Source organism: Vulpes lagopus, chromosome 9, assembly GCF_018345385.1.
Source record: "Vulpes lagopus strain Blue_001 chromosome 9, ASM1834538v1, whole genome shotgun sequence".
Classification (NCBI taxonomy): domain Eukaryota; kingdom Metazoa; phylum Chordata; class Mammalia; order Carnivora; family Canidae; genus Vulpes; species Vulpes lagopus.
Window position 1 is genome coordinate 58,781,471 of NC_054832.1, and position 129,168 is coordinate 58,910,638.

Consider the following 129,168-nt stretch of genomic DNA (forward strand, 5'->3'; position numbering starts at 1 on the left):
TAGGCACTATACCAGGCACACATGTGCATTGCAGAATGTAATCCTTTCCTAATTTACCTCCACTTTTTGGATCAGGAAGCTGAGGCTTGAAGAGTTTCCAGTTACTCATGTTCCATAGCTAACACGCAATAGAGCCACAGCTCAGATCTACTTTTCTCCTTTCCGATCCACTGTCTGCGGTGGAATCGCCGCCAAGATTCAGATTTTCATGAAAACCCTTTCAGGGAAGATCACCACTCTTGAGCCTGAACTCTCCGATACAATAGAGAATGTAAAGGCCAAGATTCAGGATAAGGGAGCAATTCCTCCTTTAATCAGCAGACTCATCTTTGCTGGAAGATGGGCGTCCTTTGTCTACTACAACATTCAAAAGTGATCTACTCTTGTGTTGAGACTTCGTGGTGGTGCTAAGAAGAGGAAGAAGTCTTACCCCACTCCCAAGAAGAATAAATGTAAGAGAAGGAAGGTTAAACTGGCCATCGTGAAATACTATAAGGTGGATGCAAATGGCAAAACCAGTCGCCTTCCTCGGGAGTGCCCTTCAGATGAACGTGGTGCTGGAGTTTGTGTGGCTAGCCACTTCGACAGACATTGTTGTCTGACCTACTGCTTCAACAAACCAGAAGACAAGTAATTGTATATGGGTTACTAATACAAGACATGAACTGACAACAACAAAATCTACTTTTCTCTTTAAAATAAAATCTGAGCTATCCATTCTCCATGGCACCTCTGTTGGGTGATTTTGTTTTAAGGCACAGAAATCCAAACCAAAAAAGGCATAAATTAGAGAAGGACTTGGCACAGGGCACTGCAAAAGGGAAGTGTGACTTCAGGGGCCAACCAGTCCAAGTCCCGTGACTCCTGGCTCTGCCCTCCCCGACTTGCTGGCTAAGATCTTCAGCCGGCTTCACGGCTTCACGTAGGGCACTTTGCATTCTTATTCCCAACCAGTAGGGTAAAGGTGAAACCGGATCACTATGGAACGAACGTCTGGATGCTGGAACTCTGGACCAATCCCTGGACTAGGCCATAGGCCGAGGGTGGAATTAACCCTCAGAGCCCATCCCTAGAGCTAGGATGGGGTTAATCCACCCCAAAAGATCTGCTATCACACAATGGAGGGAAGGGCTACTCCCTCCATACATGAAAATCTGGGAGGTTTAGAAAAAGAAGGGAAGAATTAATGTTTTTGGGGCTGCCAATGAATTTCTTTACCACCTCCATATCCACTCCACATTTATTTAATGGATACCGTCAAAGATGCAAAACTGGCATCATCAACCTTGGTAGTGGTGCTCTTGACCACTTGGTAGAAGCTGGTAAGGGGAGAATTGCTCAAGGTACATTGTGTACACCAATCTTAAGCACGTTTCTTTGGATACTTGCCTGCATTTTTGGCATTGTTAAAATGGATATGTATCAGCCTATGAAGGCAGAACCTTCCCCAAAAGTATTCCGTCTTTTCCTGGTGGCTAAATCTGCACTTTCCCCGGAAAAGAATAAAGGGACTAATAGTGACCCAATCCTAGTCTTGTGTGACTAGGATTTTTACAATGACTCTTCGTCTTTATAACTAAGAATTCATTAGAGTCCTATCTCCCACTTGTCCCGCCAGCTCCACCGTCCGTGTCCCCATCAACCTCCCAACCTCATCACAGCACACTGCGATAACTTTGAACGCCTAGCATCTCCGTTAGATGTCAGTCTCCTTAGGAAAGGACCATTTCTTACCCATTTTTGGTCCTCAGCCTGCAGGAGCATCCTGGTGCACAGGAAGTGAATGACCATAACCAAATGAGCAGTGCTGGTTCTGAGGAGAGAGCTGGGCTTGCGCCTGTGGAATACTGGTGAGGTCCTTTAGCCCCTTGGAACCTCCTCTTCCACTAAATGAGAAAATTAACAGCATCTGCCTTATGGGATCAACTGAGAAGTATGCTATAATACGTAAATGATGAAAGTCTATCTCTTTCAATTTCTCATTAATTCTAAGAGGCTCATTTTCTCATATTGTAATGTCTCTAAAACTGAGATCCGTTCTTGCAATGGACTGAACATTCATCTCCCCCTCAAATCCATGTGTTGAAATCTAATGCCCAAGGTGATGGTAGGAGGATGTGGGGCCTTTGGAAGGTGGTTAGGTCATGAGGGTGGAGCCTTCATGAATGAGATCAGTGTTCTTATAAAATAGACACAAAGCTCCCACCCCCTTCTGGATGTGAGGTTACAGGTAGAAGGCATTGTCTGTGAACCAGAAAGCAGGCCTTCACCATACATCAAATCTGCAGGCCCATTGATCTTGGGCACCCTCAGCCTCCCTAACCGTGAGAAATAAATTTCTGTTGTTTATAAGCCACGCAGTTTATGGTTTTTAGTTATAGCAACCCAAAGAGACTAAGACAATCCTGCAATCCTTGCATAAATATACACCATAACTTATTTGATGGTATTTTTTTTCTTATGTCTCATATACCAGATTTTAGTGTTGTGTAAGATAATGATGACTTCTACAATCGAAGGTGTCTGGTGTTCAACAAAATATGATGCTATTGAGATGCCTGGGTGACTCAGTGGTTGAGCATCTGCCTGTGGCTCAGGTCGTGATCCTGGGGTCCTGGGATCAAACACCACATTGTGCTCCCCGCAGGGAGCCTGCTTCTCCCTCTGCCTATGTCTCTGCCTCTCTCTGTGTGTCTCTCTCATAAAGAAATAAATAAAATTTTTTAAATGATACTATTGATAGCCTTGCAGTAGTGCCTCTGACATATTCCCCCAAGCTGGCCTCAGAATCAACTGTTCAGTTTGTCAACCTCCAGAAGGTCCCTCCACATCCCTCACAGAACTTCTGGAAGCTTTTAATAACTCCCGATCCATCCTACATTTTAAATGCATCCAAACGCTCTGGGAAATGATTTGTATTTTCATTTCCCCATATACTAGTTACAGTACTTAGTATAAGCACTTAATCTTGTCTTGACTTTCCATTACCATCTCGCCACCAGCAGCAAACTTGAAGTAATGGGAAGAACTCTGTAATGTTTTGGAAAGAATAATTTTAGTTCTAGTCCCCTTTTGTCACTAATTAGCTACATGTCTAATCTCTGTCATTGGCGACATGGGGGTGCCAATATTTTCCTCACAGTCATGCAAGGTTGAATGAGATCATATATGTGGATGTCCTTTAAAATTACTGCATGCTGGAATCTGAGGAACAGAACGGCCTCTGTTCCCCCTCTGTAATTTCGCCAATCTTGGACAGCTTCCAAAGACAACACTTCAGAAGAAAGGGTGACTTTTAAGGTGCATTTGATGGTTTCCTATATGCACCCACATAATCACTGAGATGATTCCTGCTCTCCAAACATTGACAAGACACGGAAAACAAAGTGGCAGATTGTTACATTTGACTGGGTTTCCAGTAAGAATGTACACTCCATTGCTTTAAATGTCAGGGTCTCCCCTTCACCCCCCGACTTTGCCCCATCCTGCAGGAACTGTTTCCTTCGCTTGGGCCTGCTAGGAGAGCCTTAGCAAGACAGTACAAGCTTTAATTTGAGACTATTGAATTTTGTTTTTCCAATGTTACTTATCAGAGACCAGCTTCCTTTTATGTTGGGTGTTAAAGTAGCAATCATTTATTTGTGGTTTTCTCCGTCACCTTTTTCACATTGTACTTGTCTCTACTTTGGACACTTTTAAAACCAAGTTTATCTTTTACTTGGTTTTCGGCTTAAATTATGGAGTGGGAGTGGAGGGGGCATTAGAATTCTGGTAGAGACGGTGCCCACTTTGTACTCAAATTACACACGTCACCCCATTTCTGTAGATATCCCACAGCGATCTGAAAAGGTGTAGCATTCTGTGTTGGAGGTGAAGACACTGAGGGGATGTGTCAGAAATCATAGAATCAAAATGGACCCAAACCACTCCAGCACAGACCACCCCCCTCCCAACACTCTTTTTTTTTTTTTTTTTTTGGTTGTCTAAGTAATAAAGAAAAAGGCATGGGGTGGGGGGTGGGTATTTGAGCAAACATTTGACATTATATGTTTAATCCTTTGAAACCGGAGATCATCTTCTTCCACTCCCTGTATCACCTCATTTCATGTTTTATTCCTGAAAATGAACTTAGTGGATCATTTTCCTTTACATTTTTCTGGAACAATTCCAGATTTTTATGGCATTACAGAATCTGTCTCCAGCTAAAGGCATTCCATCAAGGAGACAGCCTTGGGGAAGAAGCGAGGGATAAATTACATGAATGAGTTAGTACAAAGCTGCTAATAAAACCTACAACACAGGTAAAAAGCAGAGGGTGTAATTTGCAGACAAAGTTATTTAGTACCATCTACCAAGAACTAAAAATAGAAAACACTTTAAAAGTATGTATTATTTATTTAAGTTGCTCAACCAAGAGAGGCTTAACTAAAGAGTGAAACAAAAACGGTTTCCAGCCCTGAGATTTATGTCTATCAATAATCACCAACAAAGAATTGCTTTTTGACTTCAGAGCGTGTTTTCCCTGAAAGTTTGAAAGACACAGTTCTTGTAATGTATGAAATCGGTTTGACTTCATGACTTTTTATTTTTTATTGTCTTACTGTGATAGTAAAGGACTTTTTAGATTTTTTTGTTGTTGTTGCCTGTCTCTCAAAAGAGTAAAGTCCTCCATAAGAAGTCTTTGTATGAGAAAGGAAAAGAAAAAATAAATAAATAAACTTAATCTCTGAAATGTATTAGAAATCTTAGGTTCACAAGATACAGAAAACTTCATATTCCTGGTTTCTCGCCAAAAACCATAATAGCTTAAATGATTGAAGAGCATAAAATAAAAGGAAACTTTCAGGGTAGTTTTTGGTTAGCAAAAAGAGTGAGGTGCAGAAAATGCAATACATTTGGAGAGAAAGAGGGAAGGAAATGGATGAGGAGTTAGTGGAGCACTTTATTGGGGGGGGGGGGGGGTATTGCCAGAGCATCATTAAGCAGCAGGCTCCTCTGCGGAAATCTGCTTTAACAGAAAGCGGAGCACAGCTCATTTTTAAAAATCCTTTCCCTAACCATTCATCAGCCGGCTCTCCCGTGAAGCCAAGTGGCATTTTCTTGGGCCAGGGAAATCTCCTCGTGAAATGCAGCGGGAAGAAGGGATGTCGCTTTGGTCTCGTCTCCTGGCGTCTAAGGGGCCGCTGCGGCCCGCGGGGGACTGAGGTCCCGGGGTGGGGGGGAAGACAATACGATTTGCGGTTTGCGGTTTGCGGGCGAGGGCGAAGGCGCCGGGTCTGCCCGAGCACCTGCCGCCGGGCCGAGTCCCCGGGGGCGCGCGGAGAGCCGGGCGCGGACTGCGGGGCGCCCCGCGGAGAGGCGCCCTCCCCGGCCGCGTGGGGCCGCGCCCGCCCGCCCGCCCTCCGCGCTCCGAGGCGCGCCGCCAGGGCTGGGGAGGGGCGGCGCGGAGGGCGGGGGCCGCGCGCGGGGCAGGGCCGGGCCGGGCCGGGCCGGGCCGCCGCTCTCCGAGGAGCCAGCTCCGCGCTGGGCGCCGAGGTCTGCGGGCGGCGGGGTCTGCGGGCGGCGGGGGGCGGCGGGGGGCGGCGGCGCGCTGGCCATGAGGACCCTGTGGATGGCGCTGTGCGCGCTGGCGCGCCTGTGGCCGGGGAGCCTGGCGGGCTGCGCCGACGCGGGGCGCTGCTGCCCGGGCCGGGACGCCGCCTGCTCCGCGCGCGGCTGGAGGCTGGACAGGGTGTACGGGACGTGCTACTGCGACCAAGCCTGCCGCCGCACGGGGGACTGCTGCTTCGACTACGCCAGGGCGTGCCCAGGTGGGTGGCGCGGCCGAGGGTGGGGCGCCGGCAGCCGAGGGGTACAGGGTCCCCCAAGGACCGCAGCCCGGGGGGTCCTGGCGCGTCCAGACGGCCCCTCGGGGCCTCCGGCTAACCCCTCCATCCAAGCACACCTCCCTGCGGCCTGGGGCCCTGCAGCCTCCTTCATCCAGGTGCACTGGGCTTCCCCCATCCTAGAGTCCTCCAGACCCCTCCCTCCATCAGGGACACCCAGCTTCCCCTGTCCTAGCCCCCCCCCGGACGCCCCCCACATCCAGGGATCTCCCAGTCCTCCCCATCTAGACACACCACTGCGAAGCACCTCTCCCCACCGCAACCTGGATGGAAGGGACTGGAGCCATCTGTTCTCCTGGAAGTTTGTGGGGTCCCGGAACTGCAGCCTGATAGGGACACCTCCCACCTGGAAAGGTGGCCTGTCAGGTTCCGCATGTCCATGCCCCCCACTTTCAGTCTGTTAACGCTCGGGGATCTCAGGGGCCTTGGGAGGGGTGATAAGGCAAGGGATGTGTGATTACCCACTTGGTGCCAAGGGCTGGCCCCGGTGGGTACTTCTGCAGAACAGGTTCTTGGAGGACTGCAGTGGTCCTCCCTTCTGGACTCCAGCACCTAGCACAGCCCCTTTCTCATGGGAGGTGTTCAATACACTCTTTGAATTCAGTTTTATCTCTGGAGTATGATAAGAGGTTTTGTCTCGGGTTTCCTATTATGTTTTCATCTTGCTGGTTTTCCTTTAGGGTCAGTCTTTTTCATCTTTCTATTTCCACAATATCACAGCCCCTGGTAAGGGCTCAATAGATGCTGATTTAACTAAATTAAGAGATGTAGAGATGCTGAGTACAGTCCCAAAGAACAAAGTTTACCAGAGAGAAGCCAGCTCTCTTCTTGCTCCCTGCTGATCTCATCGCCCCAAATGCCTCGCAAATGTTAGGGTTGGACCTCAAGGATCCCTGTGTTGTGGTATCCTTGGCACCCTCTTGGGAGAGGAACCCTTGGGTGTCTGTAATTACTTGGGGAACCGGATGCCCCATAAAGAGGAGCACTCCTCTGCCTCCCTGATGCTGGAAGAGGCCACCTGCCCCTGGCAAGGTATCACCCAGACCTGCTACTGAAAGAACACAATTGAAAAACATTAAGATTTTTTTTTTATCCTGTTTGAAAGCTAATGATTAACCTATGAATATCGATCCTCTTTTTGATAAGTTCTTTCCCAATCCTGCTTCAAGATCCAGGTATTTTATTGTTAAAGAAAGGTGAAGAGTCAGTTATTTAGGAAATGTGATGCCCTGGGGCCCAGGGTCCCCAAACCCCTCCTCCTCCACTGAGCATCAGACCGAAACACCTGTTTGCCTCCATTTCCTGGATCCCTGAGCAAAGCCTCTCTCCCTAAGGCTGATCCCTAAGGCAGGATCACTTTCTCACAAGTGACTTGCTTACATCTTAAAGGTAAATAGAGAATTCCTGTAGACCAGGTAATGTGCCCCAGTCTGTGGGAAGTGCAGGGATACAAAGGAGACAAGGCATGGTCTCTGCTCCCTACGAGTTCATGGCCAAGCAGGGGACTACAACTGCCAACCACCTGCGACATGCTCAGTGCCCAAATAAGGGATCCAGGAGACTAGACAGGGAAAACTCAGAAGCCCCAAGAGATTCAAGGAAGGCTTCCCAGAGGAAGTAATGTGCAAGCATGGTCCCAGAGAATGAGCAAGAAGTCTCCAGAAGGTGAAGGAGAATTCTAGCAGGAAAGCATCCTGTGGTCCTTCAGCAGTCCCTGTGGGTGTCCGCCTTCTGTGCCCGGAACTGGGCTTGCCCCAGAGGCTCCGCCGGTGGAAGGACAGACGGCCACCACAGCTGTGGAGAGATTCAGGCACAGAAGAGGCCGGGTAGGACGGATGCAGGAGAAGAACCGGCTTTCCAGTGAGGCCTCCGGCGCTGTGAGGGCTTGCAGGGTCCTCAGTCGTTATTTGGTCACAGATACAATCCCTTATTTTCAGTGCAGGCGGTAGAAATCTTAAAACAGAGAGCCGGGGGATCCCTGGGTGGCTCAGCGGTTTGGCACCTGCCTTTGGCCCAGGGCGCGATCCTGGAGTCCCGGGATCCAGTCCCGCATCGGGCTCCAGGCATGGAGCCTGCTTCTCCCTCTGCCTCTCTCTCTCTCTCTCTCTCTCTCTCTCTCTCACTTTCTCTCTCTGTGTGTGTGTGTCTATCAAAAATAAATAAATAATTCTTTAAAAAAAAACAAAAAACAGAGAGCCGATCACTCGGAGCGGGGATGTGTGGGGTAAGTAGGCCCAGAGGAGAGCCGCCCTGACGGCCTTGGGAAGGGCTGGGGAGAAGCCCCCGCAGCCTGGTGCCCGGGGAGGAGCTGCGAGCTGCGGGCCTGGACTGGAAACCAGGAGGAGGAGGGCGCCCACAGGAATCGAAAAAGGGGCACCTGCGGCCGAAAGGGGCCTCCCCTGGGGAGCTGGCCGAGGCCAGAGCAGGAGCGGCGCAGGGCCTAAGAGGCCCCTCGTTGGTGAATTCTCGGTGCCTGCGGTTTCCCGGGGGCAGAGGAAGAAAACCGAGACGGTTGGAAGTGAGCCGCTGGCTGGGCAGAGCTGAGCGTGGAGGCCGGGGGCTTCCAGACCCGGAGCCGGGCCTTGGCGGGGCTGCCCCGGACTGAGTCGGCCGAAGGGGGCCCGGCGACACCTAGATGCCACCTGCCGCGGGGCTTGTGCCTCGTTGTCCCTTCTTCCCCACTGTATCAAGATTCGGCAGCTCGGGGCCTGCCAGCCACTCCTTGGGCATAGAACCCGGGCTGCCCCCTAGGATCTCGCCTGCTCCCCCAGGGTTGTATTACCTGCTGATGCTGTCTGAAACCTTTTTGGCTGAAATCACTTTATAGGTGAGCCAAGAATGGAGCTGTGTCAGTAGGACTAAGAATGCCTTATTTCTCTTCCTTCTGATTTTTTTTCTTCTTTGTAAAGACATGGTTGTTGGTTTTGTTTTGTTTTTGTTTTTTTTTTCTTCTGGTGCAGCTAAGAGATGAAATACTGGAATTTCTTTTTCTAAATAGGATTTTTTTTTTTTTTTTACCTAGTAAAAATAAAAATAAGTTATTGGAGCTGTGGAATTCCCGAGCTGCCAAAAATATCTGTTCCGAAACGAATGGGCTCAGGAAAATCTCATTAGGATGTTGGTGTATGGGTTTCAACATTCAACACCGATTATGTATCTCCATATCCCTCCCCTGCCCCCACCAAGAAAAGGAATAGAAAATTCTCCCTTGGCTGTGTCTGATCAGGGATAGGGAGAGGTAAATAAAGGAGGGGACAGACCCAAGTTAGAATTTCTAGAAGGCTCACTTATCAGGCTCACAAGGCCCCAGTCTCCAGTTCATCATCTGGGTTCCTAGAGTCTGCATTCTAAGATCATAGAAACAGTAGGCTGCATTAGATTTTTGATAAGTGAATTCAGGAAAGAGAAATACTTAACCCAAGTGGGGCAGGGCAAAAGTTGAGTAGCCTGTGTGAGCCAGTCTTTTCTGCTAGATTTACTGGGGAATCTAAGAAACTAACTGGTCCAAATTTGCTGACTGCACACCTGGAAGGAGAAGGAGCAAATGTACTTAAAAATACGGGCTGCAGGGGTACCTGGGTGGCTCAGTGGTCGAGTGTCGGCCTTTGGGTCAGGTCGTGATCCCAGGGTCCTGGGATGGAGTCCCACATCAGGATCCCCACAGGGAGCCTGCTTTTCCCTCTGCCTATGTCTCTGCCTCTGTCTCTGTGTCTCTCATGAGTAAATAAATAGAATCTTAAAAAAATATATACGGTCTCCAGAACTCACCCAAAAGAAGGATGTCACCATCCACAGTGATTTAGAAAGTGGAGGCTTTACTGGAACCATTGTGGCCCAAGAGACAGCATGTGGCTTCCCCTGCCTTTGTCTCTGTAGGAAAAATGAGCAGGGCCTGGCGCCAACATTCAACATGACTTGACTTTGCAGGCTTGGGCCGCAGCCCTGGTGTTCAGTGGAGGAGGGTAGAGCTGTCAACCCTTATGCAACATTTACTCTGTGCCAGGCACCTCACAGCTCTAGTCTTACTTAGGTCTCACAACCCACTGGTTGGTAATCAGAGCACCAGAAGGTTGGGAAATTTATCCAAAGCCCTATAGCTAACAAGTGATGGAGTGAGATTTGAACTCAGGAAGTCTTGAGTCCATAGCCCACACATTTAAACATTTTGTTTTGACCCTCAGAGAAACGAGGCTTTATGAGAAGCTATGTACTTTGCAGGGCAGACCCCAGATAAATATTTGGGAGAGTGAATGAGCCTTCTCTGTCCTTCAACTGACACTCTTCAAGGGCAAAAAGTGTGTCATGCTCCTCTTTACAATCCCCTAACAGCCATCGTGGTGTCACTTAATTATGTTTGTCTAAACAACCTGAACAGTCAGTCTACCGAGAAGATGTTATAGCTTCAGTCAGAGGGCACTACCAGCTGGACTGTAGCCACCTGTCCTTTTATATATCACATTTTACTTCCTTAACTACAAAATATGTTTGTGGCAGACAATTTGGAAAATATAGAAATATACAAAAGAAGAAAACAATTCACCTGGAAACTTACTACGCAGTAAATGCTTAAAAGCATAATTATCTTTTTGATTTGTATGCCCCTTTTTTCTGGGTTTATATGGTGTATTAAATTTTATTTCCTAATGAGGGAGTCCTTTTTATTGTCTCTCTAGGATTTCATGAACTTGTCTAGTTAATATCAAAAGAAAAAAGAAACCCACTAGGGGCCAGATAACAGTTTCTTTTCTTTTCTTTTTTTAAGATTTTATCTATGTATATATGTATGTATGTATGTATGTATGTATGTATGTATCTATCTATCTATCTATGAGAGACACAGAGAGAGAGAGGCAGAGATGTAGGCAGAGGGAGAAGTAGGTTCCCTGCAGGGAGCCTGATGCCTGCTGAAATCAGTCACAGGACCCTGGGATCATATGAGCCCGGAGCCAAAGGCAGACGCTCAACCACTGAGCCACCCAGGCGTCCTGATAACATGGTTTCTTTCTTTTTTTTCTTTTTCTTTTTTCTTTTTCTTTTCTTTTCTTTCTTTCTTTCTTTCTTTCTTTCTTTTTTTTTTTTTTTTTGATAACATGGTTTCTGTAAGAAGAAGAAATACTTAATCATTTTATTGGCGCTTTGGGGGGGGCAGGTGGCAAATAGGCAGTGGGCAATGTAGTCTCATTTGATCTTCAGAGAAGATTTAATAAGATTTCTCAGATAAGGGGATTCATAAGGAAAGAGAAACGGCCTATGACATTTAAAATCGTCTTATCATGAGATGTGTGTGTGTATGTGCATGTGGTGAAGGGGCTGCTTTATTTTTCTTCCACAGAATGTCAAGAAACCAAAGCTAGGCATATGTGGGACTGCTGTGGGTAAAGTGCAAGAAGAATATTTTCATAGGAATGACTAGGACTATTTGAACTTAACAACATGAGGGAGAAAGCCCTTGCTCGTGGGTGGCCTTAAACTTTTAGGTGGGAAAGAGCCAAGCAGGCAGGGCCAGATCCCTGATTAACCAAGGAGACACTGCATGAAAAGGAGAGCAAGGTTTTATATTAAGAAGAAATATCCCAAACTATAAGTACGAAATGAAGGACTGGCTGTCAGCTCAGTTTGTCGCTGTATGTGTGTGTGTGTGTGTGTGTGTGTGTGTGTGTGTGTGTGTGTAGCATCATCAAGAAGAATAGTAGAAAATGGTTTTTTTAGTTACCTTTTGGTACTTAAGACTGAGACTAGTGTGTATGGTTCTGGTTGCTCCTACTTATGGAGCCTGTGAATGGACCTGGAGGGGGCCCACTGGTAATTCTGAGAGGGGGAGTGGGTATAGAGAGATGGGTCCAGCAGCTGGAGTCATCACCCTAAAAAGTCCCTGCTGGAGGGAAGGGGACTTCCTGACAAATTGAATCCCTGAGCCTCACGGATTAGATAAACATAGATTTTTTTTTCACCATATTCTGAAATTCTTGAGTGAGGGAAATTTGGATCAAAAAGGAGGAAATACCACTCCCTACCACTGATAATAAAATGAAAGAAGCTGGTACTGGCAGGAGACACAAATGGATTTAAAAGCATTGGGAGGATTTGTGGCTGCCAGGAGAGGCTGGGATCTATATATGCCAAAGGCGCAGAAAGCCACACTCCTTCCAGTGACACCATTTGGGGCACCGTTTGGTTCCTGGGAGAACCCAGACAACTTTTGCCCAGGTTAAGAATTCCAATATTTTTGGCTCTGGGAGTTTTGGATTTTGCTCCTGTCCTTCCACTGGCTTTCCTTCCCACTCTAGAGCCTTAGGCAATTCTTTGGCTTCTAACTAATGATATGAGCAAATTTGTTTAGGAAGGAGGAGGAATGGGTCCAATGCCATTTCTTTTTTTCATTCGTTCATTCAGCAAATATTTATTGAGCATCATGTGCTAAGCACAAGGCACAAAATGAAAAACTCAATGACAATAAATAACACAAATAAATATGTAAAATATGTAATTGTCAATTATGGAAATATTAAGCAGCAAGCAACACTGAACTCTGAGAGGAAGTAATTTTATGGTGTGGCAGGTGGGAGGCTGGAGGTGGCACTGGGAGACCACTTAGATAATCCAGCCAGAGAAGGACTCCCTGAGAAACCAATAATTCATCTGGGGCCTAATGGATGAGCTAACCCCAACCATGCCCCACGTAGGAAGAACATTCTCGGCAGAGGGAACCCACATACAAGGTTCTGAAGCGTGAGAGAGTTTGGCATAAGGAGGCCAGCGTGGCTGGAACTTGGAGCAGAGAAGGTGGTGGGAGGGGAGGGACACACACTGGGTTACACGGCATGTGATTTTATTCCAAATTCAATAGCAAACCACTGAGACAGTTTAAAAAGCCATTTATAAATTATTGTTATTATTATATTTTTGAAGATTAGTAGAAAATCTTTTAAGGTAATTGAACTTGGATATGACTGGATATCCCTGTTAGGACATGTGAAAATGTGCTCTACTCTTGTTTTGTGCAGATTCCCTATTGAAATCTATAACTTATTTCTCTGTTCTTGGCCATTCTCCTTGTGGTTGTGGTTTGGACATCTGATCACCAGAAAGCTCTTGAGGAAGGGGAACTAGCCAAAATTTCAGAGAGGACTTGATAGTTCCTTGTACTCTGGATCTACCCATTATTTTACTTCCGAGTGAGCCGAGGGCCAGATGTGCCCACTGGGCCTAAGTCAGGAAATTAGGGATCTATGCCTCTGTTCTCTTCTGTGTCTACTTCCCCATCTCTGGTGTTACTACACTTTTTGGGACCACCTCCCAAATAAATTACTTGCATTGGAATCCACATCTCAGAGTTGGGAAACTCCACCTGAATATTATACCGAGTCTAAACAAAGGAAAAAAGAAAACAGCTTGCCGAGCATTCTGGCATCCATTAAACCCAGGCTGCTTTTTCTTCTAAAAGGGATGGGATGATGTCATTAAATCCTAACCATTAGGACATTGGGAAGCTGTGACTTCCCTGGAGTCAGGGATGATGACGTTGCTCACTAGGTCTATTGGCCTCCAGTGATAACCAGTGAGATGCAAAGATTGAGAAAGATCTGAACAAAGATATTTTGACATGCTGGCTGTAGGTACGAATACTAATGGAATAATTCAAAGGAAATTTGTGTCATGCAGCTGTAATGTATGACTTGGGCTGATAAATCTGTTAGAAGTTCCTGTACTTCCCCTGGCCTCCATGGCCAGAGATCTCTTGTGATTTATGGCAAATTGCAATCCAAACAATCAAAAGTTCACAAGTTAATCATGAATATAATCTTTTCTGCAGAATAGGAATAAATACCTCAGATTCATCGTCCAACTCAAAAAACTTTTGTGGAAATAATTTTTTTTACTTGTATAATTCTGTGTGAACTTTTCTCATTTTGTCTTATAATGAAGCAGTCAAGATGATGTTCAGGACTCCTTTTTAAAAAAAATTTTTTTTTTTAATTTATTTATGATAGTCAGAGAGAGAGAGAGGCAGAGACACAGGCAGAGGGAGAAGCAGGCTCCATGCACCGGGAGCCTGATGTGGGATTCAATCCCGGGTCTCCAGGATCGCGCCCTGGGCCAAAGGCAGGCACCAAACCGCTGTGCCACCCAGGGATCCCGATGTTCAGGACTCCTAATTTTCTTTATGGAGCTGTTGAAGTCATGGATTGGAAATATGAGACATAGCTATGTCCAAGGTAACCGATAGGAACAACAACTGATTCAGTGATACTGTGATTTGAGGGCATTAATTCTGGGTCAAACCAAGTAAAATATGTAATTGTGTAAAATAAGTAAACATTATGTAAAATAAGTAAAAATTATGTAAAATAAGTAAACATTGCACCTGAGACACAAATGTTGAAGAAATACCAGGAAACTCAATTCCGTCAGAAAACTGTCCCCAGTATCATCTCTCACCATACGGATAGTGTGTATTCAAACTGAGGCCCTATTCCTAAATTCTGAGTTAATGCCATGGCAACATTTTACTCTATAGTGATGTCCAATGTTAATCTTCGAAACAAGTGTCTCGTTTGCTTTTTAAGGTGTATTATTAAGTGTTGCTTAAGGCCAACACATCAGGACAAGACTAACTAGACTCAGGGATGAAGATATTTGGGTGACAGAGACAATTGTTGGGAGACTTAAGCTTCTCAGCTCCTAGCTCGGCAGGCAATCTCTTTCTATGCCTCTGGCTCTAGGGCTCCCTTAAATCATGGGATCACTAAAATTCAAGGATCCCTCTGATCCGCTTGAAATGGCCTGTTAACTGCTTTTCCAAAGGATGTGTGCCTGGCAGGTACCGGCAGCAAGTCTCCTGTGCCTCATCCTTGCTTCCTGACCCACCTGACATGTGATGCCTGTGAGTTTTTAGATGATTAATAAAAGCATGTTTTAAAGCAGTCTGAAGTTTTTGAATTACTGACAGATGTTTATGTTGTATGTGACCCTTTTCATGTCAGGGTGAGCTGTGTGCTGCCAAATGATTGGTCTTCCAAAACCCATGAACCCTAAACTGGAGTGTGCTGAGAGGCCAAATGAGTTTTCAAGTACAAGCTGTCAGAAACCCAAGTCAAGATTTCAGAGACGTTAGAGTGCTTTCTTGGTGGAGACTCTGTAAGCTTGAAAGTATGAGGATGGTAGGGAAAGTGGGTCACATTTTGTGGGAAAGAAAGAGTTTTGGCCTCTCCTTCAGAGGTACATCTTTTGTTTTCTTCTTTTTCTTATAAACGGTTTCAAGCCCTAAGATAATTCCACTTAAAAACGCATTATGGTCCTTTTAAAAGATTTGTTAAGACTTTTAGTGGGGAAATTAAGTATGCAACCACATTGGTTTTCCAGCCGCGGCCAGAAAATTGTCACTAGAACCAAATTCTTACCCCCGACTCTGCCCCTTCATGCGACCATGAGTAGCACTCTTCACCTCTGTGGGTTCTGTTTGTTTTTCTGCAAATTCCAACTCTCCTAGTTTAGGCGTCTAAGGGCCTTGGAGGATGAGAATCTAGCACCTAAGAGAAGTCTCAAGTCTAGAGGTCCCTGGGTGTGGCCCTAAGCTATGTCTGATGGAGAGACACATTTGGGGGTAAGAAGTGACTTGGACACTTTCCTTTAAATTTTTTTCCCTTGGGCACCAGGGTGGGCTCAGTGGTTGAGCATGTGCCTTTGGCTCTGGTCCTGGGATCCAGTCCCACGTCACCTCCCTCTGCCTGTGTCTCTGCCTCTCTCTCTCTCTCTGTGCCTCTCCCAAATACATAAATAAAAATCTTTTTTAAAAAAAATTTCCCCTTTTCGTTATCTACAATGAATATGTATCGCTGTTACAGTAAACAACGTTCTGGGCAGGGGAGGGTGACGTTAAAGTCAAGGAAATGCAGGAGCAATGATGGTATCTCAGCGCAGAGTGTGAGGTGTGAGGAAAGCATCACTCCCTTGCCTCGGGCGTGGGGTGGGGGGGGGTGTGTGTCCCCGGCTCAGACCCCCCCTCCCGACCCCGAAGAGCTGCCTGTCCGCCTGCCCCTTTGAGGTGCGGGTGCTCGGCTGAGCATCAGGGCGGGGGGAGTGCAGGCCTGCGGCCCCGCTATCCCCGCTGCCCCCGCGCCCCCCCGCCCCCCGATGCGCAGCGCTGCCGGGGTGGGGGGCGCCCCGACCGCTGGCGTCGGCGGGAGCAGCGGCGCAGGTGTGGCCAGGTGAGCGTCCCATCCCGCCGCCGTGCTGTTTTTCAGCTCGCCCGTGCATCGTGGGGGAGTGGAGCCCCTGGAGCGGCTGCGGGGACCAGTGCAGGCCCGCGGCCCGCGTGCGGAGGCGCCCGGTGCAGCAGGAGCCCCGGAACGGCGGCGCGCCCTGCCCGCCCCTGGAGGAGAGAGCCGGCTGCCTGGACTACTCCACGCCGCGGGGCCGGGACTGCGGGCGCGCCTTCGGTACTGGCTTCGGCGGGGGCGCGGGGCGCGGGGCGCGGGGAGCGGGGGCGCGGGGGCGCGGGGAGCGGGGGCGCGGGGAGCGGGGAGCCGGGGCGCGGGGAGCGGGGAGCCGGGGCGCGGGGAGCGGGGAGCGGGGAGCCGGGGCGCGGGGAGCGGGGCGCGGGGAGCGGGGAGCCGGGGCGCGGGGCGCGGGGAGCGGGGCGCGGGGAGCGGGGAGCCGGGGCGCGGGGCGCGGGGAGCGGGGAGCCGGGGCGCGGGGAGCGGGGCGCGGGGAGCGGGGAGCCGGGGCGCGGGGCGCGGGGAGCGGGGCGCGGGGAGCGGGGAGCCGGGGCGCGGGGCGCGGGGAGCGGGGCGCGGGGAGCGGGGGAGCCGGGGCGCGGGGCGCGGGGAGCGGGGGCGCGGGGAGCGGGGAGCCGGGGCGCGGGGCGCGGGGAGCGGGGCGCGGGGAGCCGGGGCGCGGGGCGCGGGGAGCGGGGCGCGGGGAGCGGGGAGCCGGGGCGCGGGGCGCGGGGCGCGGGGAGCGGGGAGCCGGGGCGCGGGGAGCGGGGAGCGGGGAGCGGGGAGCCGGGGCGCGGGGCGCGGGGAGCGGGGCGCGGGGAGCGAGCGTCGGCCGGACGGGCCTCCCTGTCCCAGCCCCAGCCCCAGCCCCAGCCCCCCAGCCCTCCGTGTCCTGCGGGTGCCCTGGGGGGTGCTCTTAACCCGCTGGGGGCCCTGCTCCGGGGGGGAAGGAGGACACGTGCCTTGCGATTATTAGCAAACTCAAGCTGGAGACAGAGGCCTTCAGGTAGGATGTCAGTACTTCACCGGACACTAAGCGCCCATGAGGATTAACTATTCATCTTGCACTTTTGTTTTTTTAACTATTCATCTTGCACTTTTTTTTTTTTTTTGACTCTTCATCTTGCACTTCTTTTTAACTATTCACCTTGCACTTTTTTTTTAAACTATTCATCTTGCACTTTTTTTAAACTATTCATCTTGCACTTTTATTATTATTATTATTATTTTACTATTCATCTTGCACTTTTTTTTTAAACCATTCATCTTGCACTTTTTAAAAAAGATTTCATTCATGAGAGAGAAGCAGGCTCCATGCAGGGAGCCGGATGTGGGACTCGACCCCAGGTTTACCAGGATCACACCCTGGGCTGAAGGCAGCACTAAACTGCTGAGCCGCCCCGGGCTGCTATCATCTTGCACTTTTAATTCCTATGCAGTCAGGTACGCTTATCACTCGCACGTATGAAAGCAAAGAAAAAGGACTAACTCCTGGGCAGCCAGGGTGGCTCAGCAGCTTAGTGCAGCCTTCAGCCCAGGGCCTGATCCTGGAGACCTGGGATCTAGTCCCATGTCAGGCTCCCTGCATGGAGCCTGCTCCTCCCTCTGCCTCTCTCTCTCTCTTCCCCCTGCCCCCCCTTAACAAATAAATAGAATCTATTTTTTAAAAAAGGATTAACTCCTAAACAGTGATAGATTATTCTCATAAAACACCTGTTCCTCCTCTCCAGCTGCCTGGATTGGGGCTGATGGGATCAGATTTGTGATCTGAAAAGATCATTCTGGTTGTGGAGTGGCCCACGGAGGGGCCAGAATTTGGCTCGTGAAGGAGTCGGGAGCCATAAGAAGCTCACAAGGAAATGAACAAAAAGGCCGGCACCAGTGTGTTGATCTGGATGGAATCTGATAGAGCAAAACACTGACTTCTCAGGATAACAAACATCAGGTGTTTTTCATAGGAACCTGGAAATTTTTATGCCAACATGATACTCATCAAGCTATTTTGCTCCTTTTTTTTTCCACTCTAGCCACAAATATTTATTGAGAGTCTACTTGATGCCAGGCACTGGGCTGGGTGCCAGGGTTCCATTGGTGACATAAGTTGACCTGAGCCTGCTGTCATTTAGATCACAGTCTAGTGGGGAGAGGGGAGATGATAAATGATGCTCTTAGGGGATTAGTCCCAGAAAATTACAGTTTCATTTTGGTGCAAGTGGTACTAAATGAGTGAGTTGTTTGGAGCTACGAGTGCGTGTAATAAGCTGATTTCCCCCTGGTCTTGGGGGAGGAGCAGAACCACAGGAACAGGCAGGGAGACTTCCCTAAGGAAGGGTAGATAAGGCTGAGAGTATAGAACTTTCCAGACAGAGACTGGCTTGGTGAACCAGGTAGTCAGGCATAGCAGTTTGAAGGATTTGGGGGCTGATGTAGGAAAAACATGACCACAAAAGGGGGTAATATGCAATAAGCTATTTTGGGTGGTGCCTGGACAGACTTGCATGAGAAGGGAAAGTCCAGAGGCTACAATGTGGGGGGACCACCATCCAGAGGGGAAGGAGAAGAATCTGCCGGGGGCTACGTGTCTCTGTGATGGCAACTAAGCAGCATGGGTAGGGATCTCTGGGTCAGAGAGTTTTGAAGGGCAAATGTGGTACCAGCTTGGGGTCTTGCAACTATAAGGCTTTAGCTCATCAGTGGCCAGCAGATGCCAGGGAGAGTTCTGCATAGTATGTAAAGCGGAAGGGGCCATCATGGCTAAAAAATCTGCTTGTTTGGTGATTTTTAAAACAATTTGGAGGGTGCCTGGGTGGCTCAGTCAGTTGAGCAGCCGACTCATGGCTTCTACTCAGGTCCTGATCTCAGGGTGGTGGGATTGAGTGGGGCTCTGTGCTCAGCACAGAGTCTGCTTAGGACTCTCCCTCCCTCTGCACCTCCCCCATGCTCACTCAAGAGCTCTCTCTCAAAATAAATAAATAAATAAATCTTTAAAAAAAACAATTTGGATGCATAAAAATTTGAGTTTGCTGCCAGTAGGCTTTGGAGCTAGCAGGTCTCAGCCTGCTGTGAGGAAGTAAACAACCTAGAACCATCTTTGGCTCATTTCTGTAACACAGGGAAAGCACAAGGCCCTTTTGAGAAGTTGAAGGAAGGCCAGAGTCTGGGGAGCACAGACAGTGAGGTTGGCATTGAGAGGGGAAGCATCGGCCCACAGCTCTTGGTTTAGGATTTTGGTCTTTACCTTACAAGCCCTGGAGAGCCACCATAGCATTTTCTGATGTGGTCAGATATGTGATTTGAATAGATGCCTCTGGGGGCACCTGGGTGGCTCAGTCGGGTAAGCATCTGCCTTCTGCTCAGGTCATGATCCCAGAGTCCTGGAATCCAGCCCTGCCTTGGGCTCCCTGCTCAGTGGGGAGCCTGCTTCTCCCTCTCCTTCTGCCTGCTGCTCCCCTGCTTATGTTCTCTCTCTCTCAAATAACTAACTAACTAACTAACTGACTAAATAAATAAATAAATAACATCTTGAAGGAAAAGAAAAAAGAAATGAAAGGAAAATAAAAGAAAAGAAAAGATGGCTCTGGCAGAGGAGTAGCTAACGGAAAGGCCGGGATGAAGGCCTCTCATGGACACAGCAGTCAGATGAAGCTCCCTGGGAAATAATTTAGTGCTCACAGAAACCGTCACAAACCATATTCAGCTCATGCGCTCTGCAGAGCACTGTAGAAAAGGCCTGGGGAGGAAGTGGCTGTAGGACATTATTGATTTTTTTGGATGACACTTAAACCTATGGTTGATCTATCTGGGAAGAAGCTACTTTGCTCATCTATAGAGTTTGGCTGCTAGAAAGTTTTTCTTTCTTTCTTTTATTTTATTTATTTATTCATGAGAGACAGAGAGACAGAGACATAGGCAGAGGGAGAAGCAGGCTCCTGGGATCAAGCCCTAAGCCAAAGGCAGATGCTCAACCACTGAGCTACCCAGGTGCCCCTAAGTACATTTGACTCCTTCGTGCTACGCAGACTGCTTCGCAGCGCAGTAGCTCTTTATAACAGCATAATATAGGTCACGGGCTAAGGGACAGGAAGGTCAATGAAGAGGATGATGCTATAGAACATGGGTCAAGGGCACCAGGGAGCACTGGGCCCACACCCTGCCCCCTGGGGTTCTCATTTCTGCGTGGAGTTGCCCACTTCTGTGTCCTCTGGGCAGAGCCCCTGTCTTCCTCCACAGGTCTTCATGTTCCCAAATTACCCCTCTCATCCACCTCTCCCACCAAACTCCAGTAAGAGGATTTTATATATAAAGCAGCAGCCTTCATATGTGACTCCTCAGAAGACCAACAGGAAGTATCTGTACTCCGTGGCCTTTCCTCATAAAATCCAGCTGGGGAAGAGGAGAAATCTGTATTTGGGGACGGGGCACTGGCATTTACAGCCCAGCCTTCGGTTCCTGAGATGCACTTTCCTACTGTAATATCTTGGAAATGATGACCGCGGTCACAAACGGGTCAGGGAAGACAGGACCCCTCAAATATTCCAGTCTGGTGGTTCCTTACGTGTGGTCCCCAGCCAGCAGCATCAGCCTCACTTGGGAAATTGTTAGGCAAGTTCCTCGGCCCCATGAGATCCGGGTCGCTGGAGCTGGGCCCGGCACTGTGCTTGTAACAAGGCATCCAGGGGACTCTGCTACCCACTGAAGTTCCAGAACCGCTGCTGTAGCCCAAGTATGGGGGCACGGTTCTTCCCTCAGCCTCTGACTCAGAGCTGGATCACCTAAATGGCACTTTCCTGAAGGCAGAAGCTCCCAAATGCAAAAGAGGGGTTTAGTCCGGAAAATGTGGGGTAAATCAGATTATTTTCACTAACGAAGAACTTCTCAGAGCCTTTACTATGCTAATAAGCATTTTCATTCTACAAGAGGGAGGTAAGAGAGGGGATGTTTTCCCACCTTACTTGATTAAATGACCCTTTTTCCAAGGGGATCTCATTGACTCACTAGTGTTCTGTGGAATTCACCTGGGAAAAAGATGGACAACGAAAAGGGAAATGCAAACAGTGGCATGAGAATCCCATTTGGTGGATTGCCCTGAGCCCTGTGTCACCGCAATGCCCATGCATTCAGTTATGCGTGTCATTTATTGAAGATTCACTGAGCATCTACTTACAGCCAGTGCTGTGCTGGGTTCTGGAGATACAAACTCAAATAGCAAACATATTCCTGCTAATTATATTTCGGGGTGACGAGCGACTGCCATGGTGGAGGGATGCACAGGTTCGTGCAGAAGCACAGAGAAGGGGCACCCTCCTCTACCCAGGGCTCTCAGTTCTGCTGCGGGGCCACCGGTTACCACCCACCCCCCTCCACCAGCCTTCCTCTTCACAGGGCAGTAGCCTTCGATGCCTGGGGTAGCAGCCCCTCACATCTGCAGGGCAGAGAGCTTTTATGGACATCATTGATTCAGTGTTCATGGCCATCCTGTAGGAGAGCATATTTGCCTCCCACAGCTACTGTCACAAGTTACCCCCAACGCAGTGGCTTACAACGACTCAAATTTATTGTCTCAGGGTTCCGTGGGATAGAAGAGCAACCCAGGCCTCCTCCCTGGGCTAAAATCAAGGTGTTGGCAGGGCTGCGTTGCTTTGCGGGAGGCTCTGGGGGAGAATCCATTTCCTTGTCTTTTCCATCACCCAGGGACAGTCACATTTCTTTCCTCCCAGCCCCTTCTTCTTCACACCCAGCTACCTCGCATCTCCCTGCTTTCTTCTGTAGTGACACCCTCCTCTTCCTCTTTGAAGGCCCCTTGTGCTTACACACAGCCCACTGAGAAAATCCAGGGTAATCTCCCCGTTTTAGGGTGAACCGAGTAGCAGCCTTCATTCCATCTGCAACTTTAATTCTTCTTTATGAAATAACATATTCGCAGGCCCGAAGGATGAGGATGTGGAAATCTTCGAGGGGCCATTATCCTGCTTACTTGGAAAGGGGACAGCCTCGTTATCCTTGAAACCAAAAGGACATTGGAGCTCAGGGAGGTGACAGCATTTGTGAGGGACTTCCAGAATCTAAACCTGGGTCTCAGGGCTCTGAATCCTGTGGGCTTTTTCCCCTCTTGATATTGCTTTGCTGCTCCTGTGATCATGAGAGCTAACGTGGCAATTACAGGTTCTGGTAACTAAGTAGAAAGAGGAAGGCTCGGAGAGGCCCGTGAATAAAACACGACCACTGAGGCTGTCTTATTAATGATCAAGTAGCCACCAGATTTCCCCCATTTCCTTAAATGCATATCGTGATTGTACGTTTTTCATTAAGTAAATCCAAGAGGCCATGTTATTGTATTAGTTGTACATCCTGACTTCTCCCAAAAGAAGTTGTCACCTTTTCATTCCGTTCCCTTGGGCACTGTATCTACAGACCAGTGGTTCTAAGCCTGCTTTGGTGACACCCCACTGTGTCAGAGGGCTTGATGGAATTCTCTAAGCAAATTCAATGTACTTTCATGTTCAAAGTCAGTGTGTGCCGCACCGTGCTTTTAGAAGTAGAGTTGTTATAAAACCGAACAATGGGAGGCTGATAGGACGCCAGAAAAGCTGGCAAGTGGCCTCTTAACAAAGAATTATTACATCTGAATATTGTTGCCAGGAAGGGAGAAGGGGGTGGGGGGAGTAGCTTTGAGAGCCTTTGTCCCCGGGCTGTGTTCCTCCACACACAAGCAGCAATGGGACTGAAGGCAAAAGCAACCTCTACATCACTTACCACTCTTAAGTAATGCAAATTAAATTCAGGGGAGGCATTAAAAAGTCGTGCTGGTTCAGAGACCTCCAGGCAATCTGGCTGCCGGTCTGTTTTCTGAGGACTCCTGTTCAAGGAGGACGTGGCCCTTGTCTCAGGAGAATGTGCCACCGAACCAGGCCGGGGCTCGAGGCGGCAGGACACACAAGCCCCAAGCCCCGGGGTTACTGGCTTGCTTTTGTGGTCAGTGGCACCCACGGAGGCTTGGCGCGGCATGTGGACAGCGGACCTCAAGGACCAGAGGCAGGGGCAGCCCCGGTGGCTCAGCGGTTTAGCGCCGCCTTCAGCCCGGTGCCTGATCCTGGAGACCCGGGATCGAGTCCCATGTCGGGCTCCCTGCATGGAGCCTGCTTCTCCCTCTGCCTCTCTCTCTCCGTGTCTCTCATGAATAAATAAATAAAACCTTAAATAAAAAAGAAGAAGAAGAACCAGAAGCAGCTATCTTCCGTGTGGGGTCCTTGCTGCATCATTCGCTGTGGATCTTCCTTTCATTTAACTGCTGTGAGCCTCCGTGTTCTGATGAGAACCCCTCATCAGGGCACCTGCAGGGCCTCAGGATGGAGGCTCACAATGTCCCCTTTCCTCTTTCATTTTTTAAAGATTTTATTTATTTATTTTAGAGAGAGAGAGAGAGAGAGAGCACAAGTAGGGGGAGCAGCAGATGCTCAACCGACTAAGGCCCCCTAGAGCCCCCCTCCTTCTCTTTTAACGTTGCTTCATATTAAGGACAGTGGTTAGCGACAGAAAGGGAACACGGAGCAGGATTTAAGCAATTCATAGGATATATGCTGCATAAAACGGTGACACGTCGTGATCTCTGTTAACGATAGTCTCCAGGCAGCGAGGAGCATGGTTTCAGAGATACGGGCTGACACGGCCGTGTTTAGACAGGAGCCTTGAACATGTTCCTCAAATTCTCTGTGCCACAATTTCCTCATCTGTGGAATGGGGAAACAGTAGGACCTATCCCAGAGGGTTGCTGTAAGGGGTAAATGCATTCACGCGTGAAGAGTGCTCAGCATTTTGCCTGGAAACTTAGAAGTGCATCATTGTTAGCTTTCATCATTATTATTATAGGAATTTTGCTAAGGGTTTTATATCAGATGTTATAGTCATCCGCTTGCCCTCTACCCCCTAAACTCATTTCCTCGCCCTGCCCCCGAGCTATATATTAAATGCATCGCCTTTGACCTTCTGTAGTAATATATGCGGTACAAATAAGGAGATCACATAAATGTTTTGAGCTAAAGAAACACATCCTGAAAATTTCATAGTTTGACTGGTCCCATGCCAGGTGGACTGAGCAGCAATTGTATTCTTCACTTACTGAATAGACACGTTAAATGCGTCAGAAGAACAGAAATGGAAACAATACGTGGGAAAGCTAAAATTCTTTCGATGTTTGTGTTCCAGATAATTAGAGCTAAGAGAAACAGTAAGTTCCTAACATACATGCGCTCACTTGTTCTTTCTGACTCTGTCTACCGATTTGGGAACTTCCAAATGGAGCTGTCCATCTCCAACAACTGAGTTGTTTTTATTATTATTTTTTTTTCATTGTGAATAAATCTTTAAGAAAAAAATTTAGTTAACAAAAAAATTTAACAAGTTTCACTTAGCAAGATACACCCAAAAGGAAATCACAGTACGAAGAAAGTTTGAAGTCAAGGCCTCACCAATTCCTGCAGTATTAGTAATGTGTCTCAATTTCCAAAACTAACTTATTTTTTAAAAGCTTAAACTTAATCTAAAAAGATTTTTAAAATAAACTAGAATGAACAAACAGGAGAAATGTTCCTCTTTGAATCAGGGATCTAGCACCTTGAGTTTAAAAACAAACAAACAAACAAACAAACAAACAACTTCTCCCCAATGTGTTCACAGTGATGTGGTGTAAAAGATCATCCATTTAATGTACTTAAAACTACTCTTAAACTGGTCACAGGTAGAAGTGGCATGTTCTCTGGAAAACAATTAATTGTGTTTGTGCAGTAAGAAAGAGTCTCACAGCTGGGACTCTGAGGGCCTGTGCTAGAGGTGAGTAATTTTCATACCAAGGAGATTAAGCACCAAGCCATCTGTCACAGGAATGATACCTGCAACTCCTAGAAGCAGGTGGCTGCCAGGTAGTAGGCCACTCTGGTCTAAATTCCCTAGGAATACCAAAAGGCCTCCCTAAGAAAATCTAAAAAAGAATTAGGGCTGCCATCTTGTGGCCATAAGGAGCTAGGAAGGAGCCAGGTCGAATGAACGTGTGGGCTTGCCACGGTTTTGCAGCTATTTCCCTCGTGCCATTTTGCTCACGTTGGTGGTGACTTTGGCATCCCACCAGCCAACATCAGCTGGTCGCCACCCTTCCTGGGGCGGTCCAGTTTCTGAGACGAAAGGTAGGAAGGACCGTTGAGCCATCTCAGCCACAAGGCTCCGTGGCGGAACAGAAGACCACAGGGAGGTAGCACCTGTGTGCCTTGGTGGCAGTTCTGAGACATCATTCACTCACTCATCCAGCCACCGTTCATTGCCTACATGCTTACTAAGCGTGTAAATGTGTGAGGGCCACAGTGATGACCAGGGCAAAGCCCACCTTCCTTGAGTTGACAGCAGGGCGGCACTGGGAGGCTATCTGGAGGTGCTACACTGTACTTAGCAGCAGATGCCTCCCCACACTGAGGGGTGAAGAGGAAGGAGACACACAAGAAAATCGGTGAAAGAAGAGAGCGGAGGTGGGAGGGAAGGATTCCTGGCTCCCTTTCTTCTCTCTGGTCCAGAGCTGCGGAGTTAGGTTGGGGCTGGGGACAGGGAGGGGGAGGGGACCAATCTGACTTTCCTGCTCACAGGCTGAAAGTTGGCGTGGGGAGGATGCTGTGCTGGCTGGAACCAGGCAGTCACCCCGAGGCCACATGCAGGTGGGAAGCTTCCAAGCTGGGGTTGCAGAGACCTGGGGCCGGTGTACACTCACACCTCCTCCCTTTTTTTTTCTCCTCCCTTTTTTTTTATATAAATTAATTTTTATTGGTGTTCAATTTACCAATATACAGAAAAACACCCAGTGCTCATCCCGTCAAGTGCCCCCCTCAGTGCCCGTCACCCATTCCCCCCCACCCCCCGTCCTCCTCCCCTTCCACCACCCCTAGTTCGTTTCCCAGAGTTAGGAGTCTTTATGTTCTGTCTCCCTGATATTTCCCAACATTTCTTCTCCTCCCTTTTTTTACTGCAGTTTTCTCCTTTTCACATTTCCTCTCTCTAGGTGTCTTTTGTTCTCCTTACATCCCCTCTTCCCTCTCTTTTGTCTTCTTCCTCCTTTCTCCCTCCTATTCTCTAATTTTATTCTTCCTATCTTTCCCTTTTCTCTTCCTTTCATCTTTAAAAATCTCTCCTTTTCCCCATGAGCTTTCCCCCCCTGATTTACTCGCATCTTTTCTTACCTCCTCTTGGTTTTTGTTCCCGGTTCCCCTTCCTTCCCTTTCAGACAGTGTCAGTTTATTACCAAGGACAAGCCTGCTTGTCAGTCCTGCAGTCCTCCCTGCCCATCGGCGAGCACACAGATTTTCCTCCAGCTGGGTTCTGGGGACTGGGGGGTGGGTAACTTGGCCCCGTCTCTTTCCTGGTGGTGTACCGTGCGTGGCCCCTTGCACTTAGGGATGGGGGTGCTTGAGACAGGATTGACACCAAGTTTGGGAAAGGTCGTTCTGGGTCCTTTTTTTTGGCTGCATGTGTCCAATGCCCTTCTCTCTTTCCTAGTCCCTGCCTTTATAACTACCTCTGCATTCAACAAGGAGAGAACAAGACAAGCCGCCTCTCCACAGTGGTCTACAGACACAGAGGATGCCGGGTAATTTGGGGGTTTTGTTTTGTATTGTTCGGTTTGGGTTTTTCAGCTTATACTTTTCCAGTGGTATGGCCTGGTCGGCCCACGAAGCTCATCTGGGTGGGATAAGTTTTCTTCTCTTACTTGTTCATTGACTTTGGGGAAAACGTGACTCCTTACCGCAAAGCTGGGACTTACCTGTCTCTCCCCTGTTTTTGTGGGGCCACCAGGATTTGTCTCTGAGGTCCTATCAATAAGAAACACGCTATATAAAATGAGGATATCACTTTATCAGTTGTACTAAGGATGTTCCTCTTACAGGATTTAGGAGAATTCAGGCTCAGACTCTAGCACCTCCTGTGTTTGGTGAATTTGAAAGTGGCCCACACCTCAGCTCTGAGGAGTTCTTTCAAGACAGAAGGCCCAGGCTGGGAGGGACCTCCACGCTTACTTGAAGCCTGCACTGCAGCGGTCAGCACAGGGACACCAGGCAGCTGCAAGTTCAGGCCCCCACACTGCCAGGCACTAGCCGTGAGACCCTGGATACGGGGTCCCACCTCAGTTGTTCTTCTTGAAAAATGAGAATATTAATGCCTACCACATGGCGTTGTTAGGAGAATTTAATGAGAACATAATGAAGAGACGTCTGGGTTAAGCTGTCTGACTGAAGCTGATTGAAGCTGCGTCATAGAATTTCCTACTTCAGTACCCAAAGGTACCTAGTAAACGGCCTATTGCTCTTAAAGCTCTTTGAAGCAGACTCGCCAGTCGCTTTCCATCTAACCTAGGACAACTCACAATTCTATGGACAAGAAACTAGCCCATTGGAGCTTAATTAGAACCGAAAACACCACATGTGGAAATTTTACTATGTTTTGCTTCCCTGAAGAATTGTAAAATTGTGTTGCTTTTTTAGTACAAGACTCTAAAATATTCACCCCTGTCTGGATGCTCCCCCCACAGGCCTTCAGTCTAGTCACTTACAGTGCTAGGGAGTTTTACGGTTCAGTGGAAGGTGACACTAGCCTCTGTCACAGAAAAATGTCTCCAGCTTCCCATTTCCTTTTATCTGTGATGCCCTATATAACTTTGATGCTTGGATTCAAGTCCAAACTCCTCCTCATTAGCCCAGATCATGCAGGTGAGCCAGATGGGGAGCATAGGGAACGCCCCCGGGAACGTCTATGGGGCAAAAAAGCTCTGGTGCCAGCTAGGGCACTGATAATAATAAGCAAATTCTTACTTGATTTCTATTCTTTATCAGCAAAATTATTAGGGGCTATCTTCCTACTGAAATGTACTTTTTATACACAATTTGGTGGTCAGACTTGATAGGAAACAGGATATCCAAATTTCTGCAAACTTATGGATTGGAAAAGAGCCATAAGTTTCACTCTAGTTGCCAGTCAGACAACGTCCATCATCGTAGTTCAGCAAATGAGAAACTTTACAAGGCATTCTGTGACTGGTGCGTAGCTTGTGAAGATGCACCGCACCACTGCCTTCTCCAATCTGTCAAATGTCCTTGGGGGTTGCAGGCTTCCTAAGGCTTTTTTACAGTGTTAGCCTATCTCTAATTACACCCCATGAAAGTGTTGCATTTTTTGCTCTAGATATTGTATGGAGTTCAAGACAGAGTCATTGACTCATCACTGTGCTCTGGAAAATCGCCCTCTGACTCGATGGATGCAGTATCTCCGAGAGGGGTACACAGTGTGCGTTGATTGTCAACGCCCAGCTATGAATTCTGTGAGCCTTCGCTGTTCTGGAGATGGCCTGGACTCTGATGGGTAAGGAAGAAACATTGGTTGAAGGACTTTGTTTTGTTTTTCATTTGGAGAGATCTATCCTGTGTCCTGAACAGCAGACTATTATGTAACATATCAGGGTATAATTTGAGAGTCAACATACCAAGGAGAACCTTGTCTAGCAGTTCCTGAATCCAGGGCTCAGTTTACACTATGGGACTCAGAGGCTCTATGGCAGAGATGAGGGAATGAATTTGGATATTGGGGTTCATATCATTCTCCCAAAGGACCATTGAAACCTGATCACTCCAAAGCCATGTTTTGAAAATCAGAACCTCTTGGGATGGTGACTTAAAATATACAGATTCCTGAGCCCCATATGAGACAAACTGAATCAGTATCTTTGGGGGTAGATTTTTAACCATCTTCTAGGTCAGGAGTTGGTGGACAGTAGACACTTTCAGCTTTGTGGGTCATATGGTCTCTCTAACTACTCAATTCTGCCCCTGTAGCATGAACACAGCCACAGACACTATGTGAACAGGTGAGCTTGGCTTTGTTCTAATACTGTATCTATGGACACTAAGATTTGAATTTCAGGTGATTTTCATGTGTTGTGACTTAAAAAAAATTTCAGCTCTTTAAAAACAAAAAAACATTCTTAACTCACAGACCATACAAAAACAAAGGGTGGGCTGGATTTGGCCCAAGGGTTGTGGTTTGCTGACCCCTGCCCAGATGATTCACTCCCATAGCAGTGTTTCAGAACCATTGCCCAATGGGGACAGTCATAAAACCATAGCCGAGATGGTGGTGGGCTCATCTTTGCAGGATCAGAAACCTACAGAAATCTATAGATTGTCCAAAAGAAGTTACCCTGAAAACATTTTGTCACCCTGAAAATCTATCCCAGTCTGTACATTTATCAGTTATATCTGATAACACTCTTCCTAAGACTAGACTTCATGCTGGTCAGCTATTGGACAAAGACCAGTTTTAGTCACACATGGATTATGGTTTGTTTTTTTTTTTAAGATTTTATTTATTTATTCATGAGAGACACAGAGAGAGAGAGAGGCAGAGACACAGGCAGAGGGAGAAGCAGGCTCCATGCAGGGAGCCTTATGTAGTACTCGATCCAGGGACTCCAGGATCACACCCTGGGCTGAAGACAGGCGCCAAACCGCTGAGCCACCCAGGGATCCCCAATTAACTATATCAGGTGGAACTGGTAAAAATACGAATTTGAATGTAAAATATGAACCTTTCCAGCTAGTCATTATTCCCCACAGTATATTTTAATATTTAATAACTTGAATTTATGTTTGTTAGTCACTTGTGCCTAATAGCCTTTGTAAGGAGTACACCATATGAACAACAAAGTAGGTAAGACATGCATATCAAATCAAAACGAAATCTTTAGACATAATATTTTTCTGAATATCTCATCCATATTTTGTCATTAAATGAATTTATAATTTAATTTGTACCCAGAAAGTACCTTAAGCCCTGGCTGAAGCTCCAATGACTTTAAAAATATTAATTTCAACAATCTGGCTTTGCTCTTCCTGCTTCTCCTGTTCTTTCACTATGGAATCAAAGAGTTGAGGATTCAAGAGCTCATTTGGGTAGACCTCTGTAATTTAAATATACACGAAACAGGAGCTATGTTCCTTTATGTAACACTTCATATATTCAGATCAAGTGAGAGAGATGAATACAGTAACCTCAAACAGTTCTCTCAACAAGAGCGTATCCTCAAAAAGGAGATTAATTTGTAACTTGTTTTGATGGAACCCCTAAGGAGGGAAACTCAGTTTGTGATCCTTTCCTAATTTCAATTTTTAATGCACTTCAAAACTTCTGGTATGATCATTCTTTAAGCAACACCAAAACACTTCAACGTATGATTCTGTAAAATTAGAATTTTTTTTGGTTTGCTTTCAGCATTAACTTTTTCAAAATATCGTTTCAGAAATCAAACTCTCCATTGGCAAGCAATTGGCAATCCTCGGTGTCAAGGAACTTGGAAAAAAGTTCGGCGGGTAGATCAGTGTTCTTGTCCAGCTGTTCACAGTTTTATTTTTATATAGATGCAATGTGTCTAGAATGTGTTCGTAAACATGCTACACATTACCATGTCATGTTCAGTACTTCAAAAACCTTCAAAAACCATTTGGCCAAAGTCCCTGAACACATGCCATTGCCAGAATCTGAAGAGAAAGAAAATTCACGGGCCGGTTCTCAAGATGTACAGTACCTTTGTTTTTATTTTTACTGCATTGAAGACCCATTCTAAAGGTTCCTGTAGTTTCATGTCCATGTCCTATGGCTTCTTGTCCCCTCAAACAAAGGTGGCCCACACAACACAGAATACATGTCTGTTTGCACTAAAATCACTACAATATGGTCCATTTATTGGTAAGTTGTCACTGAAGGGTATCCATGCTTTGAATCTTGCATTCCTTCTTTCTATTCTGTAATCTCTTAAAAACTTCTCACTTTAAAAAATGTGTACAGATATATATATATATATATACTCCCACATATACATTTCCCATATATTATTCCATAAATTGTGAAATGATTTCAAGAAAAAAGTCACAAATAATTTTCCACAGGATGAGTTATTTAAGATTTAGTAGGTGTTTTGTAATGAAAAAACCAATGGTTATGTTTAAAATGCTTTTTTTGAAGAAGAAATTTTCTTTGGTTAATTGAGAAGACCAATCAAATGTTCATTTTAGGTCAATCCAGGTTCCTTAAACGCTATAATTTTCATGAAGAGAATTTTGGCACCAGTGAAGGACACGATGCTTTAACTATGAAAATTTTACCGTCATTAGCATCTAAGATTGTTTCATAGGCTTAAAACTTGAAGTTGACTAAAATAATCTTTCAGCTTTAAGTTTAAACTAACTTCAAGTTTAATTGAAGTAAACCTACTACTTTTTTTCTACAGCACACATTTTCTTCTAACTGGGGTGGAAGGTAGAGTTATAAATTATGGAAGACATGGATTTTATTACATATGTGGTGATCTCACACACAGGGAAGTATTAGTCTTCTTCTTTTATGATTGGCAAACCAGTGAACCAGAGAGAAAGTGGCTTAAGGATGGGTTATTTTGCTGGTCAGCCACAGAGACCAATCTTAGTTTCTAATCCGCTTCAACGAAAAGCCTGACTATGCCAAAGACAGCTGTGAAAGCTAAGCTCTTTTCCGTTCTGAAACAAATGTTAAGTTTAGGGTGTTTTCTCTGGAGAGCTGCATCTTAAAATCTAAACCCTTTCAGTCTCATTTGTATGAAATATTATTCACTCACAAATGATTTACTAAAATACATATTTCTTGGTACTTATCAAGTAACGACAAGAATGACACTAGCAAACTTAATAGGGCCAGGAAAGTTCCTAGTATTTAATGCTGAGAGTAGCAATATTTCTGACTATGTATTCACTTAACTGTCAGAGTTGTTTTTATGGTAAATTCTTCAGAGATTTATAATAAAATTTGAGTCTCATCAAGGTAAGGATCTTAAGCTACAAGTTCAGTATTAACATTTTAGGACCATTTCTAACATTTGTAAAGCAAGATTTTTGAAGATTATACCTGGGTAATTTTAATGTTACTTAACATTTTTATACCAGTTAATAAACTCTCTGTTCACATTTTTAAGAGATCTTTACTTGTTTGACTAGAAAATACCCACATTTCCTGGACTGGACAGGGGATGAGCAAAATTTCCCCAAAAACCAAATTTAAAAAATCCTTCAGAATTGGTAGGGATACATATGGAGACTATCAGCCATAAAGCTATGCTGTATTTCTGGTTTCAGGGTGTGTTATATTATTTAACATATTTGAGTTGTATAAAATCGTTTTTCACCTTATGTAGTTTTTTAGTGCTGGCCACTTATTACTTTCACAGTGAAGTATATTTTTATTTCTATTTTTGAGAACAACTTCATAGGCTAGAATGGCTTTGAAAAGCTTATTAATTCTAACAGATTACAAGGAAACAGTTCAGAACTGAAAATTGTAGCCCGAGTGATTAGGGAAGAACCAAAAGTTTTATTTTCAAGGCTAAAGATCAAAATATTTAAGACCTCTTCAGTATTTTTTCTCAATGAGTACCATAGGGTCCTTGCCACAGGCACTCTATGGTGATGTGCGGATCCTAGGATTACTTAGTAGATTGATTTTTAAAATGTATTTGTGGAAAGTAATTTGAAAATAAGTATACCAAAAAAATTATATCATATGTAAAGATACACACACACACACTCAGGAAAGATGAAGAAAGGAATTAGGGATGGTGATCACTCAGAAGGGGAGAATGAAAAAGAGATGGAAAAAAAAGAAAAAGGGTCAAGGTAAACTATAATCACACTATTCTCTTTTTAAGATTTTTCTTGGGACATTTTTATTTGCGAATGCTATAATTAAGCATAAATATCAACAGCAATAGTTTAGCCATCTTTTCCAGGTATGCACAAAAACGATGCAAAATAAAACTGGTTCTACTCTTTAAGAATATTCTAGTGACTATTCATATAAATACCTCAAGTTGACTTAGAAAACAAAGACCTGGACATTCTGAGGTATTAGCAATCAGGTGATGAGCATATTGAAAGAGAGATGAACCACTTAGGTCAGTGACAAATGGATACACATTTACTCTCTCTCCTTCCCCAAATTCCACTGAGATTATAGGATCCACAGCAGAGAATTCCATAACATAGATGAGGGGTGAGGTATCAGCCCCAAATCAGAGATTTTGAAGAATTTTTTTAAAGATTGCAAATAAATGGGCTTCCCTTGGTGGACAAACCATAATGGAAAGAGTATACCCTTTAAGAATGTAGAAAATAAGGTGTAATCAGAGGTGAGAGTCATTCTTCCCGGGGTGGAGAAGTCCCACTGAGCAACAAGCAAGATGAATTTTAAACATCCTACCACTAGAAACAAATCTGTGAAATTTAAAATCAAGGCTAAGACTATGAAACTTTCCAGAGAGAGGAAACCCGGATCACCTACAAAGGAACAAGAATTTTCATGGGAAGATAGCAGTGTTCTCATCAGTATCCACGGATCAGTATCCACGGATGTCTAATGGAATAAAGCCTTCAAGCACTGAAGGAAAATAATTTTGAAACTAGCATTCTTTGTCAGCCAAATTACTAATGAAGTGTGAAAGCAAAAGAGACTTTAAGAGGTAGAAGGATACAGAAGCCTTATGAAGGTCCTAAATAGGATTTTTTTTTTCATTTAAACATGGTAGGTTAAACATATATTTGTCTCCCAATTTCCAATAAACTTAAAGGAGTTTTTAAAAAGATTAAAAAATATAAGAAGATCAAGAGAGAAAAAGATAGCAGGAAAGGGATGGCCACCAGATTTCGGGACCAAAAAACAGATGGCTGTCTAAGAAGAGAGGGGAAAGCCAAATACCTACTAGAGTTAATCTGGAGGAGCAAGGTAATTTACAACACCTTCGGAAAGGTTCCCAATACTTCCTTTAATGGAATGGTTGACAGTTGGTGTAAGAAACAGAGCCTTAGAGTCTCTGCAGCCAGGCAACAGCCTGACAGGTCTACTCTTGAGAGAGACTCCAGATTGGAAATGCCAGAAACAGCAACTGAGAATGGAAACTGAGTGAGTCTCCATTCTGAATGGTGACCGCCAAGTCTTTCCTCCACGCTCTGAGAGTACTGTAACCAGGAATATGTACTCCCCTTCCTCACCCTCATGCTCATCTGCTCACAGCAGTTTGTTAGATTCCTCTTTGAGGAAATCGATCATCCAAGAGAAATGACTACAGGTAATGACAGCTGAAATAGAGAAGTTCCTGTCCAATCACTATTTGGGTGTGCCTTGATCTCGACATGTGAGCACCCATTAGTGCTCATAGAGATTTCTGTCAGCTTTTTCATTCTCACTCATAAAAATAAATAAACAGCCCAGGGGAAGCAGACATTTGTGGAAAACCACTAACAAACAGAGAAAACAAAATTAAATAGAAAAAAAGCAATATAACAAAACTCAGAGGCAATAAACAATGCCAGGATCAAAAGAGATAATATCAATCATGAAATAAGAACAGGATGGCCAGAGAAGGAAACATTAAAACTTTTAAAAAGGAGAATTTAAAACCTCTTGGATATTAAAATGATTGATAGTAGATACATAAATGTAACATTTGGAAGTCAAGCAACATTTTCCCAGAAAGTAATCAAAAAAATTAAATACAGAAATTGGGAGACAAAAGATAAAAAAATAATAATAATCAGAATAGCAGTCAAAGAGATCCAACATCTGGATAATGGGAGTTCTAGAAAGAGTACAAAGAAACTAGGAGGGAGATTACTCAGAATAATACAGTATTTTTCAAAACTTAGCATATGCATTGCCAAAGCCACAGAGTGTCTCATTAGTTTAGAAAAGAAAGAAAAAAGATTCACATCAAAGCAAATTACCATGAAATTCTAGATTATTAGACACGTAAAAGAATCTAAACACTTCCACAGAGAAAAATGTAGGTCACATGCAAAGGATCAGTAACCACAATGGTTATCAGACTATTTGAAACAACATTTGACACTAAAGAGAGAAGTATGCCTCTGACATTCTGAGAGGAAATATTTTCCAAATTAAAATTCTATATCCAAAAAATTATTAGTCAAATACAAGGATAGAATAAGAATATTGTCAAACATGCCAGATAAAATAATTTTCCATTCTATGCATCTTTTCTTGAGAAGGTACAGGGAGAGGTGCTCTACCTAAATGAGGGTATAAACCATAAACGAGTGCCCAGGAAATAGGAAATCCAATTCAGGAGAGATGACTGGGATCCCCAGGAGAAAGAAGAAGGGACATGTGAGCTTGACGGCTGTGCAGCAGGCCTGGGGGACAGCCAGACACATGACAGCAGGACGAAGGAGGTCACCAAGAAAACAATGAAATCAACAGGATATCCGACATATTTTAATGTACTCAGATTTTCAGCTGGGTCAGAGAATTTGGAGATGATAAATGATGGGTACGCACAGAGCTATAACACAAACACTGATTATTGATACAACCAAAAAATGGGTACCGATACTCTAGAAGAACCGGGAGGAGGTTCTTTGGTGCAATGTGTGTGTTTCTAGGGGTTGGGAGAACATGCAAGAGACCTAAAACCTCATCCTATACAGTGGGTGTTGGGGGGTCAATAATCTAATACCTCAAGCCAGAAAATAACAAATAGCAGTATGAGCATATTTTTATTAAATAAAAAAATCAATACTTGAGAAATGAGTTGAGAGTTCAGAATGATCTCTCATTCTTTAGGGAGAATTGAAAGGCAGTGGAAGGGAAGAATGTTTTCCATTTTAAGCCATGTGCAACGATTTTACCTTTAAAATTATGAACATGAATTACTTTAGTGAAAATGGAAATAAAAATTCCAAGAAAAAACTGAAAATATAAGTATGGTCAAAATGCGAAGTGAACTAAAACATGCCATGATTTGACCTATTGGAGAAGGAGGAATGGGGGAAGAGAGAGAGAGAGAGAGAGAATACAATTGACCTTCAGTTTTTTAAGTTGCAAGAATTTATAATACAAAGTTAACTTTTTTTGAGTTACTCGTGCTTCTAGGATCCAATGTGAATAATATACTGAGTAGTCGTGATACAGGCTTATTGGTTTCTGATTTTTTTTAAGAATTACTCTGTATCTGGGGGATCCCTGGGTGGCTCAGTGGTTTAGCGCCTGCCTTTGCCCCGGGCATGATCCTGGAGTCCCGGGATCAAGTCCCACATTGGGCTCCCTGCATGGAGCCTGCCTCTCTCTCTCTCTCTCTCTCTGTGTCTCTCATGAATAAATAAATAAAATCTTGAAAAAAATTTAAAAAATGTACTCTGTATCTAAAGTGCAAAATATTTCATTATAATTGTCAGACTGAATGCTAAAAACAAACCAAAGAAACAGAACCCTTGGCCATGTAATAGTACTAGGAGAGTATAGGAAGCTGGGGAGAGCCTAAGTGCTGAGGTCAGGGTCCCTAATTTCCTCATCCTACATTGGAGAGTCAAGGATGAAGCCGATGGCATAAGAGTAACTCAAAGAAGCAGCTTCATTCACTGTGTGAAGTTCAGGAGGAGCACGGGAGGGAAGGGGAGTTAAATGTCTCATGCGTCATATCGGGCAGTTACCATCATAGCAACAGCCAAGTGTAGGTCATCAAGATATGAAAGCAGAAGCAAAAGGGCTCATCGTAGGATTCATTTGTAGGACGACTCATCAAACTCGTTACTGTTGTTTTTAACCACTTGGTAATGGTAGGAAGCCTTAAAATTAGAGAAACTTAAAAGAGCATCTCTGAAATAATGAGAAAATACTTGGCAGTGAAAACCACACCCCAATCCCAGGCATATTTTGAGGAGTTCTTGCACATTTCATTTGCTGCTGCAGCTGCTAAGTTCCACTGGTACTGAGAACACGGAGTCGGGCTTTATGAGGGACATCGACATTCACGGACTAAAGAGGGAAGAGGATTTTTTTTTTTTTCCTGATAAAGCTTTAATTGCGGGACATGAGCAGGTACAATATATGTGCTGTCACCAGGGCGATTGTGCCAATGCAATCAGAGTAACCGAAGCTTGATTCCTCCTCTGTGACGCTGATCAGTAGTATTACTCCTCTGCCTCCTCATCAGGGTTTTGCAAGAGTTCGAATCCACGCAAAGCAAAGCACTCACACATTTATAAAGATAAAAACAGATGTGAGCTCTTCTAGGACCCAAGTGGCAAGGAAAACCATTCTTTAAACAATTTTCTTGTAAAAAACAGAAACACTGAGAGTATTTTCCTTTGAGAGGCGTGGATTATTAAACCATCACATTTCTTAGGTTAAATTGTCCCTTTATTTTTGTTCTTTCGACACAGGAGAGGTTGAAATGAGGGCTTGCTTTAATATATTAAAGCGTTCTGACATTTGAAGGTATATGTGGTGGGGAGCGGCAAGTAGAAACCAAACCAAATCAAACCAGAAACAATTTTTTGGCTCTCAGCTGCAAACCCCTTTCTTTGCCCTGCTTTGTAGTATTGGAGCTGGAACTCTGCGCACATTTCTTGACGTTGGGGTTAAGCTTTATCAGCAGAGGGTGCTGGAGTCACTAGAATGATAGTGACAGCAAATCCACCCCCCACCCCACCCCACCCCCGTTATGGCCCCATTAAGAGTGAGGGAGCTACGGGAGGACTTCCAGCTGCATGTCAGGCCGCCTCTCCATCATCCCCACACCGCCCAGTAATGGTGGACTGCTTTTACAAACCTGTACTCACCGAGTTTCTTCACCTCCAGCAGGCTGTGCTCCACCATTCGGCAGGAGAGGGGCGCCCTTTGGTTGGTAGTTCCTTTTTGGTCTTCTCTTCCTCAGCACGGGGAGGGGTGTGTGTGTAATGCAAAGCCCAAGGCCAAGGTGGGGTATAATTAAGCAAGAATGCCAAAAGACTGTATTCTCAGAGGAAGGTGGAACTGGAAGTAAATACAAAACAGTCCCCTTCTCCCTAGGGAACTGTGGGAACATTACTTTGGCCTAATCAAGGCTGTCACCACAGTCTGCTGTCCTGTGAATGTGCACCCCAAATTCTCATCACCAGGCTGGTCTTTAGAAACCCCACATGACCAATTTACTTTAAAAGTGCATCTGGTGCTTGCTTTGGCAGCACATATACTAAAATTGGAAGGATACGGAGATTAGCATGGCCCCTGTGAAAGGATGACACGTAAAAGTGGATCTAGGGGCGCCCTGGTTGGCTTTAGTGTTAAGCATCTGTCTGCCTTTGGCTTGGGCTTGGTTCATGATCCTGGAATTGAGCCAACTTGGGCTCCCTGCTGGGCGGAAGGGGGCTGCTTCTCCCTTTCCCTGCCCCTCCCCTTGAAAAAAAAAAAAAAAGTAGATCTAAACTTGGGAATTTTTAAACCTGGAAGAAAAAAATGAGAACTAAAAGACATTCCCAGTTTCAGAAGTAACTGCTTACCAGAACAGAGACCTGCATATTTTAAAGAAAACAAAATCTAGAACTCAAAGGCAAGGGTCAACAAACAACAGCCTACAAGCTAAATCTTGCTGCCTGCTGTTTTTGTAAATCTAGTTTTATTGGAACACAGCCGCACCCACCCATTTAGTATTCCAAGCAGACTTGACCCACCCTTCTGCCCACAAAGCCTAAACTATTTTATCTGGCCCTTTTTTAGAAGCTTGCCAACCCCTGGCTCAGGCCACTGACATTTATTATGATTACTGATGTGGTTGGATTCTGGTATACCAATTTTTGTTTGTCCCTGTGGTTTGTTTTTGCTTCCCGTTCCTCCCACCTTTCACTTTCTTTTGGATTACTTGAATAATTTTTAATATTCTATTTTAATTTGTTGGCTATAAATATGCGTTCTTTAAAACGGTTGCTCTAGGGATTACAAATATACCTAAGAAGTTTTCTATTTAAGGGTTAGTATCATTCCTAATATTAGACTTCATGTAAATTGGAAAAGCCTTGCAGCAATAAACTGAAACAACTCTGAGACTGAATATAAAAATGGACAATGGGTAGACCTCACATGACAACAAACGGACTCAGGACCTCTGCAGCAACCAGTTTAGGTCGCCAAATGAAACCCCTGCAGCCAACTACCCAGAATGGTCAAGATTTGTTTGGCGACTGCTAACATCCTGACTTTTTGTCCAGACTCAGGACCAATCCGAGAGCCAAATATGTTCCCCCTAACAATCACGTTCGATGCCTGCTGCTGGCTGGCCAGGCTCCAGCTTTCTCCTGCCATTGATCTCCAATCAGAACATGCCTGCAGCTTTGTTTCTCATTATAAAGCTTTCCCATTACAGACTTCTGCCTGCAACTCTGCAAAACACAAGTGGTCATGTTTTGCTATAGCAAGATCTGAATCTGAATGAGCCTGTCCTCATTTCTGGGTGTTTTTTTTGGGGGGGTGGGGGGGTGGTTTTTATTTCCACAACTCAAGTGTTCAGCAATACAATAAATGTGACATGATCATCTGTTACTGCATATATGAACAAAGGTACATCCATAAATTGAAAGAAAAAAGCCCCCAAACTAGAGTTTTATTTCATTTCCTTAAATGTCTCTCTAGTCCAAAAGAAAACAAGGTATTCTCCTGGCCTCTGCACATTGGCTGAGTTGGGGCTCTTTCAGCGGGGAGCTGGATCACTTACAATTCCACTTTATCCTTCACCCCCTGTACCTGGGAAGCGCAAAGATCAGAGGTGGAGGCCTAGGGTCCTCTCAAGTCTTTCCTGAGACTGTGCAGTTCTGGGCCTGTGCGTGGCCTTCTGGATTCCCTGATTTACTCAAGAGTCCTTCAAAGCCCCTTTACTCCAACCCCCTGCCCCCCATCTATCTTCCTCCCCAGACTTCCGGTGTGTGTACCATGTCTGACACTAGGCAACTGTAAGTAATAGTTTTAAAGCCTTGAGAGCTCAGAGAGGGGTAAAACAAAGGCAAATTTCTGAATTAAACCCTCAGGGAAATGCCACACCAAGAATGTCTTACAAAAGAGGCTACTGCCTCTTTATTAAGCACTGCTCCAGTTGTTTTAGGTTCTTATTATATTCCAGAGTTTCAAAGATTAGATTCTAAAAGCTTTTGCCAACTTAATAGTTGTCTCAGTAAAGGGAAAAGTCTTTGGTGCTCACTACTCCACCATTTTTGGTCATGTCAATATGTCACATTTTAAAAAGATGAAGTTTTAGAAATGGAGGACAGATTAGTGGCTGCCACGGGGTGGAGGGAGAGAAATAGCAACAGGAGGCATCTTTGTGGTGTTGGAGTTGCTCAGCATTTTGCCTATGGTGGTGAATACATGAACCTACACAAGTGATAAATTTAGAACTAAATAAATTCACACATACTATATAATACAAGTAAAACTAGGGAAATGTGTATAACATTAGTGAATTGTATCACTATCCTAATGGTGATATGCTATAGTTTTATGAATACTGAGGGGAAAAAAAAAATCAGAGGAACAAATGTACAAGGAATCTCTCTGTATCATTTCTTAACAACTGCATGTGAATCTACAACTATCTCAAAAATTTTAATTTTAATTATTCAGCTGATTTTTATGCATCCATAAATGATAGAAATTATCTTTAGATAAATCTAAAATAGCTCTTTTAATAAGTAAAATAAAATTCTCAAGAAAGCATCATACTATAGAATTATACTGATCTTTTTTAGTGGGACATAAAATAATTGAGCATTTCGCAGTTAGTGGAAACTTAGGATTTGATGATTTATGGTATGTTTGGAAAGAGGTTTACTTACAGGTCCATTTTGGTTTACATCGCTAGCTTTGGCACTAACCATCAAAATGTCTGTAATAAACAGTGACAGTAACTAACAGGATAAATGGAGTCAGGAAGCATATAATAATTATCCACAATTCTGTTAACTACATGTATAAGACAAGTTCAGGAACAATGGGAAAGTAATATATGTAACTTTATTAAGAAATGAAATATAAATTATAAACTACCATTTACAATTAACTTTTGTACACCAATACTTCAGTATTTCCACTCATTAAAATAAAGCAAATGTAACTCAAAATGCTAAGTAATTCTTAGTTTGTGACTAAATTCTCTAAAGAACACAATATTGATGAATATTCAACATTGTTAAATAAGGTATGGGTGGTTATTTAACCTTAGTTAACAATCACCACAGACATCAAAATGATCATGGTTAATACCAACTGCAGCATTTATAGAATATTACTTAAGCCCAATATTGATGTATTAAATGAAAATACAGAAAAAAAAATCAAAGAAACTGGTATTTATGGCACCAGGTTAATGCAGATTTAAAACCATCTTTGTCAAAGTTTTAACACTGGAAGAAAGTTAAATGTACCTAAATGAGACATGACACTATTTTTGGTAATACTACAAATTTTGTCCTCCTATGGGTATTACTATTTTAGTTTTCTCCTCTATATGAAAAACTTAAGTATGTTCTACTTATGTATGGATTACCTCATACATATAACATTCTATAAACAAATACATTGGTAACTAATCTATTAAGGCCATCATCAAGTCTTAGAGAAACTTTAATGTGTCTTACAAAGGTGAGGTTAGCCTACAGACATGGAATAGGTTAATAGGAATAAATATAATTTTTCTTTTACCATGTTTTCTTTTCCTTTTAGTTGGAATAGGATTTGGGGATGGGGTTACTGAAAGCACCAGGGTTCAACAAATTTACATTTTACCAAAGGAAAAAGATTCTTAAAGAATGCAATGACGGGATCTAATGTTATTCTTACAGCATAATCTCCATTTTAGTTAAAGTGATACCATAATGATACTGTAATGCTTTAGACAAAAATTTTAAGATACATCAATGACCACCAAGTTTCAAAGAAAATGCAGTAATCAAAATATTTAATTGTCTTTTCATCAAGCTTTTACAAACACATTCAGTCTTCATTGTCTGAGCAAATCAGTTTTAGCTTCTTCATAGTCCTCCATCTGTCTTTTAACATGACACCTGTTCGGTTGTTGAATTTATAATGTAACAGTATTTTAGACCAGTTTCCCTCTCCGTATTTCCTCACACCAGATCTCAGATTCTTGTCTTCTTCCCAAAGCCATGCCTTTTGATAAAATGCAAAAACAGTTATTCACAGAAACAATTCTTTAAAGAACATACTTACTATAAATCCAACTGTTTAAAATCAAAGTGATATTAGTTTCTTAAGGATGGAAGAATTTGCATATATGTATTAGATTTCTGTAAGAGCTTATAAGATTTCTCAGGGTCCTTACTATTACCGTGCATTTTATCTAAGCACAGTATGGCTCAGCTGCCCAAGATCAGATAGCTACACAATTGTAGAGCTAACCCAACCCAATTCATCAGACTTTAAGCCTACATTGTCTCTTAGATGCTTTCTACAACTGTCATGAGGCTGGTATTCTGCGTCACTCCCCCTTTAAAAAGATTTATTTATTTTAGAGAGAAAAAGAGAGAGACAGAGAGAATGCTCGCACACATGTGAGGGGAGGAGTAGAGGGAGAAAAGCGGATTCCTTGCTAAGCGAGGGAGGAGCCCAATTTGAGGCTCAATCTCAATCTCACAAACCTGAGATCATGACCTAAGCTGAAACCAAGAGTTGGAAAATCAACTGAATGAGCCACACAGAAGCCCCCAGATGGGTACTTCTTAATCCCATGTATCTCTAAACAGAACTTATGAATATTTAATACTTCTTTAAGGAACCCAGAGAAAACCGACTTCTATGTCAGGCAAAGTACGCATAGCCATAAACCTCAACTCTTCCTTAAAACAGATTCTTTTTTTGAAAGTTTTTTTTTTTTTTTAAGATTTTATTTATTTATTCATGAGAGATACAGAGAGAGAGGCAGAGACACAGGTAGAGGGAGAAGCAGGCTCCACGCAGGGAGCCCAATGTGGGACTCGATCCTGGATGGAGGATCATGCCCTGAGCTGAAGGCAGACGCTCAACCGCTGAGCCACCAAGACGTCCCCTTAAAACAGATTCTTGAAAACATAACTAATTAGATGAATTCAAAACATTTTTATTTTGGAGAAAAATGGCTGAAGATTTTAAAAAATCAAGCTAGTACCATACACAGAAAAAAGTTATTGATAGTTGGCATTTGCTACAGGTGAGACCAACTAACCTATTCCTTATGCTGACATGCTGAAGGAGCAAATGATTATGTGAGTGTTTATTTATTGTGTCTGTGATTAGTTTCCCCAGTTGAATTTCCTATTTTCTTTAAAAATCCATTCATCATCAAGTCACAAAAAGATAAATACTGTATGATTTCATTTACATGAGGTATCTAGAATAGTCAAACTCACAGAAACAAAGTAAAATGGTGGCTGCCAGGAGATGGGAAAGGACAATGAGGAATTAATGGGTACAGAGTTTTAGTTTTGCAATATGAAAAAGTTATATAGAGATTGGTTGCACAACAACGTGAATGCACTTAATGCCACTGAACCATACAGTTAAAAATGATTAAGATAAATTTTGTTATGTATGTTTTACTACAAAGACATAAAAAAGTTAAGAAATGATCAAGGGACTTGAGAAGACATTTCTTCAAAGAACATACACAAATGGCCAGTAAGTGCATGATAAGACGCTCAACATCACTATCATTAGGGAAATGCAAATCAAAACTACAGGATATTACCTCACACTCATTAGCACATCTACCATCAAACAAACCCAAAAAACCAAAATCTAAGCACCAGAGAAAAACTAAACGTTGGTGAGGATGCAGGGAAATTGGAATTCTTATGTACTGCGGGAAGGAATAAAAATTGCGTGGCCAGAATGGAAAACAGAATGGTCGTTCCTCAAAAAAATTAAAATTACCATGCTATCCAGTAATTCTACTTATGGCATATACCCAAAAGAATTGAAAACAGGTAATAGAAGAGAAATCCATGGGTATCAACACCCATGTTGATAACAGTGTTAGTAGGCAAAACTTGGAAGCCATCTAAGTTATCCACTGATGGATGAATGGATGAACAAAATATGGTATATAAATACAGTGAGATATCATTTAGCTTTAAAAAGTAAGGAAATTCTGACACATAACTATAACATGGATGAAACCCGAGGACAATTATGCTAAGTGAAAAGAAGTCAAACACAAAAGGACATATACTATAGGATTCCACTTGTATGAGAGGTCCCTAAAACAGTCAAACTCGGGAGATAGAACGGTGTTTGCCAGAAGCATGGGAGAGGGGCAAATGGGAAGTTATTGTTTAATGGATATAGCTTTTGTTTTGCAAGTTGAAAAGAGTCCTGTGGAGGGACAGTGGTAATGGTAGCACAACAATATGAATGTTTAATGCCACTGAACTATATACACTTTAATATGGTTAAGATCATAAATTTTGTTATGCGTATTTAGTACAATTAAAAAAATTCTTACTCCGCTAATCTGATGCACTATTTAAAAAGAACTCAGGGTGGCTTCCTGAAGACAGACCTGAGATGAAGACTTGTAAATGGCTCAATGCCATAAAACTGGAAGTGACCATAATTAAACCTTGTTTGAGATGCTTGTCTTGGCAAATGTGTTGTCTCCTGAGTGCCTAGTGTACATGGCTAATTGATCTCTAGACAAAAAAAAAGAAGACATGCTCCTCTGATGGTCTACACTGACCAACCCTGCCTAATTCTGTCACCACTCCTACAAGCTTCAATCCACTGCTTGTCACTGATGCTAAAGCAAAAGAGATGTAAATTTTTCCACGTGTGGGTGAACAGTTTAAGAGAGAGAAATGGACTTACAGATTAAAAGTACTTCAGCAGGAGGTTATTAATCTTTGGGGTCACATAGATCTTTGAGGATATAATCAAAACTGTGGATCCATCTCATAGAGAAGTGGAGGTTACAAAATTTTATGTAACATTTCAGGGGCTACTTAGGCTAACCTTAAAAAAATAACTGCTTTTACTGTCCCCAACTGTAGAAGTTGCTACAGTTTTGTTCAGTTTTAAAGACTGGTTCTTAGTTTATGCAAATTTCATATATACACCATAATTTTCTTGTTTGAATATGAGCTAATTACTATTAAAGAGTGCACAGATGATACCTGATACAATACAAAAGCTCATTTATCTCAAGAAATAAATAATATTCTCTACCTGAATCTTACTTAGGTTCTTGGATACAAGTTTAAGCAGTATTTTCCAGTGGATCACATACAGCAAAGGTAGCAAGCTACTGCCAAAATCCAGCCTCAGGCTGTTTGTACTGTCCAGAAGCTAACAATGGTTTTTACATTTTAAAAGGCTGCTTTTAAAGGAGAAAAAAAAAAAAAAAGAAAAAATGTGATAGAAACTATCTATGGCCCAGGAAGCCTATTAAAATACCCACTACCTGGCCCTTTATAAAAAAGCTTTGCCAAACTCTGACCTAGAAGTTAGTTATAATTTTGTCAAGTGAAAAAAAATAATAATAATTTTGTCAAGTGAAAGTTAACTGAAAACTACCATTTTTAAGTATTTAATGTTTTCTTCTATTGAAAAAGAGCAACTTTAATTTGATATATTGTTACTCTGTGATTATGCCTTCTTTTGTTATGAATGTTTGGAATCTTAATTTCATCTATGTTTTAAAGGTAAGTGTCTTGAAAAACATCATATGGAACAAGATCATATAACCAAATAATAACATAATCTTTAAAAGTTTAAAGAGGCCTGGGTGCCTGGGTAGCTCAGCTGGTTAAGCACCTGACTCTAGATTTGGGCTCATGTCATAATCTCAGGGCCATGAGATTGAGCCCTGGATGGAGTTCTGTGCTGGGCATGAAGCCTGCTTAAGATTTTCTCTCTCCCTCTCCCTCAGCCCCTCCCCTCCCTGCCTGCCCCTGCAGGTGCATTCTTTCTCAATAAAAAATAAAAGGCCAACTCCTACTTTCAAGAAAGGAGTTGGATGACACATTTGGCTTATCAGTGACAGATCAGAAAGAAAATGTCAGGGTAGCACAATTTCATGAGTCTACTCTTGCTGACTCTTCTAGATTCCATCCATAATATCACATAGTTAACAAAGAATTTAAGATAATATATTTTAGGATATATTAAAAAAAAAAAAACCTGTGCTTTTTGTGCTATTCTGTCTTTTCCTTTTCTTGAAAAATTAAAAATAGAATCAACAACAACAAAAAAAATAACAACCCTGGTCAAGCCCACAACCCCAAAAGATACAAAGAACATAAAACAAATTAAAACACCAATCTTTTTCTTTCCTAAGGCTAAAAAGGTTTTATATAACTTATATTTGAAAATTATATATCATCTTTAATGCCGTTCAGAGGAAAAAACAATGGTTTATAATGCCTAAAGTGATACAATCTATAGTAAAAAAAAAAAAAAAGTTATATAGTAATTTCCATCATATACTATCTCTGGGAAAAAAGTCTTTCTTCTTGAAAAACATTTACTTTTCTTCTTTAATAGAATAAACTTACAAAAGGAAGTCTCAGTGAACTGTGATGAAGCTGGTAGAAATACCTATCTGTTTAACAGACAAATACAGCAAGGAGAAATTACCTAATCAGGTACAGAGTAGTGCAATAAACATTTTTTAGAGAATCAAAATGTTAATAACACAAAGTAAGATAAAATCTGTTACTCATCTGAAAAAAAAGTCCTACTCAAAAAGCCAACAGAGGAAAGTAGAAAATAAAATGAGACACTTGTGATAGCCAATATCACCTATATTCTAATTCTAAATTGCATACTTGATTACCCACATTTTGTTTTGAATGCAAAGAGAGAGAAAGAGAGAAACTTTTTTAATATACGTCTATTAAATAACACCTACAAACTCACTGAGAATTGTTGCCAGAATAACTACTGGGAAAGATCAATTAAAATATGAGGCAGAGACTTCTAGTTTGGGGACTGACATATAAAAAGCTTGCAAATATTACTCCAGTTCTGACAAGAAAAAAACTAAACAAACTGAAAGTCAACAACTCTTTGTAGATCTGTCAGAGAACTAACATCAATAGGTAAACTGCTGCCACAAAACTAGAAAAACATAAAGGTGGATACAGAGAAACTCAGCTTACCAGGAACAGAAGCTCACAGCTGGAACCAGTACTGACAGAAAACTTAACCATAATGGATGAACTGATAGAGGAACACTGCGGACAAGCTTGAGTTAAAAAAAAAAAAAAACTCCAGATGCCCAGTCTTAGCGGGGCCACAACTCCAACTCATCTCCACTTAACTCCAGCTCCCTCCACCCTACCATCATGGGAGGGAAATGCCCAACTTTTGCCCCTTCTAGCCATCCTTTCTCACTGAAGAGGGGGAAATAAAAGCTGAGAAGCATATATGAAGGCTTTAGTCTAGGACACAAACTCACTAAAAGAATCAGAAAATCACACAAAACTACAGAATACTTCTTCTCTTCCTCCTTCATTTTACCATATTATTTAGGTTCCTGTAAATCAACTGTCTTAGCTGAAAGAGCCATCTCAGGTCCTTACTAAGGAGCCAGGGAAAACCAAAGACAGCAAGGGAGACAAAAATAAGGAAATTTTAGCCTCTGACATGGGCTAGAGCAAATAGTAAATAAAGCCTAACTCTGAGCCACACAAACATAAAACCTTATGCCCAAGATCAGCTTTCCGCCATTCCTTTTACCTGATACATCATGTACAGCTATCAACAAAAAAATGGCAAGATACACTAAAAGGGAAACAACACAATCTGAAGGGACAAAAGCATCATCAGGCTCAGCTATGAGAGAGATTTTGGAATTATCAAACTGGAAATTTAAATAACTACGATTAATGTTAAGGGCTGTAATGGAAAAAATGGACAACATGTAAAAACAGATAGGTAAACGTAAGCAGAGAAATGTAAACCCTATGAATCAAAAGGAAATGCTAGAAATCAACACACAGTAACAGAAACGTAGAATGCCTTTGATGGGCGCATCAGCAGACTAAACATGGATGAAGAATCAGTGAGCTTGAAACTAAAAATAGAAACTTCCCAAACTGGAAAGCAATGAGATAAAAAGAATGAAAAGAAAAAGAGAGAGAAAGAGAGAAAAGAACAGCCAAGTACTCTGAGAAAATTACAAAAGATGTGGCCTATAGATAATGGGACATCAGAAAGAGAATAAAAGAAAGAACTGAAGTAATAACTGAGAATTCCAAAATTAATGACAGATGCCAAAACAACACAAGAAACTCCAAAGAAACAAAGTAGGACAAATGCCAAAATATCTACACCTTGGCACATCATATTCAAAGTAAAAATTCAAAGACAAAAAAATATGTAAGACTTTTGGCTGCATATATAGTAGCATATGGTCGGCATTTCTCCATTCTCCTTTGGGAATTCACCCAACAGCAACAAGGAAAGAAATAAAATCCCAAACTCTTACAAAAATTAGAAGACCCCTATGATCTGATTCATAATATAGGTGGAAGGGGTACACTACTGGTGAACTGACAGAAGGTATGCAAGGAAGCAGGACAGAGCCACTCTGCCTAGAGATCTGAGAAAGCCTGTGGATGTGCAATTTTGCAGAGTAAAGAAAACCTAGCCTGAGGTACGCACCCTGAATTCGTGGTGTGCAAGAGCAGGAAACTCCCCTCATCATGCAGTTGCTCTAAATAGTAAAGGTGGTGGTGCAAAATAAGGAATCATATGGATAAGCAATATTTACAGGAAGCAAATCAGAAGTAGGAACTGCTTGCTATGTTCACTTGAGCCACAATAGTTATTAATAGTTATTCCTAACAGCCTGGAATTTGACCCTAGCCCCAGTGTCTGAACATGAACCATCTAAGGGGGGTAAAAATCCTTAAAGGAGAATAAGAAAAAAGTAGAGTCACCTTCAACTTCTGGCTGTGATAGAAAAGGACTAGATTTGTTCATTTGCTATAAACAACTAGAAAACTAGATAAACTACAGGGAACAATGTTTTGAAACACTGGACCAATGGCATAGGACTAAAATCTGAGTGCAGAAATGAAGTCCTAAAATTAACCCATCTGAACTTTCTGAACAGAAAAATTCCCTGGGACGCCTGGGTGGCTCAGCAGTTGGGCATCTGCCTTCGGCTCAGGGCGTGATCTCGGGATGCCTAGATGGAGTCCATACCTAGGACTTCTCCCTCTGCCTGTGTCTCTGCCTTTCTCTGTGTGTCTCTCATGAATAGATAAATAAAATCTTAAAAAAAAAGAAAAGAAAAGAAAAATCCCCTATTCAAATGGTTTCTTTTTTTAAGGCACAGAAGGACCTTGGATTCTTATTCAGAAGATATGAATATAAAAGCTTATAAGGTGGATTTAAGTCCCACTTTACATTGATAAATAGACCTACGATAGTACTGTAGTAATTCTAAATAAATGTCATTATCAATATGCAACTTAAGGCTATTTTAAAAATACAGGTGAAAATATTTTTTTTTGGAAATTTGAACAGGTAGATTGGTCAATTAATCTAACATGGCAAAATCAAAGACGGTGAAGTGGAAACATTTTACATTTAAGATCTTTTAGAGTTGAGCAGAAATGATATAAAATAATCATTGTTAATGTCCACTATTATTTAAATATAATAAATACCTGTTTCTTCCTAGATTGAGGTTTTTTAGAAGTTACTGGATGACTGTTCAAAACAGGTCTTCTCTTGTTGTCAGTGGTTTGTCTGAATCTTTTCTTTCTTCCCCCTAAAAGTGGAAATAGTTATCAAAAACTGTTCCAAATTATAATAAAAAGGGGATGTTTTTAAAGGTTACCATGAAATTCCTATCTAGTATTTAGCTATCTAAAAAACAAAACAAAAACAAAAAACAAAAAAAACAACTGGGATGCCTGGGTGGCTCAGCATTTGAGTGTCTGCCTTTGGCTCAGAGAGTGATCCTGGTCTGGGGATGGAGTCCCACATTGGCTCCCTGCGAGGAGCCTACTTCTCCCTCTGTATCTGTGTCTCTCATGAATAAATAAATAAATAATAAATAAAAAGAACTCTATCTGCTTAATTTTTTTCCCCTTTGAGTCTGGGAGCAGCATAGTACAATGCAAAGATCAGTTTCTGAAAATCACAGGTGGTACTGAATGTTGTTGATTCTTTTATAGGTCTTCAAACAAGTTAGCTCACCTTCCAGAAGAACCTACCTTTTTTCATCATCTGTTAAAAAAGGAACAGTACAGCCCGGGAGGCTCAGCGGTTTAGCACTGCCTTCAGCCCCGGGTGTGATCCTGGAGACCTGGGATTGAGTCCCACGTCAGGCTCCCTGCATGGAGCCTGCTTCTCCCCCTGCCTGTGTCTCTGCCCTCTCTCTCTGATTAATAAATAAATAAAATCTTAAAAAAAAAAAAAAGGAATAATATTTATCACATAGGATTGCTGAAATTTTCTTAAGATAATGTTTAAGGAGTATTTGACCTAGTATAAGAAAACAGCCCTTCTTTCATTCCTTCTTTCTTATTCATAGTCAGTTTAGTAAGATAAGAATGTATTTGTAACTGAAAAGAAAACTGTTAAGTTTTGAAAAAAAATTGTTGGGCAGCCCAGGTGGCTCAGCAGTTTATTAGCGCAGCCTTCAGCCCAGGGCCTGATCCTGGAGACCAGGGATCAAATCCTGCATCGGGCTCCCTGCATGGAGCCTACTTCTCCCTCTGCCTTTCTCTCTCATGAATAAATAAATAAAACTTTAAAAAAAAATTGTTTATATAAAAAACCTTAATCTACAAACAGAATTAAAAAGAATCTAGCAAGATGGATATAAGATCAGTAAACAAAGCTCAATAATATTTCTGTTCATTAGCAGTAGTTAAAATATTGACAAAAAAGATAGTATTTACAATACTAACAAAAAATATATTCTTAGAGATAAATCATGTAAAAGTGGTTAAGATGTGTATATCTAGTAAATTTTAAAGCTTTACTATATGTATGTGTATACACGTTATAAGAAAATACATATAAGACACATTATACACGTTATAAGAAAATACATATAAGACAATCTAAATAGAGTAATATACTTCTGTTCATGCATAGAAGACTTAATATAATTAAAGCCTATAATTAACACTAATATATAATAACTGTCCATTCTTTCTGAAAAGTATATTACAACACAGTTTCAAATCAAAATTTCAACAGAGTTTTTTGGTAGAACTTAACATTATTCTAAAATTATATGTGTTATGAGTAGTCCACCACTGGCCCTGAGCATCCCTGCAGTTTTTGCTCAATGTACAAGGCTTATTTGTTTCCTGATACTAAGCAGTTTTATAGTCAAATAGGCACCTAAGTAGGTCAAAGGAACCATAGCCTGACCACCATGTAACTACTCTCAGGAAGCAGACTGGCTGGTTTGCTATCCTGTTTTGCTGCTTACTCAAAAAGTGGTAGGCCATTTAACACCAAATTTCTCAGATATAGTACAACCTATCTGCCTGCACAGCATCTATCTGGGGCCACTGTATTGCCTATGGGACTCAGGATAAAGAAACCAGCACAACTATTCTGATGCCATGCTACTGTTTTGCTCTGACTCATTAAGTCGTATTATTGCCTACTTTTGGCACCTACAGAGTGGTAGCAGTTTTTCTGCTTGCGATCTTCTATGAAGTTCGGTTTTTTCCTGACGACATGGAAGATCAAAATACCAAGAATAGTCAAGATACTCCTGAAGAACAGTACCATGAAGGGAATTTCCCTATCGCATACTGAGTTATTATGAAACTACAGTAATTGAGACAATATGGTATTGTCGCAGGAACAGACCATACATGCTAGTCAGACTCTAGTCAGGAAAATGGAAACCACACTAATTATGAACAGAGATTTTCATACTGCAAACTGTTTAAGCAGGTGCTAGAAGACTAAAATAGCAAAAAAGGAAATTAATAAATTAGCAGAGATTAATAATTACCAATGAAATTCATAATTACAGTTGGGAGGCTTCAATACTGTCTCTCAGTAATTGCTGAAACAAGTAGGCAAAAATAAGCAAGCATACACAAAATCTGAACAGCACTATGAATCAACCTGACCTCATATTTACAACAGAATTCACATTTTTCTCAAGTGCATATCAACACTCACCGAGATAGACCATATCATATACTATAAAACAAATCTTAAATTTAAAAAAAGAAAGAAATTCAGGGCACCTGATGGCTCAGTCAGTTAAGTGTTTGCCTTCGACCTAGGTCATGTTCCCAGGGTCCTGGGGTTAAGCCCCATGTTGGGCTCCTGGCTCAGCAGAGAGCTTTGCTTCTCCCTCTCCTCCCATTTGCCCCCCATTCGTGCTGTCTCTATTTCTCTCAAGTAAATAAAAATCTTAAAAAAAAGAAAGAAAAAAAAATCCTACAAAGTATATTCTCTTCCAAATAGAATTAAATTGGAAAGCAATAATAGAAAGATATCTGAATACCCTTAAATATTTCAAAATTAAACAAACAGCTTCTAAGTACCCTGTAAGTCAAAGAAAAAAAAGTCTTAAGGGAAATGAAAAAATATTTTGAGCTAAATGAAAAAAACAACATCTCAAAATCTTTGGGATGGAACTAAAGCAGTAATTAAAGGGGAGTTTATAGCATTAAATGCACATATTAAAAAAGACTTGGGAATCTATGAATAAAAGGCAACTCATATATAAAGGGGAAGAAAGGCTGACATCAGACTTGTCCACAGCAGCACTCATAAAGTCAAAATATAATGGATCAGTATCTGCAAAGTTGTAAGAAAAATATTTCCAAAGAATATTATATTTAGCCAAATTCCTTTAGCAAAAAACAGTATACACTTAAGGTACAGCATAGTTCCATATGTCAATGGCATTGTAATAATGTTGTAAGGGGACAGATGGTTAGCTACCCTTGGGTAAAGACAGCATAATATATAGTTGTCCAATCACTATGCTGTACACACAAAACTAATGTAACACTTTATGTCAACTATACTTCAATAAAAAAAAGAAAGGAGCATCTTCCACCTTAGTGATGATAAGAGTATGGATCTGTCAGGGGTTGCCACCTGAAGAGAGTCTGCCTAGAGGGGAAGCCATCACAGAGGAAAGTAGAACTGAGAGAGATAGAGGAAGCAGGTCTGAGGTGAATGACTGAATTGCTGGATCCAGCCACACTTGAAGGTAATGTACCTCTGAACTTATAAATAGGAGCCAATAAATTCTCTTTCTCGACTCCCTCCAAATAATAGATCTTCTCAGCAATATAAGAATTTAGAAATTATAGAACCTATAATCCCATCTTTTTAAAAAACCTAGTCAGGGGATCCCTGGGTGGCTCAGCGGTTTAGCGCCTGCCTTGGCCCAGGGTGCGATCCTGGAGTCTAAATAAATAAATAAATAAATAAATAAACAAACAAACAAACAAGAAATCAATTTAAATACAGATTAAATTATTTTGGGAATTATGACTAGTAAAGAGAATTCAACAAATTTTTATCATATAAAATAAAACTAAGAAAAATTGGGAATTGGTAGGAGAGGGCAGTTTTGTTTTTTTTTTTGCTAATATCACTCTTTTTAGATAATCAATAGTCTAAGATTTAAATTTATGATTACAGAGGCAAGCCTACCCAACCTCTTAAAGCATTTCATATTCTTTATTCTTCATTTTGGAGGAATCATATAGATTATGATATACTTCTTATGAAACAGCATTTACATAAAGTTCAAAATGTAAATGTGTTTTAAAGTTGACATTTAAACTAATCACATTTTTCTAAATTTTTATTTGACTATTTTTCTACTGATGTAGTCTAGCCCAGCAATTAAAAGCATGGGCTCTGCAGGCAGAAGGTCTAATTTTGCGTGGCAGACTCAGTCGGCAGAGCATGAACCTCTCAATCTTGGGGTTGTGAGTTCAAGCCCCACGTTGGGCAAAGAACTCACTAAGGACACCTGGGTGGCTCAGCATGAGTGTCTGCCTTTGGTTTAGGGTATGATCCTGGAGTTCTAGGATCGAGTCCCACCATCAGGCTCCCTGCATGGGACCTCTCTGCCTGTGATTCTAGTTCTGTTCACTATTTCTGAGATCAAGTAGATTTTACTTAATCTCTTTTTGTAGCGGCTTCCCCATGCATAGAATGGGATTATTTAAAAAAAAAAAAAAAAAGGCACTTTTAAGATTTTTGAGGACTAAATGAGTTTACATACTGTTTCACTGCATGCTAAGTTTTTTCTGCACAGAAAGAATTTAGGTAGTTTTCTTTCAAGTTTTCTGAATCACTCAATTTTTTAAAAGTACATGACAATTTTACAAATCTGAAAAAAAAATTTTTGTAAAGGGTGTTTTAAAAAAATTTGAAAAAAACTGGTTAGCATAAATAAAACTAAATCCATTAATTATGAAGAAAGGGTACTGTGTACCTTTTAAGCAAAGTGGAATTTAAAAAAAAATATGTATGTATATATTACTAACATCTAACAAAAAGTCAAGAAATGTACTACAACTCAAAATCTTCTAGGCTCAATATCCATAGCCAGTGTCAAACCACTCTGCAATGGGGTTACAGTTGAGTTTAACTACTAATCAACTACTTAGAATCTAAAAAAGTAGTATAAGTTTCCATTTCTTTGAATTTTGTATTATGAAATTAAAAGCCCTGAATCCCCAAATTATTTTAGTTTAGAATTATGATTCTTAGCCATTTTGCAGCAAGAGATGCAGAACAATTTTGGAGTAACAACATGAATTATTTGAGTTTAACTTTACCATCTTTAAAATGAGGAGGATGATAAGATCTATGGATGTAAATGTTTTAGAGCTATAATTTATAAATATTAGTTAAGACTAGCCCTGTCATCAGCCATCAGTTATGAACTAATTTAGTCAATTAATACTTACTGTAGCTCTACTATGTCCCTGGCATCAAGTTGGTACATCTATTATTTTCATACCGACCAATAAGTTGCTAAGTGTGGATCAATAGTTTAAAAATCCTTGTATTCATTTTCATTCATTACCTAGAATGTAGTGAGGCTCAATAAACATTTGCTGAATGAATAAATATCAATGAGAAACTTATAATCAAATTTTAATTTAAAATAATTATGGACTGCTTTTAAGATTTTTTTGGGGGTTAATGTTGTTTTTTAAATCCAGTGATCCCTTTTATAAGAATAAATTCTAAATGCAAGGAAGAGAGTAGCTAGATTCCACAGTCAATCCTCATTATTCATGTATCCTGTATTTGTGAATTTACATCCCTGCTAATAATTTGTAACTCAAAAGTCAATACACAGTGTTTCTGTGGTCACTGGTTGGACATTCATAGACCAAAAAATTCATCTCACCTGATGTGTGTGTTCCCAGCAAAGGTTAATAAACATGATAATTCTCTGCCTTTCTGTTTTAGCTCTATTATAAATGTCTTTTTTAGTGTCTATTTAATACTACATTTTGTGTTTGGGCGTAATTTTGCTGTTTAGAATGGCCCCCAAATGTATTGTGGAAGTGTTGCCTAGTGTTCCTCAGTGCAAGAAGACTAGGATGTCCCTAACAGAAAAAATGTGTTAGCTAAGCTTTACCCAGGCACAAGTCACAGTGCTACCGCTGTCAAATCAACATTATATATTAAAAAGTGTCTTTAAACCGAAACATGTAAACATTCTGAGCAAGACTATATATTTATATTTATCAGTTGACAAAGCTGGTGACAAGAGGCTCAAAGGAATCTAACCCTGTAATTCCCCTTAGTATTTACTAGTTGCAGTGACTTTATAGAACATAACTACCATAGTAACAACTTCCATGTTTCAAATAAGTAACTATTTCAAGTTGCTGAATAAAAGTTAAAGTAGAAAAGCAGTGTGCCAACATAGCAAAAGTACTCCAAGCTAGGCAATCAGAATAGCTAATTTTCTAAATTAAGTACTAACTTTCTAAGTTAACTCTATGGAGGTATGGCATTTAATCCTTTGTGCATCAGTTTTCTGAAGTGTCTGTGTGTTATGATGGGGAGGTCAGGGGCTGGATCAATTTCAAGGACACATTAATTCTCCACTTCTAATATTGAAGTAAGAGTACTCACTTTGAAGAGTTTCCACTCTTTCTTCTTTCCTATTAAAATCCTGTTGTTGGCTTCCATGTTTTGACTTATATAGAAAGAGATTCTTGTGAGACCTAAATTAAACATAAAAGCATGGGATTGGTTCCATAAAAAGTAGAATGGCTATGAAAAAAAGATGATTTGTCTTAATCCGTTATAGACCTTCTCCTACTTCAGGTTGTTTCCTTGCTGAGTGTCCCATCTTAACCTCTGGCCTCTTAAGATTTTTGTTGTCTGACTTCCTCTCCTCCCATCACTTAATTTCTCTCTCATCTACTTAGAAATCAAGATTCTTTTGACCTCCTAATTATATAGGTGAAGGAAAAAAAAACCCTCAGACTATCAGCTATTAACTTTCATCTCTCTTGTGGCTTTTAATTATCAAAATAGGAATTCCAAAATTCCTTTACACATGATTATTTTTATAGCTTCCAAAAAGACCTTTTTTGAAATGAAGGCTGTTTGGAAATACAGGGTGTAGCAAAATTTTGACAACACTGCAAAGTTGGTATTATTTCAATTTTTATAAAGGAGCTAGTTTAGATGAAAAAAGTAGTTTACCTAAGCTTAGGAAATGATTTCACCACCACCTAAAATCTCTATTTTTACCTAAGTACACATGCAACCTGCTAATCTGTTCTCTTTCTCCCTGTGCTCTAATGTCATTCTCAACCTCTTCACCTGCTCCCCTACTTCTTTTGCCCTAAAACCCAGCTCTCCCTTAGGGAGAATATTTCTTTTCTTTGTGGCCCGCTCAAGTAAAGACAGGCTTAATCTTCTACCTTCTTATGAACCAAGTCCCAGAGGTGGGTCTCTATACTTCCCATTTCCTAACGAATACCACTTTTAGGGTCCTGGTTCCACAGAAATTTTAGCCCTTGAAGATTCATGCCACTGATGTGTATCTCCATCTACCACTCTTCAGAATCATTCACTAACCTTGCAAGCACTTTCCATCATTCACAGATCTTTCTCTATCCCCCAAGGATGGTTTTATCATGTTACTTCAGTGTTCTCATGGATAACCCATATATAATCCTGACCTCTCAATTCCTCAGTTCCACTGACCTCCCCCACACCAAATCAAAACCTCGCATCACGGTTCCTGTTCAGCATCTCAGCTGCTCTATCTCTGAAATCATTCATGCAGACTTTCTGTTCTCTGAACATGTTACATGTATGTAACTAAAATGTAGATTAAACAGAGTTTTTCAAGTAATTTCATAAAATAGAACTTGGGATATTGGGCAACTCCGGTGGCTCAGCGGTTTAGTGTTGCCTTCAGCCCACGGCATGATCCTGGAGACCCTGGATCGAGTCCCACATCAGGCTCCCTGCACAGAGCCTGCTTCTCCCTCTGCCTGAGTCTCTGCCTCTCTCTCTCTGTGTCTCTCATGAATAAATAAATAAAATCTTTAAAAAAAAAAAAAAAAGAACTTGGGATATTCATCAGAAATGTAACTGTCCCCCACCCCCAGCAACATATCCTTGTTTCTAGGGCAGAATTAGAATTTATTAAATATTGGCTTTAAGTTCAAGGGATCCCTGGGTGGCGCAGCGGTTTGGCGCCTGCCTTTGGCCCAGGGCGCGATCCTGGAGACCCGGGATCGAATCCCACGTCGGGCTCCTGGTGCATGGAGCCTGCTTCTCCCCCTGCCTGTGTCTCTGCCTCTCTCTCTCTCTCACTGTGTGCCTATCATAAAAAAAAAAAAAAAAAAAAAAAAAAATTAAAAAAAAAAAAAAAAAAAAAAAAAAGTTCAAGGACTCCCTATATGTGTATGCTAGTAATGGCCTTGTGGAAACAATGTGTAACAACCCAGGATCCCAGAGGCAGGTCTCTATGGTTTGGAATTTCAATACATGTCAAGGTCTTGAATACCTGTTGAGATAAGCAGGTACCTACGATATTCTCTAAATCATAGTATTTATATGGCAGTTATTATAACATACTAAGTCTGTATGAAGTGTTTCAAAGATTTTAAAAGATAGATAAGAAATATATCAATTGACTTCACCTTAATAAGGATAGTGTATCCCCTGAAAATTCAGTTCCTGCAGGCTGTTTGTCACTAATATTTCAAAAGAAGAAAAAAAATATGTAAGAATGTAAGCAAAAGGAACTTTGCACAAGGCTACTACCTACTATATAATCAAGTCCTATTTCAATTTATACAAAATATCTTTGGAAAGAAACTCTGGAGGGCAGCCCGGGTGGCGCAGCGGTTTAGCGCCGCCTGCAGCCCAGGGCGTGATCCTGGAGATCCGGGATCGAGTCCCACATCGGGCTCCCTGCATGGAGCCTGCTTCTCCCTCTGCCTGTGTCTCTGCCTCTCTCTCTCTCCTGCTCTGTATCTCTCATGATTAAATAAAATAAAATTAAAAAAAAAAAAAAAAAAAAGGAAAGAAACTCTGATAATATTAGGACATACTGAGAATTACAACACGGATAATTTTTGCCCAGATGTGCTTACCATATATTTTTTTTTAATTTTTTTTTTTATTTATTTATGATAGTCACAGAGAGAGAGAGAGAGAGAGACACAGGCGGAGGGAGAAGCAGGCTCCACGCACCGGGAGCCCGACGTGGGATTCGATCCCCGGTCTCCAGGATTGCGCCCTGGGCCAAAGGCAGGCGCCAAACCGCTGCGCCACCCAGGGATCCCCTGTGCTTACCATATATTAAATCAAGCCTTCACAAACATAAATTAAGCAGAGTTAATGTTATAATCAAGCATTCATATGGCTCTTTCAAAAACTCTTCCATAGAACTTTATTTCCATGGATTCAAGTTTAATTTCTTGCCCTCCCCACCAGGCTCCAAATGAACTATTTTGCCAAGTCCCTTCCCCCTTTGCTGAAGTTAAATTTAGCCTCCACAAACACAGCATGACCATTTACACCTTTGGGCCTTCAATGGAACAATTCTACTGTCCTAAAAAGACATTGCCTCTTCCGTCTAACTGTAAAAATCAAAAGTATCTTTCAAGTGTCTGCCCAATGCTCACTCCTCTTGGAAGCTGTCCATCTCAACTTCTTCAGCATTTAAGTCTATATACTTCAACAAGTTATGTAATGCCTTCTGCTGTTCTTGTTTCATGTCTATAATTCATTTTGTCACAAAATAGCTTATATACTTTATCAGGGCAAAGTTTTTATTTTATCTATCACTGATAACATGACGGTTTCATCTTTCCTATTATTTAATTTTGCAGTCACACTTCTGATTTTATCCTTGTTCATTTCTGTCCTGATTTTTATCCTGAGACTGGTGATTTTGATGCTTAACTTGTCCTGATTCTATCTGCCTCCAGGATGGCCTTGATATCTGTTTGGTTCTTGATCTTTATTTTGTCTCTAGTTTCAGTTTTATTTCCTATGTTTAGTGCATTGCAAATTTTTTCAGCTTGACCCTGAATGGCAAGTAAGGGCCTGCTTTGGAGACAACAGAAAGAAGAGAATTCAAAATTAAAGCACGAAAAAAAAAATATACATATAAAAAAAAAAAAATTAAAGCACGAGACAGGCACGAAAGAGCTTATAGTATCTGAGGATTGGGATGAAGTTCTGTGTTGCTAGAAAGTACCATTTAGGTATGTAAAGAGAGGCTAATGCTTAGGGATTAGGTTGTATATGAAAAAACAAAAGGGGGGGGGGGCTAAGTATGGCTTTGTAAGCCATGCCGACAAACTTCCAACTCTCATCTAGCAGGAAACAAAGCCAAAAGAGATTATTAAGCTGGAAAGTGACTTAAACAGATTTATTCTTATGGGATGCTGACTCTAGAAGTCATGTCAAAGATGGATTTGCATGGTACAAAGCTAAGTAATAACCTAGGACACAAGTGATAAGAAGAATATATTAAAGAAGCATGGAGATGGGATTCACAACACTTAGGGAGTTAACTGGACATGTAAGGAGAGTCAGGGTACAGAGACAGATGAGAACATCAAGAGTTCTGTTTAGATATAATGACTATATATCCGATTTGAACTCCAATCCCCACCTCGAAGTAAGTAGTTAAGATGAGCAACCTGCAGCAATAAAGTCATGGGACCAAGAAATCCACTGCCAAATTCATCCATCCAGAAATCATAAGGATCTGAGGTCTGGCCTTGAGTTAAGGGTAGAAGAATAGAGGCAATGGACCATAGGTTCAAGAAAAGAACTTTGAAATGGTAGAGTTTATCTTCTTCAATAAGGTTAGCTTCTAAAGCCCAAACGAAAGGTAAAAATCACCCTTGAAAATCCCTAAAGAAATAATTTTTTTTTTTTAAAGAAATAATTTTGGAGACTGAACTTGTCTCTTACTACAGTAGTCCACCACTTATTTGCAGCTTTACTTTCCTTTTTTTCCTTTTTTTTTCCTTTTTACTTTTAACAGTTTCTGTTACCCATGGCTGACTGCATCTGGAAGATCATCCTCCAAAGAATCTTATCAGCCTAACACTATGTCATAATGCCTACATCATTACTCTCACTTCATCTTATCACACAAAGTATTTTATCAGCTCACATTGTCACACTGTCTCAGAACTCAGATATTCTGAAAGACCACATTCACATAGCTCTTATTACATTATCCTGTTAGAATTTTACTGTTGTTGTTAATCTCTTAGTGTATCTAATTTATAAATTAAACTTTATCATAGGTATGTATAGAAAGTTAAAAACAGAATATATAAGGTCTGGTACTTTCAGAGGTTTCGGGCCCAGACTAGGGGTCTTGGAACATACCCCCATGGATAAGGGGTCTATGTGTAGGACTGACATAGCCCATTTCCCTTCAGCATTGAAGCAATCACAGTTTCTTCAGCTGAGCACCAGACCAAGTGGTTAGGCTACTGTTAAAGATGTAAGAAGAGGGCAGCCTGGGTGGCTCAGCAGTTTAGTGCCGCCTTCAGCCTATGGCCTGGTCCTGGAGACCCAGGATCGAGGCCCATGTCAGGCTCCCTGCATGGAGCCTGCTTCTCCCTCTGCCTGTGTCTCTTCCTCTCTCTCTATCTCTCTGTGTCTCTCATGAATAAATAAATAAAATCTTAAAAAAAAAAAAAAAAGATGTAAGAACAATGTTTAAAACACATTCCTCAGTATACTGGGGCCCATGATGGGGGATGTGAGATCTGAGAACTAAGGGGCACAGATGAGATTCAAGTTTTCAAACTTAACAGTTTCAGAGCACATGCTGCCTGAGAATGTACACTATTTAAACCACTATTTTGCTTAGCACATATAACAATTTACATAAACCATGAAGTAATTGTACAGTATTCCAAATATCCAAATGTTAATAATCAAACATGCCCTCTATAATAATTGTTTGTTAAAAATGTACACTATTTAAACCACTATTTTGCTTAGCACATATAACAATTTACATAAACCATGAAGTAATTGTACAGTAGTCCAAATATCCAAATGTTAATAATCAAACATGCCCTCTATAATAATTGTTTGTTAAAAATGTCTCACTAGCAACATGTTCACATAAAGATGCATCCATGAGATTAAAAATAATGAATTTACAAACCTTTTTCCTACATCCAAATTAGCTTCAGTTTCCATTTCAATATTGTTACCATTAGGTTTATCTTGAGAAGTTGTTCTTGACCTTTTACTTTCCACTACTTTTGCTGCTGCCTTAAAAAATGGGGTTGTGGAGGAGGAAGGAATCCATTAGGTCATTTTGAACAAATAGTATTAAAAATAAAGCCTTCTAATATTTTGATAGTCATAACCAATTTATCTGTTCACAGGTCAACAAAAAGACTGCATTGTGTTCTCTCCAGTAACTATGACATCAATAGCAGCTGCTTTAGTTACCTGCTTGGTCTATAAGCCTTATGGAGAAAATCTTTCCTTGTATATGTATTTGATACACACAGTGCTTGCTAGGCAATTTTAAGATAAAAGGTTACTTTAAAAAAAAAAAATCAATAAAAATCCCAGATTGGGGCACCTTTGTGGCTCAGTTGGTTAAGCATCTGCCTCTTGATTTCGGCTCAGGTCATGATCTCAGGGTTGTGGGATCAAGCCCCAGAATGGGCCCCACGCTGAGCGTGGAGTCTTCTTGGGATTCTCTCACTCCCCCTGCACCCCCTTAAATAAACAAGCAAAATCTTAAAAATTAAATAAAAATTAAAAAAAAAATTCTAGGTATCTACTACACTCCCTTAATCAGTACTCCATTATAACATTAAGTTAAAATTAAATCTTTATAGGGACACCTGAGCGGCTCAGTTGTTGAGTGTCTGCCTCTGGCTCAGGGCATGATCCCAGGATCCGGGACTCATGGAGTCCCACATTGGGCTCCTCGCAGGGAGCCTGCTTCTCCCACTGCCTGTGTCTCTGTCTCTCATGAATAAATAAATCTTAAAAAAAAAAAAAATCTTTTTAAAAGGTCCTTCTTCAGCCCAATTTTACTTTTTCCAAAAACACGTTAAAAATTTCTTTAATCTGTTCTCTCCTCAACTTTAATTCTGAAAAATTTCCCCAACTCTTATTTCATAAAGTTTAAAAACACTGCAAATATCACTAATAAACCCTTTAGATTCACTAATTGTAACATTTTGCCATTCTTCTACAAAATCACTAAATAAAATTCTGATTATTTTTTAAGGATTTCTATTTCAAGTATTCCCCTTTATAATAACAATTTCTCCTTACTCTACTGTCTGAAACATGCATACCTTCATAAGAAAGGCTGATGATTTTTCGTTTATCACATAATCCACATAACTCTTAATTTTCTCCATCATGTGGTTGTAGGTGAAGTGTTGAAAAATGGAGTGAAATGTGTCTTTCTGAGAGATTATCACAAGCAATTTCCTTTTTAAAGGCTAAAGACAACAGGAAAAATGTATTAACACATAAATCACAAATAAGATAGAAATTTTATTTTATTTTTTTAAAAAATCACATCTTAAACTCAGAGACACAAGAGATTTTTTTAAATAAATTCTCCTATTTTAAACGGCTCACCAATATATTTTTTCTTACTTTTTTAAAAAAAAACCTACTTTGCATTTCACACACACACAAAAGGATTAAAAAATGATGAACCTGAACGTCCACTGCCAAGTTTAAGAAAATCTCATCTGGGGCAGCCCCAGTGGCGCAGCAGTTTAGTGCTGCCTGCAGCCCGGGGTGTGATCCTGGAGACCCAGGATAGAGTCCCACATCGGGCTTCCTGCATGGAGCCTGCTTCTCTCTCTGCCTGTGTCTCTGCCTCTCTCTTTGCAATCTCTGAACGAATAAATAAATCTTAAAAAAAAAAAAAAAGAAAGAAAGAAAATCTCATCTGTACAACTGAAGACATTGTTTACTACCATAATGATTGCACCTCCAGCTTCTCCTCTCCACAAGGTGGCCATTATCTTGAATTTAGAATTTATCATATCCATACATTCCTGTAACTTGCACTAAGTATGAATGTACCTTTAAATATATAGTACTATTTAGCATATGCATATTTTTCTGAAACTTGCTATGTTTGCTCAACTCTGTGACATTTATCCATGTTGATTTGATTTTTATAGAATTACTTTCACTATTAAACAATATTCCATTGATCAAAAATACCATTTATTCATCCATTCTTCCAGCCTTTTGAAAGATTTTAAAAGCTATTTTCTATTACTGTAATACTGTTGAACATTTTTCTACAGGTCTTCTTGTGGACAGTACAAGTTTCTCTTGGACATACTTCTTTCAAGGCTGGTTATACAATAAAAGCTACAGATCCTTAAAAAAATTCTACTTAGGCTCTATTCAGATCAATTGTCTTAGCAGGGCAAACAAACTGTCTTTTTTTTTTTTTTTTAAGATTTTATTTATTTATTTATTCATGAGAGACAGAGAGAGACAGAAGCAGAGACACATGCAGAGGGAGAAGCAGGCTCCATGCAGGGAGCCTGATGTGGGACTCGATCCTGGGTCCCCAGGATCATGCCCTGGACCGAAGGTGGCACTAAACTGCTGAGCCACCCACGCTGCCCTCTTTGTTTTTTATAAATAAAACTCCATGGCTTTTAGGGGAGCCTGGATGGTTGAATGGCTAACTCCTGATTTTGGCTTAGGTCATGATCTCAGGGTTCTGGGATCAAGCCCTGAGTTGGGCTCTACGCTCAGAGGGGGTCTGCTTAAGATTCTCTCCCTCTCTCTTTCCCCTCATTTGGGCTCTAAAATAAATCAATCAATCTTGAAAAAACAAACCAAAAAACCCGTTCATGGCTTTTAAAATGGGCAGCAAGAATAAAAACAATTACTTTAGGGTATTTACCTAGAAGTAGAATTGCTGGAATGCATACTTACAGATTTTGCTAAAATGCTCTCCAAAGTTTAAGTACTAATTTATAGCACTAAGAAGGTATGGCAGCCTTAACATTTCCCCACTCTTTGAGCCAACTGTTAGTATTCTAAGATATTTTAATCATTGTCAGTCTGAGGTATAGGAATACTATTTCAATATATCACATGGGATTACCCTGATTACTCACGCTAGTGAAGTTAAACATTTCTCTTATGCTTACTGGCTGTAAGGTTTCCTCTTCTGTGAAGTACAGAGTGGGGTTTGCAGTAGCCTAACAGTGCTAAGGCAAAAAAGTAGAGGCAAGGAACCCAATAAACAGATCAGGCTCTCAGCTGAAATCTCTGGAGGGTCATACCCAAGGAACAGGGGCAAATTAGAGACAGACCGAGCCTTAATAAAACTTCAACCAACTCTTGACTCAGCACAGTCCCTCAACAGATTAAGGTGACCACCCCCCAACTCTCTACAAGCACAGAAAAAGGTGCTCAATTTCACTAGTCAAAGAAAGAGAAACTAAAATCCAATGTGATACTACTACATATTTGCCAGAATCACTAAAAGGAAAACTACAGAGAAGGTCTGTGAAGCAAGTACAACTCTTCCACACTACTGAAGGAATGGACAGAACCACTTTAGAACACTGTTTGGCAATATCTATTGAAACCGATTATGTACATATCTGATAACCCATCAATTCTATTCCTAAGTATATAACCAATAGAAACACATATGTATTCTACAAAGGATATGTAAAAGAATGTAATAGCCAAAACCCCGAAATAAATGTTGCTCAACAGTAGAATGGAGAAGTTGCATATTCCAACAATGGAACATTGAGAATAAATGAACTATTGTTACAAGCAACTCCAAGGATCAATCTTACATAAACTTGCTATATGATTGCATTACATAAACTTTGGAAACAACTAAAACTAATCTTGGATGTTATAAGTCAGGATAGTGGTTATCCTTAGGAAGGTGGGAGGGATAGTGACCGGAGGGTGCTGGCAATGTTCTTTTTCTTGATCTAGGGGGTCATCACAAAAGCATGTTTCTTTTGTGAAAACACATCTCTTTATACACTATATTACATGTATGCTACTAAAGGTATGCTGCTGTTCACTAAAAAGTTCACGGGATCCCTGGGTGGCGCAGCGGTTTGGCACCTGCCTTTGGCCCAGGGTGCGATCCTGGAGACCCGGGATCAAATCCCACATCGGGCTCCCGGTGCATGGAGCCTGCTTCTCCCTCTGCCTGTGTCTCTGCCTCTCTCTCTCTCTCTCTCTGTGACTATCATAAATAAATAAAAAATAAATAAATAAATAAATAAATAAATAAATACTTTTAAAAATAAATTAAAAAAATTAAAAGTTCACAAAAAAATGTATAAAACTGGGGATCCCTGGGTGGCTCAGCGGTTTGGTGCCTGCCTTCGGCGGGGGCCTGATCCTGGAGACCCGGGACTGAGTCCCACGTCAGGCTTCCTGCATGGAGCCTGCTTCTCCTTCTGCCTGTGTCTCTGCCCCCTCTCTCTTTTTTTTCTTCTCTCTCTCTATGTCTCAAATAAATAAATAAATAAATAAATAAATAAATAAATAAATAAAATCTTTAAAAAAATGTATAAAATTATCATTTATGTTTTATTCCAACAATGCTTTGTTTTTAATATTTAAAAACTAAGTTCAATTGACCTTAACATTACACATATACACAAAAACTACTAATTATCACGTAAGAAACCTCTAGAAATAAGCTAATTATAATGCTTTTTTTCTGTGGGTACTTGGGTAGTTCAATAGGTTAAGCAGCTGCCTTCAGCTAAGGCCATGATCCCAGAGTCCATCAGACTCCCTGCTCACCGAGAAGTCTGCTTCTGCCCCTCTCCCCTGCTCATGCACATGCTGGCACTCTCTTTCTCCCTCCATCTCAAATAAATATATAAACAAAATCTTTTAAAAAATGTTTTTTTTCTCTGCTTGTGCTGCCCAATATAGTAGCCATTAGCCATAAGTAGTTACTGACCCCTTGAAATGCGAGACCTGAATTTAGATAGAAGTATAAATACACACCAGATTTCCAAGACTCAGTACAAAAAACAAAGTGTAAAATATTCCACTAATACTTTTTTATGTTGCTTAAACATTAAAAGTAATGTTTTTGGATGTATTTTGGGCTAAATGAAATATTAAAATCCATTTCACTAGGTTTTTTGACTTACTATGGCTACTAAAACACATATGACTTGCAATTATATTTCTATTGGACAGCACTGCTCTATACTGTTTAAAAGATAAAGCATCCCTTTCTTCCTCTAGTGTTCTTTCATTTACTTCCATAGAAGCAGTTCTAAAAAATTCTGATTCTAATTTAAACAACTACCTCATAAGAATTCGGGTCATCAAATATTCTTTCAAAGACTTCTTCTGCTTCTTTAAAATTGCCATTTTCCATACAAACAGCTATAGCCTAAAAGACAGGATGACAAATACACATCTTAGATTATTTTTTAAAAATGTAAAGTTGCTGTTTAACATTGAAGTAAGTCTTGTTACGTCTAAACTACTTCACTATCTTTTCAAAGATGAAAACTGTGGTTTGAAAAAGATGTAAAAATTTTTCATTGGCCCCTTGCATATTTTATTTGCTGGTGAATGCCCAGCTTTCTAGATCTTTTGAATTTAGGCCAATTAAAAGCAGACATTAATAAACAAATTAGGAGCTACATTATGTACATTTAAGACTCACCTAAATATTAATTTTAGCAAAAGGAAAATGAGGGAGGAGGTAGATGGTGTTCATGACAGGAGGATATATAAAATTAGCTAGTTAGTATCCCTGAAAAATCTCTAATAGAAACCTAGGAAGCCAGATGATTCTGAATGATCATTTGATAAACTGGCCTTTCTGATACTGTAGTAAAATAGGGACCCATCATTACCATCTGGGTAGGTCTGTAAACTTTGACAAGCTATTTAACCTTCTGTGCCTGTTTTTTGTATGTCAAATGGTGGAGATATAAGCACCTACTTGTAGGGCTGCCATAAGAATTGAAGTTCTACATGAAAAGTGCTTAGAATAGTACCTGACAAATAGTAATGTATTACATGTTTGCTATGTATTTACAGTAACCTACTCAACTTTATCTTAGTATATTAATGATGGTCTCCTTCTCTAGAAAGCCCCAAAACAGACATAACAAAACTCTCTCTCCCAGACTGAAATTCTTAAAAGTAGCAGTCATATTTCTGCCCATTCTCTTCCAGTTTAATTCTACTGGACAGTCACCATACTAACAATAATTAATTTTTGGGAAGGTGGGACATCACCTGGATTTTCTCTCCCACCCAACCATAAAATAATTTTCTAAAAATGAAGACAAATTTATTTAACTAGAACAATCCTTAGTATTTGCTCTGCCCATTAGCAAAATATACTTTCCCTGCTATTTTATCTTTGGATGACTTTTCTCAGTCTTCAATAGGTTACTCCTTAAATTTCCTCTACAAGGTTAAAATTTTACATTATCTTATTTACAAAAATCCACTGATTTCTTACTGAATACTTGTTTTTTTCATATTTGTAATCTTGAATAGAAATTGGGAGAGCACAAAGCACTGGTTTTTGAAAGTTGCTTTGTGATCTTTAAATCAATGCAGTATATTTTCTTACGTGGGGGCAATACATACTTAAGTAGCAAACATTAAGTCCTAGTTATTAGAGCATGCATCAAGACTATAAACCAAAGGTCAATTTACTAAAGAGAATGATTATATTAAGTTTTACTTTGAGTTTACTGCCCAACTTCTATTAAGTGGCCCTTAGTTTCTTTAAATGTGTTTATTTTCTAGCAAAATAATAATAATGCAATACACATACATACCTGAATTTTAATTAAATTCTGTATTTCTTCATGAAGCTTGTCATGTTCTGTTTCCATTGAAGCCCAAATCATCAGGGCTGATTCCAAGGGTGTAATTTGTTCATCAGTTTCAAATTGTGCATCTTTTAAAACCAGAACAAAAATAAGTAACTTAGGAAGCTAAGTAGAACCTTACTTTGTCAGTTTTTTATGAATTAATTTCTTTAAATATTTTCTGAGTATATACTATGTACCAGGCACTATTACTGTATCCAACAGGTTAGCCAAGTGATTTTTCAAGTTAATTTCCTTTTCCTTCTTTGAAAAATTAGAAGGAGCATGCAATTTAAATGTTAGCAGCTTCAACAATTTCTACTTTATTTCCTATTCTCCTAATTGTTTCTCCAATATTTTAAACATAAAAATATATTAATTCATATACAAAGTCTCTCTATATTTCAGGCCCTGTGTCAGATATTTAGGATACGACCAGGAAGAAAAAGACAGTTCCTGCCCTTATGAAATTCATATGCCAGCTATGAAAAAAGACAAACCAATGTGACTGGTACTTTACCAAAATTATTTATTATGCTGGTGTTCTCAACCCTACCTATGCCTCGAAATCATCTGAGGAGTTTTAGAAAAATACAGATGCCTAGACCCGTCCTTTAGAGATTGATTTAATTAGTACAAGGTAGAGCCCCATGTTATCTGTATTTTCCAAAAACTCTCTAGGAGGGTCTAGTGTATCTGAGAAATAGAAGATTAGCTCTATGAAAGGATACCAGAAAAGAATCCTTTATGAAAGAGAAACCATCCAAATTGGGACATTTAGGATAAATAGGAGATAACTAAGTGAAGAGGATAAGGAGGGGAAGGAGAACATTTCAGGAAGGCAGTAACAGAACATAAAGTACAGGAGGACAAAAGATATTCACACTCATAGTCAACACATATTAAGGTCCTACTATATGTTAGGCGCTATACTAAGTGCCTAAGGTGCAGTAGCTCCATTACCCACACGATTTCTTTAAAAGAGTATATAATATATAACATTATCAACCTTGTCTTATAAAGTAGGACCTGAGACTTAGGTCACATAGCTAGCAAGTAGCAGAAGTGGACATCAGAACCCTTAAAAACCACTACTGTGTCTCAGAAACAAGTTCTTCCTGTGTTTCAGGAATAACAGGATGCCTGGTAAGTCTAGAGTACATGCTGGAAAGCATGAAATATGAAAATGCAAAGGCAGATTGCCTAATCCTTCTTCATTTCACATTGGTTTTTCTTTTAAAACCTCATTTCAATGTTTGTATTTCCTATTCTTTTTGGACTGACATTATCTAACCCATCTCATGAATCTGTTGCCCTCTTATAAATGTGAGATACAGAACAAAAATGTGTCTATGTTAGATCTTTAGAATGTTTTTAGTAGACTTTCACTTTCAGGTAGAATGTAGGACACTGCAGTAGGCCAACACTCTCATTACATGTAGAACAAAGTAGGGTAAGTTGCAAAATGATTGCTAAAGACATGGAATAGTGGTGGAAGCAAGAGAACTAGATGAACTACATTTCCAGGGGTGAGGTGAGTGGATGATTTGTAGCTTTTCTTCCCTGGCTTTGTTTGCTTATAAGGATGAGAATTCAGTGTATTCCAGGCAGGGAGATTTTACTGGGGTAAGGTAAATGAAGGCTTTTAGTGGTTTCCTTGGGGCTAGCTTGGTGGACTAGAAATTAGGAGAACTGAAAACACATGGTTGGTTTTTGCCTCAGCACACTCGCTGAATTCTGGAGCACTGCAGAAAGCTGAAGTGGAAAGGAAGGAAGTCTTCCAGAGTCCTCAGATGGAGTCCTACATCGGGCTCCTTGCTCAGCAGAGTCTGCTTCTCCCTTTGCCTGCCACTCCCCCTGCTTGTACTCTCTCTCTCTCTCTGGCAAATAAAGAAAATCTTAAAAAAAAAAAAAAAAAAAGTATAAAATATATCCGAGATTTCAAAGACTGCAAAAAAAGGGGTAAAATATCTCATTAACATGTTTTATACTGATTTTATGCTGATATATAGTTCAGAAATATTGGGATAAGTAAGATACTGCTAAAATTATTTCTACCTATTTCTTTTAAATTATATATATATAGCTCACATATTTCTACAAGGCAGTGCCACTACTGAGCAACCACTTATTAAAAAAAAAAAAAGAGTTATGCATAACTGAAAATCCAACATGCAAATTAAAATAAAATTTAGCTGCCTCACTTGAGTCCATTATGCTGAGATATATTGATTCTTGATAATTGACATGGGTCTATTATGTCTAAAATATACCTAAAAGGGGATCCTGGTGAATTTCAAGATCAATGGGGTCACACACAAAAATCTGCATTTCTTTACAGAAAGAAAGGACAGGTTGGGGGACAGGTTGTAGGGGAAAAAAAGTAAGATTCACTGAACAATTGCTAATTACGAAACAAAGTTGGCATTTCAGAATATGTTGTCATATTTAATTTACAAAACAACTGTTAACAACCACACTAGCTTATTGTCTACATGGTCAAGAATTCTACAATTATGTCTACATTCAGACGGTTTTCTTCTTTAGCTACAGGCCCAGACTACCTATAATTCTGTCTCCCTAACATTTACTCTGCTTCTAATCCTATTCACGTACAGGCCTAGCTTCACTACCAAAATGGAACATACTATGTAAGCCAGAACTAGATAGTGAGGGCCATGAGTGTGGTACTAACATATTGGGATTTTATGTAACACAACAGGATTATAAGTAAGCAGCTCATGTTAAGTACCACCTACCACCTGGTACTGTTGGGAAAGCATTTCATAAATTGTAAAAGTCAACATAAATATGTAATTATTTGCAACAAAAGGTGTTTGAAATGACTATGTTGTGGGGCAGCCCGGGTGGCTCAGCGGTTTAGCGTCACCTCATGTCGGGCTCCCTGTGTGGAGCCTGCTTCTCCCTCTACCTATGTCTGTCTGTCTGTCTGTCTGTCTGTCTCTCATGAATAAATAAATAAAATCTTTAAAAAAAAATGACTATGTTGTAAGTATCAGCCATTTCTAATAAACTGAAGCAGTCTTGGGCAGCCCTGGTGGCGCAGCGGTTTAGTGCCACCTGCAGCCTGGGGTGTGATCCTGGAGGCCTGGGATCGAGTCCCACGTCGGGCTACCTGCATGGAGCCTGCTTCTCCCTCTGCCTGTGTCTCTGCCTCTCTCTGTGTGTCTGTCATAAATAAATAAAACTAACTAAATAAAACTAACTAACTAACTAACTAAATAAATAAATAAAGAAAGAAACTGAAACAGTCTTGCCTGTTACAATCTAAAACAACCTGTGGCGATAAAGGAGGGATATTATACCTACAAATCATATTTGCCTATCTAAAGAAGTGCTGAAATCCAGTTCAAGTAAGAGGTATCAATTATCATAGTTGCTAGTAAAAAATATATATATATGATAGTAAAAGAGTCACCACAAAGTTACCATATAGTCAAATTCGAAATGAACTCTCCAAGACTGTTCATGAAGTGTGGCTCCTCAGTAACAGTGTTAGAATCACTGGGGGAAGTTACTAGAAATATAAATTCCAGAGCCCTTCTCATCCAACCTATTACATCAGGAATTCATGATGGGGAATTCTGTGTGTGTGTGTGTGTGTTTTGAACAAGTTCTCTAATAATTCTGAAAAAAACTAAATTTGACAAACAGTGCTCCAAAAGGATTAGAACTATATTTCTTTTACTTTGCTTTAGATATGCTTCTGTAGATGTACATGCCAAATACATTGTGCCAACTCTCAAAAACAAGTAATAACTCCCATCTGTTTCTTCTCATCATTTTACCTTTAGGCATAGATTGAAATATTTCCAAAGTAAGATAAAAACATATTTACCGAGGGATTTTCCTGCTGCAATTCTTGTCAAAAACTGACATATGTATATAGTTCTCAGTTGATAAGCTGTTAGACTGGACAGTCCATGAATAATAGCTGAAGAAGAAAAACATGAATTTTATTAAAACATTTTTTTTATTTTTTTATTTTTTTATTTTTTTATTTTTATTTTTTTTTTTTAAACATTTTTTTTAAAAAGCCAAACTTGACCCAGTGGTCCCTTTGTGTGGTTGGTTAATAGGTTACAAAACAAGAAAAAACTGTCACAAACCGAGAGCTGTATGCTTTTATTTACGGGCAATTTTTTTTTTTTTAAATTAACTTTTATTGGTGTTCAATTTACCAACATACAGAAAAACACCCAGTGCTCATCCCGTCAGGTGTCCACCTCAGTGCCCGTCACCCATTCCCCTCCAACACCAAATCAATGCCCAGAAATCAATGGCATTTCTATACACTAACAATGAGACTGAAGAAAGAGAAATTAAGGAGTCAATCCCATTTACAATTGCACCCAAAAGCATAAGATACCTAGGAATAAACCTAACCAAAGAGGTAAAGGATCTATACCCTAAAAACTATAGAACACTTCTGAAAGAAATTGAGGAAGACACAAAGAGATGGAAAAATATTCCATGCTCATGGATTGGAAGAATTAATATTGTGAAAATGTCAATGTTACCCAGGGCAATTTACACGTTTAATGCAATCCCTATCAAAATACCATGGACTTTCTTCAGAGAGTTAGAACAAATTATTTTAAGATTTGTGTGGAATCAGAAAAGACCCCGAATAGCCAGGGGAATTTTAAAAAAGAAAACCATAGCTGGGGGCATCACAATGCCAGATTTCAGGTTGTACTACAAAGCTGTGGTCATCAAGACAGTGTGGTACTGGCACAAAAACAGACACATAGATCAATGGAACAGAATAGAGAACCCAGAAGTGGACCCTGAAATGTACGGTCATCTAATATTCGATAAAGGAGGAAAGACTATCCATTGGAAGAAAGACAGTCTCTTCAATAAATGGTGCTGGGAAAATTGGACATCCACATGCAGAAGAATGAAACTGGACCACTCTCTTTCACCATACACAAAGATAAACTCAAAATGGATGAGAGATCTAAATGTGAGACAAGATTCCATCAAAATCCTAGAGGAGAACACGGGCAATTTTTTTTAAATGAGAAAAATAGCAATGGACACATCGTGCAAAATAAAAACAGATTTTCATATGCAGATAACATTTAATAGTACCTCCACAGGTAGCACTCTATACTAACAAAAGGGGCGATTTGTTAGTATAGAGATTCAAACTGTAAAACGTGTCAAATCATTAGCTGGAAGCTTATGTCTTAAAACCTCTAATACTATAGGAGTATTTTATATTTTGGTCAAGGTTCCAGTTAAGTGAGTCTGTTAAGTTGACAAAGATCTTAAAAATATATTTATTGGGGCAAGATGGCCGCAACAAGGATGGCCTGGTGGTGTGGGGGGAGGGAGGGCTAGATACTAGGCCCCGTGCCTTTCCTGTGAGCTCTGCGGATCAAGTGGGCTCACAGCCCAATCTGACAAACACGTTGGCTTTTCTCAATGTGGGCACACTGAAATAAAGCCTCTGCCCCAACAGGCAACTCCAGCATTCCACAGGCCTGACCTGGAAGCTCCCGGAGGGCTGCAGTGTAAGCACCAGATGGAGGTATGAGGCCAGTCAAGCTGGTCCTACTGTCCCTGACGGGTGTGACGCTGAGCACCCTATGGCCCAGGGAGGCAAGGCCTCCCTCAGGGCAGCCATCTCTGCTGGTTGCTCTGCCAAGCAGAGGCTCTGGTGCAGGGGGAGCAGCTGTCAGTGGGCATGTCAGGTCTGCCATGCTGGCTGGTGGAAGAGTTTGTGGTGGCTGAAGAAGGTGCTCCATGTTCTAATTCCCAGGCTAAAACCACCTCAGGTGGAGTTCCTCAGAGTATGTGGAGAAAATCACGTGCAGTTCATCTAAGAGGAATGTTCAAAAGCTGCTGCTCAGCTCTAAAGTAACAACACTTGTTCTGGAAATTTGAAGAGGCTACTGAGAGCATGGTTTTGTTCATTTGTGACAGTTGGACAGAAAAGCTCTGGAAAAGTCCTGGAAGCAAATCAAGTCCCTGTAGAGGTCTTTTACGCTTTGATAAAGGTCTTAGGGACAGTACCTCAGAAGTAGACAGTACAATGAATGGGCTCATGCTCCTCATTCTTGGGACTTGTTGTCATCCCCTTCTTTGTGTCCTGTCTAGATCATTACCAAGCAAAATAAAAGAGAATGGTTCCCTTTCCTATTGTAACTTGATTTGGGACAGGAAGTCATGGAACCAGACACGGAAAAGGGGTGGCAACCTTAGGCCCCAGTTTACCAACTACCTATATCTTCCCCTTCTGCTACTGATTTAAAACTTCCAGGATACAATTTCAGCAAAAAAGTTTATTTCTCAGTCAGAACCTGTTTCTCCTCAACCCTAACTTCAAAGAAGAAAACTGCAGATGTATAAAAACAAATTTATTAATATTAATTTCCCAAATATTTGAATGCCCGCCCAGATATGATGAGTATAATGGTGCATAAGCCATAATCGTAGGCCTCAGTGTGTTTATTATTACCATGTAGTTAACAAAAGACAAATGATTAAACAGTAAAAAACATGGAGAAAACTGAAAAACTACAGAATGCTGTGATGCATATAACAAACCTTTAGAGTGTGTTTTAGTAGCTAGCTGGAGAAGTTGGAAAGCTTCTCTGAGGAAATCATGTTTAAAGACCTGAAGGTATGACTGTTATACTTCACCCAGGGCTTGGTTGGTGTGTATTACAAACATTAAATCAACTAGCAAAACCAAAAGCAGTCGTCCTGCAGCTACCAAGGAAATAAATATTTTTTGTATGTATTTCCTCAATTCTAAACTAGCATAATCTTATGTTATTCTAGAGATTATCCAGACGAAATATAGCCACAATTTAAACAGGATTCAGAAAGAACAGAGTTATATAAAATTTAAACAATTCATTCAATACTTAATAAACATCTACTGCTACCCAATGTCAGGGACTAATAAGACAGCCAGCCCCTGCCCCTCAGGAAGGTTTTAGTTTGAGAAGACATAACTCAAAATTTATGTCAGTTATTATTTAAAATTTTAATGCCACCAAGGTTAAGTATGGTATAGAAGTAAAACAAAAGGACCTGCGCCATCCTAGAGAAGAAAGTCAGACCTCCATCTTCACTTCACTCTATGTTCAATTTAGTCCACTATGCAATAACTACAAATATCCTACATAGCACTGCCCTGCTTTTTCCTCACCTATAACAAAACACTGCTGACAGAAAAACACATTAGGGACATCAAATGACTAGCTTTAATAGCAACTGTATTTAAGCACTGATAATACCAGGCACTATTCTAAGCACTTTACACCAGTGGTTTTCAACTAGGGATGAATTTGTCCCCAAGGGACATATGGCAGTGCTGAAGACAATTCTGATCATCATGAGTAGAAGGGGTGTGCCCCTAGCATTTGGTAATTGAGGTCAAGGAGGCTGCCAAACATTCTTCAATGTACAGGAGAACCTCCACCTTCATGCCTACACAACCCCTGCCCCCACCATGCATTCACAGAATTACATGGTTCAAATGTCAGTAGTGCTGAGGCTGAGAAACTTTGCTCTATACCTGAGAAACAGCTCTGTGATATAGATACTACTATCACCATTTTACAGATGAGGAAATCGAGGTACCAAGAGGTTAGTAACTTGCTTCAGGCCTTACAGCTAGAAAGTAGCAAAGCCAGGAAACAGACTCAGACCATTTATTCTGGGGTCCACACTCTTAATCACTATCTTTACACTGCTTTCCATGGAGAAAGAGAGGTTAGGAATACAGTCTAGAAAAGGCATTATCTGAGGTAAGGGAGATGCGTGAGAACAATTCTGAGTCAGAATGAAAGAGCTAGGGCAGCCAGGGTGGCTCAGCAGTTTAGTGCCACCTTCAGCCCAGGGTGAGATCCTGGAGACCCGGAATCATCCCATGTTGGGCTCCCTACATGGAGCCTGCTTCTCCCTCTGCCTGTGTCTCTGCCTCTCTGTATCTCTCATGAATAAATAAAATCTTAAAAAACAACAACAACAACAGTTTACTCTTCTCTGGGTTTCTGTGCCCTTAACCTTAAAATAATAGAGGTAACCTAGATTATTCTTTGGGGCTTGATCTAGAGACTCAAAAGGAGTCTTTATTTTTCAGAAAGGTAATTCTGTAAATTAACAGAATTACTATGAAGATATTAGTCCTATATACCCTCCACCCAGTTCCCCCTATTAGTATGGTATATATTACATTAATGAGCCAACATTAATAACGTTTCAAGTTCCTAGTTTTCCTTAGTTTTTACTTAACTTCCTTTTTCTGCTTGCAAATCCCACCCAGGACACATTACATTTACTTATTGCATTTCTTTAGGTGTGTCTTGCCTATGAAAGTTTCTGACTTTCCTTGGTTTTGATGACCTTGGCAGTTTGTATTGGGATTTGTCTGCTGTTTTTCTTATAATTTGGGGTTAATGGGTTTTGAGAATATCAGAGTCCCATTTAAACACATCATATCAAGTATAGATACTACCAAATGTCACTGTTCTTGTTGACCTTGATTACGTAGGCGTGAAGTAGTGCTTGCTAGATTTCTTGAATGTAAAGTTTTCCTCCCTCCAATTCCATACTGTAGTTTTCAGAATAGTCACCATGCACAATACACTTAAGGAGTGGGGTGTTACTTCACCTCCTTGTGAAGGAGTGGAGTGTTATACTTCACCTCCTTGAGGATATAGCAGCTACATAAATTACTGGGGATTCTTCTGCATGATATGGTTTTTTTCCTGCCATTTATTTTTTCCATCTTTATTTACATCAATATGTATGGACTCATAATTATTTTACCTTTGGATTCTAATCCAAACTATTTTCTTGCTTGAGTTGCTCTGGCCATTGCAAGCTCTGCAGTTGCTTCTGTGTCCCTTGGTGTTGCCACCATTGTGGGTTTTTCTGTTTGGGGGTTTAGTTTTTAAGTACTCCCTTACTTTCTGGCACAAGTTGTTCCAGGTTCATCTTGCATATTTCCTGTCCAAGAATCAAACCATTTTTCCAAAGAGCTATTGTTCCCTTTATTAAGGAATGGTATTAGAGACCAAGCCTGGAGTGCTAGGTTGCTATGTAGGGTTCCATTGCTTCTGTACCCTTTCATCTAACAGAACAAAGAAATATATGAGCATATACTAACCTGTGCCTAGATATGTACAGAAATACATATGCAACGACTGTTAAAACCACTGGCCCAAAATGGTCATTCAGGCTGAGTCCCCAATCTGGGGCTTAACACCAAATCTAACTGTCCTTTCAACCTCCCCCAGAAATACAGTCTTAACCTGTTGGTGAGGAATTTTGTGACTGGAGCCAAAGAGCCAGCCAAATGTCCCCTCTCCATCCCCCAAAGGAAGATGAGGTAATCTACATAATGAACTCATATCGGGATTTAACGTTTTCATAAATGTTAATTAACCACGGCATCTGTGATATCTGATACAGGTGGAGGGCCAGTTCTTGAGCTGGAAGATAAGGCACAGACGTGGTCACAATCCTTTTCATCTACCAATACTTGAGGCCGCTAGGTTAGTCCACTCTATAAACTAAGATCACTTACCTAAGGAATGGGCTTACTATGAAGATGAAATGTGTCAATATAGTTTTCTGAAGTATTTAATTTTATATTAAATAGAGCATTTTTCTGTCATCATTGAAAAAGCCAGGCCAAGTCACTCTTTCTCTAGGGGTCTGATCTTTGTCTCAGTTACAGACTGTGGTGTCTTAGGTAGGAAATGTCACTGACAGTTATTTTTATCCTGCAGCCTAGACTGTGCCAAAGGAGATCTAAAAACGTCACAATCGGACCCCCGATTCTTGGGTCCCTTGGAGGCCACTGTGCTTCATAAATGCCATCCCAGGGGATCCCTGGATGGCTCAGCGGTTTAGCGCTGCCTTCAGCCCAGGGTGTGATCCTGGAGTCACTGGATCGAGTCCCACGTCGGGCTCCCCGCATGGAGCCTGACTCTCCCTCTGCCTGTGTCTCTGCCTCTCTCTCTCTGTGTCTCTCATGAATAAATGAATAAAATCTTAAAAACAAAACAAAACATGCATGCATTCATGCCATCCCAGAAATACCGGAGTTGAAAAAAACAAATACAAGCGCCAGAGGAGAAAAAAGACGTGGCAATTTCACACATTTTTTAAAAAGATTTTATTTATTCATGAGAGACAGAGAGAGAGAGGCAGAGACACAGGCAGGGGGAGAAGCAGGCTCCATGCAGGGAGCCCGACGTGGGACTCGACCCCGGGTCTCCAGGATCACGCCCTGGGCCGAAGGCGGCGCTGAACCGCTGAGCCACCCGGGATGCCGGATTTCACACATTTTCACTCACCAAATCCTGTTATCAATTCCAAACGGGAGTCTTACTCTTTTTACTGAAGAGAAAAAAATTAGAATGAGAAACCCTGAGAGGCTGAAAACAGGCGGATGCGGGATTGGAACCAACAACGTTCATTTAACTCGGAGCCTCGGAGCCTCGGTCCCCCGCGCCTGCCCCCGCCGGGGCCGCAGCGCCGCAAGCCCGGCCAGCCGAGGTGCCCGCGCCCGCGGCGTGTGTCGCCCCCAGGCCCGGCGCGCCCAGCACTCACCCTCGGCGCTGTCGCGGGCCCGGTGGAAGTCCTCGGAGCGGCCGTCGCGGAAGGCCCGGCAGAGCGACAGGCAGAGGAAGTCGAGCATCCAGCCGGCAGCTACCGCCTCGGCCTCGGCCACCGCGCCCGCGTCCTCTTCTTCCTCAGGGTCCCCCACCTGCACCTGGTATTCGAGCAGTTCCTGGCACTCAAACTGCTCCTGGTCATCTCTCGGCGTTTCTGCCGTCGCCTCTTCTGGGGGCGCCGCGTCCTCCCCGTCCGCACAGCCCCGCGGGCTCGGAGCCGCGGAGGGAGCACTTTCCGCCATGTTTGGTCGCTCGCGCGGGCCCGGCCCCTCCAGGCGCCGAGCGACGATTGGCTGGTACTGAAGGGCCCTGCCCGGTGCCCGCGAGGGTCTCTTCCGCCGGCGCGGAACCACCAATCACGCTGCTCGGATGGGCGAGCGACTCGAGCCTTGCTTCTGATTGGCCGAGCCTTGCTCCCGCCCCTGGATGTTGAATTCCCCGCCACGCTGGGGCGGGTTCTTGTTGGTCAACGGGCGGGCCGCAACCCCGGGGCGACCTGGGGCCTGGGGAGGGAGGGGCCGCCTCGCGCTCCTGGTAAAATGCTGCAGGGACAGGAATGACAACACGGGTAGTTCAAATAGGAAAGCGTTTTATCCGTGGTATCCTTCAAAAAGGTAGGTTACTTAAAACAAAACAAAACAAAAAAACACCAGTTAGGTTATTAGAACCTGTCCCCGTTTTTCAGGGCTAACGCTTTAGACGCTAGGATTCCCCAACCCAAACCCTTCCAGCGGACTTACGTCCCTGCCTCTGCAACCTTAGTGCATCACAGGTACCTCGGGGGCTTGTGAAAACGTAATCGCTGGGCTCCGTTCCCTGAGTTTCTGCTCCGTGGGACTGCACTGAGATTCTCGAATTTGCAAGTCTAACAAGTTCCCAGTTGATGCTAGGCTGCTTGTCTGGGGACCACATTTTGAGGATCACTGCTCTAGAAAGAGTATATTACTAGGGAAATGGATTTAATCAGGTTTTTTTTTTTTTTAAAAAGGATTTTATTTATTCATGAGAGAGGCAGAGACAGAGGCAGAGGGAGAAGCAGGCTTCCTGCGGGGAGCCGCATGCGGGACTGGATCCCAGGACCCCGGGATCCGGACCTGAGCCAAAGGCAGACGTTCAACCACTGAGCCACTCACGTGCCCCTAATTAGGGTTTTAAACAGATTAAGGGGTTCAGTAAATAATAAGTGAAAATTTATTTTGAAGTTGAAACTTAGAGCGTAAGAGGGAATGGGGATCTCTCGTTATATTCTGTTTCTCTACGTGGGTGATATTTACTTTTGAACATGATTTATGCACTTCCAATATTCATTTTTTTTAAAGATTTTATTTATTTATTCATAGAGACCGAGAGAGAGAGAGGCAGAGACACAGGCAGAGGGAGAAGCAGGCACCATACAGAGAGCCTGACGTGGGACTTGATCCAGGGTCTCCAGGACCACGCCCTGGGCTGCAGGCGGCGCTAAACCGCTGCGCCACCGGGGCTGCCCACTTCCAATATTCAATATGAATAAAGAGTCTACTCATAAACCCTTTTTCTTTTTTTTAATATTTTATTTATTTATTCATGAATGTCAGAGAGAGGGAGAGGCAGAGGGAGCAGCAGGCTCCATGCAGGGAGCCCCATGTGGGACTCCATCCCAGGACTCCAGGACCACGCCCCAGCCAAAGGCAGGCACTAAACCGCTGAGCCACCCAGGGATCTCCTTAAACCCTTTTTCTTTATGACACATGCAACATTATCAAGGCTTTATGTGTTCTACACATTTGTTATTGCCTTAAGGCCATAGTTTAGAAGTGGAGTCATTTAAAGCACTATGTTGTAACCATTAAGAATGCCTAGGTGAGGGATCCCTGGGTGGCGCAGCGGTTTGGTGCCTGCCTTTGGCCCAGGGCGTGATCCTGGAGACCCGGGATCGAATCCCACGTCGGGCTCCCGGTGCATGGAGCCTGCTTCTCCCTCTGCCTGTGTCTCTGGCTCTGTCTCTGCCTGTATCTCTGGCTCTGTCTCTCCTTCTATCTCTCAAGAATAAATAAATAAAATCTTAAAAAAAAAAAAAAAGAAAAGAAAAGAATGCCTAGGTGAGAATGTCACCTACCAGTTATGCACTAGTTGGGTGACCTTGGATGAGTTATAGCTCAGATTTCCCTTACGTATAGTGGGCATAATAATAATGCCATCACCATAGATTTGTTGAGAGGATTTAAAGCGTTAACAAATGTGAAGAGTTCAAAAGTAAACCAAATACATAATAAGTGCTCAATCAATATTAGCTGGAAAAGCAGGATATTTGCTGTTGCGAAAGAGAGTAATGAATCAGAAGGGATTGCACCTTCAGGCTCTAGTGGCCCCATGGAAAGGAAGTCCTGTTGCAAGTACTACAGGGTCTAAGGGAATAAGGGCTAAGGTATGTTATGAGCATATCAAGCAAACCTCAGGTTTTCACACTGAAATTTTTTGTTATTCAATGCTTTTACATGGGGCCTGCTTTTTCTTCCTTTCCTCCAAGCTTCCGCTTCTTCCAGCAGGAGTTAAGGCTTATTTTTATGTATATCACCAATTTATTCAAAGCCACAAAGTAAACAAATGTATTTTCCTATGGCATCAATTCACTGAAAGATTCACGGAAGTGAAACCTTTTTTAATATTTAAAGGAATGATGTGGGACCCCTGGGTGGCTCAACTGTTGAGCGGCTGCCTTTGGCTCAGGGCGTGATCCAAATTCAGGAATGGAGTCCCACATCAGGCTCCCTGCATGGAGTCTGTTTCTCCCTCTGCCTATGTCTCTGCCTCTCTTTGTGTCTCTCATGAATAAATAAATAAAATCTAAAAAAAATAAAGGAATGATGTATAAAGATATGAAGTGGAAAATTTTCATTAGGATTTAATCTTAATCAGCAACAAAATTTTAGTTTAGGGGCTACTTCCAGCTACATATTGCACTTTCTGTCCTCTTCTGGTATTTCACTGAAGAATATTTAGGAAGGACTGACTTAATAGGGTGGGTCAAAATTATTTTAAACTTTTATTCCAGTGGGAAGTCAACAGAGTTTTATTGGGTTGTGGGCCAGAAAATAGGCCTGGAGGAGAAAGTCTCATAAAAGAAAAAAAAATGTATTAATTTCTTAAACCTACTCATCAACGTGGATGGTAGATTGATTCTTCTGAAATAATAGTTTGACACTGCTATGATCAGAAAACTCAGCTGTGATAACTGTAAAATAGCTACCATAACACTTGTAAAATATAAAGTCTCGGTCACACTTTAGCTGTATATATCCTAATTTAATGGTATGATAGATAAATCAAAACATGGCATTTCAGGAAATTCTATGTAATTAACAAATATTCTGAAGTAGGGAGAGGTTTTTTTTTTTTTTTTTTTTTTTTTTTTTGCCTGGGTGGCTCAGTGGTTGAGCATCTGCCTTTGGCTTAGGGCATGATCCCAGAGTCCTGGGATGGAGCCGCGCTTTAGGCTCCCTGCAGGAAGCCTGCCTCTCCCTCTGCCTATGTCTCCACCTCTCTGTGTGTGTCTCTCATGAATAAATGAATAAAATCTTAAAAAAAAAAGAAAAGTTTATATCATTTCCTTCATGACTGCTTTAAAGGAGATGGACCCTAGTAGTTTGAGGTGAAGGAATGGGTGAGTCAGGAGAAAATCTTGAATGTGGTGATTTTAAAGTCCTCCCTTGAAAAAAATTAAAAAAAAAAAAAAAGTCCTCCCTTGGGTAAAATTAGGAGATTATATTTCTTACAAACTTTAGTTTGTGGATTGAGCTCCATAACAGCTGCACTTACCTTTAGTTACAGGGGCATCATGAGAGGAGAGATTTGATTTGAGTTTTTGTGATGTTCCTAAGAGCATATCATGAACCAAAGACTGAAGTTTTGGGGATACAACTTTGATTTCATATCACATGTGCTTTCTATCCATTAGAGCTTTTCCACAAGAAGTACTGATTTTTCACTAGAATCATTGGGGTAATGGCTGGCTGATCACTGGACAAAGATACTGTGGAAAGATTCTTCTATGGACTGAATTGTATTACCCACCCCCATACCCTCAAAGTCATGTGTTGAAACTCTAACCCTCAATGTTACTGTACTTGGAGATTGGGCTTTTAAGAAGGTAAGTAAGGTAAAATACAGTCATAAAGTGAGGACCTGATCCTGTAGGATTAGCAGCCTTGTAAGAAGAGACACCAGAGAGTTCTCTCCCCTCTTTGTCTCCCCAGCCATGGAAGACACAGTGAGAAGGTAGCCATCTGCAAGCCAGGAAGAGAGTCCTCACCAGGAACCAAATCAGCCAATACCTTGATCTTGACTTTCCAGCCTCCAGAACTGTGAGAAAATAAATGTATGTTGTTTAAGTCACCAAGTCTGTGATATTTTATATGGCAGCCCAAGCTAACTAATATAGATTCCCGTGAAGTCTAGATGGTATTTCCTGTGCTGTTGCAATTCCCAAGACTGTTTTTCCCTTGTACTGTTTTCTAAAGGAACACTTTGAAACTCATAAGTTTCTTAAATTGTGTTTACCATATTGAAAATTTGTGACTACTATAAGCTAATGGTCTCATTATGAGTAATATAAACTGTTTTATTTCGCACTTATAAGTGTCTTTTGATTATCCAAATTACACACAGATCTTCCTTGATTTACAACGGGGTTATGTCCTGATAAACCTTGCAGGCAGAGAGGACAGAAGAGAGAGGTGGGTGCAAACTAATTTGTTTTTTAAAAGTAAGTGTTAGGGAACCTAAAATATTAGTTTCGCTGTCCTCACAAATAGTTCTCAACTTCATTTGTGCCTCACATTTTCTCAGTTGGCTGAGGTAGACTTCAGATTCACTAAATTAGAATTTCTAGGAGCAAAGTGCAAGCATTTGTATTTTTCAAAACTTCCCCAGTTGATTCCAATAGAGAAATGGGATTGACAGCTACTGAACCACACAAATAAAATGATACTAGAGAAGTGCCAGATTTTCACTTCACTTTGAGGTAGTGGACACTACAGATAAATATATGTGAGTGTATATATATATATACATATATATATATGTATACACACACACACTATAATACTTTTATCTTCCTAGTATAAAGAAGCACACTCTTATGAAGACTTCTTCCTTTTTCAGAATCGATAAATTAATACCAATGACTAAAGGAATGTTCAGAGCCAGAATGAAGCAGGTTTCAGGAAGGAACATATTATTTCAAATAATTCTAATTCTTTAGAGCTTTAAAAATATTTAGAAGATCTTGGTAGCCCCTTGAGATGTTTTAGGAGGTATTACATACATTTCAGGATAAGCGTGGGATGTGACACAGAATACAGGCATCAGAGAGCTGCTGGCTTGCCCTTCCAGGAAATACAGCAGGTTGGATGCCGGAGTCCAGTATGACTCCCCATGATCATTGCATATCATTGCTTTATTTAAAGAAAGAAAGAAAGAAAGAAAGAAAGAAAGAAAGAAAGAAAGAAAGAAAGAAAGAAAGAAAGAAAGAAAGAAAGAAAGGAAGGAAGAAAGAAAGGAAGGAAGGAAGAAAGAAAGAAAGAAAGAAAGAAAGACCTTCTGGTGCATGCCCTTAACAAATCATTGATTAGCTAATATTTTTAATAAAATGCATCTGTCAAAAATGAATGCAATAACATTATGTAGGAACAAAAGAATAGGACTGCAAACAGCTGAGGACCAAAGGAAGAATCCTGTTTCTACCTATTTCTCCCGGAAAAAAAACAACTCTGGATAAAACAGCATATCCTGGTGATGTGTCTTACCCCTGGATGGAAAAATAAAGGGAAATTTCTTGACCACAACACTAAGAAATAAATTCTACGGACAGCCTATATTTATTAAAACAGTGCATGAGCTACATATGTAATTTTTAATTTTCTAGGAGCCACATTTTAAAAAGTAAGGAGGTGATTTTTTTTTTTTTTTAAGATTTTATTTACTTATTTGAGAGAGAGAAAGAGGGAGAGAAAGCATGAGTAGGTGGTTGGGATGAGAGGGAGAGGCAGACCCCCACCCCCCCACCCCAACCAGGGAGCCCAATGCAGGGGCTTGATCCCAGGACCCTGGAATCACAATTAGAGCCAAAGGCAGATGCTTAACCCACAGAGCTACCACCCAGGCCCCTGGAAATTCATTTTAATATCACAGTTTATTTAAGCCAGTATATCCAAAATACATATTATGTTTTAATATATAATCAGTATAAAAAATTACTGAGCTGTTTTACATTTTTAAAATGTCTTCAAAATCCTGGTATATTTTACGTTTACACATAGATCAATTTGGAGTAGCCACATTTCAAGTTCTCAAATAGCCGAATATAGCTAGCTAATGGCTACTGTGTAGGACAAGAAAGCACCATGCAGCTAGAATTTCAGGCTCTGAATTCAGAAAGACTAGATTTGAATTTTTTCTTCACCAATTTCTAACTCCTTACCCTTGAGCAAAATGATTGACCCCTTAATACTTAACTCCTATGTTCCTATGTGTTAAGAATAACAACACCTGTTTTTTTAAAGAGTTGCTTGATGGATCAAGGACTCAATAAAGTCTTTTTTTTTTTTTTCTTAAAGATTTTATTTATTTATTCATGAGAGACAGAGAGAGAGAGAGAGAGAGGCAGAGACACAGGCAGAGGGAGAAGCAGGCTCCACACAGGGAGCCCAACGTGGGACTGATCCTGGGACTCCAGGATCAGGCCCTGGGCTGAAGACAGGTGCTAAACCCCTGAGCCATCCAGGCTGCCCTCAATAAATAGTCTTAATTGTTGATAGTCTGTCCCAGTGTTATTTTTCCACCCTGCCAATCGAAAAGAGGATTTATTTGATCATTTGTGTTCAATCTATCTCTTTCACTGAGTAGCTTTGTGTGACCTTGAATAGGATTCCTTGCTTTTCTATGGCTCTTTCTTTTTCTGTCTTATAGGAAATAATGGTACTGCAAAGGAGGAAAAAGTTTTTCTCAACCTTCTTAGGGTTCCTGGCTGTGTCTGAAAATTAAACTGGCAAAGATTCATAGGAGAAAAATATACAGACTGTATTGAATTTTTACTGGTACATGGGAGCCTTCACAAGAGAATGAAGAGCTAAAGAAGTGACCAGACTAGGAAGCTTTTATAACTTTTAGAGAAAGAAATGGTGAACTTGTGAAGAATTGACAGTCAAAAAGTTTTAGGCTAGAAGTAGTAAATGGTGAAGAAATATCTAGGAAAATAAGAGTTAGTTTAACAAGATTTGTTTAGGGGATCCCTGGGTGGCTCAGAGGTTTAGAGCCTGCCTTCTGCCCAGGGTGTGATCCTGGAGACCGGAGACCGGAGATCGAGTCCCACATCAGGCTTCCTGCATGGAGTCTGCTTCTCCCTCTGCCTGTGTCTCTGCTCTCTTTCTGTCTCTCATGAATAAATAAAATCTTAAAAAAAAAAAAACACAAAAAAACAAGGTTTGTTTATATAGATTTCTTTTTTTTTTTTAAGTTAAACTATTTTTATTGGTTTTCCTTTGAGTTTGTTTTTCTCCCCAGCAATGATTTTTTTTAATTAATTTTTATTGGTGTTCAATTTACCCACATATAGAAAAACACCCAGTGCTCATCCCGTCAAGTGTCCACCTCAGTGTCCGTCACCCATTCCCCTCCAACACCCGCCCTCCTCCCCCCTTCCACCACTCCTAGTTCGTTTCCTGGAGTTAGGAGTCTTTATGTTCTGTCTCCCTTCCTGATATTTCCCAACATTTCTTCTCCCTTCCTTTATATTCCCTTTCACTATTATTTATATTCCCCAAATGAATGAGAACATACACTGTTTGTCCTTCTCCGATTGACTTATTTCACTCAGCATAACACCCTCCAGTTCCATCCACGTTGAAGCAAATGGTGGGTATTTGTCATTTCTAATTGCTGAGTAATATTCCATTGTATACATAAACCACATCTTCTTTATCCATTCATCTTTCGATGGACACCGAGGCTCCTTCCACAGTTTGGCTATTGTGGCCATTGCTGCTAGAAACATCGGGGTGCAGGTGTCCCGACGTTTCATTGCATCTGAATCTTTGGGGTAAATCCCCAACAGTGCAATTGCTGGGTCGTAGGGCAGGTCTATTTTTAACTCTTTGAGGAACCTCCACACAGTTTTCCAGAGTGGCTGCACCAGTTCACATTCCCACCAACAGTGCAAGAGGGTTGGTTCCCTTTTCTCCGCATCCTCTCCAACATTTGTTGTTTCCTGCCTTGTTAATTTTCCCCATTCTCACTGGTGTGAGGTGGTATCTCATTGTGGTTTTGATTTGTATTTCCCTGATGGCAAGTGATGCAGAGCATTTTCTCATGTGCATGTTGGCCATGTCCATGTCTTCCTCTGTGAGATTTCTCTTCATGTCTTTTGCCCATTTCATGATTGGATTGTTTGTCTCTTTGCTGTTGAGTTTAATAAGATCTTTATAGATTTTGGAAACTAGCCCTTTATCTGATATGTCGTTTGCAAATATCCTCTCCCATTCTGTAGGTTGTCTTTTAGTTTTGTTGACTGTATCCTTTGCTGTGCAAAAGCTTCTTATCTTGATGAAGTCCCAATAGTTCATTTTTGCTTTTGTTTCTTTTGCCTTTGTGGATGTATCTTGCAAGAAGTTACTGTGGCCGAGTTCAAAAAGGGTGTTGCCTGTGTTCTCTTCTATGATTTTGATGGACTCTTGTCTCACATTTAGATCTCTCATCCATTTTGAGTTTATCCTTGTGTATGGTGAAAGAGAGTGGTCCAGTTTCATTCTTCTGCATGTGGATGTCCAATTTTCCCAGCACCATTTATTGAAGAGACTGTCTTTCTTCCAATGGATAGTCTTTCCTCCTTTATCGAATATTAGATGACCGTACATTTCAGGGTCCACTTCTGGGTTCTCTATTCTGTTCCATTGATCTATGTGTCTGTTTTTGTGCCAGTACCACACTGTCTTGATGACCACAGCTTTGTAGTACAACCTGAAATCTGGCATTGTGATGCCCCCAGCTATGGTTTTCTTTTTTAAAATTCCCCTGGCTATTCGGGGTCTTTTCTGATTCCACACAAATCTTAAAATAATTTGTTCTAACTCTCTGAAGAAAGTCCATGGTATTTTGATAGGGATTGCATTAAACGTGTAAATTGCCCTGGGTAACATTGACATTTTCACAATATTAATTCTGCCAATCCATGAGCATGGAATATTTTTCCATCTCTTTGTGTCTTCCTCAATTTCTTTCAGAAGTGTTCTATAGTTTTTAGGGTATAGATCCTTTACCTCTTTGGTTAGGTTTATTCCTAGGTATCTTATGCTTTTGGGTGCAATTGTAAATGGGATTGACTCCTTAATTTCTCTTTCTTCAGTCTCATTGTTAGTGTATAGAAATGCCATTGATTTCTGGGCATTGATTTTGTATCCTGCCACGCTACCAAATTGCTGTATGAGTTCTAGCAATCTTGGGGTGGAGGCTTTTGGGTTTTCTATGTAGAGTATCATGTCATCGGCAAAGAGGGAGAGTTTGACTTCTTCTTTGCCAATTTGAATGCCTTTAATGTCTTTTTGTTGTCTGATTGCTGAGGCGAGGACTTCCAGAACTATGTTGAACAGCAGTGGTGAGAGTGGACATCCCTGTCTTGTTCCTGATCTTAGGGGAAAGGCTCCCAGTGCTTCCCCATTGAGAATGATATTTGCTGTGGGCTTTTCGTAAATGGCTTTTAAGATGTCGAGGAAAGTTCCCTCTATCCCAACCCTCTGAAGTGTTTTGATCAGGAATGGATGCTGTATTTTGTCAAATGCTTTCTCTGCATCTAATGAGAGGATCATATGGTTCTTGGTTTTTCTCTTGCTGATATGATGAATCACATTGATGGTTTTACGAGTGTTGAACCAGCCTTGTGTCCCGGAGATAAATCCTACTTGGTCATGGTGAATAATTTTCTTAATGTGTTGTTGGATCCTATTGGCTAGTATCTTGTTGAGAATTTTTGCATCCATGTTCATCAGGGATATTGGTCTGTAATTCTCCTTTTTGGTGGGGTCTTTGTCTGGTTTCGGAATTAAGGTGATGCTGGCCTCATAGAACGAATTTGGAAGTACTCCATCTCTTCCTATCTTTCCAAACAGCTTTAGTAGAATAGGTATGATTTCTTCTTTAAATGTTTGATAGAATTCCCCTGGGAAGCCATCTGGCCCTGGACTCTTGTGTCTCGGGAGGTTTTTGATGACTGCTTCAATTTCCTCCCTGGTTATTGGCCTGTTCAGGTTATATAGATTTCTTGGCTCCAAATTCCTGTCTCTAGTGATATCTTCCCTCCTCCTGGTACAGGGAGGGGACCTTTCACATGGGAGTTTTATGGCCTAATTTCAGGGAAGAAAGGTGATGGGAGTGGGGGAGGTTGGAGTGACCTTCCACCATTTAGAAAAATTTTCTTCAGCTTAAGGTCTTTAGCATGCCAAGGTGCCACTTTCTGGGGTAGCATGTCTGGAACCCCATCAGTGTGTAACTCAGAGCTGGCATGAGGGTTAAATGGGATAATATATGTAGAAGTGCTACACAAACCCTCATTTCCCCAAGTGGAGCTAGAGACATTCAAAGTTGACCCAATTCATGATTTAAAATCGGTTGGGATTGTGGTGGTAGTTACATGATTGTATAAAAATTCATAAAGTTATATACCTAGAATGGTTGGGTTTTATTGCTTTAGAATTATTCCCACTAGACTTGGTTTAAAAAAACACAGTTTGGGAAATTCCTGGTTTTAAGAAAGTAGCAGTTTTCTTTTCCATGGGCTTGTCAGGGCCATATACTAATCCATACACTACTGTAGATTATGAACTTATGAGTAAAACGTAACATCCAGCATGTCCCATAATTGACCATTGCACTCATTTTTCACAGGATGTTCTATAAAATTACTGTACCAACAAACATACTTTGCCACTATAAACTGCTATACTGAGGTACCATCTATTAAAATTATTCTGTGATATCTAAGGGTTATGGAAAACTCAGCATCACTGACCAGTCGATCGTACCATCCTCCTGATAAATTTTCTGTATTTGACTTACAGGATGCCTTCCCTTTCTGGTTTTCCTCACACCTTCCTAGCCACTTCTCAGTATTCCTGTTGGCTGTGTCATGTCTCCCTAAACAATAAATATTAGAATAATCCCATCCTCAGCTTTTCAACCTCTTCTTGATTCTCACTATATTCATTCTCTAATTGGATCATCTCTCCTCTCCTTGTTTCAGATCACAGATCTTGCCAAGACCCAAAGATAAGTCTCCTTCCCTAGCATTTCTGCTGAGCTATCCCACATCATTGCTTGGATTATTATGCCTCTAAATTTAACAAGTCCAACTGTAAACCCCACCCTGTCAAACTAGGGACCCACCCCTCATATTCCCTCTGATGGAGTTCAGAGTAGGCCACTCCAAAATGTGCCATTTTGATTACTAATTATTGCTCTTATTTTGATGATTATTTTGAATTAAAGTTGTTTAAGAAACAGCTGGTACAAGAGGACACTATGACCCTTCTTTGTCCCCCTGAAATCAGGAAATAAATTCCTATGTGAAAAGTAAAAGGCATCCTTATCACCAGAGATAGGAAATTCAGGTCCGAGGAGGGTGTATAAACAAATCTTGTTACTTCTTCATTAATTTGCTCCTTCAAGCCCAGACCCCTTGTCTTGTCAATTTTTCACAAATTTATTGTTTCTTTGTCTCAAAGGTATTCTTTGAGCTGCCTGCTTTGGTCACTTCTTTGAGTCTCATTTTTATGAGCTCCTTTATGTACAAAATGAAGTTTGTTTTTCTCCTGTTAATCTGTCTTATGTAAATTTAGTTAGTAGAACAGCCAAAGGAACTAGAAGAGAAGGATTTTCCTCCCCTGTACCTCAGCCAATTAATTGGGCTCCAAATACAGGCTTCATCCTTAATTCCTTTCTTTACCTCACACAACACATCCAGTCCTTCAATAGCTTTGGTCAGCTCAACTTTCAGAGTAGATCCAGAATCTAGCTACTACCCATCATCTTCATCTCCATCCTCAGCCACAGATCCTTATCTCATTTGGACCCTAGTAGTCTCCCAATGGATCGCTTTGATTTTACCATGGTCTTTTTTTTTTTTTTTTTCATCTGCTCAAAACCTATAATGATTTGTGATCACTCTTAGAATAAAATCCAAATTCCTTACTAAGGCCTAAAAGGCATTACATAACCATGCTTCTATTTATGTTTCTAATGATAGCTCTTAAAAACTTTGCCCATTGCTCACTCTGCTATAGTCACTCTGGCCTTCTTGCTATTTCTTAAATAAACCATGTTCACTCTTGTCTCAGGGCCTTTGCACTTGATGTTACCTCTGACTTGATTATTCTCCCAAATAATTGCATAGATCTCTTGTCAACCCATTGCATTCAAATGCCACCTTCTTCAGAGAAGCTTTAAGTTTTTATTTAAATTCTAGTTAGTTAATATACAGTGTAATATTAGTTTCAGGTGTACAATTTAGTGATTCAGCACTTCCATACAATGCCTGGTGCTCATTAAAACAAGTATCCTCCTTAATCTCCATCACCTATTTAACCCCTCCCTCCACCCATCTCCCCTCTGGTAAACCATCTGTTCTCTATAGTTAAGAATCTGTTTCTCGGGCAGCCCTGGTGGCGCAGCAGTTTAGCGCCGCCTGCAGCCCGGGGTGTGATCCTGGAGACCCTGGATCGAGTCCCACATCAGGCTCTCTGTATGATGCCTGCTTCTCCCTCTGCCTGTCTCTGCCTCTCTCGTGCTCTCTCTGAATAAATAAATCTTAAAAAGAAAGAAAATGCCATTTAAAAAAAAAAAAAGAATCTGTTTCTTGATTTGCCTCCCTCTCTCTTTTTTCCCTCTATGATCATTTTGTTTCTTAAATTCTACATGTGCCATGTGACTGATATCATATGTTATTTGTCTTTCTCTGACTCATTTTGCTTAGTGTAATACCCTCTAGCTCAATCCACACCATACACTATAATAAATTCAAAATGGATTAAAGACCTAAATGTGAGACATGAAACTATTAAAATTCTAGAGGAGAACACAGGTAGTAAGTAACCTCTCTGACTTTTGGCTACAGCAACTTCTTTCTAGATGTGTCTCCTGAGGCAAGAGAAACAAAAGCAAAAGTAATTGTTGGGACTTCAGAGAAGCTTTCTTTGATCACTTTACCTAAAAAGCTCTTGTCTGCAATACTCTGCATAGTATGTATCACTAACTGGTCATATTTATATTTCAGTTTTTCCTTTTATTATCAGCTTCTTTTATTAAGATGTAAGGATTCTGGGGGGAAGACATTTTGTCTGTCTGGTCCACTACTGTATCTCCAGTGCTTAGAAAAATGTCTGTACATGGTAGGTGTTCAATTAATATTTATTGAATGACTGTATTCATTCAATAGTTTTCTTAGACGTGACTAGAAGAAAATTGATACTCAAAAGAATAGAAAACATTCTTACCAGTGAAATTCTCTAGAACATTTGAAAACTTCAACTGTTAGGTACCAAGTGCACACCAAGATTTGTTGCATCTGTTCACAAAAAACCAGGAGCCTTCCATTTCTGTCTTTTATTTTTAGGAGGTCAGACCAAGTCCCATCAACTAGATACTAATGATGATGGTAATAATAATGATCATATCAGCCACATCTAATGTTTTTTGCATGTTTAATTGGTGCCAGGAACTTTCCTAGGTGCCTTTTATGTATTGTCTCATTTAATCTTTGCATCAAGTTTATTAGGTAGATGCTATTATGATCCTGCAGTTTCATAAAAGATGGACCTGCAGTATAGACAGGTAGGTGTTAAGTCACCCATGACCAGTAAGTAAATGAAGTTAGCCATTTAGTAAGATAGATACCCAGGACCTATGCTATTCCTGCTTCTTACTAGAAGTCTCTCCTGGGATAGCAGACACCAGCCAGAGTTTATTTTCCTTGTTGCTCTTACTTAGGCCTAGAGGTTTACTTCCCCTTTCTCTCTGCTGAAGAATTAAAGCCAAAGGCTCTCATGCATATCAACTGTTTTTGCAAATAAGTGCATAAGCACTGCTAGATCTTTCTATGACTCAGGATGTCACAGCACATTATTTTTCCTCACAAGATTATTTCAAATGGGGACACCTGGGTCAGCAATTGAGCATCTGCCTTCATTCAGCTCAGGGCGTGATCCCAGTCTAGTGATTGAGTCCTGCATCAAGCTCCCTGTGAGGAGCCTGATTCTCCCTCTGTCTGTGTCTCTGCCTTTCTATGTCTCTCATGAATAAATAAATAAGATTTTTATAAAAAAAATATTATTTCAAATGGAAAAGGATAATATTTTGCCTTGTTTAAAAGAATGGATTCAGGGCAGCCCAGGTGGCTCAGCGGTTTAGCACTGACTTCAGCCCAGGGTGGGATCCTGGAGTCCGAGGATCGAGTCCCACGTCAGACTCCCTGCATGGAGCCTGCTTCTCCCTCTGCTTGTGTCTCTGCCTCTCTCTCTTTCTGTCTCTCATGAAAAAATAAATAAAATCTTAAAAAATAAATAAATGGATTCAGAGAAATTATTATATTTGACTTATCTTAGGTCACAGTTGCTAGAATCAAAAGCAAATCTTGGTTTTTCTCTTGCCAAGGGACCAAGAGGTTTTGCATGGAGGAGAATGCTCAGTTTCTGGTCAGTGAAATTTCAGAATAGAGAGAAGAGAGCCACTGTCAGCACCCTTTTGGGCCTGGCCTGAAGTCTCAGAAAGCCACGATGAAGGGAAACTGATGGAATGAAAGTACATCTGGGATGCCTGGGTGGCTCAGCAGATGAGTGTCTGCCTTCGGCCCAGGGCGTTATCCTGGAGTCCCGGATTCAAGTCCCCCATCTGGTTCCCTATATGGAGTCTGCTTCTCCCTCTGCCTGTGTCTCTGCCTCTCTCTCTCTCTCTCTCTCTGTGTCTCTCATGAATTAAAAAAAAAAAAAAAATCTTTAAAAAAAAAAAATAAAATAAAATAAAAATATTCAGAGTACAATTGGGACTTAACAATTCCTAATAGCAGATTTGACCAGCATTGCCTTTCCAAATTAACCAATTCCTTGACTAAACAGGTTAATTTGGCTGCTTATTTCATCAGCCCTGTTGATATATTTCTCCTTCCCAGTAGAGGTCACTATGTAATGAAATATTTGTTTAAACAATAGAATACATAGCATAATGCTCCCGCATGCAAATATTGTCAATCTTAACAACAACAACAAAAATTCTGTGAAATTCTTTCTTACTAGCTCACTTGTTAATCCAACAAGCAAAAGAGTAAGATGTGGGGTGGGATGGGGGCCACAGCTGGTTTGAAAGCGTCTGCATAAATATAAGTAACATACATCCGTGTGGCTTACTATTGCTTTTGGCAGTCTAGAAAAGTGTGCCCTTACTCTATGTACAGGAGGTGACTATTCTTGCCTAGAAATATAATAATTCTCCCTTCTCACTAGAAGGATAGTTTGCATACAGAATGCAAAATTGGAAATTGCTGGAAGATAATTGCCCCACTATCTTGTAGCATCCAGGAATACCATAGAGAGTTCTGTTGTGATTAAAGTTTTTATCTTTGTCTGGAAACTAATATTTTTTCCTGCCTATACCCTTTACAGTTTTTTCTTTGTTTATAATCATCTCCAATTTCATGATCCTCTTTCTTGGTGTAGTTTTGTTTTTATTTACTGTACTAGTCTCTTTGTGATTACTTTGAATTCGGAAAGTCATATCCTTTAGTCCTATCTTATGTGTGTGATAAACCGTATTATTACTGGTAGTTTCTTCCTCTCCATTTTTTTCTGTTTCTTCTTTCTAGAACGCCTGATAGAAAATGGCCCTCTGACTAATCATTTAATCATTTTCAAAATCTTTTCTCTTGATAAAAATAGTTCTTTTATCTTTTTATCTTTTTGGTTTTGCTTTCTGGGAAATAGTTTCAATTGAGGTATTTCTTTTGAAATTCTTATTTCCATTAACTTATTTTTTAATATCCAGAAGCTCTATCTTTTCCTTTGAATATTCCTTTTTTTTTTTGTCTTTTAAAGATTTCATTTATTCATTAGAGACAGACAGAGACAGAGAGAGAGAGAGAGAGAGAGAGGCAGAGACACAGGCACAGGGAGAAGCAGGCTCCATGCAGGGAGCTCCATGTGGGACTCCATCCCAGGATTCAATCCCAGGACTCCAGGATCACACCCTGGGCTGAAGGCAGGCACCAAACTGCTGAGCCACCCAGGGATCCCACCCTGAATATTCCTTTTTAAAAAGTGCTTACTGTTCTTGTTTCACAGACATTATATTTTTTTTAATCTTTCATTGGATATATATTATGGTTTGTCTCTACCCTAATTACTTCTGATTTCTGTCTGACCTCTTTGTTATTCGCTTGTTTTGGTTTCCCTCTTTAATATTAAATGCTTTCCTCAATTGCCTCAAAATCCTTGTTTATATTTGAGAATAGGACACTAAAAAAAACCTAACTGGAAGTATAGGGGAGGAAAAAATTTTTCTCTACCCTTCTAGGTGCTTGTGTGTGGTCTATTAATTATGTTCTCATTAGACAGATTAACAAGAGAAAAACAAAATTAGTTTTATATATACAGGAGCCCCACAAAAGACAGTCAATCAATTGAAGCTTATACGCCATCATGAGCAAAGGAGAAGGAGGCAAGGGTCTGGGCTTCAAAGGGAAGAAAGACAATTCACAAGAAAATGGGAAGAGCAAATGTTTGGTAAATAAGTGTTTGCCATACCATGCAGAAACAATGGAACATAGAGAACGCTTTGAACAAATAGGCCCTGCTGAGTTCCCCCTAGCTTAGCAGATCTAGCCCATACTCTTTGTAGTTATCTCTGGTGATAGCTCTCATCCTGCACCAGGCCCTCTATCTAAATTGTTTTAGGCGGTTGAGGAGAAGGTAAAATCTCTTCCTGAATCTTTGAGCTTTAATAATCTTCAACTCAAAATAATCAGCATGCCCAAGTGGCACATCCTGGAGAGACTCATTCTGAACTTCAGCAGCCATATATGTTAGTGGGGCTTGTCTACCATGGGCCACACTATAGGTGATTGGAGAGGCATGGATATTTCATGAGAGCCTCTAATCTCTGCCAATTTTTAATATCTTTCTTTTTTTTAAGATTTTATTTATTTATTCATGAGAGACACAGAGAGAGAGAGACAGAGACACAGGCAGAGGGAGAAGCAGGCTCCATGCAGGGAGCCCGACGTGGGACTCGATCGCGGGTCTCCAGGATCACGCCCTGGGCCGAAGGCAGCGCTAAACCGCTGAGCCACCCGGGCTGCCCTAATATCTTTCTTAGTCAGTTTAGACTGCTATAACAAAAATACCGTAGACTGGGGGGCTCAAACAACAAACATTTATTTTTCACAGTTCTGAGGCTAGGTCTGGTGTCAGGGTGTCAGCATGATCAGGTTCTTGGTGAAGGCTCTCTTCAACAATGATTGACTGTTCATTGTATCCTCACATGGTGGAGAAGAGGAAGAGGGGAAGCAAATTTTCTCCTGTCTCTTCTTATAAGGGCACCAGTCCTATTTATAGGAGCCTCTTCTTCAAAACCTGATTACCTTTCAAAGGTTCCACCTCCAAATATCATCACATTGGCATTCAGGCTTCAACATAATGAATTTTGGGAGGACACAACATTTAGTCAATAGCAGTATCCATAGGTCTTTTCTCTTGAGCTGGATGGTTTCTCCAGAGAGAATCTTCCTCCCATATGGGGTCCCTGTTTCCAGCACAGTGCCTAGCTCACCTCAGCTGGGGTGAGGTGAGTCATGCACTTGGGTAGTTGAAATAGCTGGGATTTACCTGCACCTTTTTTTTTTTTTTTTACCTGCACCTTTTCAGCCTCACACTGCACCTCAGCCTTTGGAGGTACCTGCCTCTTCTCATTTCTTAGGATTTTTAGAGTTCTGAAGAAGAATACCTTCATTGCCAGACTTTAGTTTTTGTGTTACATGAAGTTAATAATCACTAATCTAGCTACTTTCCACAGTGGACATCTGTTGTCTCCTCATTTATTGTCTAGTCATTTAGGCTATCTGTCTTTTACTAATTAATTAATTAATTAATTAATTTTCATTTTGGGCAGTTTCAGAAAGGAGATAAAAATATGTTCAATCACCATTTTATTTATTTTTTTTAATTTTTATTTATTTATGATAGTCACACACAGAGAGAGAGAGAGGCAGAGACACAGGCAGAGGGAGAAACAGGCTCCATGCACCGGGAGCCCAACGTGGGACTCGATCTCGGGTCTCCAGGATCGCGCCCTGGGCCAAAGGCAGGCGCCAAACTGCTGCGCCACCCAGGGATCCCATCAATCACCATTTTAACCTTGAGTTGTTTCATTGAGTAAGTTTGTTTGTTTGTTGTTTTGTTTTAACCATATCATATAGGAGAAAGTTAAAACCAAAGAGGCTAAATATCTTGCCTAAACTAGGAAGTTGGCAAAGAAACTAGCACTTATTCTTACGAACCTCTTTAATAAGGGATAGAAGACAATGTTATAAATATCCACAATAAAGACGACTACAAGACACTGTTGGTGGCATGAATTACCTTTCACTGTTGTGACCTGTGTAACTACTGGGAGACCTTTCGGTGCTGCTGTGAACTTCCAGAACCCATATTTCCATCTTGCCTTCCCTAACCTCTGCAGCAATATCACCAAAACAGACTTCACTTTGAAATGACAAGTTACAATGTTTCTTTTTAGACACTTAAAACAATCAAGCAACATAGAGGTTTCCAGAAAAATTTCTTATAAATCACTTTTTATAAGTTTCATGTTTCTACTGTTGGCTGATTAACTCAGGATGGTTTTGTCCTAATTTAGAATTGGCTTTCCAGTTCCTATAATTTTTGTTTTAAATTTCTACCTTTGGTTTTCATCTTTGTTTGTAAGCTTCAATTAAATATGTAACAGATGTTAAAATGCGAAGTTAAGTTGCCACACAAAAATAATAAATGTGAAATTTCAGGGTGAGAAACCAAAGCACCATAGGTTTTCACGTTTTCAGAGGAAACAGTTTAGAACCTATTCTAATTTTCCTACCCATTTTAAGGCATGAAATGTCCAGAGAATGGAAAGGGGGATTTGTGAAAAATTTTTTGGCGGAGTTGTCATTATGTCATGAGCCTGCACCCCTTCCCCATGTAAGGTGTGAGAGTAGTTTCTGTGTTCTTCATATAAAGTCTAATGAAGCTTCCACAAAGAATTGGTGAAGCTTCTCACACATAGATCTTAATTTGTGGCCTAGCAGTTGGGGTCACAGTAGACTGAGGTCTGCTCCTGCTCAGAAAACAAAGTTGACAGGAAGAGCTACCACTTGCTTTGGTTGGAGTGCAAAAAAAAAAATACTGCTCTTTTTTTTGGAGTTTGTTAGGGCAAGGGAGGTATGAGTTCTTCTTATGGACCAGATGTGGACAGCACCCAACAGTCAGTATGGGTAGTCTTGGGTCTCAGCCACTAAAGCTGCCTTGGATAGTAAAGGCATTGCAGTAGCAAGAAGCTGAAGGTGAATACCTTCAAGACAAAGCAATGCTAAAAACCCATCTTTCATAGTGATAATCCTGCAATTTATCAAGGGAAGAGGGAAGTACTGTGTATATTGCAATCCGCTAACCGCCTGGAGTCAGTGTCAGACCCTACAGGTTTAAGGGCATGCTCCCAGTAAGAGTGCCTTTACTTAAGACACTGCCCGCACTTTGGAGGTACCCAGCTTTCCTGCACTATTGACTAACTGGCTATACATTTGGAGTTTTCCATTATCCCCTAATTATTTGCTATAATGCTCACAGAACTCAACAAAATGCTGTACTTATGATTATGATTTTATTATAAAGGACATCGGGCAAGTTCTGGGAAACAATGCAAAGCTTCCACACCTGATCTTTATTGAATTAGGATCTGTCACTCTCCGGCACATCAATATATTCACCAAGCAGGAAGCTCCACTGAGCCTCTCTATCCAGAGTTTCTATTGGGGGTCTTATTGCATAAGTATGATTGACAAAATCATTGGCCAAGTGAGTGAACTTAGTTTCCAGCCTACTTCCCCTCCCCAGAGGTCTGGCTGACCCAAAGTCCCAGTTCTCTGATCCCATAATTGGTCTCTCTGGTAACCGGTTTGCATCCCAAGGGCCTACCAATTATTACAAAGATTCTAGCATTCAGGACATTCCAAGAGATCTTAGAAACCATGGGCCAGAAACTTGGGACAAAGACAAGATAAATTATTATGCAGTAAAAGACTCAGTGAGATACTGAAGAGCCCATGAAAGAAAGCACCAGGAGAGTCATCCAAAATGTGAAAAATCAGCTGATGATGGTAATAGTTCAAGTAAGACCTTTTCCTACTTCTCTTCCTTTGTGGCAGCCGTGGAGGGATAACACTTAAAGGAACAGAGAAACCGAGATGCCAACTGAGTTCCCATCCCCTATCCCACACCAGGCTTCCACCTTGAACCAAACTCAAGCTATGTGAGGTGAGAAGATTTGACTTTAAATAAAATTCAGAGTTTTGATTAGCCTTCTGGACTAAACATTCTAATTCCTGTATTTGGTCTGTGATTGCCCATTACAGTGACCATAGGACCTAAGAGTGAAGAACAGAAAAGTCAGGGATTTGGCAATAATTTTCATTAAGGATTGGGGTAAAATTATCCACACTAAATGAAACTTAAAAGAAAGATGAAATGAAAAAAGTAGGTGAGTGTTGGTTAAGTCGTGATTGGTGCTATTCAATTTATCAATTTCAAATACTTAAATACACACAAAGAAGAGTGCATTTAAAGCAGCATTTCTGGGACACTTGGGTGGCTCAGCGGTTGAGCATCTGCCTTTGGCTCAGGGCGTGATCCTGGGTCCTGGGATCCAGTCCCGCATCGGGCTCCCTGCATGGAGCCTCCTTCTCCCTCTGCCTGTGTGTCTTTCTCTCTGTCTGTCTCATGAATAAATAAACAAAATCTTAAAAAAAAAATAAAGCAGCATTTCACAATCTCAGCACTGTTGCCATTTGAGATGGTGCCATCCTTTATTGTGGGGTGCTGTCCTGTGCACTTAGGGTGTTTATAGCAGCCCTGGCTTCTACCCACTAGATGTCAGTAGCTCTTCCCTGTACTCCCCACCAGTTGTGACAACCAAAAATCTCTGGGTAGGGGGGTGCAAATGCACTCAGTTGAGAAACACTGATTTAAAATAATGCTTTTTTATGTAAATGAGTTTTTGTGATTCAAATAATCATTTTCTAATTTACTTGTTTTGAAAATCCGGGTGGTCATACATCATATTTTTTTAAAGTAGGAATAGCTGCAATCCTACTTTTGTAGTTGTTCTCATGCTGAAACAAGTTTATAGAATTTTTGTGGAAAATTTGTCTCACATTGGTCAGAATCACTGACAGAATTTGGGACCAGTCAAAATGAAAAGTCTGTTGTTTAATAACCATATTATGTTTACAATGCCTTTAATCTTATTATATGAAATTTACATAATATTAATGCTGTCTTTTATTTTGTGAAATAAATTTATTATTGTTGGACTCTTTTTTTAAAGATTATTTATTTAATTAATTTATTTTTTAAAGATTTTATTTATTTATTCATGAGAGACAGAGAAAGAGGCAGAGACACAGGCAGAGGGAGAAGCAGGCTCCATGCAGGGAGCCTGATGTGTGACTCGATCCTGGGACTCTAGGATCACGCCGTGGGCCAAAGGCAGGCACCAAAGGCAGGAGCCAAACTGCTGAGCCACACAGGGATCCCCTATTTATTTATTTTAGAGACAGAATGAGAGAGAACATGAGTGGGAGGGGCAGATGGAGAGGGAGAGATAATCTCAAGCCCCAAAGCAGGGCTCCGTCTCACCACCATGGAATCAGGACCTAAGCCAAAACCAAGAGTCCAACACTTGACTGTGCCACCCATGTGCCCCTTATTGTTATTGGACTCTTATGACAAAATATTACCCAAGGAAAACCCTTTGTATCATCTGGTGCTAGGAAAAAACTTAGATATATCTTTAAAAAAAAAAACCCAACCTGTTTCTCAAGATTAAAAAATAAAGGGAACAACCATTTATTTCTCATTGATATATTGCAGACGTGCTTCACAATAGCATTGTGCTAATCCTCACAGGATCCCAGTCATATGTTATCCACATATTACAAATGTGGAAAATGGATGCTCACAAAGTTAACCTGGCAAAAGTCATGCATTTACTAAGTGAAAGAGCTAGAATTAGAGTCCATGTGTAGTGAGATCAAACCCTTTCTCTTGGGATGCCTGGGTGGCTCAGTGGTGATCCCGGGGTCCTGGGATCAAATCCTGTATCAAACTCCTGGTGGGGGGCCTGCTTCTCCCTCTGCCTGTGTCTCTGCCTCTCGCTGTCTCTCATGAATAAATAAATAAAGATTTTATTTATTTATTCGTGAGAGAGAGGCAGAGACACAAGCAGCGGGAAAAGCAGGCTCCATGCAGGGAGCCCGAAGTGGGACTCCATACTGGGACTCCATCCTGGGACTCCAGGATAAGGTCCTGGGCTGAAGGCAGGCACTAAACCGCTGAGCCACCCAGGTGTCCCAATAAAATCTTTAAAAAAAAAACAAAAACAAAAACAAATCCTTTCTCTTTTCACTCTTAAATTGACTCCTTGGAATGTACAAATACACAAAATGTTCCACTGAGAAGACTAAATTCTACATTTAATATCTTCATTAAATGATACTCTCAAGAAGGAAGGCAATCCTGCTATCTACTATATCAGTACTGTTTACTCAGAATGTGGTCTTCAGCTGGTGCCAGTCTGTGACCTATTGATTACTGGCCCACAAAGTACAAAGCTGAGATTAAGTATTTAGAAATTTTATAGCAATTAAATATTGCAATGATATCCAAGTGCATAATTTCATTGAACAAAGTCTAGACAAGTTCAAGTGTTGAACTCAACACAGTCTCATGGGCATATGGTGAGGATTGCGAACTATTTATAAGAGTAGGACTACATATTCCTCTACAGAGACTGAAATATAAAAGAAACAGATCCTTCACTACAGATTGTTTTACCACTATTCTAAAACGACATAAATAAACCAATTAAGCCAGTTCAAAAATTAGTGTTAATATTTCCATAAGATTTCTTAATGACTATTGCACTTCTAGGTGCAAGAAGTAATGTGACAAGTCTTGCATGCAAGTCACTACAGACTGTAAGACTTTGTAGGTAGTAATGAGTGGACAAAGACGAAAAATGTTGTGGAGCCCTTGTGTATGGGAAGGATGAGGATGTTGATAGACTAGACGAGGAGTCACAAATATGTGTTCAGGTAGCTGTCAAAACTTTTCAAGATTTAGTTTGAAAAGGAGGAAAACACATAGTGATAAGATGATAAACCGTGGAAAGGCCAGCACCAACAACAGGTAAGAAAGATGTGATTCGCAGGAACAAGGTAGGTGGTTACACACCAAAGTGAAGAAACCTGAGGAGAGTTATGGGGATGGTACACAACAATCTTCAGAGAGACAACTCAATGAGGCAATGGATTATGTTTATAAAATTTCCTATATAATCATGTGCCAATTCTGTCTTGGCTGATCTGGGGCTAGTAGGTGGAGATAAGTGAGGACATTTGACTGGATCCGGAAATGTGAGAGAAGAGAAAAAGGCAGCTCTTTTCAGGCAGAGATTGGTGTCTTAGATTGGCATCAGATTCTCAGTGATAAATTTTACATAGAAAATTGGAATTTGGTCAGCCCGGGTGGCTCAGTGGTTTAGCGCCACCTTCAGCCCAGAGCGTGATGATCCTGGAGACCCGGAATTGAGTCCCATGTCGGTCTCCCTGCATGGAACCTGCTTCTCCCTCAGCTTGTGTCTCTGCCTCTCTCTCTCTCTCTGTCTCTCATGAATAAATAAATAAAATCTTTTAAAAAAATGGAATTATTTAAAAGTTGTGTTGATTTTGTTGCCAGAGAGGGTTATCTATCAATTGATCTATTATCATCTATCTGCAATCTACCTTCCTTCCTAACTCCTTCCTGTCATCTATCCATCCATTTATTCTCCTTCCCATCATCCATCTATCCACCCATCCATGCATTCATCATCCCTACATCTCTCTATCCATCCAGTCTCATTCCGCAAAGCACTTACAGCAAAAATAAGACATACTTTTGTAAGAATGGGATGAAGAAAAGATGGTAATCTTTACCTTGATATGATGCTAAAATATTAACCATGTGAAACTCTGCTAATGAAAAAAAGTAATAACTTCAGAAGATAGATAAAATTTAAAACACAGTGCTTAAAAAGGTGAGGATGTTGACTAGAAAGATCCTGATAAGTCTTAAGATACTAACTAATGTGAAAAATATTCCAATTGCCATCATTATTTTAATTACCTTGTCAATAGCCTGGCAAAAATTTCTTGGCATAATTTTTGATATGTTGTAATACAGAAATTCTTTTTTTTAAAGACTTTATTTATTCATGAGAGACACACAGAGAGAAAGAGGCAGAGACACAGTTAGAGGGAGAAGCAGGCTCCATGCAAGGAGCCCGACATGGGACTCGATCCTTGGTCTCCAGGATCACACCCTGGGCTAAAGACAGTGCTAAACCGCTGAGCCACCTGGGCTGCCCTACAGAAATTCTAAATAGAAATAAAAGCTATTATTTAAACTTCTTCTACTAATTTGCCCCAGAGCAACTTTCTACTGAAAATTTTTTCCTATAAAGCATTATAACTATGTAATATATGTATTGATTCTTTAAAAGTAATATTCTTACTCTGTCAAATGCATCGAAACTTTACATTTATTTCAGAAGTGTTATGAAAGGATCAATAATTATGTTCTTTTATGTTCTTGTTATAAAATCTTGGAATTCTAATTTATGTTTACCATATTATTTTTACTGGCATAAGAACTGTAGAAATTCTTCATGTCAGATTTACTGGGAACTTTGTAGGTGGCCACAATGCACTGCAATAAAGGATGGGCCTCCTGGAAGGGCCCATTGCCACTCAAAGATCCTCCACTCCACTCTAAATACTGAGTGATGAGGCATTTGAGAATAAACTATAGAAATGTTTTATCAAGCACAAAATACTACTTATAAAGGTACTAATCTCTGCAACTTATGATATTGGATGGATGGATGAAGGGTTAATTGAAGGCTGGATAGATAGATAAGATGATAGTTTTCTGTTGCTGGACAGCAAACCATCTCCAAACTTAGTGAATATCTGATGTGTGTTCATCATTTTGTACCCGCATGAGTATATACATTCCCAGACGCGGAATTGTGTTTGTGGTTTTCATTGCTTTAGAATAGTTTTTATTTGAGTAAGAGTTTTTCCTGGACTTGCTGTTTCCTGGACGTTCATGTGGGGAAAGAAACCAGGGCCGCATTCTAGACAGATAAGTTTTTCTTACAATTGTTTTTTTTTTTTTTTTTTCTTTTTCCATTTGGTATTTCTTTTAGAGTTGACCTCTAAGAGTCAGTGAACTGGGGCAGCTGTAGGGTTCCTCAGAAGGAACACTCCCCTTCTCTCACCCTAGCTCCTGCCAAGTGCTCTGCTCATGAGTACAGACTACTTTCTACAAATATGGCTTGTCTGAGCAATCCCTTGTGGAGGCCTCTCCTTGGACTCCCAAATGGGTCTAAGAGACCTCCTACCTCCTGCCTGCCCGTGCCAGCTGGTACTGCTGTGGATGGTGGTTGGCTTTGCACTCAGAGGCTATCCAAACGCCTACTAAGTGTCCTCACCAGTGCTGTCTCACAGCTGCAGCCCTGAGTGTTCTCTTTGATGTCTCCTGCCCCGGTGCTCAATCCCCTCTGCCTCTGGCAGTACTCTCATGGGGATTTTGGCTATCTTCTTATTGTGTCACATTAGGGATGATGCTTTTGCTTTTGCTCCTTGTAGTGTTTTGGTGAAGACTGAGCTGAAAAGAAGAGAGGCTTTTACTCCCTGTATTTGAACCAGAAGTCAGAACATACTTTTGAAGTGTTAATTCAACAGACAAAACTTTCCCTCAGTGACTTTCCCTAAGTCATTTGCAATTTGAACAGGACTCAGAGAGAATGGTTCCTCCCTGTTCTACACAGCATCAGCAGCGGTGGTTTGAGGCTGGAGGACCTGATTTCAAGATGGCACAATCACATGACTGAGTTTTGATTGTTGGCGACCTCAGCAAGGGCTAAGAGCCAGCTTTGATTCTTTCCCATGTGGGTTCCTTTTTGTGGCCTGGGCTTTTTCATTGCATGGCCACTGGGTTCCAAAGGAGAGCAATCTCCCATAGAAAGAGTGCCAGGCAAAAGTTGTATAGCTGTTCACGACCTAGCCTGCAGAGTCATAAAGCACGACTTCTACCATACTCTATTACAGAGTTGCTCAGTCTCCATCTCCACACTATTGCCATTTCGGGCCACATAATTCTTTGTTGTGGGGCTGTTCTGTCTACTGTAGGATATTCAGCAGTGGTAGCACCCTTCCCACCAGTTTGTGATGACTAAAAAATGCCTCCAGACATTGCCAAATGTTCTCTAGAGAAGAGAACACCACTAGGTAAAAACACTGCTTTATTTTTTGAGGCAGTCACAAAGGCCTGCTCAGTTTCCATCTACTTATAGGAGAATAGCAAAGTTATGGAAAAGTATGTACGACAAAGAAATATTTGTGGCATTTTTGGAAAATATAATTTGTCACAGTAACCTTTTATCTAATGCTATGGGCTGAATGTATCTCCTCCCCCACAATTTATATGTTGAAACCCTATTTGGAGATGGGGCCTTTGGGAGGTAATTAGATCACAAGGGTACAGCTCTTAGGTGGAATTAGTGCCCCTAATAAGAGGAGACTTATCAAGAGAGGGCTTACTCCTTCCCTCTCTCTGTGCCCCATGGGAGCAAAAACAGGAAGAGGGCTTTCAGCAGGAAAGCCCTCAAGTGATGGGCCTCTTGATCTTGGACTTCCCTGACTCTGAGACTGTGAGAAATAAATTTCTCTTATTCAAGGCACCTATTCTATGGTGTCCTGTTATAGCAGCCTGAATTTAGACAACCGAAGAGTGTAAATTTTTTTCTATATATTTTCTGCGCTGATTATTAAAAATGTTCCAGAACTATGGCGTCATCTTCTTTTACAAAGATGCTTCATTCTGAATGTGCCATCTTGATAATTTTGTTGACATCTCAATTAGAGCAATACTCAAGGCGAAAGCCCTTAATATCATTAAATTAAATTATTTGCATTATTATCCAAGAAATTGGAGCATTTACCTTTATCTTGCCTGTTATTCCCAGGCTACAAATTTGTGATACATAGACGTAATATTTTTTCACTAATTTTCAATCTTCATTGATTATTTTCTGATTTTTTAGAGCTACTTAATTCCCTTTCTGTGCTACTACTGTCAGATCACCTTAGTGAAACTTCTCTTTCTAGTCTATGAAACTTAGTCACATTTTCATGTGTTTTCTCTAGTTTATCAGTGATTCTGTTGTGCAGCATCAGAATAAAATAAGTATATTAGATGCCTATTTTCATATTGACAGGAAGTCTGAAATTTTAAAATTCCTAGTTTAAGAAGTAATTGGAAGTAGCAATTTTCTCTTTTAAAGCAGAACTTAAAGCGTTGCCCCAAAAATATTTAAAATTTTCATTTAGAAGTATTCCCTCCTACAGATCTATCCAGTGAAAAATGCCCTGTACCATTTCTTCTCTAATCCTTCCAGTAGTACCATGACAACTCCCTGAAGAAGGTTTGAAGGGCTATAGAATGTGGGCTTTTCATTCTCAGTTTCATTTTATAAAAAGATTTTGAAGGATATGACTTCATTTCAAAACTTGTAAAGACTTTCCATAAAAACCTATCTCATGCTTTTGAAAAATGAGGCTGTCTAACATTTCTGAGTATATTCTATGTAGATTATCTCATTAAATGTCTATAAGAACTCAGTGAGTTCCTACTGTTATTATCCTTTTTTAATAAACAGGATAACTTGCCTCAGGATGTTCATCTTATTAGTGGCAGAGCCCTAATTAACTTGAGGGCTCTATATTCCCAGCAGTCAAATGGAGACAGAAGCTTGGCTACATTGTCAGGCTACTCTGTGTGCTTAGGCTTTGCATTGGAGTGGGGAGGTTGGGGGAACTAGGCCAGATGAACCAGTCAGGAGCCACATGAGTGGTTATTTTTCCTAATTATCCTTTGCTATGTAAAATACCACTCCAAAATTTGTGGCTTAAAACAACAGTTGTTTCTCATGATTCCATGGGTTGGCAACCTGGATAGTCTTGCCTGGGATTACTCATATGTTCACAGTCATCTTGGATCGGGTTCTAGATGCCTCACTCACATTTCTGGCTGATGGTATTGGCCATTAGCTAAGGTACCTTGACTCTCCTCCACGTGGCCTCTCCCTCTCCACTAATTTAGAGTAGACTTTTTCAGTGTGGTGATCTCCAGGTGCCAAAAGTGAGAGTTGAAGCTGCATCATCTTTTGTGGCATAGGCTCTGGGACTTGCACATTCTTTTGGTCAAAAGAAGTCACAGGCCTCCACCTCTGGATGAGAGGTGCAGCAGTATTGTGTTGCAAGGAGGCATGGATGTAGGGTATCATAATTTGTGTGCATGGGGGGCATTACTATAACCATCATCATAGTATTTCTGTATCAGCTATATACTGCTGTATAAAAAATCACCCCCCTCCAAATTTAGGGGCTTACAGCAATGACCATTTTATTGCTCATAAATGTGTAGGTCAGAAACTCAGGCACATCTTGATGGGTTTTGCTTTTCTTGGGTCCACATGGTGCTGACTGGGGCAGTCAGCTCGAACTGGAGGGCCCAAGATAGCCTCAGTCACATGTCTGGTACCTTATCAGAGATGTCTTGAAAGATAGGGTTCTGTGTGAGCTGACAGGGCCTCTCTCTTCTCGTGGTGTCAGCTGGGCTCATGCATACGTCTGGATCCTTGGTATTCTCCATGTTGCCTTTCCTTCTATGTGGTGTCTCCTCCAGAACCTTCTTAATAGCCTCTCTCTTGAGTTGGATAGACTGGACCGTTTTCCATAGCAGCGAGGCTCCAAGAGTGAGAACAGACATACTTAGGCCTCTGATGACCCAGGCCCAGAGTTATAGTGTCACTTCATGCCCTTTCAGTCAAAGCAAGCCATGAGGCCATCCCAGATTCAATGGTGGGCAAGCAGACTTCACCTCTTGATAGGAGGAGGAACATGATTTGTACAGGGATGAAAGGAACTATTGAAGGCTATCTTTGTGAACTAGGTACCAGAGTGTTCAACTGAATGTGGAAATATGAGAAGCTAGGGTCAAAGGGTTAGTCTAGGCTGATGGCTACCCAAAGAGATTGTACCTAAAAGCCAGAATGACTCAACATTAAGAGAAGGCAATTATGCATGAAGGAAATACCAAGATTCCTTTATTTTTTTAAAGATTTTATTTATTTATTCATCACACACACACACACACACACACACACACACACACACACAGAGGCAGAAACATAGGCAGAGGGAGAAGCAGGCTTCCTGCAGGGAGCCTGATTCAGGACTTGATCCCAGAATCCTGGGATCACAACCTGAGCCAAAGGCTGATGCTCAACCACTGAGCCACCCAGGCATCCCAGGAAATACTAAGATTCCTATCAAGCAGCAAATCAAGTAGAAGGAGACAATATAGGACAATGGTGGAGAAAGTAGCTGGAATATGTTCTGGACATGGTGTTACCACATTAGCTGGCTGTGAGGTGGTCAAACAAGAAGCCCTGCAACCTCTGTAGCCAGAGGGAATATTTAACTGTTCCATAGGAAGCACCAAGGAGATCCATGTGTCTTCTCCAAAGCATTTTGTCCAGATCAGACTAATGTGGAATTTATCCTCCCACCAAAAGAATGAGATCATAAAATACCTCTTCTATCACCACAGCTTGGGCAAAACCCAGAAGCAGATGGCCAGACAATATGGAAGCTCTAATTAGGGAGAGAAAGCTGCAGGGCCACCAAAATAGAAGGAGACATCTTCTGTTGGTAGTAACTAGGCAGTTGTAGGCATTTTGCAGAGTGTTTTGGAAGAAAATAAAGGCTTATTTTGTCTGAGTGTGCTGCTATACAAGGTCCAGGTGAAATTTTACTGCTTCAAGTGCCTTTTTTTTTTTTAAACTATCCATTCCACATAGAAGTATATTTGGTTTTGATTTTTGAAGATCTGAACAACTTCTGATATTCCTGACCTTGGCAGAACTGAAGGCAATAAATGTTTTCAATTTTATCCATTTAATATTCTGTGTCTATATAGACTCTCTCTTCAGTCCCAAGGGCAAGTATTTTCATGACAACAGCAACAACAACAATAAACAAATATTTAAGAGAAAAGTTTACTTTTTTCAATGTATATTCACATTTATTATTTATGTTTTCTCTTATCTTACTGGTCAGTCTGGGTTTTCCATCGTTCATGACACTCTGGAATATCAGAAGCTGTGAAACAAAATGGTGCTACACACATCAATTTCCTTTTAATTATTTGAGCATTTGATTATTTCCTGCCCTAGTTTACAAGTACACTATTTTTAGTAAAAAGCAAAGAACATCATATTTGGAAGCCAAACTTTAATTAGGACCCATAAATGCTAATTTTGTTCTTCCTCTAATGAGAAACATTACTTGTTACTGTATGTGTCCTCGTTAACACACAAGATGAAAAGTAGTGGTGATATCTGTTTAATTAGATTATTAAGGTTTGTTCACAGCTAATGAGTACAGTGCTCATCAGTGGGTTGACTTAGAGCAGGAGAGAGAATGGACTGGACTTGTCCCTTGCTAACTCTCTCCCTCTACCTCAGCCTAGGAGCTGCTGTAGAGTGTGGCAGTAAAGAACCCTGACAGTCCCCAGATTAAGGAAGGTTCAAATCACATGAGATAGGCCCAGAGCAGATCCTTTTTTATGTGGCCTAAGGCTGTTGCTACTTCAAGGATGTGGAAGGGGTCCTTGTGGTGAGCTGCTCTGAAGTTAAAGCTACACCTGCTTCACAGAAGTGGCTCCTGCTGGGACTGGAAGACCTGCAAGGGCTGGACACCTGTGGAGCACAGAGAAGTGAATGGGAAAGAGGGCTGCAGAGAGAAAGAGGTAGGAAGCAATCTCTCAGGAGGATCACCGTAAAACAAAGTATAAAAAGTCAGTCTTAGCTTATAATTTAAAGATATTGTGGGATGCCTGGGTGGCTCAGTGGTTGAGCATCTGCCTTTGGCTCAGGGTGCGATCCTGGGTCTGGGGATCGAGTCCCACATCTGGCTTCCTTGCATGGGGCCTGCTTCTCCCTCTGCCTATGTCTCTGCCTCTCTCTGTGTCTCTCATGAATAAATAAATAAAATCTTTTTAAAAAAGTTATTGTTTTATCAAACTTTTGCTTATGAATCTTGATATATTTTTATTTTTAGGTTTGTGCTGGTTCACAATGTAAAATGCATTTGTTGCTGTGAGTTATGCTTAGTCTCAGGAAATTAAGGGTGTGGGGAATAAATCCCTACTTTTAAAAAAGAGTACATAGGCTACATACACTGGTTACTTAGCCTTCCCCTTCTCCCTGAATTCATATAAAAGTGAAGAAAATCAATTACATACCAAATAAAATATGAAGATATTTGGAAGTGCACAGAGTTAACTGAAATTTTCACTTTTCACGAGGTGTTTGATGATAAGATTTTGTTTGATGTCCCTCTGAGTATTTAATATTTGGGGGATAAAAATCCCTGGGTCAAATCTAAATGTTTCAAGATGATACAAAGTTAGTTTGGAGAAACCTGCATATTTAGGTGAACTCTAATAGTAAATCAGATTTTACTTAATGCCAAATGTTATATTAATAAATGCCATAATGCTGCCATTGTAAATTTAAACCCAGATGAGCTTAAAACTACAAAAAGTTTCATTGTTAATAAATCATCAATTTCTTCTTTACTAATGTTTAATTTTTGTAAGATCTTGATTAAACTGCACAATGTTAGCATCTAACAGATTGTTCTTTTTTGAAATAGTCCTTAACGTATATTGGTATACTGGAAATAGCATCCATATTTTCATTCAGATAATTCCTGTTTTTCAGATTCTCTAAAGACACCAAGATTTAAAATTTAACTGCTTGACTTTAATATGATGCTTTTGTGATGTGGCAGGATTTTCATTATACAGCTGGACTTGTTAGATCCAGCTGTGCCTGAAGCCACAGTGGTATGGGTACTCCAAATCAATGTTTTGGTAGCTTAGAGAAATGCATAAATATAGTGGACTTTGGTAGTTCTTTTTCTACTTCTGAATATAACTTGGGTGAAGGAGCCTTCATTTGAAATTTTTATTTAGCTAATTAAAATATCAAATGCTTCTGTGACAAACTCAAGGCAAAGGAAAATCATATCCTTATTTTTTGAAAGGGTAGAGGAGGCTTTTGGAGGGAGAGGTGGAATATTTAAATGAAAAATATCCAGCCTTTCTTTGCGGCCTCACTATCTTTCTTCATTCGTGTTGATGTTGTTTGCTTGGTAACTGCCAACTCTTATACTAACATAATAGTGCCAGAAGCTTTCATGTTTTAAACTCTTTAAGGGCTCACACAGCCCTGTGAGGTGAGGCCTGTTATCACCTTCATTTATAGATGAGGAAACAGATAAAGTTGCCCAAAGTCACACATCTATAATGAACAGAGGTAGAGCTTGGATAAGCCTCTGGGTCCAGTGTTTTATCTCTAAATCCATTCATAACACCATCTGTTACTTAGGGATTGAGCTCTGAAGAGCCAGCCCAGATGAAAGAAAGATTTTTCTAGGGTACATAGAATTGATGGCAACAAGCAAATTTTCTGTTGAGTCATTTCAATTGTTCTTAGAAACCACAGATGTTCAGAAGGGGCTGTAGAGATCATCCAAGCCAAACCTTTCATTTTTACAGACAAAGTAACCAAGACTCAGAAAACCAAACACCACAGAGTCAAAATGTGGTAAAAAGCAGTTTTCTTTTTGAAAATGACTCGAGTCTCACAGAAAATGAATTTTAATTTCTATCAAAGATTCAAAGCTAAACAAAAGAAGAAATTTCTTCATATTCAGAACTGTTAAGCATTAAAAAGAAGAAATTAAAGAAGAAGTTATGGAATCTTTTCAATTTCCCTAATAATTGAAGAAATGTTTGCCTAAAACAAGGGCGATAAACCTGGGATAAACCTGGGTTTTCTCTGCTTCCACTGACTCTTTTCTTAGGAATGATATCTTGATTTTTCTCAGGGGAACATTCCCTCAGATGCCCTCTGTCCAGGCCTCTGCTCGGGTGAGGATGATCGTTTCCATCCTGACTGATCCAGGCTGGGCCAATGAGAGCTGTGCATTGCCTTGGGCACAGTGGTTGGTTCGGGGTTGGGCACAGCATGGAGGCAAATCTGGGAATATGAAGGAGGCATGATTTTTCATTCAGGTTTATGAGAGAACCCCCTTTGGGGAGAGCCTACTTGAAAATAGAACCAACACAGAGAAAGCAAGGGGATAAGGGGGCATCATTTGAGCCACTGGATCCAGCCCTAAGTCCAAAAATCCTTGTATTTTTGGATACTTGAGTCTATATGATTGTAGTCATAGGGGACGTTTATTGAGTGCTTCTTAAGTATCAGGGAATGCTGCAAGAGCTATATGTGGATGGGGGCAGCCCTGGTGGTTCAGCGGTTTAGCGCCTGCCTTCAGCCCAGGGTGTGATCCTGGAGACCTCGAATCGAGTTCCACGTTGGGCTCCCTGCGTACTTCTCCCTCTGCCTGTGTCTCTGCCTCTCTCTCTCTCTCTCTCTCTCTCTCTGTCTGTCTCTCATGAATAAATACAATTAAAAAAAAAAACTATATGTGGGTTATCTCATTCATTTCTCAAGACAGCGTTGTTGAGATGCCTGGGTACCTCCGTGGTTGAGAGTCTGCCTTTGGCTCAGGGCATGATCCTGGGGTCCTGGGATCGAGTCCCACATCAGGCTCCCTGCAGGGAACCTGCTTCTCCCTCTGCCTATGTCTGTGCCTCCCTCTCTGTGTCTCTCATGAATATATATATATATATATTCAAAGATAGCCTTATTAAACACTTACTATTATTATTCCCATTTTATAGGTGAGAAAATTGTGGCTTGGAAAAATCAGATTGGTACCCTAAGGGCACAAAGGTAATAAATGGTGGGCAGGAACTTGCTCTCAGCTCATCTAAATCTTGGACTTGGATTTTTAACCATCTGCATTTTCATTCAATTCTAAAAGATAGTTGGGATTCAAAGAAGATTAGAAACCACTCTCACCCACTTTTGATAGAGACTAGATAATTGCTCCAGATTTTTTTTTATAACTATAACAATTCTATATTGTATTGCTTTTCTGTTTGGCAAAAAATGGCAGCTGATTTCATTTTAAGTCTACATCTTGGTTCATCTGGACAAAGAGAGCGCTTTAATCTTGTTGAAGTGATATTTTTCCTCACAAATTCAAACCAGTCTTATTTTTCTGTTGATGACTAAACTATTAATAATACTTTGGGTTTTGGAATTGCTTGGCCCATTTTTAAACATTGCAGCCTAAAAGGCAATGTAGACAATTTCTCAGAGCTAAAGGAATTGTTCCTCTATTACCAGACCCTTATTTCCTGGCTTGCTGCTTCCATCTTTAATGGTGGAGTGGTTCTTTTGATGGTGGCTCATTTATAAAGCAGTTACATTTATGAAAACTCCTAAATGGGCATCGGTGCTCACAAACGGGAAATGGCTCTTTGGAGAATAATGGTTGATTACTTGTTCAGTGAGAGCAAAGTTTTCCATTTCCACAAAGAAGAATTTTTAGGCTGTTTATGAAATTTCTTTCAGTGCTTCAGTATCTGGAAACTTCCCAGGGCAATTTCAGACAGGTTTAAGAGAAAGTCTGAGGCCCCCAAAAGAATGTTCACAAGAGGTGTTTTAGGAGGTCTGTCTGGAAGCAGAGTGTTCTCAGCAGGCAGTCGGTGGGGAGGAGGAAGCAGCTGGGATCCTGTATGGCCTAGGCAGGTCAGCAGTGCACTGCGCACAATCCCTCACCTTTCCTCCTCCTGCCTGTCTTCCCTTTTTATTTCATGAATATTTTTCCAACCCCGAAACAGCAATAAGTAAGAAAGTGGGCTGTGATCAGTATTAACAAAAAGGAAGGAAAGGTGAGCTGATACAGCATGCCCATCTCCATTCCATGCATTCCTCCATTTAGATTACACCTTGCTCCTGTACACTCCAGCTGTGGTTTCTCCTACTTTACCGAAATGTTACAAATAACTTTTTCTTGTTCAACATTTTTTTGGAATTTTTTTTCTTAATTTGGGAAAAAAAATGTACAGGTATAAGAAAAATTCAAATGGTACAAAAAAATTTATAGCAAAAAGTTTTACATCTCTTCCCTGATCCAGCCCTCAACTATCTTTTGCAAAGGTGGCTATGATTACCATTTTCTTTTTTCAGTTAAGGACTTGATCTTTCGTGGAATTCCATTCTCTATTTTAGGATTAGTAAAACTCCTTATTGATGGTGTAGGAGAGGAAAGACTTTCTCTGTGTTTGAACACAAAACTCAACTGAGTAAATTTAAAGACCAAATTGGCTATATTCGAAGATTCAGCAGGAGAGTGAGGTTCTTGTCTCATGGAGTTGAAGAAAATCTCACAAAGGAGAGCGAGCAAATTGATAGAATTTGATTAACAAGGATACAGAAAAAGCTTGGGAGTGAGAGCGTTCCTGGCCAGGTTGCCAACAGTGGGCCACCACCAACTGTCTTTTATTTAGAACTGACCAGAGAACTTGTAGCCTTAACATTCTTATCACATCTTGGTTTGAATAAGGACTGGTAATAATATCTTTAATGGCTCACTTCTTCTTTGGGATCTGGTCACAATGTGATTGCCATAAAAAGACCCCACCTTTGGGCAGCGCGGGTGGCTCAGCGGTTTAGTGCCGCCTTCAGCCCAGGGCATGATCCTGGAGACCCGGATGGAGTCCCACGTTGGGCTCCCTGCATGGAGCCTGCTTCTCCCTTCTGCCTCTCTCTCTCTTCTCTCTCTCTCTCTCTGTCTCTCATGAATAAATAAATAAAACCCCCCCTTTTTTTAAAAAAAAAAAAAAAAAGGCCCCACCTCTGATGCCTAGGGAAGGGTAGTCTGGTTTGTTCCCTAACTCTGGTTTCATTAAGCCTCAGCATTTCTGAGATTTGGGAGATGATTGCCAATATGTATCTTGGTGGGTAGAGATAAAGAAAGTTTCCAGAGGAATTTTTATATGTTAAAATAGACTTATAGGACCCCGGCGGTGGGGAGGAGGGTCAGGCTAAGACTGATTTTTGTCCTCAGCAAAGTATTAGCATTAAGGCAGCTGAGTTCCTAAAGAAATGTTACTCTGCTGGTTTTAAAGACTTGTCAATGGGCTATAAATAGTAAGGAAATTTAATTTTCCTCTTTTGCCTTTGTTTCCCACATTTAGTGACACTACCATTTAGTCTTGGCTTCCTTTTGTGGGGCCAAGTGACTCCATTTTGAGACTGTTCCTTTTTTTTTTTTTTAAGATTTTATTTTATTTATTATAAAATCTTTAAAAAACAAAACAAAACAAAAAGGAGTGAAAGACTATTAATGGGAAGGTGAAAGGAGATGAAGGAAATGAAACAAAGTTTGCCCTGTTATGCAGATAAGGTAAAGAGGAATCTCTGTAATGACTCTCTTATACACACTGGAAGTTGAGGAGGGGGTAAGGAACTTTTCCTGAATCTGTTGGGTTTTGATTGCTTCTAATTCAAAATAATGTTCATGTCCAAGTGGCCCATCTTGGGGCATCCTGCCCTTGGCCCCTACAGACCTTAGAATAGATGAGAGGTATGATAGTTTGCAACAAAATTTGTCTGGGTATGGTGTCCACATCTAATCTTCTCTCCTGGGATAAGGAGCAATCCTCCCAACTTATGACAGTTTGGAAGATGTGTCTTTAGGGCAAAGAAGTGGAGTTCAGAGAAAGCCTTTCCCTGCATTTGCTTTTCTTCGTGTGCCTGCAGCTCAAAACAAATCAATACACTGAAGTCCCACATTGTTGGATGGCATGTCCTGAACTCCTGCAGTGGACATGAAGTTTTATTTGGTGTTGCTTTTGTTTTATTTATTTATTTTTAAAAGATTTATTTATTTATTCATGAGAGACATACAGAGAGAGGCAGAGACATAGGCAGAGGGAGAAGCAGGCTCCCCACAGAGCCAGAAGCAGGACTGGATCCCAGAACCCTGGATCATGACCTGAGCTGAAGGCAGATGCTCAACCTCTGAACCACCCAGGCATCCTAGTGTCACCTTTTTAGAGTAGGCTGTGATGAACATCTTTTTGCTCACACGGGAATATTTCTTTAAGATAAATCCCTAAAAGATGAATTGCCACGTCAAATCAAGTTTTTAACTTTTAATAGATATTAAGTTTCCCTCCAACGAAGTTATAGTGATTTAACAATCCCACAGTATACGAGAATGCTAGTTTCCTACACAATGAGTAAATTGTATTGTTATCTAGAACAAATCTTAGCTATTCTGATTGAAGAAAAATGATATCTAATGGTAGTTTCATTTGCATGCCATTTGAATGAAGTTAAGTAATTTCTAGGCATTTTTTTTTTAAATTTCTAGGCATTTAAAAGTCCTTTGGAATTCTTTTTTTTTTTCACTGTTCAAAATTTATTTGGTATTTTAGTTGGTATGACAGATAGCTGGATGCATTGTCTTTTTACATTATATGGCAATGTACACTATATTCTGACATATATAGTACACAAAATAAGATCCTTTAGAAGAGTTCTGCACAATACATGCCATATTGAATTTATACATTTGGATCCCAGGATGTGACTGAAGAAAAAAAGATGGACTAAGGATATTGGGTATTGGGGTGAAGGAATCAGAAGTTACAGAACACAGTAAATACACATCTGGTTTGAGGAGTAACTGCAGCATATATGACATTGGCAGGGGTGCCTCCGAGATGGTGGAACTGTATTACGTTAACCAGCTTAGGACTACACAAGACAGGTGTCATCCAGCATCAGGATATAGCTGCAGGGTTTTGTGAATCATTCCCATTTGTAACTTTAGGAAACTGATGTTTTTCTTAGGCCATTTTAATATTATGACTTGAGTAACAGGTCAGATAGTAAGGACAACATATACAACCTCCAACTAAAATCTTGTTGTAGTCTAGACAGTGATGTGGTACACTAGAAAATTTTAAAACTCCAACTCCTCTTGGATCCTCCAAAGTGTATCTGCACTCTTCTTCAAACAGGCCTCTTCCTCGGAGTCAGAGTCACCTTCACAACATAGGAGATTCCATTCTGTCCCAAGATGCAAGGAACACTAAGGAAGACATCTTTTATTCCATAGACACCCTTAATCATGGTGGAAATTGGATGCAACCACCTAACATTCTTCATTATACTTTCTGCCAAATCTGCCACAGACAGTCCAATGGCCCAGGAAGTGTAGCCTTTTAGTTTGATCACCTCATAGACACTGTCAAACACCTGTTTGTGAACCTCTTTCCACTGTTCCTTATCTGCATCAGTACCTAAGTCAGGGTGCAGATTCTTCAGAGAGACATCAGCAACATTTGCTCCACTCCATACAGGCACACTGGAGTCTCCATGCTCTCCAAGGACCCACTCATGACAGCTTACTGGGTGAACTCCCAGCCTTTCCCCCATTAGGTAACAGAACCAGGCTGAATCCAGATTGCAACCACTTCCAATAATGCGGTTTTTGGGAAAGCCACTTATCTTCCAAGCCACATAGGTCAAGATATCCACTGGATTGGAAACAACAAGCAACTTGCAGTTTGGGCTGTATTTGACAATATTAGGAATGATGAACTTAAAGATGTTCATGTTACACTGGACCAAATAAAGAGGGACTTCCTCCCTCTTGCTGAAATGCCCCAGCCGTGATAATAACCAGCTTGGAGTTTGCAGTCACATTATAGTCTTTGCCAGAGACAATTTTTGGTGTTCTAGGGAAAAGGCTGCCATGCTGGAGTTCCATCATCTCTCCCTTCAATTTGTCTTCCATGACATCAACAAGAGTGAGTTCATCTGCCAAGTCCTTCATTAAGATACTGATGGCACAAGCCATACCAACAGCACCAACCCCAACAACTGTAATCTTATTCTGGGGGATGGTCTTCCTTAAGAAGGTTCTGAATTAGCTGATCCTTGAGATTTGCCATTTTGGACTTAGAACCAAAAGGAACTGGGAGTGCACGTCTTGGGTGTGGCTCCAACTCAGTCCTTTGGAATTCTTTTGTTGTTGTTTACTGCTTCTTCCAGTTCTGTGCCTATTTTTCTTTTGGGTTGTTTTTTTCTTACTGATTTGGAAGAGTTCTTTATAAATTAAGCAAATTAGCCCTTTTATAGTTATATGTGTTGCAGATATATTTTTCCAGTTCTTAGTTTGTCTTTCAAATCTGTTTATAGTATCTTTTAAAGTTTATGTTGCCAAATTTATCAACCTTTTCTTTCTATAGATTCTAGATTTTGTGATCAGGACTAATGAAGAGGTCTTTATCAATCGACAAATTCAGTGACCACTCCTCAATCCCTATCTAGCATTTGACAGTTCTCCATTCTCTTCTTCCTCCTTCCTGGGTCTTTTCCTAACTCTTTTACTACTTCCAACTTTTCTGGATCCTTCTACTCTTTTCTTTGACTTGGACATTCTCAAGTGTACATCTGTTGGAAATCACCATGAATGACAAAATCTGATCATAGAAATTTAAGCAAAAATGTAGAGATGTTAGAAACCTGTTTAATTATTTCACTTAAATGGGTCATGTAATACGCACAGGACATTGAATTTATTAATCTCAACTTTACCATATTAAGAAACAATAAGACTACTCACATGGGATTACGATGCTTATTGGTTATTTAGTTTATTTATTTATTTAAACCCCACCTGTGTTCAGGAAAGATTTCAGGCAAAGGGAAGATTACATGCAAAGATTCCTTAGTAAAATGAATAAAATAGAAATACCCAAGAATAATGGCATAGTTAATTCTCAATTAACCTAAAATATAATCTTTTTTAGTAATGTAATGTAGGGGAGGAAAAATAATTTTTCCTTTACCCATCTAGGTTTTAGATGGCTATAAGAAGACAGACTAGCAAGATAAAAATAAACAGAAATTTAGTAACATGTGTACTTCCTGACCTCCATTCCTTCGTAAAGAAGAACATTATTTAATCTTAACCAGAGAAAGAGATTTAAGGTTTAACAACCCAGTGTCATCATTTGCATCTCCCTTCTTAATGAGCATTGGCCTAGGTAAGTAAGTATTCTCAACCATCTGGCAACATTTTTATTGTTACCACTAGGGAGTGCTACTGGCATCTAGTGGTTAAGGTCAGGGATGCTACTAAACATTCTAATAATCACAGGACCTCCCCAAAACAAAGAATAACTCATTCAAAAATGTCAATGATTGAGAAACCCTGGTTTAGATAAAAGAAAAATAGGGCTGAATGGATCCTAAATCTAGAACAGAGGTTGATAAACATTTGATAAACAGAAGTGAAAGATGCTTATTTCTGAGTTAAGTACATTCTGATTTGATTATTTTTCCTCAAAATATTAGCAGAAATGCTCCATTCACTTGAGAATTCTAATAAGTTGAAATTTTACTGTACACATCTCCATGACTATAGTCATCTAACCTGGGGCATTAGCCCACTGTGGTATTTATGTCTGTTGTCATGCATACTCTTATCTCCCTTGTGGGGGTAGAAAAATACTTTCCCCTTCACCCTTCTAGGTTCTTAGCTGAAACCCCTCTGTATTAAAAAGATTAAACAGGAAGAAAACCAAACAAAAGTTTAATAACGTGTATCTCTTGTATCTCCATATCATGGAAGATATCCAGGAAAACTGGCTATCTTGCCCCTCCAAATGGCCAACACCATCACCTTATATATAATCTCTAGCTAAAGAAAAAAGAGGATGCTGCGGGGGAAGGTGGGGAATGAGGAGGGCAGCAGTGATGGAAAGTACAAAGTACAGTAAAGGAGGGTATGGTTATTGTGCAGATTTAAGTCTCTGCTTTCTCCATTAATAAGAATTTCTAGAGATTTAGTCATCCCCAAGTTCCTGGTATAGGGACGGAGACACTCTTACAGATGGAGATTTCCCTTTAAATATAAATGTCTTTTACAAAAGAGTAACTTCTATTCCTTTTTCGTATGTCTACTGTTTATTAAAAATAATCAGCCTAAAATAATCCTTTACGTCAAAGAGGCATATTTCTGGGTGGCAAATTCTGTTTCCCTTAACACTCTTTTATAACTAACCATAGTATTATCTCTAAATCACTAAATCTTACTCTTCTGTTTTGATATCTAGAACATTTAAAAACTAAAGAATGTCTGCTTCCTCTTCACTTAACCTGGTGGGTAGAATAATTTTTCAGGGAGGAAAAGTGAAAGCAATAGCTAACTTCCGTTTTGACATCACATCACAAAACATACTCGTTGTCCCCTCCTCCCAGTGTCTGTTAAAATAACCCTAGCCAAATCACACCCACTATTTATTACTAGAACCTCAAAAGTGAAATTTTTGTTTTGTACCCTATCCCTCTTCAATTAGGGTACTATTGTATCTATTTCTTTTCAAGATTTTCTTCTATTTTCAATTCCTGTGTAAGAGGAGAGCTGCTTGATGACCTCTAAGTTTTCTTCTGGGTTTCCAAATGTATCATTCTATATCATTTTTAATATTTAATTATGTCTTGGCTTTCATTCATCTTTTTTAATGTGTGCGTGCACATGTGTTTGAGTAGCGTCATTAGATTTTCTTTCTTCTTTTTCTTTCTTTCTTTCTTTCTTTCTTTCTTTCTTTCTTTCTTTCTTTCTTTCCTTCCTTCCTTCCTTCCTTCCCTCCTTCCTTCTTTCTTTTCTTTTCTTTCTTTCTTTCTTTCTTTCTTTCTTTCTTTCTTTCTTTCTTTCTTTCTTTCTTTCTTTCTTTCGCCTCCATGACCAGTGTGGAACCCAACACAGGGCTTGAACTCACAACCCTGAGATCAAGACTTGAGCTATGATCAAGAGTCAGATGCTTAACTGACTGAGCCCCCCAGGTGCCTCTAGATATGTTTAAACTATACAAAAATGTATGGCTTATGAGCTCCTTGATGGCAAGAACTATGAATCCCAAGGAGTTCATGAAACTAAAATCTCAGGGCCCCTTACAGGCATAGGTCCCCTTCCAATACTCTTGTTCTCCAGGGACTCTGGGAGAAAGCAGCAGCTCCAGCCATGTACTAAGGAATGGAGTGCTGCTCTAGAGGAGGGCTCATGCTCTTTTCTAGATTGGCTGTTCTCAACTTTGTGTTGAAGGGGAACAGGACACCTGACTGCAAAATATGCCACTGTGGCATGTGAATTATTTTTAGTTAAAGGCAATGAAGACCTAGCAGATTCAAGAAAAAAACTTTACCTCTTCCTTAACTACCTAAAATAATTTAGAGAGGAGCCTGGCCCAGAAAGAGAGCTCTCATTGGGGATAGCTTCCCCCCCCATACTATCACTACCACCCTCTTCCCATGTTTCCTCTGCCAAGAACTACACTTCCCAGAATCTTCTTTCCTGCATGACTCTGAGTTTTAATTTGCCAATAAGAGGAATTTGCATGAGATATGGAAGGTGGTGGTGAGAGAGGCCAGCGTTTTTTTGTTTTTGGTTTTTTTTTTTTTGGGCTGGGGGCGGTATTTGAGGAGGGGCGCCGCAGCTTCTCATACCTCTGAGGGAGTACTATGTCATTCACTGCTGCAGACTGGGAGAATTGGTTTCTCAGAGAAACTCAGGAATGATAGCAGTTTGCTGGTGAGATTTGTGAGCTATTTGCTTTGGAGTCCGGTTGCAACCTTCCTGCCCTTTGTTTCCCTAGCTTGTCCCACTGTGTGTGCCCTGATTTCTATATTAATTTTTTTATTTCTATATTAAATTGTTTGACTTCTGTAATACTTTATTGCAGAAGCATTAGTATTAGTATTACTAATACAACTCAGTTTTCTTAACCATAGGCAGAGTGGGACAGTTGGTATCAGTAATAGGGTGCTGCCTTAAGTGCATGTGGCATTGACTTTGGGCCAAGCAGTGAACAGCAAAGGACAAGGCTCCAAGGTGGAATGTTGAGGCCAAGAACTGGTTTTAACAGCGCACAGCTAATGTGCGCTTTCTTTCTTTTCTTTTTTTTTGTCACTTTTAATGCAGTCTCCAAATGGAAACAAAAGCAGACAATGCATATAAAATGCTGTTCTCTAAAATACCATTTCTTATATTTCTTCCCTTTGGGTCTTGTGGGTCCTAGTTCAGCCCCTTATTTCTCATCTAAATTTTTTTGGGGGGCTGTAATATCTTTTATTTTTATTTATTTGTTTTTATTGAGGTATGGTTGACACAGGGTGTTGCATTCATTTCAGGTGTATGGCACAGTGATTCAGCAGCTCTATATGTTATGTTGTGCTCATCACAAGGGCCGCAACCATCTGTCGCCCTACAGTGCTATTACAATGCCACTGTATTCCCAATGCTGTGCCTTTCATCCCGTGGCTTATTTATTTCCCAGCTGGAAGCTTGTACCTCCCACTTCCTTTCACCCATTTTGCCCATCCCTCCCTCATCTCAATTATTAGAAGAGTATTCCTGCTGCCAAAACTCAGTTTCAATTTCTTTTTTTTAAGATTTTATTTATTTATTCATGGCGGGGGGGTGCCGGGCAGAGACACAGACAGAGGGAGAAGCAGGCTCCATGCAGGGAACCCGACGTGGGATTCGATCCCCGGTCTCCAGGATCACACCCCAGGCTGCAGGCGGCGCCAAACCGCTGCGCCACTGGGGCTGCCCTCAGTTCCAATTTCTAAGCCTCAGTTTCCATTCTATGAAGTGGGGGTAGCAGGAGAACTTTCCCAACTATAAGGTTGCTGTGATAATTCTATAAGATTAGTCATGAGAAGTACATAGGATTTAAAAAAAAAGGAGATTTTATTTATTTATTCATGAGAGAGACAGAGAGAGAGAGAGGTGAAGACACAGGCAGAGGGAGAAGCAGGCTCCATGCAGGGAGCCTGATGCAGGACTGATCCCGGGGTCTCCAAGATCACGCCCTGGGCTGAAGGCAGCGCTAAACCGCTGAGCCACTGAGGCTGCCCCCACATAGGATATTCTTTGCCAAATAACAAGTGCTTGGTCCCTTTTCCCCCCGTTCAAGTCCCCGGCCCTCTTTGCTTGAATGTCTCATTTGCTTCACGACAGATCATGTCACTCTGCTCCTTTTTTTTTTTTTTTTAATATTTTATTTATTTATTTGACACAGAGAGATCACAAGCAGAGGGAGCAGCAGTGGGAGAGGGAGAAGCAGGCTCTCTGCCAAGCAGGGAGCCCAATGTGGGGTTCCATCCCAGGACCCCAGGATCATGACCTGAGTGGAAGGCAGACGCTTAACAGACTGAGCCACCCAGGTGCCCTTGTCACTCTCCTCTTGAAGGAATTTCACTCTCTAGTGAAAGCATGACTTTCGAGGTTCTATACCTAGCCCAAGCCACTCTACATCTTCATGCACTCTGCGAGGTATTTGCTATAATCTGGAACAAGCTGGGTGCTTTCATCTTCTTATACGCGGTGTCCTGTATAAGAAATGCCCAAACTGGGCATTTCTTTTCCTCTATTGGCTTCTCAAAAACCCTTTAGCACATATCTTGCTAAAGAAGCTCCCTGAGCTCTCCATATATAATTTCTGCACTGCATCCCCTTCAGCACCACTGCACTTCGCTTGCACTTTGTCCTAGTATTTTTTTTTTTTATTTTGCTTTTTTAAAAAAGACGATAATTTACAGGATGTCTATTTCTTCTATGATTTTCCCACAAGACCTTGTATGGTACAAGGAGCCCGGTTTGGTATGACTCATTTAAGACATCAGCCCTTTCAGGACCCCTGGAGGGCAGAGATGGTTGAGTGTCCACTCTTGGCTCTGGCTCAGGTCATGATCTCAGGCTCAGGTCAGCCTTCTCTCTTCCATTTTCTTTGATTTGGACAAAGATTCAGCACTGCCAGGCTTCTCCCACTTCTGGGTTCCCACCGGGTGTGGAGCCTGCTTAATACTCTGTCTCCTATTCCCTCTGCCCCGCCTCTCCCTCACTCATGTGCAGACATTCGCCACAGAAGGGTGTTCAAGCCCAAGCGTTCATTGTGATGTGGTTGGCATTTGGCTGGGGGCTGAGTAGAGTCTCTAAGGGCTGCAATTCTCAGGACTCATGATACACCAGACTTTCTCTTCCCTTATGATTTTTCTAAAATGCTGTGCAAAAGTAAAAAAGGAAGACCTAAAAACTTGCAATTCTATCAACGAAGAGAAAGAAGACTTCATATGTTTTTTTGTCCTGTATTTCTTGATTTGATAATGATCAGGAAGTCTGTAAATTGCTCTCCCAGCTTCTCCTTTCTCCTATGCTCCTTTTCTTCTCTCCATTTAGCTGGCACATGCTTTGTTGTTTCCCTAAGTTATTTAGCAGAAATCGGAAGATCTATGTCAACCTTGTTCTGGTTGGGAGTGGGATGGGAACCAAGAGCCTAATAATGGATAGAACTTCACGCTATAGACAAAGGTTTAAGAATAGATAAAGTCAGATGGCTCCATGTAACAGCTCATAAATGTTGGGATGCCATTATTTAAAGGTAAGAAATGGAATGGGATCTTCTTATTTGAAGCTCTAGCTACTTTGGGAAATGACTTCTACCATGAGGCATTACAAGGCAATTTCTTGCTAAACCCAGATGCAGGGATCCCTGGGTGGTGCAGCGGTTTGGCGCCTGCCTTTGGCCCAGGGCGCGATCCTGGAGACCCGGGATCGAATCCCACATCGGGCTCCCGGTGCATGGAGCCTGCTTCTCCCTCCGCCTGTGTCTCTGCCTCTCTCTCTCTCTCTGTGACTATCATAAATAAATAAAAAATTAAAAAAAAAATTAAACCCAGATGCGGCAAATTATGTTTTTCTGTGTTACAATTAGCAAAAAATTTGAATTCTTAAAATCGAAAAATTTTATTTCTAATGTCTAATGTCATTTCTTGTTTTTCTTTTTTAAATGACTGGGATTGCAGAATCAGTTTGTTTCTACAAGGAATACATGGTTATGAAATTATAGCTAACTTTAAGGCATTTTAGCACAGATTAATTTATTCACACAAGTTACAGCGATTAGTTTGCTTGGGTTTCTAGGCCTTTACCTTTGCATCATGTCTAGTGTGCCTTTGAGACATTTTTGAGAGTAATTCTCTAAACAGGATTTGTGCTTCAGCATAAAATGTAGATATGTGATTAATAGAAGTTAAAAAATATGTTTTTGCAAATTGCTTGCTCTCCCCCTTTACTAATTTGTCATTTCTGCTAAGTGGATGTGGAGACAATTTAACGAATACAATTTACTGCAGACTTTAGTAAAAAATAAATTTGATTCTGGAGCACCACAAATTGTAGAATCTCGGAAATGAAAAGAACACTGAAAGGTCATCTGGTTTGTCCTTCTTCATTTAGACAGGTTTGCACTTCTCATTATGGCTGGATGAGAATCTATCCTAATTCTGAAGACATCCTGGAAAGAAGACTCACCAGCTTTCTCGTTATCGCTAATGTGAAACATCCATCACCTGTGGAAAATTTGTCTGAAGGACATCTAATTTCCTCATACTGGAGTTTATCCCATTTTCTTTAAATGAGTTGACAACCACATAAAATTTCTGTTAACCAACCATTTCAGAGAGACAAGACTGAAAAAGGTTGTGGTCATAAAGTGCTTAGAACAGGGTCTGGAACTCAATAAGCTCTACAAGTGCCATAATAATAATTATCATGATTCTCATTGTAGAGGGAGACATGGGGTTTCTTTTTCTGGTGATAAAGGAACACCAGATAATTTTGGGGTTAGCAGCTCTGACTGCCTGGTTGTGGTTGAATTGGGTGTGGTATTCTGAACATGCATCCTGGTTTAGGGGAAAGAATGCATGATTAATGGTTGACCTGGGGGAGGGCTGGAGGCATGGAAGGGATGGCCACACTCCTGCCAGTTATCTGTCGTCCCCATGATGAGATGATGGCAGGCTCTTTGGGGGACAGAGATTCCAACTTACTGGTTTTGGGTCTGTTGGACTTAGCACAGTCCCTAACATAGAAAGATGTGATATGAATTGAATAGGGAAGTGTTGATGGTTAGAAACATCACTCAACAAAATATTTGTTATCATATGAGTATTATTCCTGTCTTTAAGTATGGTTTTATAATTTTTATTTTATTTTATTTTTTAAAAGATTTTATTTATTTATTCATGAGAGAGAGAGAGAGAGAGAGGCAGTCAGAGGTGGAGGGAGAAGCAAGCTCCCCTTGGAGCAGGGAGCCTGATGCAGGACTCGATCCCAGGACCCTGGGATCACGACCTTTGCTGCTTAGCCACGCAGACGTCCTTGGTTTTATAATTTTTAAAAATTTGTCCTTGAGCATATTGCTGTTGCTCAGGTCAGCCTTCTCTTTTCCATTTTCTTTGATTTGGACAAAGAGGTAGTTGTGACTCTCCTCTGAAGGTGCTTCAAGTTCATCCAGGCTATTTGTGAGTTCTCAAGGCCAGAATGAAACCCTGTGTCTCATTACAACCTTGAGCATTGTGAGGAGTTCTGATATTTCACGCTCTGTGCTGATGCTTCCTGGCATCACGCTGGCTTTGTATGCATGTAAGGACTGATAAAGTTCAAAGTCATGTGAGGTGTCACAATGTTTCAGCTAATGGAATCAGAGGCTTCCGTGCAAAATTTGCCCTGATCAGAGTTGCTGACCACTTTGCAAATCTAGCTGTAAGTTCATGGTGGGGGACTCTATCATTTTGAGCCCTCAGAAGACTGTCAGAGGAGCCCTCAGGGTGGAGAAATGCAAACCTTGGGGCTGGGGTGAGGACTGTGCTCCCTTTGGGCTCCAGCACTCTCTCTGCTCTTCCACAGACACCTGAGTCACGCTGTTAAACCCATCTGCTTATGTGAGGTTGGAGATAAGAAAAGGTGGAAAGGCAGCAAGGAAATCCTTTTTAGTTCTCTTAGACTAGATGTCACGTTGTTTCCCCCCTTCTACCTCCATTTTTTTTGTGGCCCAAACTGTGCACTGGAGGAATCACATTTCTAGGGCTGAGTGTGGAGGCTGGATAGGGCAGACTGCAGCAGAAAGAAGGGACCCTATCAAAGGTGCAAGAGTTTTGTATTAACCAGGTCAACAGGGGGAGGAGCTGAGTGCTGCTTTTATTCCGTTTCTCTCTGGTTAGGTGGAATTCTGGGAATGTGACTCTTCCTCTACTTCACATTATTTTCTCTCTTAGTCTGTGTCTCTTGAATTTCCAGAAAAGGAGGATTCTGGAAATGTACTGTGGCAGAGAGAATGGAGGAAGTTATGTGGGAGAAGATTTATATTGCCTTTTTGTGGCTAGATTGCCCTTGACCTGGGGGGCTGCTGACCCTCTGACCCTCTGGAATGATCAGAGACATATGGACATTTTGACTGACTGGCTGCTCCTGGGTGGCACAGCTAACCCTGGAGGGTGGGGGGTACAGTAGGCTTTTGGGGATCCCTCTGTCCTCATCAATGGATTTGTATCTTGAGCATTAGCCCAGAGCGAAGGGCTCTTGCAGACTGGTGAGCAGTGAGCACATCACTCCTTGTCTAATTCTTAGAATCCACACTGATTTTCTCTACATCATCAGCCCTAACCTCTTATGTCCATAAAAATGCAGCCTTTATGTGTGTTTCTCCACTTTAAGTGAAATGATGGTCAGACAGGGCCTTCTTGCTTTTAGGAAGATGTGTGGTGTGTCTGAACTAGGGAGGCAGAAGGAGTCCAAGGTCAGCCCATTCTCCTTGTCACTTCTTTCCCCTCCGTCAACAGTGCAGGAGTTGGGCATAGAGAGTCTGGGAACTCTGTAGGCACATCTGTGTTGGGCCACAAATACACTGGCCATACTTTACTCAATATTTATAGTCATCTCATTAATTTAACTCAGGCAAGTGTCCTTGGCATTACGAGCAGAAAAACTTTGCTGTGGAGAGTTGGAATTTCTCAGAAGGTATCATCCTTGAAACTTTTAGACTATTCAGCAAAGGTCTTTAAGGTAAAGACCATAATGCATGTCCCCAGTACATTAAGGCAATTTTCTTTGATGGGAAGCCAGCATTGGCCAACACAGCCAGGTGTTCAAACTCTAGTCAGATGCCTGAATTCAATTTCTGGGTGTACTACCTAGGTGACCTTGGGCAAGTACTTAATTTCTCTATGCCTCAGTTTCCTCTTCTGTAAAATAAGGAGGATCTTACTATCAGGATTAAATAGGAAAGTATATGTATAGGACTTGGCACATGGTAGTTGCTGTCTAAGAGTCTGTTGAACAAACAAGCCTCTCTCCTCACTACCTGTTAACCTCTTGCTTTGGAGAGCCTGATTCAGTTAGCAGTCTTATCATTTGCCTCACTGGTCAAGCAGGACTAGAGATCTAATTTGTGGGGCCTAATACAACATGAAGAGATGGCCCTTTGCTCAAACATTATTAAGAACATCATGATGGTAAAATCAGGGCATTAAATTAAGTGTGGGCTCTTCAAAGTGTCTGCACTTCTGAGCAACCGCATAGGCACATACTGATCAGACTGGCCCTGGGGGCAGGAATTAGGACTGTCCTGAACTGATTTCAGGAATGGCAGTGGGAGACTATCTTGAAATTCTTTGATGATTTTACCCCAGAGTGCCAGCAAGGTGCTTTGTACTGAACAAAAATCATAAGCAAAGTGACATACTTCGGTAGCCTGCCTGAAAGGATTCATTTGAAAAGGAGAGTACCCTTAATGGCAATGGATCCAGCTTTTATTTTTTTCCCAGACTTAGCAGTTTTATCCTACACTTCCTCCAAAAGCTATGCGCCTCAACAGTCAGTAATGAGGTGTCAAGAAACCAT

The 129,168-nt window shown here is 40.9% G+C and overlaps 2 protein-coding genes, 1 long non-coding RNA gene, 1 other non-coding gene and 2 pseudogenes across 7 annotated transcripts; 4 read left to right on the top strand and 2 right to left on the bottom strand.

The window, feature by feature from the left end:
• LOC121498613 overlaps positions 1-634 on the top strand; it is a 5,070-nt pseudogene extending 4,436 nt beyond the window's left edge.
• Positions 635-5,485: 4,851 nt separating this feature from the next.
• On the top strand, positions 5,486-32,122 carry SBSPON (somatomedin B and thrombospondin type 1 domain containing). Its single transcript, XM_041769679.1, has 5 exons — positions 5,486-5,810; positions 16,130-16,324; positions 26,633-26,723; positions 28,313-28,489; positions 30,423-32,122. Exons 1-5 carry the CDS (start codon positions 5,597-5,599, stop codon positions 30,538-30,540), a joined length of 795 nt encoding a protein of 264 aa, XP_041625613.1. The 5' UTR covers positions 5,486-5,596; the 3' UTR covers positions 30,541-32,122.
• Positions 32,123-38,150: 6,028 nt separating this feature from the next.
• LOC121499185 lies at positions 38,151-38,255 on the top strand. The gene has a single exon (XR_005990031.1). It is a non-coding gene; the product is annotated as a U6 spliceosomal RNA (small nuclear RNA).
• Positions 38,256-40,965: 2,710 nt separating this feature from the next.
• On the bottom strand, positions 40,966-79,265 carry TERF1 (telomeric repeat binding factor 1). Of its 4 annotated transcripts, XM_041769638.1 has the most exons (10): positions 78,931-79,265; positions 72,185-72,280; positions 68,293-68,414; positions 66,792-66,878; positions 62,791-62,940; positions 61,632-61,741; positions 58,120-58,173; positions 56,087-56,178; positions 49,639-49,742; positions 40,966-42,136 (listed from the first exon to the last, which is right to left on the bottom strand). In XM_041769638.1, exons 1-10 carry the CDS (start codon positions 79,235-79,237, stop codon positions 41,960-41,962), a joined length of 1,299 nt encoding a protein of 432 aa, XP_041625572.1. In that variant the 5' UTR covers positions 79,238-79,265; the 3' UTR covers positions 40,966-41,959. The 4 variants fall into 4 exon arrangements, with proteins under 4 accessions (XP_041625572.1, XP_041625574.1, XP_041625573.1 ...); XM_041769640.1 differs by lacking the exon at positions 62,791-62,940; XM_041769639.1 differs by lacking the exon at positions 58,120-58,173.
• Positions 79,266-79,475: 210 nt separating this feature from the next.
• Positions 79,476-83,560, top strand: LOC121499091. Its single transcript, XR_005990008.1, has 3 exons — positions 79,476-79,609; positions 82,930-83,121; positions 83,228-83,560. It is a non-coding gene; the product is annotated as an uncharacterized LOC121499091 (long non-coding RNA).
• Positions 83,561-117,378: 33,818 nt separating this feature from the next.
• Positions 117,379-118,435, bottom strand: LOC121498947 (annotated as a pseudogene).
• Positions 118,436-129,168: the final 10,733 nt, after the last annotated feature.

Excerpts from the sequence above, each read along its gene's own strand:
- SBSPON (XM_041769679.1), top strand. The coding sequence starts at position 5,597 with ATGAGGACCCTGTGGATGGCGCTGTGCGCGCTGGCGCGCCTGTGGCCG. Across the intron at positions 5,811-16,129 it reads CTACGCCAGGGCGTGCCCAG|CTCGCCCGTGCATCGTGGGG; the intron begins GTGGGTGGCGCG and ends GCTGTTTTTCAG. Across the intron at positions 16,325-26,632 it reads GGACTGCGGGCGCGCCTTCG|TCCCTGCCTTTATAACTACC; the intron begins GTACTGGCTTCG and ends TCTCTTTCCTAG.
- TERF1 (XM_041769638.1), bottom strand. The coding sequence starts at position 79,237 with ATGGCGGAAAGTGCTCCCTCCGCGGCTCCGAGCCCGCGGGGCTGTGCG. Across the intron at positions 62,941-66,791 it reads ATGACCCGAATTCTTATGAG|CCTTTAAAAAGGAAATTGCT; the intron begins GTAGTTGTTTAA and ends TGTTGTCTTTAG. Across the intron at positions 42,137-49,638 it reads CTCAATCTAGGAAGAAACAG|GCATGGCTTTGGGAAGAAGA; the intron begins GTATTTATTATA and ends TTTTATCAAAAG.